At 38.2% G+C, this 117188-nt stretch overlaps 4 protein-coding genes across 23 annotated transcripts; 3 read left to right on the forward strand and 1 right to left on the reverse strand.

Moving 5' to 3' along the window:
- The first annotated feature begins 16592 nt into the window (after positions 1-16592).
- On the forward strand, positions 16593-40657 carry oprm1 (opioid receptor, mu 1). 3 transcript variants are annotated; one of them, XR_010915204.1, is made up of 7 exons: positions 16593-17489; positions 34044-34393; positions 35107-35282; positions 36154-36332; positions 36640-36814; positions 37044-37130; positions 38842-40657. XR_010915204.1 is itself a non-coding variant. In XM_067516211.1 (6 exons), the coding sequence occupies exons 1-6, from the start codon at positions 17221-17223 to the stop codon at positions 37047-37049; spliced, it is 1155 nt and encodes a 384-aa protein (XP_067372312.1). In that variant the 5' UTR covers positions 16595-17220; the 3' UTR covers positions 37050-40657. The 3 variants fall into 3 exon arrangements, 2 of the variants coding, with proteins under 2 accessions (XP_067372312.1, XP_067372324.1); XM_067516211.1 differs by having other exon boundaries at positions 16595-17489; positions 37044-40657; XM_067516223.1 differs by lacking the exon at positions 16593-17489 and adding an exon at positions 33633-33957 and having other exon boundaries at positions 37044-40657.
- A 6012-nt stretch (positions 40658-46669) lies between these two features.
- Positions 46670-47847, forward strand: sf3b5 (splicing factor 3b, subunit 5). 2 transcript variants are annotated; one of them, XM_067516245.1, is made up of 2 exons: positions 46670-46754; positions 47157-47847. In XM_067516245.1, exon 2 carries the CDS (start codon positions 47184-47186, stop codon positions 47442-47444), a length of 261 nt encoding a protein of 86 aa, XP_067372346.1. In that variant the 5' UTR covers positions 46670-46754; positions 47157-47183; the 3' UTR covers positions 47445-47847. The 2 variants fall into 2 exon arrangements, with proteins under 2 accessions (XP_067372346.1, XP_067372337.1); XM_067516236.1 differs by having other exon boundaries at positions 46683-46794.
- Positions 47848-55923: 8076 nt separating this feature from the next.
- On the reverse strand, positions 55924-92723 carry phactr2 (phosphatase and actin regulator 2). Of its 6 annotated transcripts, none has more exons than XM_067516261.1 (13): positions 92480-92721; positions 71937-72122; positions 70615-70689; positions 70043-70183; positions 68429-68674; positions 66276-66795; positions 65888-66066; positions 64294-64450; positions 63982-64037; positions 62261-62322; positions 61815-61952; positions 60635-60711; positions 55924-59852 (listed from the first exon to the last, which is right to left on the reverse strand). In XM_067516261.1, exons 1-13 carry the CDS (start codon positions 92655-92657, stop codon positions 59837-59839), a joined length of 2031 nt encoding a protein of 676 aa, XP_067372362.1. In that variant the 5' UTR covers positions 92658-92721; the 3' UTR covers positions 55924-59836. The 6 variants fall into 6 exon arrangements, with proteins under 6 accessions (XP_067372362.1, XP_067372392.1, XP_067372383.1 ...); XM_067516291.1 differs by lacking the exon at positions 92480-92721 and adding an exon at positions 86667-86815; XM_067516282.1 differs by lacking the exon at positions 92480-92721 and adding an exon at positions 78909-79267.
- Positions 92724-94325: 1602 nt separating this feature from the next.
- Positions 94326-114114, forward strand: LOC137133113 (pleckstrin homology domain-containing family A member 1-like). Of its 12 annotated transcripts, none has more exons than XM_067516346.1 (15): positions 94326-94466; positions 97879-97959; positions 98876-99109; positions 100058-100114; positions 100232-100277; positions 104378-104475; positions 104956-105087; positions 105973-106110; positions 106743-106811; positions 107347-107411; positions 107548-107611; positions 107832-107921; positions 109702-109775; positions 110576-110650; positions 112096-114114. In XM_067516346.1, the coding sequence occupies exons 3-15, from the start codon at positions 98969-98971 to the stop codon at positions 112325-112327; spliced, it is 1281 nt and encodes a 426-aa protein (XP_067372447.1). In that variant the 5' UTR covers positions 94326-94466; positions 97879-97959; positions 98876-98968; the 3' UTR covers positions 112328-114114. The 12 variants fall into 12 exon arrangements, 11 of the variants coding, with proteins under 11 accessions (XP_067372447.1, XP_067372473.1, XP_067372437.1 ...); XM_067516372.1 differs by having other exon boundaries at positions 98876-99035; XR_010915211.1 differs by lacking the exons at positions 97879-97959; positions 110576-110650 and adding an exon at positions 108807-108832 and having other exon boundaries at positions 112096-112137.
- The last annotated feature ends 3074 nt before the right edge of the window (positions 114115-117188 follow it).

Raw genomic sequence — 117188 nt, forward strand, 5'->3', positions numbered from 1 at the left:
CCTAACATGCATGTCTTAGGACTGTGGGAGGAAACTGGAATACCTGGAGGAAACCTATATGAACACGGAGAGAACGTGCAAACTCTACACAGAGGGGCCACAGCTGGCCGTGGATTCGAATCGGGGACCATCTCTCAGTTGCTAAAAAAGTTTTATACTTAAATACTGTAGAGGAACGTGAGTATGACTGTTAGTAACTAGATCGTTAACACTTAAGCACAGCAGAGTTTTCATCCGACTTTACTTTTGTCATCATCACTTATCTTAAAACAGCTCTAAACCACAGACATTTTGTTTTACCTCCACCTATCTGACGAGGGTAACGTGGTATCACATGGAGTATCCGAGAAGTTTTATGAATACGAGTACAAGTACTGTACACAAAGGCAGGTTCAGGCCTGATGCCCGCTACTGGTACACATTCCTTTTTTTTAAGTAAGCATCAATACTTGTTGGAGATGATATTATAGTGGTGATTATCTTATTATTTAAACACCACTTGATCAATGTGTACAAGTAAGTTGTATCATTTCTGACCCTAAATTAATCAGGCATTTTGACTCCCTCAGCTCTCCCTGCATTGTCCACAATGACGAACTGTGTGAGTACAGTAAAAAAGTTTCAAACGACATATTAAAATTGTCTGATGACACCACCATTCTCTGGCTTTTACACAGAAGCATGAAGATGAATCATGGTTATCCTCTGAAATTGGACTGTGAACTGGTGTTTTATTCAACCCATTATCCTTGAAAACTCTGCCATCAAGCAGGTCAGCTTTTACTAGTAACTGGTGTCAATGCTTGTGCAGAGTCTGTTTTTGGGAAGGCAAAGACCAACTGACGGATGTCTTATTTTATACATCACGAGAGTCCTTACCTTACACATACTGTACCTTCACTCTGATTACGAATAATTTAGGAGCTCCAAGTACTTGTAAAAGAAAGTATTGCACAAGCTCAATTCTCCAATTTCAAATAAAGATTTTACCTTGAAACAGTGTGCAAATCTATTTTTTTTTATTTGTTTGATTATTGTACAGTTGTATTAGTTTTACCAACTGTATTCACTACTCTATTTTGTGTGTGTATTTGTATCTCTGTGTGTGTATGTGTGTTTTAGTCATTAATTATTATATGGATGTGATGCAGCAGGACAAATTTCCAAAAAGAGACAATAAATCTTGATCTTGGCATAACACAGAGAACTTAGATGCTTATACATTTTCATCACTGATTTTGAGCAAAAAAAAGACCAAAAATTGCCCCAATATTTTGAAAAAAAAACCTAAAGATAAAATAAAAACTTGGGTGAATGCACAGTGTTGTTTCCATAGATAAACGAACTACATCAAATTCAAAAGGATGGATATTGAACAGATGACCCATGTTGGTATGTTTCATTATCTGGAGGGTTTTGAGTTCACACAACTATCATTAGACATCACAAAGGGATAATGTGCAACAGCTGACATGTAGAATTACATATTACGTCAACGCAAGAGCAGAGAGAAGAGAGATAATCTATACAGTATGTCTGTACAAACTAATGCCTTATGGTCTTCGTTGACTCTGTGTGATCCCGCTATCTGCTTCTCCACAATGTTTCACTATGCTGCAAACAATTATTTAGATTTTTAATTTGAACCTAAATCTATTTAAAACATTTATTCAAATAGTTTGATAGTAACAATATATGACAGACAAAAAGCCTTCAAAATTCTGCACCACACAGCACAAGCTCATAACCAAACAGCACAGCATTCAGCCACTTGAGAGGAGTTGGCAGAAACCAAAAACAGAGTGAGTATTCATGTGGTCAAAAACACTAATCCAAATGAATGACCATGATGTAGGCTGTTGTTTGAGTCAGTGAGCAGGAACATTTGCAATGTTAGCGAAGTGAAAATATGTCAGTGTTGTGTGCTACCACTTGTTGCGCTTCCCCCAAGTGACTAACGATGTATTTTTAAGGTACACAAACTCTTTTAAAAGCTAAAGTCATGCATTTACATGATGATTTCGCAGGATGATTATCAGCCAAATCTGACTGTCCTGTAAGTATCAAAATATGGAATAAGTTTTTGAACGTTAAACTTTGTTGAAATGGTGTTCATAGAAAAATACATATTTTCAGAGAATGAGAATTCTTCTCTGAGAAAAATGGTAAACGGTCTGCACTTACATTGCCCTTTTCCACCTATTGGGACTCAAAGCACTCTACACTCTTTCTTATTCACCCATTCACACTCACAATCACACACCATCAATGGGGGAGCTGCTATGCTGCTGGCCAACGGGAGAAACTAAGCTGGGGTTCAGTGTCTTGCTCAAGGACACTTAGACATGTGACTGGAGGAGCCGGGGATTGAACAAACAGCAGAGATTGGTGTACAACCGCTCTACCTTCCTGCGCCACAGTCTCATCAAAGCTGTTCTGTATTGCAACCTGAGAATGTTTTATATTAACTGCATATGATACAGGACTGAAATTTGTATGTATCCAAGTGTGTGGTTCTTATTGAAACTGGTTGACTTTGTTATTGGAGGCTGAGTTTTCTTAATGTAATTAGCTTTTCTAGATGCAAACACATGCACATGAATGGATTTAGCCTATACACATTCCACATATTATAACACCTTCCACAAAAACCGAAGGTGTGACCTTTCACACTGAAATATCTGTGGTTAAGACAACTATAATCAGCTGCAGTGTTTTTCAAGGCAGAGAATTAAAATTTTTAATTATAAAATTTCTTCTTTGTATATATAATGATCATGACATGGGCTGGAATCAGCGTTAAAGTCTATTATAGAAAGTTATTTAACCAACACAAAGCCAAGACACAATGGAGGAAACGGTGTACAGTCTATTTCTTTTACTTATTTTGGTACTCCTACTGCTGTCAGAAGTGTGACTTCACTATGCTCTGCTTTATAATTTCACACAAAAATCTAATCTATATCTTTGCAGAGTTTTGCTAAATGCACATAGAAAAGCCACTTTAGGCAGGGTGGGTCTGAGGCTACAACTTCCTAGTTGTGAGTTGTTGGTGCTAACTACTGTAATGTGTTAAGAGTTACTTATGAGATAAAATATATTGTTATCATGAGAAAAGGTTCTTGGAAAAAGTGAAAACATTTATATGTATTAATAGTGAGAAGTACATGTAAACATTTTATACACAAGCACAGGGCTTCATGAATACTGCCATACATGAATATTCATATTCTGCTGGCATTTGGTTTGATCTTTGATGCTTTTCTTAGTCACAGTCATCTGTTCTCATTTAGTTCACATCACAAAGTGACGTTTGCCGAAAACCATCACTGCCTGCCGTTTGTTTGTCTGTGTAATCAGTATGATTCATGTGTATGAAGCACACGACACCGTTGTACATTTGTGGTTGCAGCCAGCAGGCACCAGAAACAAAAATTAAATTCATGCAGGAGTAATTTCTGTCTATGTTATCCCAGCATAATTGGTGGCAATACATGTGAAGGAAGTGAAGTGAAGCAAAAAGCAGATGCCTCATTATATCCCCTCTAGAGTACTGTAAATTGAGTTTGGGGCCCACAGGAGACCTACCAGTCTACATTAACTCAAAGTAAACCTTGCCTTGTTGGTGAAAATAATATTGCAAAGGCAAGAAAATATATGTATATGTAATGCAAAGAGCAAGGCCACATAGTTCTGTGTTATAGTTCTGTGTTATTTGAATTTATTGTAACAATGGCTATGGAAATATTTTAAATGTAAAGAAATATCATCTAGCAAGGTTGTGCCTTAAGGCCCATTGGTACATGCAATCGCGCATTCCTGGTTACTAAAGGTGAAGTACTTCAAGTTTTTGCAACTTTTTTGATCTAAAACAACAAACACATTCAGAAATAATCTGAACACTACAAATACAATTATCGCTCTTTATTTTATAACTTGGTGATAGCAGGATTAAATTGGTGTAATATTTCAGAAATAACAAGGTGATATAGGATTAACATCTATGTAATAGAAAGCTAAGAGCTTGGTAATAACAAGGTATTAAGGGTTTCTCATAATACTCCTGTTATTGTCATGCTATTAACTAGAGTTTAACACTATATTATCTTATTTGTAAAATATTACCTTACAATTGCGCTGTTATTACAGAGCTGTAAAATAAAGTGCTACCTAATAATCTTCAGTACAAGTTTCCATAATAACCCATAAAATACACATACATTAAAAACAAAACAAGAATAAGGAATTAAATAAATACAAGACAAACACAAACAAGCATCCACAAATAGGAGGAATTCACAATAGTTTCTATTACAGAGCAAAGCTAAATAAAATGAAATAAACTCTGTCTGCTCCACTCACAATCCAAGAGTGGTGACCATTTTTAACAGGTTTGTAAAATTTTTATTTTAAAACAGTACATTTGTCAGGTTTTCATAGGGAGGAATTGTAATAATTTATCACACCTATTTGATGAAGTAGGTGAAACGTCAACATAGCAATAGGGCAGACCTGTAGGATTAGGTGATATTTACATGATATTTAACAACTTTGGCTTTAGACCACACAAGGAAATAACACCAAGTATATGCACTTTTGAATTTATTAACTTTTTAGTTCATGAGGTTGTGATAGAAGATAAAATAGCCTTTCCAGAGTTGTACAATTATGTCTGTGAATTTTACATATCACTGTGCAGGGCTTTGGAGTTTTTGGAGAAGGATAACATGCTAATCTGTTTCTCAAACTGGAGATGGAAATTGCCCAAATATCCACAAATATTATATTAAAACACTATACAGGGTAAAGGAAATAAATACTGTATGCTCAGAGAAATAAAACAGCTTGATCCTAATCATCACTTCCCCCATTGCCTTTCCATGGTGAGAAGCTGCAGGCCACCAGAGTGTTTCAATCTATTTCAAGAGAGGTGAGAAATGGGGATTTTCTTGAGTGGTGAACAGTGCTTTTCAGGGAACGCTTTTCTCACTGAAGGTGAGTGCTCCACAAAGAACCTACATTCGGGTTTCTAACAACAATACCAACTGTACACCCATAGCAGGCACTAACTGAGTGCAGTCACTGAGGGGTTAAACTGCAATAAAATCTTAATAAAAGCTACATTCAGCTCACAGAATCATTTAAAGTTGTCATTCAGTGGGTGGAGGAAGGAAAACAAGGTCAGACTATTATCCACATTATCTGAGTTAATTTAGTACACTAACTAACAACAAATTTCTACTTATCTCCTCCACTCAGAGTCAATCACCCAGTAAAGGTTATTGTGCAAAGGTACTTTTCAGTTCCTGGAAGTTAAAATGAATTTAAGTGCTCATGCAAGTGAAACAACACCAGTGCAACACACAGGCTTCAGAGGAACATTTGTAAACACAATCTCAAAGGTAAGTCTTTTTTATTTTCCAACCTTGGATAAAGAAAGGAAACGATGGCATGACTCAGAAGGAAATTGAATTTGCTGATGCAGACGCAAAGAATGTACTTAGATTAAGTGATCATGAAAATACAACATGAGAAAACAACAAATTAGCTGAGGATATTTGTTTACAGTATGTTTTCTTTATTTCCCTGTATTAGGGGACCTTGGCAAGCATTTTCCAGAAAACAGAATTCATTGTTTACATCTAGGTTTTTATTAAATTGGTAAATGTCATTGTGAATTGGGCAATTTACACATGGAACACTGAATTTATCAAGATTATAAATTCAGTCACTGTGGTGACACTGTAGGCTTGTCACAGCAGGAAAACTACTGAAGGTGTCACGAAAACCAATGGCAGTCTGAAAGCACGTTTGCATGAGCAAAAAAACAAAACCTGAAACAGATGGATGGATGGATGGATGGATGGCTGGAGGTAAAGTCTCTGCACATGTGAGGTTTAAATTAAAACATTTTTTCATGGATCTTACTTTGAACACAGGGATATTAAATCGTCAGGTTGAAACAGGAACAAGCCCTCCTCAAACGTTTCCTATTAAGTTGGAAAGACATTGTTTTGTTATCATTGCGGTCTCTAGTGGATAGTTTGATATTTTGGGAAATGCGTTTATTGACTTTCTTGCCAAGGGTCAAATGACTCTTCTAATATCTGCCTGATATATGTGAAGCTACAGCCAGCAGCTGTCAGCGCAGCTTTGCATAAAGACTGACAACAAGAGCTAAACTGTCACCTTTCTGCAGCTGCATAGACATGAAAGTCTTATAAACCTTCTGTATCAAGAGAGTATCCCCCAAAATGTCCAACTATTCCTATAGTCAACTATCCATGCTTGTGCATGTTGACAGGGGCTTCTACACTACTGTACATAAAGTGCATGTGTTTTCTTAAGGCCCAAACGGGATGGTTCCACACCACACTGGATACATACAAAGCCAACGTTCATGGCCATCACAAGTCCAGTGTCCTTTATGTTGCAAGTAAATTAGTAATTGGCAAGTGAGAATGTAGTGCACCACACTTTTTACAGGAAACCAACGTCTGCATCCTGTCATAGACACACAATAACTAATCATAAACCTCCAAAAATAATTCAATATATTTGCTGCCTAAAAAACAACATTTCCACCACTTTAAATTAACAGATTGACATTTTTGGAGATACTCTTTGTAACACAATCAATACCACTCTCATATCAGTCCATTAACTATTAAGCAGGAGCCAAAATAAGGTTGAATTGGCTTAGCATAAAAACTGAAACTATTGAGAAACAGCAAGCTAACCATGTGACCTTTTGACGGACCACAACTTGTACATTTTACACTTTACAAAGATACTTATGCATATAATGTGTGAATTAGTGAGCTTCAGAGGTGGATTTTCAACCTCAAGTCAGATTAAGTAGCTCCCCATGTTTCCTGACTAGTGCTAAGCAAAGCAAACCGTATACAGGTATATACATGTAAGTGATATCACTGTTTTCATCTAATGCTGTGAGAAAGTGAAATCGCTTAAAAGAACATTTATGCAGAAATGGTTAAGCAAGAATGTTAGAGTTTGGCATAAATATATAACAAGAAAAATAATCCAAGGGTTTTCTGAAAATTTAAATGGGTTGATTTAATGTTAAAAAAAAACAACCTAAAATTAAATAATAACGATTACAAAAGCAACACTTGGTATAAATTAAAACAAATGTCAAATATTGACAGGTTATTTGAAACCACAAATTTTTGTTGTGGATAATAATCGTATTATCCTGTTTATAGACACAGCTGCCGGGCTGTGTGTCAGCCACACTTTCATTATCGTGCTGGTGCAGATGGATATCCAAATTCAGCGACATGTCTAAGCATTTTAGTCTGTGGCCTTTTACTTTGTCCTTCCTTGTAGCATCTAAACAATTTTTGTGGTTTGATTCTTAAATATTTTTTAAATATTATCATTAACTTTTTCATATCTGCAAGAAATTCATTTAGAGGCAGAAAATGACTTTAGGAAAGCTGTTGTTTAGCTGATGAAACCTCACTGAGGCTTCTATTTTAAAATGTATTTCTCAAATGTAACTTTGTTTGGTTCAGGCTAACCTGTTTTTAAATTCGGAAGTCCCTCTGGCATCTGTGTGATGTGTGGTCATTGTTCAGCAATGCCTGATGATCCTAACAATAAACTGAGTTAAACAATATAATGAACACTAATGAAATGATGAGTTCATAATAAGATGATAATAATTAACAGTGTCCTTCCTGCTCTGTGGACAGCGAGTTCACTTCAGGGAGGAAGATGCAAACTCTCTTAAAGGTTGTTAATTAAAACTCATTAGGTGGCGCTAAACTGTAAAAATAGATGGCTATAGGATGCCGAGCAAACAGTTTGTATGAATTTGTGTCTTGTGGGTGTGTGTTCACATAGAGTCAAAGAAGAGCCAGATACGGGAGGAGGAGCTGTCAAGATATAAGTGTGATAAAATGAACAAAAAAGCCAGATGTGACAGTAACTCTGATGTTAAACAGAGGTTTTCCATTTCAATACATATATACATACACATACACGTATATATACGTATACGTATATATGTGTGTGTGTGTGTGTGTGTGTGTGTGTATATATATATATATATATATATATATATATATATATATATATATATATATATATATATATATATATATATATATATATATATATATATATATATATATATATTACAGATTATATTAACAGTGAAGAGATAATAATAGCATGTGTGTGTGCAGAGTAATACAATGGAGAGACTGGACAAAAGTGTAGCTGTGTGTTTGTGTGTGGGCATGTCAATAAACTGGTCTGATTACTTGAAGCTCTGTCAGTGGCTTCACAACTGTCAGCAAATAACAGATCAGCAACGTGAAGCACTGTGGTTATTATCTATTATTATCTATCATTATTCACAAATAATAGTGGAAGCTGGACGAATGAAGGGGGAATGTAAAGGGATAAAAGTCAAATTAACGAAAAGGAAGAGCTGAGAGTCCTGAAGAAAGAATTGTTTTATGAGCTTAAAAAAATAAAACACAGAAAAACCTGGGAGACAGACACTCACTGTCCACTGACCAATGGCCCACCATCGCTTTTATTTTCATGGCTACTAAAATCATAATTTGACATAGATCCCAGCTTAAGACTAGCTCCACTCTCCACCATCCTTTGCTAAATGTAGCTCATGACCTACTCATCTTCTATAGGGTCAAGGGGAATGGAGCAGGAGTCAGGGTACACCGCAAAACCTTTTCTACGTTCATTGCGAGCCTACTTTGTGCCTGCCTGGTCATGTCTAGAGGCAATTTAGACGGGGTAGTTTGGATTGTGAGGGACAACAGGTTAACCCATTGGAAAACCAGATAGGCCGGGAGAGCAGGGGAAACTCAGAAAAGCTCCACGGAGACAGTCCAGCTGGCAGAGCGGAAAGTGTGCGCAGCAACAGTGCTGCATCAATGCACTGCTGCCCTGATCCATTCAAACTATATTCAGTGACAGAAACACAGGACAATGAGGAGCTATTTTCCAGAGAATTTGTTGTATTGTCTGAGCATGAAGACAATATAAATAAACATAGCACTGAATGCACTTCCGTGCTATGCAAACATTTTAAACATTTCATTTTGCAACCTTCAGGCCCGTAAATGAGAATCTGTGTCGAAGAAGATAGTATGTGGGGCAACAAAGTGTTTGTATGTTGTATGTTAAGCAAATGAGACTTAAAGGAAAATACCCTTTAAACTATACCATGCTAGGACAATTCAAGAAAGAAACAACGACTTTTCAAACTAAATTTATTAAGTGGCTCAGCCACGAAATGATTCCAATACATACTTTACTGTCTTGCTCTTATTTTAAAAATTTTTAGTTAAATATATAAGGTGACAACTTGAGAAACAGCTTCCACTGCATCCAACCAAAAGATTTACTTTTTGGGTACATTATAATATCTAAGACCTCAGTATGTTCGAGTCGTCAGATTATACTCACTGTTTTTCTGAAACAGCCAGACTAAACCAAAGTTTAGTTTTAGACCTTAGTAAGCTTTTATTTTTGAGTGGGGACCTCAACCATTTTATTTGCCATAAGAAAAGACAAGAGACAGTTTCAAACCTGAAAGAATCAGAATAGTCACTCACTGTAAGTGCTTATCGCAGTGTCCTCCAGCAGAGAACAGTGAGCAATGTCCCCTCACATTCCGTGTCCTCTTCACCTGTAACTGGAGATATTACTCACCCTGCCATTTTTCTCACTTTTGGCTTTCCTGGAGTGTCTGGGTATAAAAAGATGAGAGGTGGGGTGTTGAAGAGAAGTAAATGCTGACTACTTCCATGAGTACAGAGGAAGATGGGACATGATGATGATATGAAAATAATTGGATAGGGCATCGGTGCGACACCTATGGTCAGCTGGAAGGAGGAAGTAATATTTTGTCATTGCTTGTTATCTAATTTAAAAAGTCATTAATGTCACAACAGAATCGATTCCTAGGTTTTAGCACAGAGGAGGATTAAACCTAAAGAGGACCGCCAGTCCACAGCCGGGCTTCTCCAGCTTATTGAAGGTTTTGGTATATCAGGTAGTTGGTACAACACACCGCCCTGTATGTATCGTCACCTGCTCCATTGAGAAAGTCTATGTGAAGCTTAAAAACCTGATTGTCAATGTACACAAAATCAGACGTTGCAGAAATTTTGATACAAGGTCACAGGGCACCTGCTATCACAGTGCCAAAGATGGCTGGGATGGCTCATCCTGCTATTATCATCATGTTTTCTATCCTCAAGCCTCTGCTGGGGAAACTGATTTGGCCCATTTTTCAACAAAGAACCAAATTTGTGGAATAAAACAGTGTGCACAAGCTTGTGATCTACTTTTCACACCTCAGCCTCCACAAAATCTCAATACAAATAGCTGCAGGCAGTGCTCTTTTATTTTCTTTTACATTTTAAAGAAATTGATATGGTTAAAAAGATCATAACATTTAAGAGTTTGCAACTCATGCAGACAATGAATGAATTTGTTTATGATCACATTTTACACAGAAATAAAAGAAACGTCTTACTTTCCTCTGGAAAAATCTTCAGCTACAACTGCAATAATAAAAACAAAAAACTAAATACTGTGGCAGTTTCACAGATTGAAATTCAACACATTTATAAAGAAAACACGCTCACTAATTCAAATAGCGAGCTGCAGCACAATGACACTTACAGTAAGTGCAGTTTAATGAAAAGCCAAACCAGAGCTCTGATTTCAAGGTGAACACGTGTTCCTGGAGTATTTCTTAGAGTTTAATTTAGTAGAAATCACAGTAGTCCGTCAAAACATGCTTTGCTTTTCAAAACCTAAGTAATGCAGCTGCAAGGGAGGAAATCAGGTAACGTAACAAGCAACAAGGTCCACGTAGGATTTAAATGTCAAATATATCTTTTCAGTTATGTGTCCCTCCTTACTGAATTAGTATTGTATTTCGATTAAATTTCAATTCTGTTTATTTATCTCAGGTGATTTTTTAAGTTAGGACAGAACATATTAAAGTATAATATTGGGCTCAGATGAAGTGAATAGAGCCTAATTGAATTGAGAAACACTGTATTGATTGGGAGTGCAGAGAAAAGAAGTAAAGAATGTGGTCATGTTCAATTTTACTGGAAGCACTACAAAGACAGAAAAAGAAGGAAGAGCAACACATGAACCCAGCGCTTCCCCTTTGGCAATCTTTTCTTTGTTTGGCAGTATTTACTCAACAGCAAGACAAAGAATTACACAGACCCAAGTAGGTGTCTTCCTCTGGGAAACAAATAGGTACGTGTGTGTCACTTGTTTACACTTGTTAGAAGCATTGCAGCAGTGCCACTCCTGAGTATGACAGTGACACACACCATGATCACAGGAAATGCAGGAGAATTATGAATATCCTCCCTTTCACCTTTGTACAAACCAAGATGCTGTTTTTTAAGAATGGTGGTCCAAAACCTGGAGGTGCTACAAATAATCTCATTACTATTGCTTTTATTGGCAATCTATTGAGCAGTGCTGGTGGCATTGGCTCAGAGATAATCTGATTTGTTGGTCTGTCCCTCCAGAAAATGCAATATATTGACAACTTACAAATAGATTGCTACAATGTTCATCGTATCTAGAGCAGAAATCTGACTGACTTCATTGATCCTTTGTTATTTTTCACTATGTTTTTACCTATTTATAAAATATCTCCAAAACTGCTGAACTGATTGGTACAATACATTGTACAAACATGCATGTTCCTCTCAAGGAACTTAATATCCAATATCAAGACAATTTCTTTTTGACCTGTCCAACACATCCACCTATAAAAGTACAGCAACCATGTTTGAAAAATCAGTCAACTGCATGAGTGCTTGATTTCCACTTTGCTTACACCCCTAATTTCACACTATGATGCGAGAGTGCACCATTACAATTGGGTGCAAAAGTTTGCATCCCCTTATTTGGAAATGACAAAAAGAGGAATACAAAAAGGTTATATTAAAAAAACTAATATTTAATGCACCATCAGCTGGTAAAACGTTCCTTCACCCAGTGCAGATAATTTAATTGTTTTCAGACAGCAATTGTTGAAAATATTAAAAAGATAGAAAAAAAATTTCCTTTTTTTAAAGACATAAATATGAAAAGACACTTCTATTTTTAATTTTTCAAATTAACACCGTCATTTCTTCTTATTAGCATTCACATTTTTGTCTTGCACATTGTGCTTGTCATGTATTTTATCACTGGCTGGCTATCATTGTCAAATTGTCACTTGCTCACTGAAATGCTTAGTTTATTTCAGCCAAGAGAGAATCCACAAATCTGTCGAGGGACTGGAGAGGATAACGAGAGCTGCCTGAGCCAAACAGAGACTTCCAAAAGGGAATTACTTGTTTTTTAAACAATTTTCTTCCTCCTCACTGCCTTAAAAATTATTGTGTCAGAGCGGAGCACTTTCACAAAGCTACACTTCCAGTTATGACACTATGGCCTAAACAAGCATACCCATGACATAAATTAACACGAATGTAAGACAATTTCTAGATTAGAGCATAAAGAAAACTACCCGATAATAATTCACTTCTTTGTGTCTCAAGATATGAAAATGTCAACTGTGTATCTGAAAAAAGTTTGAATGTTTATGTAGAGATGTTAAATAGTATTTTATTGTGAGAATGGCTTTGTGCGTGAGTGAATTTTGTTGTTTGCTTTCAGTTTTCCTTCTCCATTCATCTTCACTATATTATACTTTTTTTGCCTTTATGCCCATCATAATTACTATAAGCTGTATTCTCAATGGGGTGGTCTCGTCTGGACCCAAAAATGAACTTTGAACTTGTCTTACTTTCAAGATTTTGCTTACAAAGTTTTTATGGGTATGATTTAAGTCACTCAACAAAACTCTTTCTAAACAGTTGTTTTGCAATTATCCAGCTGTTATTATCCAGATGAGAGCAGCTAAGAGCTAATAAAAATGCTAATACTCATCTGGAGCACATTCAGATTATTACTTTGCACTCACCGTAATAATATTTATGAGCAGCAGCAAGAGCGTTATTTATTTATTTGTGTATGCTGAGACTTTGGGGGCTGCACAGCAGCAAAACCTCCTCTGTCAGCCCAGGTGACCATATTTATTTGCAATATCCTCAGCTCTTGTTGCTATGCACAGATATCAGCAAGTGAGAAATGTAAAATAGCTGACACGGAATGTAATCTAAGGGTTGTGCAGAATCACCCCATGCTGATGTTCCTGTCTGGAGATTGTTTTGCCTTTGCATGTCTTAATTTGAATTGTTTTTTTATTCATTCATATCTGTATATTAAAGTCAAAGAATTATGCTAGAATGAAAATCAAAGAAAGATAAGGCAGCAAAGACTGTGTTTAAAGATGCAAATGTATGTATGCATGTCTCAGGTCTCTGTCCAAGAAATTAAATGTGATTTTGAAGCTCCAAAATGCAACTTAAGCTACCTTTGGCACAAAACTCCAAATCAATCCAAAGGGCTCAGCTGAGCCTTTCTTCTCTGCACCCTGCTCTACTTGACTCTTTACACTAGGCTCTGTAAAGATGAAATTATTATGAAATTATAATACACAAGAGTGCTGCAAATATGTACAACAGGAAATAGCATCCATACACTGTAAATTCAGTTTCCACAACTTTCCCATGCCCTGTTCATTTGTGTTAGACCACTTTTCTTCGTTGTTAACTCTTAATCACTTGTCTGACATGACTGATGATTTCAATCCTGTTACTCTTGACCTACTTAATTAATACTTAAGGCATCAGTTAGAAAAACTATGTACATTAACACTTTGGGCACATGTGAGAGCTCTGTCTAGTTCTATGCTAGTTGCCAGATTTTTTTAAAAAAAAAAAGCCAATTGGCATTTACAAATGAATTCATTTATTCTTCATTGCGTAAAATGTTTGAACATAAAAGGAAAATCTTCCGCTGTCTAAACAGATTTTGAGATACTCTGCAGTCAAATGGAACAAACGTGCTTTGTTTTGAGTCTTTGTTCTAAATGCCACATATTAGTCACTTCAGATAACATCACAATAAGCACTCTGTGCACATTCACATGCTTCATGCATTAAGATGGTTTCATAAACATTTCTAGAGTAAACATATTTCATAAAATACACTGTGATAAATAGGTTCACCCAAGTACAATGAATAAATATGTCTTGTAAAGATAGATGATAGATAGAGGACTGTGAGATTTTGTATGAGAAAACACTGGGAGGCTATAAGGTAAATGCTTGTGGAGACATTGGTGCATGTGTGTGTTTCTGTGGTAACAGAAACCATTTACACCGTGCCTTGATAAATATTTTCAATTGCTGTGGGTTGTAGTCGCTTAGAGCTTCAATCTTAGTTTTAAACTTCACACTGTGTGCAATAAGAATAATAATACAATAAGAACAGTCAGTGTTATGATTTTCTCCATAGGAAATAAAGGGGGGGAAAAAATTATTTTATTAACAATGAGAATTCCTGTTGAATCACAGACAAAAGTATTTCATAGTAGCAAAATGAACAAAGATGATATCATATGGGTCTAGTAACCAAGATCTGGGTCAATAAGCATCTTTCACAAAGTAGGCTAGTAATTTAGTGAGAAGAGGAAGTTCAACTAAAAGCCTTCTTTGCAACAAACAGGCACGGCACTGAATGTAAATTATATGTTAATGGAAAAAAATGTAGAAATCACAGGCCAAATAATGATAATATAAACAGGAGCATTGTGAAACTGGTGAGAAATACCTGGTAAATAGACAGGAAATAAGAACACATAAATGTAATAAACATAATAAATTTAGACGTACAATGTGCCCAAAAAGCGAGCTAAAGCCAGACTTACAACCTATACTAACCAGGAGCAGCCAAAAACACTGAGCAACATCAACCCAACCAGGTCAAAACTGTGAGCAGAATCCACAGTGTCACATGAAAAGCTGAGAAGTTTGCGGGAGATGGAGAGTGAGTAGGCAGTGCGACTGAAGCAACAATCTGGCAGAGACTGCGGAGGAAAGACATGCTTCAATACTGAGGGCATGATTACTTGAATGAGCTGCAGCTGTGGCGCAGAGTGAAAACTGAGTGATTGGGGATTAGCTCAGCGTGGTGTAGGGGGCGAGGTAATGACAGAGGCCTGACCAAAGGCCAGAACCAGGACTGTATTAAACATCTGAGAATTACTCTTAAAAGTGTAGCAGCTCAAAAAGAAAAACCCTCAGTAATTGCATCACTGATCTGAGATTGTTCCTACACTCATATTGTTTATTCTTTATTCACCCTGTGGTGTGTAGCTCAAAGCTTGTATAGCTTTGATTTGTGCCACCTTTAAAGTACACGGTGAATTCCATCTGGCTGCCCCTTAAATCTGGTAGGTTTTTCTCCTTGTGTTAAAATCAATAGCTGCAAAGAAATTGTCAGCTGATGAATTTGTTGCAGCTTGTTGTACATATAAGAATAAAAAGAAATAATTCAATCACATTGATTCTACAGTGCGTCCTGTTGGTGCAGGAAGGTGATGGGCCATGATTTTTTTTTATGATTCTAGTCTCCAAGAGATACACATTCAATATGCTGTGACTGCTGGGTTAACAACTACCTGTGGCGCCCGTGAAGGTGGTGCCTCAGTGAAATGTAGTGCTCATCCTCGCCATGGCAACAGGAGGAAGCCCCTACCTCTAAACACTTTAACCGAGAAACGCAAATCTGGTGGCAGCACTACAGAAGAATAACAGTGCTATTTTCTATTCAAATACATCAACAGCTTCTCTCTTTAACGCACATAGTGAAGTGTCTCTGTGGGGATGAGCTCGTTAGACGTTAGAACTTGTTAATAAATAATATTCATAATATTCCTTACTAATGTGAAATGAGTCCTACAGCACCTGTGAGCTGTCAGCAGAATGGATAGACACACAGAGTGGGGACATTGCAAGTCTACAGTCTTTCCAGGGTATTGTATTAAAAGTTTGTACAAACCTATTGCTGAAATGAATCATTAATGCTTGGTCCATGTTAACAGGGACCGTCCCCTTGTGCAACACTGCTCAGTCTCGGCTCTGACAGGTAGCAGGATAAAATGAAAGCATATCAGAGAAGCATTCTGGCCACAAAACTAAACCTTCTTGGTTACATAGCTCATAACCGAAAGTAAATTATTATTATCCAACCAAACAAAACTTGGATGTTAATTGGGTACATTTTGTTGATTGTACAAACATGACTTTGAGTACTAGTAATGTTAATCTCCAACAGTTTTGCACCCTCCAGGCCGCAGGCACATTTAGTAAATGATCTTTTCCCATTTTGTGCCTCTCTAAAAGTGTAATGAGACAAGCAGGAACATTATCTTGATTAAAATCCATTTCTATTGGATTACACTGTGCCACATTCCCCCACTCAGCTTCACTCATTAGGATACAGCACTGAAAACAGACCTCAGGAGTGAGGAGAGTCATTAAAGCATTACATGTACATGCATGGACAACTTGACAGATAATCCCCAAAGTCCTCCGGACCATCCACTGATGTCCTCAGATTTCTCTGAGGCTTCTTGTCGCTGTCATGCGGTTTCATTATCAAGTTTTACGTTCATATGTCCAATTACTCTGTTGGTTTAATAGTAGGAACAGTCAGAACTAAACAAAGAGACCAAGGAAAGAGGGGATGAGGAAGGGACAGGAGCAAGAAAAGAAGGGCAGAAAGAAGGAAAGCTGAATGAAGGGAAATTAACTGGTATAAAAGAAAGAATGATGGGGAAATTAAACTTGAGCAAAAGAATGGAGCATAAGAATAGATGAAGGAATAAAAGAAGAAAGAAAATAGGAAGTAAGCAGGGATACAAGGAAGGAAAAGGGAAGGAAACGATAAAGGAGTAAACAAATGTCAGCGAAAGGGGGAATTGACGTATAGGAAAGAGGTGGACAAGGAACCTAGGAAGGAAAGAAGAAAGGGAGCGAACTCATTCATTTTCAGGCTTGTGTCCCGTGCAGGCTCGTCAGTGCGGAGTCTCGCGCAGGCTGGCGTTACCTCTCACTTCGTCGCACGCGGTCACATTCTTAAACACGGTCACGTTTCACGTCCGCGGAGCCTCGGTCCGCACCTGAAGCCCAGAGCCTCTGCAAGTGGCAGACGAGCACCCAGCGGGGCATCGCAACAAGCACCGAGTCCGCCGACAGGCACCTGACGCGCGCAGTGAGCACCATGGACAGCATCGGTAACGGCTCGGACACGGATTATAGGAGCCAGCTCCCCGTGCTTTACAACAACAACAGCTTCTGTCGGAACTTCACTGAAGGCAACACCACCAAGAGCTTCACGGAGGCGCTATGCGACGGGGACCGTGAAGTGACCGGTGGCATGGACGAGGACGCCAACCCGGTTATCATAGCGATTGTAATCACCGCTCTCTACTCCATAGTGTGCGTGGTTGGGCTGGTTGGAAACGTGCTGGTCATGTATATCATCGTCAGGTAAGAGACAAAAGTGGAAACACTGGTGTGTGTGTGTGTGTATGTGTGTGTGGATATTTAAGCCTTTTACATTTAATGAACTGTCTTTTTCCAACAAACGTGAGAAAGGACTCAACCTGTTGCTGTATAAACCACATAGAGGTGTGTGTGTGTGTGTGTGTGTGTGTGTGTCTGTGTGTGTGTGGATATTTAAGCCTTTTACATTTAATGAACTGTCTTTTTCCAACATGAACAAACGTGAGAAAGGACTCAACCTGTTGCTGTATAAATCACATAGAGGTGTGTGTGTGTGTGTGTGTGTGCCGGAGCGTGAATGTTTATGAGGCCGAGTCAGTGAGGCCATGTGAACGCTGTGTTGTCAGCGCTGCCGTTCGTGCGTAAAATGCCTCCAACGTTGCAGCGAGTAAATCTCCGCGCAAAAAAAAAAAAAAAGCGAGCTGAGACAGTGAGGAAAGAACCACTGCTGCACACAAAACACACTTATGCAACAGCAACAGCTTATAACAACAGAGGGACAGTGTGTGGGGAACAGTGTGTGTAAAACTAAGAGTAAAAGACCCGTCATGCCATTGCTCTCTTCCTGTATCTCCTGGGACAAGGATGGTTCTGTATAACCAGTGTTAAAAACATGCACCATCAGATGCCTCTGCACTCGCAGTGCGCCAGTGGCTGAGGTTATTGTGGAAATTCTCTTGAAAGTGCAGCCTATAGTCTCAGCTTCAACAATTCTATACAAAGACAAGTTTGACCAGTGAGCCTTACTTTGTCTCTAAAGGTCACGATAAAGGCTTAAAACGCTGCTTCCTCTTCTTTAATCTGTATTGCTTTCATGCCAAATCTCTTCACTCAGCTAGAATCCCATAATTAATATTTCAGACTTCTTCAAATAATTGTTTGAGCTCATGGCAGGAATAAAAAGGGGAGCCCTTGTCTTCTTTGATCATCTGTCACAATAGGTAAGATTTCATTACACTTGACGAGTGGTTTTTGCAAATAAATGATTTCAAGCGCACTTTGTACAGAATCTGTCAGAACTTGCAGACGTGAATTATTAACTATGTTTTTTCAACTAATGGGGAATAGATATTTTTCAAAAAAAAGGAATCATTAGAAAGGTCCATTAGTCCACTACAAGCTGGGATCTAACACAACTGACATTCATTGACGCAATCAATGAGAATATAAATCCAATTTTGTTAACTCATGACATAATTACATTGAAAATAATCTACTGGGCTAATGATATGAGCCCCCTGAGGTGGCCATCACTCTGAGAAGCTGGATATCACTGGTGGCTTTAATTACAATATTTGCCATTTATTTCAGTTGAACGCTCCCCAGCTGACTATATCATTCCAGATGAAGCCGTCTCAAGTTATAAAAAGGCTCTAGATTGGTAGAGAAGATACAGGGGGAGTTAGGAAAATGCTAGAAGTAAGTAGAGGGTTTAAGGAGGGATGGGCTGATGCCGAGCAATGGGAAACCCAAGAAGTCAGTTGTGTGGAGATAATGGTGATGGTGGTCCATGTTTCACTTTTCCAGCTTGTGATATCCTCTGGACCATTCAGATCGAGTCAGTTAAGAGTGGCTGAGAGGAGATCAGACAGGTGCTTTAATGGCTTTGAAAATAAAATATTTTGACTTTATTGGCGTGTAAAACAAAGAGGAGGCTTCTATATTTTGATTTACTACTTTTTTATTACACATTGTACTTCTCAACTGTTCCCAGAGCAAACACTCATTTGCCAGACTTCACACATCGTTCCCTGAGTGTCTACCCAAAGTATCCTGTTTTGCTGAGGAATGCAAGATGTTTTTCGTTTTTATCCAAATTGCTTTTGACATGTCTGTCCTTTGGAACATCCATGGCAACAACAATAAGTGGAAAACAAAGGAAGACCACTAGGAGGACAAGCATTACATCAGCTTTTGCAATAAGCTACACACCAGCATTGTTTTCCTGTTATGAAGGCATATATGTCTGCATTATGTATTCAAAGGTAAATTGTCTATAAAGCAGATGATGGACTGTGAAGGGCATGAATTGAACTTTGGCTGTCACTCTTGGATGTTTTGTGCTAACAGATTCAAGATTCCCCACCCACCTCCTGACTTTTTTAGATGCTAATCAAATGGGCATCAGTCCTGACGAGGACAGCAAGCAGGGCATGTGTGCAGGTTGTGAGAGTGATTGTGACTGAGAAAAGTTTTGTGGATTTCTGCAACATTTTGAGCTCCACTGATGAGAGTTTAAGGGATTTGTGGAAGAAAGTAAAGGATTAATCTTATTTCCTCTGAGAACCACAATCCACCAGGGTCATTAACATTCATTGAACTCTTCTCCTTATCTCTGCCTTGCTCCTCGTCTTTTCTCTTTCTTTCAGCAGACTGAGAATGAAAGGCCATTTAGGTAATGACACAAAGTGGATATTTACTTGTAAATGGAAATGCAGTCTTGAACTCTCTGTCCCCACATTACAGTCACAGCCTTGAATGCTATTTTGCTAGATTAAATAGAGACAGCAGTGGATGAAGGATGTTTTCCCCCTCACTGTCTGAGTAATGATAACCTTAAAGCCATAAAACATTCCTCTCTCGCTCTTTATCTCTCTGTCCCTTTGACGTCCCTGTCTGCCCCTCGTCTGTTCGCTTACATCCGCAAACTTCTTGTGAGCAAACAAGCACGACCGGAGAGCCACACACTCGATCGGAAAAATCAATCGTGGTTGAGCAGAAACCACTGGGTTCTACTAGGAGTATAGCACCAGTGCAGAGTCCTTACTGTTACCGTGGAAACGCTGGAAGATGTTTTGAGTGTGATGAGTGAAAAATGACTGCCTCCATTCGCTATCCAGCCATAGCCACCCAAATGGTCATACTCAGCAGGAAGAAACGCTGATGCAGATCTGCAGCTCCTGACCTGAACGCAGTAAACTCATTGTACTGCATGTAGTAGAACAAAGTAATAGCATAATCCTTTTGCCTCGTAACCCTGCTCTCTGATGTTAAAGCAACTCCTAAACATTAGTGCCTGTGCTGATAATGTGTACATTTGAACCCAGTAACATGAAATATGATGTTATGTTAACGCAATCTGTTTCACAAGAGTAATGTCATAGATCCTCACTGTGTCTCTAGGCAAGACACTGAACCCCTAACAGCCCCTTCCCCTACCCAGCTGTGCAGTGCCGGTCCAAGCCCGGTAGAAATTGGGGAGGGTTGCGTCAGAAAGGGCATTCGGCGTAAAAACTGTGCCAAATCAACATGCGGACAATGATCCGCTGTGGCGACCCTGAACTCACGGGATAAGCCAAAAGGACAAAAAAAAGTCATAGATCCTCACTAATGCTTCTCTCGAATGGATTCCTCACAGCTCCCACTACCTGATATGACAAATAGTGTATGTTTCAAACAACTATCCTGTCGTCGTTTGATTTGTGGATGACACCTGGCAGCGAGGCTGACGCTGAGCAATAGTCCAGATGCTCTGAAGCCTTTGAAACATTTTTTTGTGATCTACTATATGTGTTCATTACAGGGCCTGAATTTCACTCCAGAATTGTGCATAATTTAAATTATTCCCTCAAATGTAGCATAATGTGGAAATTCCTGCACACATTTACAGCAAGCTTATACGATGACAGCACACTTTCTCTCCCTACATATCTACTCACCACTGTTTACAGTCAGGTTTCTATGATAGGAACACGACAGCATGCATACATTGGCTGCTGGTTGGAACATGAAACCTGTCATTGTCAGCTTTTGCTCTTTTATGAAGGCTCTCGTATGGGGTGGCTGTAGCCACTCTGCAAGTGTGAGTGTGCTTTAGAGTGTGTGAATGGGTGAATGAGAAGCAGCATTGTAAAGCGCTTTGCATGAAAGGGCTATATAAGCGCCCATTTTCCATTTACCATATGAAGAATGATGCGTCGCTCTGAAACACCGATGGAAAAACCGAGTGGACTGAGTCTTTCTGAAGTTTCTGTAGTTGCAACCTAAACAGTGAGACATCAGCTGATCTCACATGATCTTACAAATCCCTTCATAGTAAAATTGTGTGTGTTACATTTACAATAAAAAAGTAAATCAGGGCTTTAATATTGTTTAAAACAAAACAAACAAAAAAAAAAAACAACAACTCAAAAGCAAAGGGGGAGAAAAACATATATTTCTTTGTTTTCTGCTCAAATTACTTCTAAAGTTCAAGCTGATATTAATATGAGGGCGCAACAGACGAATCAAACGACATCCAGTCATCCTTTTTATATCAAATCTTCTGTCTGTGTTGATGTTCCTCAATAACATACTCTTCTTGAAAGCACAAATAGGGAAAAAAAAATCTTAAAAACAGTATAACTTTGGGACATAGATTTTTTTTTGTTCTTTATTTTTAGCAAGAAACATGCATTCAAATCAGTCCTCATTACTGACTTCGTTTTAGACTTTCTCTGGTTACTTTGAAAGTCTCCATTCATTGAACATCCTCGTGTCTGACCGATATGAGCGCTTCACATGGGGTTTTCTTTCACATAGAGACTGGGGCTGTGTAGGACAATACAGAATATGGATTGTTTTATGTGTGTGCACAAAATGTGTTAAGGTAAATCAACTGAACTAACAGCGGGCGTTCATGCCTGCAGCGGCACTGAGACTACCGACCTAGAATAATGTCGTTCAAAAACCTGGCACATCCTTCTCCTATCACTTCCCGGCCTGTAAACATTTGAGACCCGGTGTTCTAACCTCAGTTTTGTAACAGCTGCGCAGCAGCCATTGTGTGTACTATGGCCTTAACTGCTGTTACCAATGATAAGTGGACAGCTCAATAATTGCCGCTTGTCTGTGGATTTTATGCTGCAATTACGTCAGAGTACTAACAAACTGGCCTTACACAGGTCTAGACAAATTTATTCAGCTCTAACCTAAGGCCCCTGCAATAATAGAAGTATCAACTGGTAATACAGATTAATTGTTTGACTTGTGCATTTACCAGAATGCTTCCTGACTTTAAGCAATTGCAACTGTTAACAGTGTGAAAGAGTTTGACAGCTCAGTGTGAGACTCAGAGAGAGTGGATTCCTGCATGCTGCTCTGACTAAATTTGTGTATCTGCACACAACTGGGTGGTACACAGTCCAATTTCTTACCAGACAGACAATTATGAGTAGAGAGAACAGGGAGGTAATTAGACCGTCTTCCCAGTGTTTATGAGTAACACTTCTTAATACTGTTGGGCACTGTTAGAGAATTAGTGCTCTGTCAGTCTGGATTCAACAGGCAGTGTTCTGTTGAACTCAGGAATGATCACCAGGAATAAAAATGGCAGACAGATAAAGACAAAAAGCCTTCAGTAATAGACGAGACCTTGGCTGCAGAGAATAATAGGGATAATAGAAAAGGTACATCTTTTTTTGAGGAATGAAGTAACAGTCACTTGTTACGCACTTAGAAAGTTGGAGAGAGGATGTAGAAATAATGATTAACTAAAGAGGAGCTAACAAATGACAGATTTTGTCTGTTTCTGTACTTTATGACTGATGGAAGTCCTCGTCTCTTTTGTCAGTCTGTCAATTACAAAATGACTCACTCGCTTACCGCAGTTCTGCTCTTTATACTCTGTGGATTGGTGCCGTTAGACATGTTTTTTTTTTCATCTAGGCTACAGATGGCATTGGTCTACATGCTCTAATACACTCCCACCCTCCACCCACCACCACATCTTCTTACTGTTTATACATCTTTTCAGATGACAAACCACAGCGTTCAAATCATGGCCTCATCCAAAGTGAAGGCCATTGCAATTTGAAAGCAGCCAGAGATTTCACTGTTGTGCACTTTCTAAACAAGGATTTAAGATGGGGCCAAGAGTCCAGACCCTTCGGCTATATCCTGTTAAGTCTGTGAATCACCAAGTGCATTGAAATCCAGACATTTGCATTTGCCTTTGCAGGAAATCTTCAGTGCATTAAATACTGTGTTTCTAAGCAACACGCTGATAAACTCCTCCATTACCACCATCAGCTAGTATCTGGATTTGGCCTAAATTGGTTCTCGCTTTCTTTCTTTTTTTTTTTTTTAGTCAAATTTCCGGAGATGGAAAACCATTATAGGAGTGAATCACAGTGAAGAGCGATTGTTAAACCATGGGCAGAACCCAGTATAGTGGAACAATACGTGCACTGTGTGTGATTTATATCCTTATGATCCAGAAATAATAGTGTTTTCAAGCACAGTTTAAGGAGTTTTGCAAACTGAATTCAGATGTCTCTTAAATGGGCTAATGACGACTGTGTGATTTAGTTCCCGCTTTAAATTCAATCTAGTAGAATATGACAATAAACTTTCCAGAACACAAAACCTGAAAAAAAATTAATTGCATATATGCAATATGAAAGAATTGGTGATATACTGTATCGTGTAATCGCATATATATCTGGGAGGAATATCCTGTAAATGAGGCCATCAAGCACCTGTTTTTAGACAGCCAGAGAATAATGTGTCAACAGTAACTGTGGATCAATTGTACACCGTCCTGGAGTTTGTGTGTTCATGTATATTGATTTCTTTGTATACATTTCACTCCAGAACAAGAGTTCCCATGTTTCCTCTCATTGCTGATTGATATTTTATTAAACGTTTCCACCAGGGAGCAGACAGGTGGCTCTGCAAAGGACACATTAACAGTTCACACCACCTTGTTGTCTTTTTATTTCTGTAGAAAACAGACAACAGTTTGGTGTGTTTGGACATAAAAACGAAGGAAAGGAGGACAAAAGCTCAGGTAGTCACCTGTTTAAGTGCAATAACAGTACTAGATCTTTATTTGGCAGGGTTTGCGTATCTGTGTTTAAAAACAACATAAGTAAAATAGAAAATCTGTGGTTTTTAAGATGGTTTTTAAGACCTAACTCGAGAACCTGGACAATATATTTGCTTAATTGCTTAATAATATTCTGACATTTGCTCACTATACCACTACACTGCGTATATTTCCTTCTCCCCACTGTCAATTTCATGTCTGCATCCAAGAATATTTTTCCATATTTTTTATAAACCAATAACATTTAAAAATAAATAAACCAAGATCTTAAAATTAGCTGACAACCAAACTGCTGGATTGATGTTGGACTGTGTATAAATACATCACAATGAGCCTATGACTATCCCCTATCAAGTTGAACAGCAACACATCTGCCAGACAGTGTCCATCAGTCTCTGTCTAATGGTCTGATATACTATACATCTGTGTGTGTGTGTGTGTGTGTGTGTGTGTGTGTGTGTGTGTGTGTGTGTGTGTGTGTGTGTGTGTGCATGCGTATAACAGCAGATGCTTTGTGACAGCTCAGAAAATGCTTGTTGTCAAGCTGAATCTGGGCAGCTTCAGTAATTTTTAGAATCGACTCTGTGACTAACAGAGACAGGCATACTAGTTTAATGATCCACACATACACACACACATATAAATGTCATACAAGTGAATGACTGAAATCCTATGCAAACACACACCCAAAGGTTCAGTTTTATCAGGTGATTTGTCTGACGTACGTTTCAATTTCTCTGCTTGTTTGTCTGATCTTTCTGTTAAGGCTAAGAGACAAATGAATTAGAGTAGCAGAGATAGGAAAGTTTAAACTGGGATTAACTCATGCAAAGATCACTTTGCTTACTTGCGTGGTCAGCATGTCCATCCTGTTTTCATTCCACTTCAGCCAGCCCTTTTGCACACATTGTTAGTTCTCAGTGAATAAAAGCAACAGGTGTGCTTGGTTACACTCTCACTGTGATTGAACCCGTGATTTTGTACTTTGTGTCTGTCATTCTTATCGCTCTGATGGAATGAAGCCTGGTGTGATACAGGCTTTCTCTTTTTTTTTTCTAGTGTAGAGAGTTTGTGTGACAACACATGGGTTTGTCAATCTGCTGAGTTAGTACTTTCAGGAACTACCCGGGCTGAATGTTGCTGACAGTGGGTGCCAGTAAGATCTATATTGAGATGAGAGGTGGACATCTGTTGTCTGACCGAAATAATGAGAGGGAGGGTATGAAGGAGCTGAGAGCACAGGCACAGTAGAGACAGAGAGGGGGATGCAGTTAAGGGAATACAGTGAGTGACCAAGAGAAATAAAACTTTGTGGTTTTTTCTTTGTGTGGACATTGTGGTTTAGTACGTCAGGGAGGAAATAAATAACCATTAACTGCTCAGCAGGTTGTGTGTTTTGGAGAGAGAGGCTCTGAATGTATTTGTTTCTTATTCGAGCAAACCACTGACAACGCAGACAACAGAATTTTTTGTTGGATTATTGTGTTAAAAAAGCATTTTAAATAGTGCTGCTGTCTTTTAATTAGCTATCTGTTGTTTGCCCAATCGCAACTGTTTTTCACGGAGGGCAAAGACTCCATGATATCCATACTCTTCTGAACAATTTAAACAACAAAGGAGGATGTATTTTGAGTATTCCACATATATTCACTTTCATCAGACACACACATTCAGTGTTGTGTTATCAGTGCATTATTTTGGTGGAGTATGTGACCTTCTACCTTCCAGATGTCTGATTAAAGGCAACAACTAGCATTGGTAGTAAATATGATAGAAGGAGAGTGTTTGTGTGTTTTAAATACAGAGACACTCTGTGGGGTGGACTTAGGAGTAGGAGACAACTGATGGTTTACTAATTCCAGCTGATAGTAAGTGTTTGTCCTTTGGTATTTTAACCCACTATTGTTCGTTATTGCCTATACCCTTATGTTTTTGTACTTGTAGATTTTGTGTCTAAACCTAAGAAGATGGTAGCTCTGTGTTTATTTTATAACTGTGACAAAAGTCCCATAGCACACGATAAAGAGCTGCTGAACTTACTAAGGTGTAGTAGGTTACATACTGAACTATAAGTGTGAGCTTTTAAGAACTACAGCTGAGGTGAGTAGTACGTAAATCTTTCAGATTAAATCTAATTTAAATACATTTCTATCCTTGCTCAATGACACATAGGAGCATTTTTAGATTTATTGTCCAATTAAGAACCAGACAGGTTTACTCAAACTGTATATCAATACATCTCAAATAGTGTTGACTCTTAGTGTTGACGCTATTTAACTAATTAAATAGCCTTTTTCAGCTTCAAGCTTGGCTTGAGCAGGGTGTGGCACAAAATAGCTTTAATGTGAAAAGTGACTTCATTAGGAAATGGCGGGAAAGAAACAGATTGGCCAAAATTAACAAGACAATGACAGAATCATGACGTTATAATTTAAAACATCTTCATGTGCCTTTTATATCTGTGTCAGTGTAAGTGCAATATCTCTGTCTGCCGTGGCCACTAACAGTGTGTATTGGTCCCTGGGATTTCTACCACTTTACATTCTCTGCAGTGCCCATCTAATTACTTCCATTTACAGAAATGACTTCAAAGATAGCTAGAAAAAGAAAACTTCAATTCAGATTGTAGCACAAGGGAAATATAGTGTGCAAACAGGATTAGCACAAATAAAGCAGTAAAAATCCACTGTTGTGAAGACAGAAAGGGGAAGTTGTTTATTTATTATCTATGATGGCTGATGCCTCTGATATTTATATTTATCTTTGCTTTCTTTTTTGTTTTTTCTCAAACATTTATCCCTCTAAGGTTGAAAGGTAGCTGAAAGCCAGATTCACAGCTTCTGTCTTCACAGTTGACTAAGGCACCTCTGACAGTGGATACAGGAGATCGGCTTCATGGCATAAAATAAAAGTATCTAAATATCTAAACAACCTTTCACAACATTATAGCAGATTAACAGACAGCTCCCCTGTCTGTACTGTACATAGGCCTGCTCTTATGTTTGAAACACATCTGCGGACACACATTAACATAAATGCCATGTACTTTCCATGCAGTACAAGCAAAAACCAAGCTCAGCTTCCCATCAATGCTCACCATAGAAAAGATGCCCAGCAGTCAGACATGCACACAATGACACCCTGTGCACCCTAATCCATCATGCTCCCCACAGTGTGCATGGACAGTGTTATTGGTGGGAGCTAAAGGCATACAGATGTCTGTTCCCATGAGCAGCCTCTATTTCTGCCTGTAGGACTTAATAGTTTATCTGCACCCAGCAGCACCCCATGAATCATACACAAGGCTACACATACGCTGGCCTGTTTTGTCAGCCAATGATGAATTATGTTTAGCTTGCAGCGTAGCAGGAGCCCTGAAAATGAATGTGCTTCTGTTACAAACTGTTGACCACGAGTGTGTAGGTTTTATCTGGACTTTTGTTGAGACGTGGTGACAAAACTGTTGATTCACTGCAGGCTTGTTTCAAATATAAATAAGCAGAGCTCATACTGGCTCTTGTTGTGTAGCTTTAAAAGTCTTGCCAAATTGTTTTCGTTCTCCTCTCATCTGTTAGCATTCCAAAATTGTGAATGTGACGAAAACCAAGAGGAAATGTTTACTTGGGACTAACTAACAATGAACAGGGCACGAAATTAATAGATACACTGAGTTTTTCTTTTGCTTTTATGTTATTTGAGTTATTGCTGTTACTGTGCTGTTATTTAAATTATACTTCACAGATTTAAGTTTATTTTCACCTCAGAGGATTCTCCTTTAGAGAAATAATTTACAGCTTTGACTGAATTATACAGCTGTTTGTTTTTTTGGCTAAAGATGAAGCGTTTGGCCACAAAAAAAAATAATGTCACTGCCTCATTAAAACTGAGCATTTCATCCATAGAGAAACACAAAAGTCAAGGTTACAGCAAATGTTCACTTTCATGATTGTATTTGTGCCATAATGTTTTTATTACGGTATGTAATTACCCTATAATTACGCCCACCGTAGGACACTCCTCTGTCTGATCATGTTCGTTGCCATGGCGAAGCAACATCCTTGCATGTGAAAACAGACAGTTATCAACTAATTAACATTCAGGCACATTTGAATGGCTCCGCGCTGGGTGCCATTTTCATGAACTAGGGACATGCTGTGTGGGCATAATATATTTTGCCTCCTGCCTGCTCATCCTACGTGTCTTCATGTCAGTCACTGTTTCACTGTGTATAAATATTTATTATATTTTTTGTCCTTTCGTCTTATTCTGTGAGTTCAGGGTCATCACAGCGGATCATTTGTCCACATATTGATTTGGAATAGTTTTTACGCAGGATGCCCTTCCTGACGCAACCCTCCCCAATTTCTATCGGGCTTGGGACCGGCACTGCACAGCTGGGGATGGGCTGTTAGGGGTTCAGTGTCTTGCACAGGCACACTTCGACATGCAGGTCGGTACCTCTACCAACTGAGCCACTACTGAGCCATTTTCATTTTTCATTTTATTTTCTTTTATTAAATAAGAACGAAACAAGCCTCAGAACTTACTGGCAGGCAGATGAACAGTAAATGGGCCAGTGTTCACCCTTTGTTACTGAGCAGATGGGGTTAGCCTAGTTTATCCCGGTTATATAAACACCTGTGACATTTATTAGCGTCATGGTTATTGTGTCTAAGAATTTATGTGAATGGTGTCTTAAGTCTTAAATACTCATAATTAAAATTCCAAGAAACATGTCCTGTCCATTAGTCCACTGCTTTCGATCAGATTGTAATATCTCAACAGATTTTGGATGGATTTGCCGTGCAATTTAATAAAGGTATTGATGCCCACAAGACCAATACTAATGTTGGACTGTTTGGAGGCATTTGTATGAAGCTTGCAACATACAGTACCTTAGTGTCCCATTAACAGTAATTTTGATGATGCCCTAACCTTTCCTCTAGCACCTCCAACAGGTCCTTTTTATTTGCTTCATGACTAAACAAATGCAAAAGCAAAGATAATGAATTTCCCATTCCAATTTGTATTTATCGCTTATCATGCTTGTCATACTTAATCTGCATGTTAGACTTCAAACACCAGCCAGTTTTATCAAAACTGTCAGTCTCATTCCTTGTTTATTTTGAGCTTATTATCAATTTGAAGATGGTTTTTTGGTGGTTTTAAACCAAGTGTATTATTGACATGGCAGACTTTAAATACATGTGTGAAAGGTAAATCTCCTGCTTGCTTTATCATCTAATCCTCTACAAACTAAATGCGTTGCCATTGAAATATTCCTGCTCAACAGAATCACAATGGCCCAAAACAGAAAATATTCATTCAAAAGACTAATCACCAATTAAATTGCTATTTCAGCCTCAGCAACAAATGAGGCTAATTAGGTAGCTGGGCTAGGGGTTATTGTGATTCTATTTTCATTAATATGTCATACAGTCCACATAGAAGATTATTTGGGGTCTTTAGTCTGAGTGAGGGTAAAGCCACATAATTTTATCCTAATTACAATACTGCTAAAATAGCAGTATTGAACATTGTGCATATTAAAACAACAAATTCTCAGCTGCCCTCCTGGTTTGAACCTGTTTGTAGGAAATTAAACTGGCTTAACTGTTACACTTCTGTGTATCAGCAAGTGTAAAATGATTTGGATGTTTTATTAAGACATCCTTGAGGTCTGTGAGATTGGTTGAAGTGTTTCTCTATTTGCACATGTGAATCTGCTTCTCATCAGATTAATTACAGTGATGATTTACTGTCATTATCAAACCTGTTTTATTTTTAAAATTCGAAGACAAATCAAGACAAATGCCAAACAGGACGAATCAGAAGGTATGTCCATGCAGCAGCCTTACATGTATCTGTCACATCTATGCTTCAGAGAGCAAAAAAGAAAGTCTAGTTTAGAGACAAAATGTCTGTCTGAATATACAGCATAATGCAACATCTGAGTTTGTCTGATTTTCCTTTGGTTTCACTGTCAAATACTCTTCCTGTCAGTAATAGACTGAGTATTTGCTCTAAATATTTTATTTGTTCTCTGTTTACTAAGATTTAATGAGATAATTTTCTTATCTTCTGCGGAAGAGTTTTCTTCCAAAATGAGAAACTATTCACCGGAGATCTGTATCCCCTTTATGAATGATGCTTATCAAATGATTGCTGCTGGCAAGAAAATATTTTGTTACGGGTTATAAAGTATTAATGTGTTTGATTACTCAGTAAGTATCCATTTTGTACCTTTATGTTGTCAATTAATATAAGACAGGAGTCATTTAAGTCAAAAACAGATCATGAAAATGTGAATTAGATGAAATAGCTACGGGTGGATTTTTCTAATAAACATCATCTTAAAGAGGCAGTCTTCCAGAAAATGTGTTAATTATACCGTATAATTTTAATTTTGCAAATTGGTTACAAAAATTTAAATGCCATCTAAATTATACTTTTTACATGTTTTACCACAACACTAATAAACATTTTATTACTAAGTTTCGGCTCCAAAATATACCTACAGTAAAACTACATCTGCAGTAACTGACCTTTCAGCTGCAAATGAGGGCAAGATATGGTGGGTGGTGGTGGTGATGTTGGTGGTGGGGGGGCCTGCCCCCATTATGAGTTAAAAATGTCAATGGCAAAAAATAAATTTAAGTTGAAACTTTATTATTTAAACTTCTCGTTCACCTATTTTTGCTCATCCTAAGTATGACGTAAGCCTCAGACTCACTACAACACAGGAGAAACACAACTATCATCTGTAGCAATGTCAACAATGATCTCAAATTCAATAATGGGATGTTGGAAATTACCTCCAGCTCCAGTACAGCTACTCCGTGTAGGGTGACGGCTTTACTGCATCTTAAAGTGTCACTACGGTCCCCGTGCAAATAAAGCCTGAAAAAACGAACACACTGAGCTGTCAGTGTTAAAGTTAATCAGAATTTAATGAACTGTCATCTCTGGTTCTTTAGAGGATTTGCCATTATACAGGAGAGTGCTAAAACAAAACAGAAGTAAATTATCACGGTAGGAGAGTGACAGTTGGGGTTTAATAAAGTGAAGGCCACTGGGTGTAATACATCATTGTCACTTTGTGTATCTGATTAATTCAGCAACATGATGACAGGAATGTGTCTAAGTAGCGCAGCAACCGTATGAGCTCTGCTGTGCATTGGAAATGAAATTACAGGAATAGTACATTTTTGGAAATGGTTGGTTATTTGCTTGCTGGGAATTTCATGAGACGACTAATACTACGCTCATGTCTGTCTGTTGAGTAAGACTACACTCAGCAGCACCTCTGAAGCCGACTAATTAACATGTGGCAGCACGTTTGTTTAATTTCTACAATATATTAAACAAATGTTTTTATGGGGGTTCTGTTTCAGGCTGTTTCTTGGCTCTGAGCAGTTGCCAGTTTCCTGGAGTCTGCTGGGAACTGTTTAGAGCCAAGAAAGCATCTGAGGCCTGACCCCTTGTTGTTGTTTTCACACTGTTGTTTTTGTACAAATTAAACAAATGAGATACACTGTGTTTATTATAGTGAGGTTTAGAGGTGCTGGTAGGTGGCTTTTAATACCATTTGAAACAGGTAAGGTAACTATTTCACTCTGTTTTCAATTATTAACCTAAAATAATCAGCTGCGTGTTGTAGCTTCATATGGTGGTTGTTAGAATGATATAAATCTCCTCGTGTAACGATTCCACACAATGAAAAATATTACAATCTGAACAGCTAAAATGCTAACGTAAAGCGCCTTTCACTAAAACTAAATTCCCTTTACAGAGAAAACAGTCAACTTCCTGATTAACTTCCTTATAGCTCCATTATTTGGCTTTATTAGCTCTTTACTGTAAATTGCCACTCTGTAGACCTGTATAATGGCTCACAGGCATTTTGGCCTCACTGGGGGACGTTGGAGAGAAAATGTTCTCTCATACATACACAGAAATTATGCATAAACTGTATCTCCACTACATTTCCTGCAGAAACAGAAATAAATGTAATGAAAATATAATAGCTGTTTCTTAAATATTTAAGTTGGATCTTGGATGTGCATTATGGGTTATGAAGTACAAAGAACTAGAAAGATAATTGTAAAGCTTTTTGACGTGATTCAGCTTTCCCTCAGCTAATGCTAAACATATTATATTTCTTTTCTGACAAGAGGCCCAAACAGTTGAGCCATTTCAGTCAACTGTTCCATCCTCTTATCTGTGCTAATGGATCCACACTCTGTCTTCTGTTTCTGTAAACACTCCACTATCCTCTATGTTCTTGTAACTACTCCTTTTCTCTTCCAATGTTCTACCAATGCTGTGTCATTTCACAGAGGTTAGGAAGCTGTGCCAAAACCTGGATATAAATTGTACCGAACAAAACCACAGATATTTCAGCTAAAGGACATTTAGAAAGAATGTATGAAATAAACATGAGGAAAGTTACAGCCCCAATTCAAAGAAAAGTTGGGCTGACGTGTAAAACGCAAATAAAAACAGAATGAAATGATTTGCAAATCTCATCAACCCATATTTTATTCACAATAGAAAATAAACAACATATCAGAAATTTCATAAGAAAATATTGGCTCATTTTAAATTTGATTGCAGCAACAAATCTCATATATATTGTTGTTTATGTTCTATTGTGAATAAAATATGGGTTGATGAGATTTGCAAATCATTTACAAACTTTTTTTTATTGGGGTTGTATGTCTTTGTGATACAATATCTTGTAAACAGCCTGGGGGGTTTGAAGCAATTAAAGGCAATTAAATAAGAAGTTTACTGTTATAAAATGAATAAGTAGCTGATGTAACAGACCTTCATTTTCACGAAAATATCCCCAGACACTTTGCTTTGCTAATGTAACACCTCTGACTATGGCTGCAGCCTAACAGGGGAACAATTATAAGAAAACACAAGGTTTCAATGAGGCATTTTAGAAAGAACATAAGAGACGAGTTTTACATCTACACCGCAGTAGTCATTAAAATATCTATATATAACGCTATGTAAAAATTTTTATGCACTTTTATTTTCATATCAACTTTCATATCAACTACTCTGACCTTAGAACAGCCTGGTGAGAATGCATTTGTCTCATAATCTAATGGGATTTTAGCTTGGTTATTTATCTTTAAAAGTACAGGATGTTTTTCGAACCATAAAAAAGTGTTTCAATCTTCAATTTATCAGAAAATTTTAATGACAGCAGCAGTATCAAAATCCCATTATTTGCTCCAGAGGCGAAGGGAAATGGTCTCAAAATGTCATTTTGTTTTACCATACATTTTGCAGGAAATGATCTGCGCCGTCATCATCATTGGAACATGAGCAGAGGCGCACAATTCTGAATGAAGCACACAGAAACTCAACAACACAACTAGAGAGAGACTCGAATGACTACAAAGAGATGCAAAACAACTATAGGGATGCAGGTCTACTCCAAGAGATACAAAACAACTGCAAAGAGATACCCAGAAATATGAAACAACAAGAGATACTGAAACAAAAACAGTGCAAACAGTACAAAGAGGCATCAAATGACTACAAAGAAACACAAATAGACCAAAAAATAGATGCAGAAATTCAATCAGACTATTGTCTTTAAGTCATTTTGTGTCTCTCTTAGTCCAGGTACTTGCTTACAGCAGCATTTTAAGGTCCTTTTATCCTGTGTAAAGTAAATGTCGTCTCATAATGTGTCTGTGTTTTCTCTGCAGATACACTAAAATGAAAACTGCGACAAACATCTACATCTTCAACCTTGCTCTGGCCGACGCCTTGGTCACCAGCACACTACCGTTCCAGAGTGTCAACTACCTGATGGGGACTTGGCCGTTTGGAGACATGTTGTGCAAGATGGTGATGTCCATCGACTATTACAACATGTTCACCTCTATCTTCACGCTCACCACCATGAGCATCGACCGCTACGTCGCCGTGTGCCACCCAGTCAAAGCGCTGGACTTCAGGACACCGCGCAACGCAAAGATAGTCAATGTCTGTAACTGGATTCTCTCCTCGGCCATTGGGTTGCCCGTCATGTTCATGGCCTCCACAGCTGTCACTCGTAAGCATGAGTACACAAATACTCCTGACTGCTGAGTACAACTCTCCAAACATTCAAATGTTTTTACTAAGCATGGAGATTAAACAGATCAAGATCTCTAAATATTAAGTATGCGATTCATAATGACACGTTTTCATTATGATCACCACGATAAATAGATAAGCTCCTCTAAAAATATCTTTAAAGCAAATCACAGCTGTTTCTTGGTTGAAAGGTTGAAAAGGTAGAATGAAAGGTTCTGGGTAGACAATGCGCTGAACAATGGCCCAGAAACAAACACAAGCACCAAACAGTAGGAAATTATATTCACTCAATTCTCTGCTGCCCAGCTTTAAAGAACGTCTATGCACTCCAGCTGGGTCTATAAAAGGAGACATCTCAAAAGAATTGTTTAGGTTTTTCAGAAGAGAAGCGGTTGATGCCCCGGCTGTCTGCGTAACCAACAAGCTCCTTGCAAAGAAAGGGTGTAAGGGTGTCTGTGATTGCTGTAGCAATAGAGAGCAAAGTGTTGCTGAAATCGCTGAAGTGTAGTCCCGCTCTGTTGGAAGAAGATAGAATAATGAGAGATTTACTGACGCTGTGAAGGTGTAACTCAGAGGGTGACATGGTGCTTAGAGATGTTGTAAAAAAAGTAAACAGAATCAGAAAAAGAGTTTAGTTAAGCACATAAAAACATAAGTAATATAGCCTGTGTGTCTTCTCATGCTCCACAGCCTCCAGCATAGTTGACTGCAAGCTGATTTTCCCCCACCCGTCCTGGTACTGGGACACCCTGCTGAAGATCTGCGTTTTCATCTTTGCCTTCATCATGCCCGTCCTCATTATCACCGTCTGCTATGGTCTCATGATCCTGCGGCTGAAGACTGTGCGCATGCTGTCGGGCTCCCAGGTTAAGAAAATTCTATATTCATTCGTGAATATCAGCCAAAATTAACAATGAGTTATCTTCAACATTTGGTGTCGATGACTTTTAATTAGATGCAAATTGGAACTGTGGAATGCAAGCATTAGTGATCATTTTGTGAACTTTTAAAAGCATGAGTCTAACTACGTGGCCTATGCATTTTACTGAATAACTAATTGATCTTGTCATTCGGAATATTAAACAAATAAAAATTGCCTAGAGCTTACATTCAAAAGTGCTGCACTCATCACTCTCCAGAGAGAACTACTGAAAAAAAAATCCACTTTAGCCTAAGGTTGTGGCTCAGTTTTAATTAATTGCATTGGAAAGTGAAATAACCTGATAATTCTACAGTCGGTACTTGGAAGCAAAAGCAAAAAATATTAAATACTGCCTGAAGAGATGCAGCCAGTGGACGTATTTACACTAGAAAATCAAAGTGGTTGTAGATATGATTTGTTTCTCTTAAGCCACTTGTGTTTTTTTTTTAGATTTAAACTTCCATCGTCTTTTTTCCTCTTGTATTGCTTTTCTCCCCTTGACCTTTCCTTTTGTCTCCCCAACCACCTTCTCCTCATCATAGCTTTGATCCTTCCATTTACCTTCTCTAATTGCACTGCCCATTTCCTTACCCTCACTTTAAGTTCTCTGCCACCACATTTCCTTTTCTTTTATCCCCCTCTCCTCTCTGTTTTAGAGAGTTTTCCTTCCTTATTCAATTCCCCACCTCCCCTTCACCTTTCCTTTTTCTCTTTGTATATATTTTCCTCCTCACCCCCAACACTGATCTTGTACCACCATTTATCCCTGATACTAAACCGCCTACTGACTTCACACACACACATATTGCACACAGGAGAAGGACAGGAACCTGCGTCGGATCACACGCATGGTGCTGGTAGTGGTTGCCGTCTTCATCATCTGCTGGACACCTATTCACATCTTTGTCATCATCACAGCGCTGATCAACATCCCCAGCTCCACCCTACAGACTATTACTTGGCATTTCTGCATCGCCCTGGGCTACACCAACAGGTACACACCTGGTAGTAGCCTTAGACAAATAAGAAATAGTTACTATTCAAACTATAGTTATTAGTTATTTATTTAATAGTTATTATTCAAACTATAACAAGTTTAGTTTTGAGGCCACGTAAGGGTTTTAATGCTTCACTGCATCACAAATGTGACAGTTTGGCAATTTGAAGTCGCTCACCTGTAATCGCTTATGTATGTACAGTATTTTAAAGAGGTTCTGTCACAGTATAAAGCTAAAAAGGATGTTGGTGAATGTAGCCAGAAGCTGAGGTTCTGCTGTGGGCTTGTTTTTGCCCCCCTGCAGCAGTCTGAACCCAGTTCTTTATGGCTACCTGGATGAGAACTTCAAGCGCTGTTTCCGTGAGTTCTGCACCCCGAGTCCCTCTGTGTTGGAGACGCAAAACTCTGGAGCCACTAGCCGCAAGATCCAACAGCGTGAACACAACAGTGCAAATACAGGAGAAAGATCCAATCAACAGGTAGTTAGTGTCAGTGTGATTACATCTGTTTAAATATTACTTTGCGCCATACTGTGCAGAAACTCAGAAAACAAGTAAGTGTATTTCTGAAAGATCCAGCTATTCTTTTAGTACATTAGTTTAAGAATGTTGCAATGGGCTGAGAATAATTTAAAGGTTTGTATACTCAATACACCTGCAGTAAGAGAAACATTTGCGTGTTGTCTTCTTATAACATGTCTCTCCGCAGGTATGACTAGCCTTGGAGGGGTCGTCGGTTGACTCCCGCTGTTGTGGTGGCATTGCCAACGACGATCTCAACTCCGAGCTAACGCAGGTCACCACAGGGCTCTGACAGCACAAACAAACAATAAGCATGTATACACACAATCCAAACACAAGTTCAGATCAGTACATGTAAGCTTAACTGCAGCGCTGCATCAAGTCAGGTCATTCACCTGCCAAAGCCTGTAACTCTCTGCATGGCTGTGCAAGACTTTTAGTCTTTCTGAAATAGATACAGAAATGGGTTCAACTCATTCATTACAATATCTTGGCGGGCTGATTGTTTCTCTAAATTATGCATTAGCACCCCTAATAATGTTTTTAAAATAAAATATAATGTTTTATTAATTTCAAGTAAACTGAAGCTAATTCAGCTTTAAATGTCTCTGGTCAATTCAGAACTTAAAATCATGACTTGATCTGACTCAATCTCTCTTGACCTGAAATGCTGAAAAGAAAGCATGAATCTTCTGAGATCATCATTCATACTTCACGCAAGTCCTTAAATGAACTGTTTAAAGAAACAACATTGTACAATATTCTCTTTTAGTAGTTTGAAGAAAACATTTAGGATGGATAGTTGCTGTCTGTTTTTAATGGGTGTAAAATTAAGTAATGGTCGTTTTGTTTGTTACAATAGTAACTCACTTGGAGCAGAGTAGAATGATTTCATTGTACTATTGTACTAACTCTGGCACAAAATGACTTCAGGAGCTGCGGGCGTTTTTCACATATGAGGGACTGACTGTTTAAACTGAGAAATGTAACAGGAAAGCAAATCCGCCTTGAAATACTGCTCATGTCACTCACCTTCGACCAGAGTTCAGTTAACTCACAAGGCAGCAGTAAAACATACATGTCGAATCTCCAGGAACTTCTCATTATTATCATCATTCTTATGACAGTACACCAAGTTAAACCTGTTGGAGTCCCATCCAGCAGTCCTGCATTAACTCTTTCATAAGGTTAATAATGTTCGGTTTTGTTCAAACTCTTTTTAAGAGGAGTTATGTTTGTAGTTTGTCATGTCTGATGCCTGTCAGAATATTATGTTATAGTGACAGTTTTTATTTTTATTGTCCACCCTATCTATATAACTGTGGCTAGATTTTTGTTTAGATCTCTAGACAGATCCATAAAAAACACTTTTCTATGTCATTAATACAATGATTTTGCTCTGTCCCCTCTTTATGGAGCTGTCTCATTGATCCATGTCTCCTGTCCTGATCCTCATCTTATTGCTATTTGTTCTGTTCAACACAAAGCAATTAATTGCTTCATGTTTTTTCATTTCATATGACTTTAATCCAATCTCTCACTTTTTTAGTTGTTTGCATGAGGCAAAAATGGGAACATAATATAATTTATTAGGATAGGATAAAGGAATCAGGTCCATTTGGAGCTGAACTAAAAGCTTAAAGGCTCTTTGATGTAACAGGAGGTGTTATTCAAAGTCTTTTAATTTTACTCTGTCATGCTTTACACCTAATTAACACACATTATTAATTCGTGCTGTGCAGATTGACTTCCATCGATCCACTGCACAGGAGTATGGTTATAGCTGGTTCAGGGAGTTTTGCCTTGATGGTTAACCATACTCACTTCTGTCAACCCAACTAATGCTTTGTTGTCATTGGCTGCCCCCTCTGCCTTCAAACTTTCCTTCTCCTTGTATAAAATCTCTTTCATACCATTTTGCTGGACTTAAGTAGACATATGGTAGAACACTGTATGTGCTGAATTACAGTTTTTTGAATGTACAGAGGAGAAACCAGCTGGATCCCTGGGAACTGTGGATCCTATAAACCAGCAAAGATGATGCATCAGCCTGTTTGCACAGTGCACAGTGCGTGCAGAGCGAAGTACGACCAGTGTATGATTAACCACAGCTTAGGAGCCATTGCAGCAAGTACAGGTTTAAATGGATTCATGTCACTTCTGAAATATTTAATGAGTAAGCCAAGTAGTATTGTACATCTATAATTTTGTAAAGTTGCTTGAGCTTACGTGTTGTCCTACAGTATATGCTACAGTATACCTGCCATTTGCCATGACAGTAGCTTTTCTCGATATTTTATGTGTTTTTTCTAAAGATGATAACATGATTGTATTAATCTAAGATGTAAAATACTGTAAGTAATCTGTTTTGCTTTCTTTTTTTACAAGAAATCCTATAATTATCATAAAATTAATTCTGATGATGATGGCAGACCAGCAAGTCATTGTGCTGGTCTTTTGTCATACTGAACCACCCATGTTACCTGAAGATGTGTATATAAAGCATGGAATGAAGCATATACAACCTTAACTTGTGAATTTACATATGTATAGAACGTTAATATAGAAGAAATATATATTTGTATATGAATAATATCGCGCTGCACATGCTGTCAGTTTTAAAAGAATGTATAGCATTATGACAGACTTTTGTTGCATTAGTTTTCAGTTTTATTGACCACCAGCTCAAATTACAGAAAAACTGTTGTTTTAATTTGTCAAAAATTTATATCAAATTGTTTTTTGCTGTATGGGGTATCACGTATCACATGCTGTATTCCATGCACAGTGTTTTTTTTACAGCATCGTGTGTTAAATCCATCTCAGGTAAAGAATAGAAAGGAAAGGAAATACGATTTAATCATGTTTCCATCCACAGTAGAGAGAAATGTGTTTAATTAGACATTAAACTGTCCATACCTGAGTATAAATGTGTTTTGTTTCTCCTTATGCATTAGCCATGTCATGTTCCACTGTTTACCAAGAAATGTGAAAAAAAAATGCTCTCAGTTCTTAGTGTTATGTTCACCATTTGCTGAAATTTTCTCGGTCTTCCTTTGATTATCAACAAGTGAGGATTTTTACCTACAGTTTCACAGCACAAAATGCACTAGACAGACACTTAATAGGTCACTCAATAGTTAGCAGTAAATTAAGATTTTGCACACACACAATAATCATCAGCAATTTTGTGCATTTGTATAGTTTAGAGCATTGCTTTGCGGGTTTGCAAGCAGACATGAGTGTCTATGGGTCCAACTTTATGAGGATTTTTTTAGGACACTAGAGGAAAGGCCTCTATTTAAACACAAATTTAGACACTCAAATAAAGTAAACGGTAAATGTAGTAAAAGTGGTGGACTATAAAATAAATAGGGAGTGATTGTAGATACAGCCATAATATTTATTCATCCTGAAATATAAAGACAATGAACATACTGTAATTAAAGTGTCTGACATTGGCATTAATGTAATACGTGTAATTGAAAGACATTTAACAGCATGCGATACTTGGTGCACCTGAATACATTTTAAATAAAGTTAATTTGATGCTATCTTTGATCTTTGCACTCGATCTCTCGGTTGTTTACATGACTTTTAATTTCACGATGACTTAGCTTGTATTCCAGTCTTGAATGGCATTTCTTGTAAATTACAGATGATAATTTCTACTTTATGGATGACACTGTATCATAATACATGTAATTTTACTGTTAATCGGTGCATTGTGTATGGATTAAAATATAATTCTGATTCTAATGGAATAATCTAGTCCTGAATCTGAATAAAGTGTCATCTGCATTGTTGTCTTTTCATCTTTTAAATAAGCAGTATTTTTTCTTCAGACCAAATAACAAACAATAGATTATAAGAGATGTGAACTTTCATTCCAAGATGTAGGACTGGTGCTCTTTGCTAAGGCATACTTGTTACCCTCCAGAACTATAACAATTTACCACGCTGCTGTGTTAGTGTGAAATTAGGTCATCACTATATTTTAGTCTTAAAGTGGTGTTTCAGCTTAGAGTGCTTGTTCGTGTGTGGCTGTGGATTGAGCAATTATCACAGCAGAAATACTGATTTCTCATTGTGCTAAAAGCACAGTTGGAACTAGCAATATCACCGTCATCCAGAGCCATAACAATCCAACAATCCAAATTAGTAAATGTGTATCAGCACCTGTTTAACAACAAAAATGTTGGCACACACACACGTGCGCGCACACACACACACACACTTTATACACACCAGTCTCTGTTTTTCTCTGAAGGATTGATACACCAAGTTCTGTGGAAATAAAATAATGTGCATGTGAACTGTAATCTTTCATCATTTTTCTTCACAATTCATGATGAAATATCAAGTAAAGTACACTGTCATTTTTAGCAATTTCAATGCATTTCACTTTATTACATTTTGTGCTTAATGCTGTTGAACAATCCACTCACATATGATTCAGCTCTGAAATGGTGCATTGTTCTTAATTATTATGGTTGCTTAAGGGTACTGCGTTTCATTTTCAGACCTCTCTAACCCTGCCCCCTCTCTCAGCAAGTTGCTACACACTTGACATATGGTGCTACATTTTTTTTTTTTTTTGTGAGTGTTGAGAGGAAGTGAAAGAGGGCAATAAAATGGGGTAAAGCCATTTGAAATTATCTCAACTGAAGTCAAAAGGAAGTTTGAGCTGGAAAATACAGTTGTGTTTGGAAAGTCGTGTATGAAAACTGTAAACTGTATTCATTAGGTTTCCATGTCTCCAAGGGTGTGCGTCCATGCACAAGTCGTGCGGATGAAGAAATTGTCATCAGCAGGGTCCAAGTGTGTGGGTGTATTTGCAGCATGTATGTCTGTGTATATGGCCTCTACACTAGCTTGTCATGTATGAGGCTGTTGAAGAGCCAGGCCTTATTTTATTGGAGTTGGCAGCATGATTGTCCTGTCACAGTGATTATTATCAAATGGCGTTGAATGTTCCCTCTTCCTGGAGAGATGGCACCCTCATAACCATCTGATGTTGTAAGCTACCCTTGTCTGTACAGAAAGCTAATCAACCATACCAGATCTAATAAACCAAACCTAGGTTTAATGACCTCATATTTCAAAGGCCAAGTCTTTGTCTTGAGGAGAAAAATTAGGGTCTGTTGGGAGAAGAATTATGAAATATCATACACAAATATGATACCTAAGAGGGTCCACACACAAAGATGAATGAACGTTTTTTTTTTTTCCCTTTCTTTAATGGTCTGCTTATATAGCGCTTTCAAATGTTGCTTCTCATTCACACGTTTACAAGGTGCTCACCTGATCCACGGGAGAAAATTAGAGTTCAGTGTCATGCCCAAGGACACTTTGACACGTAGGGAGTCGAACCACTGATCCTGTAGACCAGCTGCCCCCTTTTTTAAGTTTGTTAGCAATTAGCACAAGATCTGGAGATTATTTTTATAGAAAATAATAATAGTAGTTTGCTTGTACAATTTACTGTATGTACGTATAGTTCTGTGAATGTACAGAATGTATGACTTTGCTTTGGGAGGTGAAATTGGGACTGGCTGCTGGAACAAGCCTTGTGAGGTTTCCATAGAGGCAAATACGAGGTGCACTTGTTGGTAATAAATGGATTGACAGTCTGTGGTGAAAAGTAAAAGGTCTCAACTATGAAACTGAACGACTATCACACACTGAAGAAGGCGTAGCAGGGCTGGTATGTGACATTTTAAACTAAGAGGAAACATCTTGATTTGGGTTTGCAACTCCCTTCTCTATTTTTTATTTTTTGGACTCTGGTTGTTTGTTCCTCAACACCTCCTTTTTTGTCTTTGGTTAAGCATAATGTTCTATAAATTTTGCCTTTTTTTGCATTCAATAAACAGCTATTTACTCATGTACGTATGCATAGTGTGTTAATGTTTATCCCAAATTTTAAGACTTTTCATACAGTTATTGATCCTATGATGCATGTTGACACAGTTTTTTTGACACATGAATTTTCTTTTATTCATGTACTCATTGGTTTGATCCCAGAGGATGTTCTTACTGCTCTTCTACTGCTCTGACACAAAGCTGTGATTCTAATTTAAACTTCATTTTAGTTAGTAATGGCTATGATCAAATGGACATATGGAGGTTGGTGAAAAGAGAAGGGAATGAGCTACTGTATTTCTCCTGTAGGTCCCCTATGTCTCAAGCTCTGTCTCATCTGTTTCTCCTGATGAGTTCTTGAAGAAAAATATTAGAAAAATATCCAACCAAATAGAAACTAAAATAAGTCTAAAATTAGAATCTCAATGTTGTCTCCAAGCCACAAAGAGCAAGCTCTGAGCAGTAGAATTGTCCTCTAGAATATAATTGTGCTAAGGCACACACTTTGTACATAAATGTACATGATAAAGAGGCCTGTAGTCATAATAATATCTGTAACAATCATGGCCCAAATAATGAGATTCAATGCTGTGTCTGTACTTGCAGGAAATGTGATAAGTTTTTGTTTGCAAAAGTCAGTTGCCCTGGATTTTATAGTTATCTGCTTTATACTGTATAAAGCTGTTCAACTCAGAGGGCCCCAGGCTCCTGGGAAGTAGGCAAAGCCTCAAGTAAACAGGCGTTTGGCTGATTTTAGCACACAGTCAATGGAGAAAATACATTTTTAACAAGAAATAAACATAAATCCTTTATGGAACTTGAAACACCACCAGCAAGAAAGAGAGAGATTTTTTGTTCAAAGCTTTGCTAAATCCGATTTAAGTTCTCCTGGCTTTGATACCCTAGCACCTCAGTGCTGTCATACTGCGATAGTTTCCTCAGGCTATTTCACACCGAGATGAATGGCTAACCAGCTCTCATCGTCTAACAGAGAGGAACATTGCATTTTGCTGTGCACAGCACATCAGGGAGATGAGAGTTGGACACCGTAGAGAAACTTTCAGGTTTGGTGGAGAATTAAAAGTCATTGATTATCCTGACTGGACGAGACTGAGCTAATATCGTATATCAGTAAGCAAATGAGCAGGAGAGACCACTGAGTCCTGTAAAGCTGCCATCCACTTCATTACTCTGTCCTCAATATCCCAGGTAGTTTGTCAGCAGACCAATGAACTATCTTAGTTTGTCCATCAGCCAACCAGCCATGGCTGTAACAACCCAGCAGGGTATAGTTTGTTTCAACATCCTCTCTCTATCCACCTCCGACACCGGGTGGCAGAGAATGAGCTTAAATCAAGGGAAATATCGCTGACTCCATTTTTACTAGGCTATCACTCAGCAGGCCTGTAGGCCACAGTAGCCATTCAGTCAGCTAATATACCCATCCATCCACCTGATTTCATTACTCTTTTCTGCTTCTACTGCCTTGGCTTGCAGTTCCCAGGTCTGCTCACTAAAAGATTGGCTATCAAAGTTTGATTATCATGGCCCTTTGACTATTATTTTACCATAGGTGAAACTCTGCAAGAGGGAAAACAACTATTTTGTTTCTCCTAAGGTGAAAAAACAAAAGACTAGAGGGGAACAATGTAAACTGAGTCCATAATCTTATGTCCCACAGATAAGATCAGAGTTTAAGACAAGTATTTTTGAAATAAATAAATGACTTTAACTTATATTTCCTCCATAATTGGGGAGTGTCTGTTAACTAAAATGTAGACCTTGTTTTGAAAACTGTCTTGATGAATTTGAGGTACAAAGTGATATATGCTCAAGTTCAATAGATGGGCAAAAAAAGGCCTGTTAATAACAGATACATTGTAGTTTTCTCACACTAACACTTATCCTAATATAACCATAAACTAAAAACCTTGCTTTACCACATATTAAAAAGGTGTCTATACATGGTGCAGTGTAACAAATTCATCTTCCTCTTTAGTACTGTTTGCCTTCATATCTATTTACTCTGATCAATAAATAGTCATGCGTAGCCATACTTTTGACAACCAGTTAAGTCGAGTATGTTGCCTATCAACAAGCAATGATTTGAACCTTAATCAAGTGATCTTATATGATGGTGGATCCAAACCTAAACCTTTTACAGTGATGAGCTTTCAAAATGTTAGTGGAAATCATTTTAATTTACTCTGCTTTTATAGAGTTCCATTATTATGGCAAAGTTTTAAGTTATTTAAATCCATCCCAGATTGAACACATAAAAACAGAAGGAATACCTCCAACATCTGAAGACTATTTAGCCCCCATGTGAATCGTGTGCATCATACCTTGTAAAAGTGCTTTGAGGAAACCAAAGTCGAAGCCAATTTTCCCTGTGCAAATTCCCAAAACAAGATATGGACAAATAATTGCTAATGTTTTTCTGTTGCTGTACTAGAACAAAAGCATTAGGATTAAGCGGTAAAACAAGAAAAAGCTTTCAAAGTTTGTTTTTATGTATGATGGCTTTACGTAGACACCCAGATATAGATATTTCTGATAGTGAGGTCGTCTGACTTGCTGGATGTGGAGTCCTATTACAGTAACTATTGCCTCATGCTTCCTGCAGTTCCCACCCCACATCTCTTCTGCTGTTTCTAATAACAACCAAAAACCAAAAGAAGATGTTATTAAAAAAGAGACAAAACCTGATTGTGCAAAAGTCTAGTAATCATCCAAAGTGTCCCCACCAAGGGACTGAAACTTGAAATTAGCTTTGGCTCTAAAAACATATTCAACAAACAGTTTATGACATTTCAGGCAACTTAAATAGCCTGAAACAATTAAACTTCTCTTGTTCAAAGGGCCTTAGGGATGAACACATAGCTAAGCTATTACCAGCTCTACTAAAATGAATGCATCTATAAAACCATTCTGGTATAGTACAGTTCCAATGCTCTTTAACTTATTGATAAAACACGGAATCATTCCAGGCTCTTGCCTGTGATATTCATATGTCAAAATGTTAGATGACCAGATAATTGGTGTGAAGTCAGAAAGCCTGTACCTTTCTGGATACAGACAGCCAGTTAATAACAAATAAGAAATAATGCTGTGTTACCACTGCTGGTGTTGTTCTGTTTCCAGAATGGGAAATGTCAATCACCTATTTTGGTCCCAAATTGAATAATCCAACTTTTATTTTATTGCCATGCAATTTTTTTTACAGACATTTGAATATTACATTACACTTGTAATTCTCAGGTTTTTAATTCTAGTCTTTAAAGGGATAGACATTGTATGGTTTAAATAAAATGCCCTGCCAATGGAATTTGGTCCAGGCATTCATTCCCAGACAATGCCTCCTAATTAGTTCTGTAATCTCCTGGCTTTACCTCTGCTGTTGTATGGGGGTCACAATTATTTATTTGTTTTTAAGAAATGTCTTAGCAGCTGTTGGAGGGATTGCAATATAACATCCATGCTAGAATTGCATACTGACACATGCTGAACATATTAAACATTATACCTGCTAAAAAAAGTTACCATTGTAATTGGATCAGGTACTACAGAGAGTTCAAAAGTAGGGTTAGTGTATTTAACAACGGATTAGACAGTTATCTTGGTCAACCAGAGCTACAAGTTCTAATGAGTCAGAACTTGAAAACTTGTCGAAAAACATAAAATAGTTTGTTCTTTTATTTTTATAGTAACTTATTTCCAATAAACTACTCCCTTACCTGTTCTTACCACAATTGGCTACATAGTTATTATTGAATCAATTGTTTGCAATGAATGTTTGCACTATAGGGTAGTATATAATACACTAGTATGGAAATATAGAATTCGCTGTAGTATATTATTCACGGTAGATTAAATTACAGTCTGAATTGTTGTGCTCGCTCAAACTACGATGTAATTTTGGGAAGGAACTAAAGTTACAGGGTTTGCATCCACTCGGTTTGTGTAACGTTGGAGACTCACCGGAAGTCGCAGTTCTACCGCTTCACAACGTAGTACGGGAACATCAGCTACAGTATTTATCTTCTGTTTTTGAACTCTTTACATTTAATCCAGTACGTATCTTTTGCTTTTAAAAGCTGCATCGTTCGCAAGAATCAAAATGTTTAGCTAAAATAGACACTTAACGCTACGATTAAAGGAGAGTTTTGTTGATCTAACATCGACTAGCTAACCTCACGTTCCTATTATCTAGCAGCAGCGTTAGCATGCTAATTGCTCGAAGCTTGGAAGCTTTTTCGCCAAAGTTTATGGTTTTACCGATTAAAAAGTACTGATAAAGTAGTGAATTCTAGGATCTCTAAGCCAGATTAAAGTTAGACAGTAATAAAAATGACATGGCTTAAATCTGTCCTAGTGTGGATTGTGCATGAAATTAACTTTACTATTCTGATGTTTTGTTTCCTTCTTTGATCAGAGTCTCGGGACCTAAACCTCGGCGACAATGACCGATAGATACAACATCCACAGCCAACTGGAGCATCTGCAGTCCAAGTACATCGGCACAGGACACGCCGACACCAGCAAGTGGGAATGGCTGGTCAACCAGCACAGAGACTCCTATTGCTCCTACATGGGACACTTTGACCTCCTCAACTATTTCTCCGTCGCCGAGAACGAGAGCAAGGCTCGTGTCCGTTTTAACCTTATGGAGAAGATGCTTCAACCGTGTGGTCCACCAGCAGACAAACCCGACGATGCCTAAAATAAGCTGCCGTAAGCTGTGGTGGATAAATGTTGTTAGTTACATTTTTGGACGTTCAACTTCATACTCTATCCGATATTTTGAACCATGTGGTCTACTGAAGTTTCTGACCATCCACTTCCAACACAGAAGTAACCTGGACACAAACCTTTCCATTATTTACTTAATTTGTCTGGACGACTAAAAACAATTTTGTTCCATTCAGCCTCGTGTTTTTAAGGCAAACTACCCGTGAAAGAGGAATAGTAAGCTTGATGACCCATGTGTTTTTTTAGTGAAGATAATGGAAAGCATATAGAAACTGATTGTATCACTCTGTTTGCATTAACTGATGGAGCTGTACACTTGATTGAAATTTCCAGCTTTTTTTTCCCCCCTTGTGTAATTAAAAATAGTTTCTCTATGTTGGCATGTGTTCGTCGTGACGCATTTACAGTATTTTATATTTGATGGATCCAGCAGATGCATCTTCAGGCATTCATGTGATATAATACACAATGCAAGAATTTTTCATCAATGTCCCCCAATTAGTTTTAATAAGTGAGAAATTGAAACTAGCGAAGTCACTTAGTGCACTTCTTTGGCGTAGATTCTTGAAATGTCTATTTTTAATGTGTAAATAGGGATAATTCAGTTCTTTTAAATATCTTTCTGTGAAGGCTTTAATATAGGATTTGCATCACATTTAAACTGTATTAGTGAGCTCTCATATACATATTGGAAGCATTTGCATATTTATTATGCCTTATGCAAGTTTTCCCTCAATGTCTCACCCATCAGAAGTTTTTATCAATGCAATTAAGAAAACAAATTAGACACAGTAAATGAGCATGCATATACAATAGAGTTCATCTAACTGGTTTTGACTTGGGCATGATGAAATTTTAAACAATGGGGCAGGTATGCTTCAGGGAGTAAATATGAGAGAAAGACATCAGGCAACTCCCAAATGTTGCCAACAGATAAGGACTGAGCTATGTTTTAGCACAGATGGCTCAATTCAATCATGAAGACCTGGAAAGAGGACAGACTACCATCACTCATGAGACAAACCAAACAAATCATTAACTGATGTGGGAGAGAGAAACAAACACAGAAGAAAGTTCAGCCCAGTCAGAAAACAAGGCACTGAAAAATATTGTTAGCCAGAGATTCCTCTGGGATGAAGATTCAGACCCAACTCATCTGGAATGAGTTCCGAGGTGGAGATCCTAGGATAGTCAGCGGTCAAGCACAGGAGAGCTCAAGTGAAAAGAGATGACAGGAAGTAAGAGACGCGTGATAAAAGAGTATCCGTGAGAACGGAAGGAAAGGTGGCAGAGCATAAGATGAAGTTCTCTTTGGGAGTGACGAGGATGGACAGGATCAGGAATGAGTCCATCAGAGGGACAGTTCATGTTAGATGTTTTCGAGATAAAGTCAGAGAGGCCAGATTGAGGTGGTTTGGAAATGTTCAGAGGAGAGACTGAATATATATTAGTAGAAGGATGCTGAGGTTGGAGCTGCCAGGCAGGAGGTCTAGAGGAAGACCAAAGAGGAGATTTATGGATGTAGTGAGGGAGGACATGAAGTTAGTTAGTGTGAGAGAAGAGGATGGAGAAGACAGGAAAAGAAGAAAGCAAGAGACACAAACAGCCTGGATTCTTATGTTATTAAGAGATAAAACAGTGTTAAAGAGATGCAAGAGTTTTCAAAAAGTTTCTTCAATTGAGTTAGCACGGCACTATGGACTACATGGACAACATTTTCTTGTACTGATATTTTTTAAAACTAAGCTCTAAACGTGCATGTGTTTGGGAGTAGTTGGAAAATGTACACCCTTAGGTACAGTAGCAATTCTCATCAGCGCAGGCATGGAGCTCACGGCTGCATCTACAACACTGATGGAAAGTTATGAGCATGGGGGAAAGTGATGATCAACTACATGATGTCAAAATAAGTTGTGTTGCAATCCCATCTAGTTTTAGGACTTCTTGTTCTCCTGGGCTCGGAGGACAGTTGTTTATTCTCTGGCCATGTGATTTGGAGCTGTTGTCGTGGTACAGAAGGAATTTGAGATAAAAGAGAGCTCCTAGAATGAATTACATGATGTAAAAGAGTATAAACATCTGAAATACCTAAAATATTTGCACAGTGCTTTATACAACTGCAGTGACTTTTATTTGTTTAGCCTTGCTGACTCAAGCTGTTGTCCACCTACACAGTCTCTCACACACATACATTCATACACAGACACATTGGTACCCAATTGTCCACCCACACATTTGACACAGATGAAATGTGCATGACATAAACACACACGGCCTAAAATAAAGAATTTTATATTGTTTGATTGTCAAATAAATAAGATGTACTGTAATTTTAAAGAAGCACCGTCTATTTTAATTTGTTACTCGAGGTGAGGAACAATTTAAAAGAACATTATTCATAGAGGGGACTGAATTTTATAATTTACTGTGCTGAATGTAAAAGCAATAGATTGCAGAGCAAAATAACACCTCAAGCAGTGGCATTGGTTTAAAAGCTGCAATAGAGCTCAGTGGAGAAATTAAAAAAATTATTCTAGTATTGAATTTCAATCAGTGGCTTTGATCAGAAGTGTCTCTTCAAAATGCTACTAGTCACGAAAAAGTGTTTTCATAATGCTAATTGCCTCTTAAGTTGAATAGATGTTTTGGGCTGTGGTAGATGCAGGGCTCTCATTTGTACTGAGAGAGTGAGATGTGTGAGCGGGCAGTGAAGTCTGACTAGTTGACTTCAGGTGTTTTATCAAAGCGCACTCCCAGCCAGCTTAACACACACCAATACACTTGGTTGGAGAGGATGCTAGGTATGACTCATTGTTGGATTGAGAGACAAGCCAGTGGGTGCCACGGAGGTTATTGTGTTGTGCATCAAGTCTGTGTGTGTGTGTGTTTGTGTGTTTTGAAAGGTTTCTTGTGGGGTAAGTCCTTGCCATCTGTCCTGACTGTGAGAGACTGCGGAGACAGCAGTGCCAAGTCAGGCGTGAAACCAACATGAGGTCTGTCGGTGTGCCATCACACACACGCACACGCACAAACACACACATAAACTGCTTGGCTTGTTTTCTCTGAGACACAAATAGATCTGTCCTCAGTTTCCAGCTACATCAGTGGAGAAGTACTCACCTTTTATAAGTTACTTTTTAAAGACTTATGGGTGGGTGTACTCAACAACCTCTGAAGCACTCGCAGAAATCATACTTACTGTATTGGAAATCTATTTGGCAAAATTCAGGTTTAATGGCACTACTTCAGTAATGTGCTTCATCCCTCATCATAGACATGTTAGGAGATACATTGTTGATTCTCTTTAACTTCAGTATACAGTGAATATTTAGATACACAATGTATCTGTTCTCAGTTTCCAGCTCCATGAGTGGACATGGTCTCAGTTTTTTTTATGATAATAACGCTTCCCGGTGGGTGTACTCAATATTCACTAAAGCACTGTGAGAAGAAGCTCTTCTTTCTCATTTACAATGTTTTATATAAAAAGACAAGAGCTTGTATTGTGTATAGCCTGTGGAGAAATTCACCATTAGAAAATAGGCACAATTGAATGTCTTCTCAACCTCAGAATGCCTGCTTCACCTTGTCTGTATTTCCACTATATACAGTATAAAATGCCACATTTTAGCATAACATAATTCCCATTTTAGGCATATTGTTAAGACACAAGTCTTTTAATATTAAACTATCATTTTTGTGCGCACATATTACATATCCTGCATTTGCAGTGATGAGTGTTTTAAGTTCTGAAAATTAATGATCAAACTAGGCAAATAGAAATACTGAATAACTATTATTATATACCCTGGGCTGATGGATGGACTTTGATATTTCTGGAATAACGTGTTCTTTTTCCCTAAGTGTGCAGTAAACCCCATCTAGAAATATCTGATTGTAAAGGCACTGATCAATATCTACAAAGGGAAATTGGAAAAACAGTTCACAGTGTAGCAGCAGCTGTGTAAGACAAAAGTGGTACAAGCAGAAATGTAAATTGGTCAATGCACAAAAACTAATTTGTCATTCTTGAAGAATTTGACCAGATGGTTTAATTTAGTGTTTCTGAAATAAAACATTACTTTTGATAATCTATTTCCTTCTGTATACGTACTTCATAACTGAATAATGTGTTGTGTGTATTGTACACTTGTAGTTTCTTTGTTTTGTTTTGTTTTTTTGGTTCATGCTCACAGAATAGTTTCTAGAACTTTTTCTTCACCTCATTTCACTTTTGCTTTCTAATCTCCAACGTTACTCAAGCTGAAGCCCAGGAAGAAATTAAGTTCAGCTCCATTTGAAGCAGTCCAGTCTTAGTAGAGTAACCCTTTTTTTGAGGGTGAGCTGCCATCACACACGTGCTGGGGTCATTAGGTGCAGGCCTGCTTGGAAACCTCACAGCTCAGCACCTACTGAATTGAACTAATTGCTCATAACAGTTTATTATAACTTCACCTCAGTGACCACCTCCAGGACCTTGCAGTGTCTTAACCCATTCATATCTACTGTATATTTAGACTGAGCATTGCATTAGCATCTGTGCCTGTTTGCATTTTTAAACACTGCCTGACACAGTGAATTGAAATACCCACTTGGCCAGTGTATCGTTTGGCCAGTCATCTTAGTGAGCTCCACCAAACAGAGAAAAGCCTCAGGAAGCAAATTTGCCTTCATCAAATATAATAAATTCTCCCACAATCCAATTATCTTTGCCCTTCTATGCCACCCACCTGTTAAACCCATCTATCTGCGTGGACACTTCTTCTCCATTGTTCCCCTCCACTAAACTCCTCACACACCTCTTCTTTTCTGATTACACCCCCATTACCTCCTGCACCTCGTCACTATCGTCTTTCTCTTCCTTCTTTCTTTCTCCATCTCTACTGCTCAGATAGGCTCTACAGTCGAATGGAAACTTTCAAGATAAAACACACCAGTAATGACTCTGCAGCAGGCACACACGCATGAATGTTTAGTGTGAAGAACTATGGCCTGGCATCATTTTCTATATCTAAAGGGAACAGAAATGTTGGAGGAATGAGAAATAATGGCACTTAGAAGATGAAAGCAAATAAATGCTGGACCTTTATGACATTAATGAGTAGCTGGACTAAACTGTTTTTTAGGCAGTTTTGTGTGACTGAGTTACTACTTAAGATGCTAACAAGGTGAATCTTTCACCTTGTTAGCATCTTAAGTAGTAACTCAGTTCAGTCTTTTTTAAATTACAAGTCAACATCCACATTTCTTTCTGAACACATCCCTTTTCATACAATCGCTGAGCACAGAAACCTAAAAGCTTCTTGGTTTTGGTTCTATTTTTTTATAACCCTTCACTCATTTTTGCTAAGAGTGCAAGTAATTTGAGAAGTTAAAATGGCTGTAACATGAGCAGTACAACTGGCCAGAACAATCACACTTTTTGTTACCTCAGGGGTGTTGTTAGATTGATGATCAATATCCACTCTTTTCCAGTAGAGCAGGAGGCCTGCATTACAGCTGAGAGTTCCAGGCAGTGTGCCAGGGACAAAACCGCCTTCCCATCCTGCCTTGGAAACTTCACTAATATAGGTAGTGTGTATTTGTGAGGGTGTGTGTGTGTGTTTTTCTAAAAAGACTTCTGGAGCAATAAAGTGGAAGCATAGTTATTATTTAAGGTTTAGGTTTCACTTTTAGTTCGTAAAGGTTTGGCTGAATGCATTTAAAGTTGAAGCGTAAGATAAAGGTGAGGATGATGCTTGTGAGTGACCTGTCTTTAGACATGAAAGAAGTGCATCCTTGTGTGCATGTGCGTGTCAGACAGAGAGAGCAGGAGGTTTATGATCACTGTGGTCCAGAAGGGCATCTTTCAGACACAAGGACCAGCTGCTACAGTTATCGCGCTCTTCGCCTTTGGTCTATAAATCCAATTATCACCAATGTCAGAATCATATATGTATAAATATTGTACAGTATATCAAACAAGGGGTCTGCAGAGTCGGCAAGGACCGTGCATCTTGAGGAAATCAAAAACTTCGGTTTACGACCTCCTTTTCACCAAGGTCAAGCTGTAGCACATACTGTATGTGCCATTAAATATGGAAGACATTTAGAGTTGAACATTAGCTTTATTTTCTGCCTCTCATTTTCAGCCACGTCTCTATCAGCAATCCAATTTTCAACTCTCTTCCTTCTACATCTTCGACCTTTAATTCTCATTTTCTACTCCATTATGCCCACATGCTCTTAAAAAGCTGCAAGGCTCGTACTCTGGATGACTGAATATGGCTGAAATGTGATACTTTAATAGTTCATTCACATAGAAATATCCTACACGAACCAAATGGCACTCATGCTTGAAAGTTCAGAGACGGGTAGAGATGGTGTGTACAATCAGACCACAGAAGGCTGCGTGCAACCAAGCAGGTCATGTACGCAAATAGAACAAACAATCAGCAGTTCCAGAAATTACATTTATCTGGCATATTTATCGGAAATCTATTTGCCAAAATGTAGTTTTAATGGCCCGGCTGAATAATGTGATTTATCTTTCAGTCCTGTGTTTGTCAGATTATGTTTGCATATTGCAGACATAAAAATATTGTCTTGCTATTTGGGAAGCTATTAGAGTTACTGGAAGAGTCTTATTTTGCATTTGTTAAATGAATCTATTATTATGTATGAATGCATGCAGAGGACTTGATTAGACTGAGTTGTTTGCACTTGGTTTATAAAAAGAGTAAGAGAATCATGATTAGACTACCAACTTTCAGTTTTCCTCAAATGCTAAGATGCATTTAATAAAACTGGGATCTACTCGGCCTTCATCATCACCTTCTTAGTACAGCAGAAGTCTTCTCTTCTCTCTTGTTAACACGTTTTCATTGATCTCACACATTCTTTAACATCTTTTTCCAAAACATTTACCACACCTGTCATTCATTGACCCAGAATTAACTGTGTCAGTCCATGTGATGTTGACGAGAACCTGTGGCCTAATGGTATTTACAGTGTTCAGTGTTTCTGTGTTTAAACAATATGGAAAAAGAATGAGATCTGATACAGTATGGTAAAATAAAAAAATAAAAAAGGATATTGACAGATTTATTTGTATTTGGTTGCCTACAGTGTAGTGACTGATTGAAAGAGTGTAAAAGTGGTGTCGTTCAAGGGAAACAACTGCTTTTGTTGCATGTTTTTAATGTTTTGTCAGCTTAAAAGCTTTTGGCAAACAGAATACTGTATTTTGGGCATTGAGCTTCTGTTTCAGCCTGTACGTTTACCATTTTAAAAAAGTGCTTCAGTGCTTGCTCTTCCTGCAGTACATAAAGGCTTTATATAATGTCTTCCCAACAAAATCTAAGCTGCAAAGAGTTTTAGCAAATGGGAAAAACTGTATTCAGTATGCATCATCTTATTTGGACTTACATAGAGAGTGAGAGTGAGTACATTGCTTTTGTCACATCAATTTGGACTTAACAAAAAAAAACAAAAACAACTGGATGCACAGCTCAGTCATAAACTTCTAATAGATGAAAACTTAAATTCCTAATAAGGGCTTCATGAATGTCTGTACCACATTTCATGGTGATTCATTTAATTATGTTAGAGGCCTTCCACCTAAAGGCTACAAATGTCAAATGAATAATACAAAAAAATCATTCAGGTCATTTGTTTTCATCCTTAAAGCACCATTATTATCTGTGCAAAATACTGTGGCAATTCATGCAAGGCGTGTCAACGAACAGTCCAAATATACCTCCGAGCCACACGATTCTTAACTAAAGCAAAGGGGCACAAAAGGGCAAATTAGTGGCACCTGGAAGGTGACAAGAAGGACATTTTTACTTAACCTTCTACAGGTAATATCCTAGAACAAATTGTTAGATTTTTGGGTATATATTATATTTTTGGGAAATATTTCATTTACTGTGTTTACTTAATTACTCCATTTTTCATTAAACTCACAAGTAGTGAGGAAATGTATTTAAAAATAAAAGCCCATTGAGACAGTGTGTCTCACTCTTTCCATTTTATGTATGTGAGTAAGGAATTAGGTAACGTGGCCTTCAAAGTGTCTAAAATACCTGCCTCTGAAATGTAGTTCTGAAAGGTGCAGCTGGCAATAATACAGTAAAGAGTTCAATGAAAATCCACTCTTTCTTATACCTCAGCAAATGCAAATGTGTTATCTAGATCTATAATAAAGATAAAGCTTCCCCTCTAAACAAACCCCTAGTGAGAGAGGCCACCAAGACATATATGACTCCTCTGAAGGAATTACAAACTTTAGCAGCTGACACGGGACAGGCTGTACATTACATACACCAACTGTTATTTGGATGAGCCTAAGGCCCTAAAGCTCTTCCTCTGTCTTCATCTGCTGCATGTTTCATGTGTTGATTGATTTTCCTGTACAACATAATCAAGTTCGTTATTAATTAAGTCATTAATGATAAAAAAACAAAATGACAAATTAAATCCAAGTCTTTATATACAAAAACAATATACACAGTTTGACAGTTTGGAAATAACAGTAGCGTTTTGGGATATATAGGACATTAAATGAGTTCAAAGATCGAACCTATGTCAACTATACAGTAAAGATGTTTGGAGCCCATGTGAAGTTCTGGAACATTGCTGCTGGAGCACCCATCTGCCATTTTGGGGAAAAAACAAAATGTTAATCTGGATTTACAGTTGGACTGACTGACACTTGACTTAGAAATGGATAAAGAAAGCACCAAGCAGCATCAAAATAACAGACAATTGCTCCAGCATTGCAAATAAAAAGTAGCAGTTTCAAAATGGCAGCAAATGTTTTAAACTGAGTTGGAATTTAGGAGATATTTAATGGATTTAACTGCGTGTTTAATAATTTTTGACATGTTTTGCATTATTCATGATGCAAAGAAATATTGGGTGTGTTACAGCATTTAATGTTTTTTGGGTTTTGCAGTTCTATACGTAGTAGGTGAAATAGATTGGACCTACAAAACGTATTTACAGGACAAGCTCTTTGTAATTAACACTGAAATACAGTTATGAATAAACACAATCATCAAGGCTTGTATAAACTGCTTGCTCCAGATGTTTTTCCCAATTCAGAACTAAAATATGGAATTATCAGTGCCCAAGAATAATATTTCTAAAGCCTCTTATAGGAACCACTTTACTGAAAATTCTCTGTTGAACATTTAGTTTGGTTTCTTGTTCATCTTGTTTTCTTTTTAAACATATGCAAGCAGCACTATTGTGCTAACTCATTCACAAAGGTTTGGTATTTATTTAACTTAAATAAACTTTCTGGTCTTTTATTACAGCATTGCTGCTGATGTGCACAATGCTCACTATTACAGGAGCTCATTTCACCCTACATACAACTGGTTAGACCATAAAATGAACATTTTGGGTACATTCTGTGCCCAAAAGTATGTGAGCAAATGCTTATTATTAATTAAGATTATGTCAAGGCTGCATCATGGTTGTATTTTTTAGTTTGTGCAGCATGAAAGTGCCAAAACAAACATATAAGGAAATACACCTGATGTCCAGTAAAAAAAACCTTTTACACTGAGATTTGCACCTACTGATTATAGCCGAAATCAAAAATATAAAATGACAGATCTATCTCTGCCTGGGGGGAAAGAAAAAAATATAAAAAATTTAGTGTGGTCCATGATCTGCTTAGGTTAACAGGTTTGACAAAGACGTGTCAGTTACTGAACATACTGTGCTTCACATCCTGGTTAGAAAAAGCACCTAAATATATGTTGTACTGTTAATTTTATAATCAGTTTTTGGGGATGATAAAAATAAAGGTAAAATCGGAGTTTAAAATAATCACATTAAAGTTGTATTGTAACATGTTGGTAGTAAAATTGATTTCAATATATGCACATGCTCGGTATACATTCTGTACAAAATAATCAATATATAACAGCATTGACATTGACATGAATTAATACTGTTGCTTCTTTTTCACCACTGTACATCATTTCATGTTATAACCTCTGCACAAATTTCTAAAATAATAAATCCACCCTTTGCGGTTATGACTTGTAAGAATGACAAGCATTGCGGAGGCTGCCGGTCTATTATGAGAACACAAGCCTTTGGACGTCAGCAAGCTCGATTTGTCAATCACGGATCAGCAAACATTTCCTTTCCAGTTCAAAGGGAAGCAAGGGGAAATTACAAACATTTTGGTTTGATTTTAATAAGAACATCCAATGGCAATGAATAAGCTATTGTGTTTTGTTTTTCTTCTTACACAAGTCCAAAAATATATTTAAATATCGGCCCTTTCACATCTGACTTTTCTGAGGTTTCCTATTCTTACAGCTCAGCCAAACACTCTGGCATTCACACAACAGCAAATCATTATTAATTGATCCCATACTGCATTAACGTGCATCTTGAGTATTTGGATTTTATCATGACAGAGCACCTGAGAGCAGGAAATCTATATCTACACCAAAGATGATGAGTTGCCAACATTGCCAACAACCTATAAATTGGCACACACACATTTAATCTCAGTGTATCTGTGCTCCTGGATCCTCCTGGGTGTAAGTTCATCTACAATCAACTGTGTTAGGCAGTTGTATTGAGATTCTCAACAATACAAATTAATTCAGACTGATGGAGGACCAAACCTTTGCACGCAATACAAATAGCAATGGTAAATTAAATGGGCTGAAGAATACTGCTGTTCCATGGTATCCCCTGTGCCCACTGAGATTACTGTAGCACATACCAATTTAAGTTTTGTTTTATGTATGTTATTAAAGAAACAGTTTAACATTTTGACTAATATTTTTGCCAGCAATTAAATGACAAGAGTGTGTGCAATAAATATGAAGCTACACCCAGTAACTAACACTTAAAAAATACAAGTAAATAGGTAAAATTCAGTGCCGCAATTAATCAAATATGATTTTTAAATGTTCATAAATCAGACGTCTGGCTGTTAAAATGTCTCAGAGACAAATATAAATAAAAACAGCAAGAAGTCACATGGAAAGTGTTCACTCATTGATTATCTGGCTAATGATTTCATAATCAGGTAATTTTCCAAAACCTTGATCACATCTTCCCATTGCACTTTGTTATAAATAGACCATTACTACTGGAGTCAAGATGCATGTTAGACCAGGGTATGAAAGGGACACTTGTAAGCCTGTCTGTATGTTTACATCACAGGCCAACAGCGTGAACTGAAAAAGCACGTTCAGGTAAAAGGAAAGTAAAGTATTTCTTTACTTCTTCCGAAGCCCAAAATGCTTGCTTCATTGCTCACTCTTCATACAGCACATAAAGGCTTTACTTAATGTTCTCCCAGCAAAATCTAAGCTGTAAGATTTCAAATTAGACCAACGAACAATCAAATTCCTGCTTTTTCATAGGCACCAAATTACTCTTGAGTAAGAGCTCCAGCCATAAGCCTAAAATGAGAAACTGAAGTTAAAAGGAGAGCCTCTAAAGAGCAACTCCAGCAGTTTGTGATGTAAGATTTGCAACATGGCATAGATGATGCTACAGCACATGAACATCATTTACCATTAGAAAGAGTGCTGAGGGACAAGAATTGGCTAGATTTAAAGAGATGCACTTCACTATTAAGCCTCAGCTGCCCAACGCTCCCTCAGCTCCAGCAGTTGTATATACTGTATAAAACACTCACAGTTTATACTTCTTCATACACATCTTCATCATTTCAGGCAATAACTCTTGTTATATAATGCCCTCTAGTGGCAATATACTTGAAATATGTCTAAAACTGAACTGCAGTATTTCAGATTCGGCTCCGGGAGGCACATCAGAGTGGAACAAACTTTCTCTCATCCCCTCTTCTCTATGACATGGGCACTGACATCAGCACATACCCATCCAATCCCCTTCATTTCCTGTTGTAGGAGGATGCCCATATAAGTCCATCTGGCAGTTTATAACAGGGCATAGCTTGGCAAGAACACTTGAGCCACATTCACTACTACAACAGTAATTGTGTAATTTTTCTCCCCTGGAACCTCTCGTTACAAAGCCCGACGTTAACCAAAAACATGGAAACAAACAAACAAAAAAAACATCCTTAATTAGAAGGTTCTGGCCATCTACAATAAATTAATGGTTGTAATCCACACTATACACACCACTGTTCTGACTACAGATATGTGCAAACATTTCATTGTTGCCCATGGGTGGCCAAGGCCTTAAGACACACTGTAGCTGTCACTACAGACATAAATACATATCATCAGGGCGATCCCAAAGAGTACTGTGTACTGACAGTACTATGTACTGTCTGGCGGGTAGGGAGACGGCTGGGAGTTGGGGACCGGAGAGGTTGTGGTGCTGATGTCCAGCTGGCAGTGAAAGCACTCAGGGCCGATGGAATCTGAAAACACGCATTTAGTTAACGAAGGGATAAAAGGTAATAAACATCATAAGATATTCATACACTGCCTTTAAACACATTCATAATCTGTTTATACATATTCAGCTGAGTTTATGCATTTTAAACTACTTAATAAAAAGAATTATAGTTAAAAAAATAACTTTTTTAAATGTATGTTTGTAACATTATACATATACAGTAAGTGAAGAGATTTGCATCAACTCATGCAATAAGGAATTAATAGGCATGTTTTCTTCTTTTTTGGTTTTGTTGACAAAATAACAAAATTGATTAATTGCAGATTAATTAAACAATTAAAACAAATGGGGTTAAAATAAAGTGAAAATTGTCATATTCATTCATAGTGATAGGATGCTGTGAATGACAAAGGATGATGCTACAAAATTATCCAAATTTTTTTTGAGTGTAACTAGTACTGCAATAAGGTAAGAAAATAAATACATAATTTAAACATATCCAAGTGAAACTTTATGTAGTTGTTGTTGTTGTGAAATATATATTTTTTAAAGGTTTGTTAGTTTATTTACATGTTGTACACATAGAATAACAAAGAGTAGGCGAATGAAGATTCATTTTTTTGGCCTGAGGTAAATAAAGTAAAGTCGACCCAGTTTATAACATAACTTTAACGCAATACAGGAAACTGTTTTAGTGAGTCAGAAAAAAATTAATTTGTAGAGTTTCATGGTGAGAAATTACTAATGAAGCATAGCTTATCCACAGACAGGCTAAATAGTTTAAGCTATCGACCACCCAATTACCTGGTGAACTGTTTACTGTCTTCATGAACCTCCATCTCTCGGCTTTTAAACTCATTTAGCTCCTTACGGATAGCAGCCTGGGGGTGAGAACACACACACACACACACACACACACACACACACACACACACACACACACACACACACACACACACTTTATAACTAATACTCAGCTGTGTCTCTAACCACATCTGGTCTGAAATCTGAAGATGCTCGAGGGCAGGTTTATTGAAGGAAATGCTCAAATATCATAGTTCGATTCATAGTGGGAAGAACAAGTTCATGTGCACACAAAATGGAAAAATAAAGCAGAATTACTGTATCCATACAGCTGATAATTTCTTAGTTTTATTAAAATTCTGTGAAAAATTAATCTTGCGTTTGACTGGCCACAACAATCCCACTGCGTCATGTAACCTAAGGTCCTGTCTCTTTCTCTTTGTTGTCTTGCACTCATTAACCTGTAATTATTATGCAGTTGATGCCGATTAAAATTTGTGAGGGTTCATTTTGTATTTACAATCTAGGATGAGCGTTTGGGACTTGTGTCTGTGTAGTCTTGATTCTAAACAGCAGAGGGCAGGTTTGATATAGAAATTATCCTCCAACTCCCCCTCCCCTATAGGGCGTTCATCCTTCTCTGAGGAGACATTTAATGAAGCATTTGTATAAAACAAGTCTGGTACATGTATGCACACTTTTGCTTTCCTACGTCACCAGATGTACCGTCTAAGTTAATAACAATCAATTGCTACACATATTATAATGAAAAAAGTTCAAACAATTTGCAGTAGGGCTTTTTCCTGTTTTGACATGACAATACTCCTATGCAGAAATCACACGCTTTAAAATTTGGTGTGAAATTATTCCACAAGCCTGAACAGAGCTGTGACTTCATCCCCATTCAGCATCTTCAGGTTAAATCAGAACACTGACTGAGAGCCACACCTTATCAGTGCCTGACCTCACTGTTGCAATAGGGGCTTTGCCGTTTGGGTGTCCAAATACTTTTAATCCTTTAGTAACCACATGATGCTGATTATATTTCAAATTATTACAAAGCTTGATTTCACAAATGCAGAGAACATGGAAAATAAAGAAGTAACAGATGGATAATTTGACCACATTAATTGTTAAAAACTAGAAATGCAGATTTTGCAACACGTATTAACTGTATTACCTTGTCAGCAGGAGTAAGACGAGTCCAGGGTTTGTCTGCTCGCCGGTCATAATCCTTGGCATCTGTTACTTCCACATACTCATTAAAACGCAGGATCCTGCGGGCGACAAGCTCTGCCACTGTAGGCCTCACACTCAGCTACATACACAGAAAGAAAAACGTAGAGCTATAAACACTGAAATACAATGTTTTATCCTAAATGTTGTATATGCCTTTGTGCTTATGTTGTGTCTACTCTGCATTATTTCAAAAGCTTTCTCCATCTTTTCCATCTGTCTCCACTAGATGGCCCATGTTAGCACACAAAGCATCTTTTCTGCCTCCTAATGTGACTCATAAGGTGGAGCAAAACATATTAGCAGCTAAATATAGACTATGTCCCTTCTGTTTTTTCCTGTGCGTGTCTGTGTGTGTGTGTGTGTGTGTGTTGTTGGTGCTTATAGTACCTTTCTTGAGAGTCTCCTTTTAATCTCTCGTTTGGCTTCTTGCTCTTCTGCTTCATTTTTTTCTGCATGAACCAAACCAAGAGAGTCATTTCACACCTATTGTGCCTGCAAAACAATTCTGTTTTTATTTTTAACCTTGAGATGTTATTTGTCATTTGGCAGTACCAGTGCCTGAACATAAAGAAAACCAGACGGGGAAATTATGACCTTTGATTTGCTTCAGTTATAGAATGAATCACTCTGAACTGAATTTGTTATGCATACTGCTGTGGTTTATGGTGTTAGTGTCTTCTTATTTGTACAGTTGTTGTGTGTGTTTGTGTGACTGCCCTCTGACTCTGACATGGCCTCTAGGTTTGTCTTGCCCCACACTGTACGCATTTACTTTTTTCATGTCCTGGTAGGGAGAGTGGGTGTTTAGTGCTGTCTGGATAAACTGGCCAGCTGCACCCTTTTGCGCTAAGATCAGCCGCCCCCCCCAAGTCCTGTGCTCTCTAACTTCTTGCTAGCCTCCCCCTTAGCACCACCTGCTTTGTTTTCTATTCTTTTGTCTCTATTCTTGCACTATACAATATCTTTACACATCCACACACTAGCACTACTGATCCACTGATTAAATATTTCATATATTTATTTTTTGTTACGTACATTGTAATTTATGTAAATAAATATATATTTTTATTTTCCAACAACAAGCTTGTGCATTTCCCTTCCAAGACCTGGCCTGCAGCACTGGTTAACTCCTTGACCTCTAGTGGTCCCATCAGAGATTGAAATACAAGCTGTCTGGGACTCACAGCACAGAAACCAGTCAGCTAACTCTTTCCCATAGCCATCTGTGGAGAACAATTTTTTCCTTTCTGCATTACTTCCTATATGAAAAGTCACAATAAACATTATTGAACTTGTTATTTACACTGTACACACACAACAGAGAATGACTTTTAACCTGAATTATCAGCAGACTGAGTCTGCAAGTTAAACTGTGATGCTTTAAAATGTCTCTGAAGGAATGGCTTTGCTCTAAGGTCATCACAAAATCTGGGTACACACATCCTAACATGACAAATTTGCCACTTTGTTAGAGATTGCACAATTTGTTTTAAGTTGTGAAGATACAATGAAGTTCACTGTAGCACCTGAAAAGCCATAGTATATTTCAGTCATCCTGCCATGCATTAACTGTGGCCAAAAAAGAATGAACTATGTAAGATAAATTTACGTTTTTACTATATTATATTGCTGTGTGATTGGGTGATTTTTGTTTTTATTTTATTTCCTGCACTGTCAGCCAAAATTGGTCCAAAAGGCGAGCTAGCAAACCCCAAGTTCTGCTTGGTAGTATGAGCATAATATTTTATCAACATGCACAGTCTTTGTGAATTGAGTTTTGTCGAATGACAAAAACCTAAAAGAAAGAATCATCATTATGAAGCAATTTTTTAGAGACTTTTACTATATTACCAGACCTCAATGTGACTCCGCTCATTGTGGGAGACTCAAAGCTTTCAAAAGACAGAAAATCACTTTTATAGACAAATCTGTCTATCTGATTACAGAAACACAGTTTCACAGCTAAAGATCTGCAAGTGGCAGCAATAGACAACAAGTGGACAATGCTTCATATTGTCATAGCTTAAAAAAAAGATATGAAACTTGCTTTTTAAGTTTCTAAGAATCATAATAAGCATAGAGAGGTAAGGTTAACTACAGAAACTTACGTTTGAGAATGTTTCTCTGCTCCAGTTCTTCTGGGGAGGGTCTTTGGCTCAGGCGCCTGAAAAGAGTTTCTTTAAGGACCAGGTGCAAATCTACTGCAATATTAATCTGACTTCTACTGAAAAATAATATTAATTATCACAGTAACATTTTTTTTTATTTGACACCTTTTGTGTTGTTACTGCATGTGCATCATTTCTACTAGTACAACGCCCACAACAACACCAAAGAATAATGAACAATTTCTGTTATAATTTCACACCAATCTACGTTTTCACAGCATGCAGTGTGTGTGTGTGTGTGTGTGTGTGTACCTGACTAATTTGCTGCCTATCTGCTGCCGTAGCTCATGTCTCTCCGTCTCAGAGCTCCGTGGCAAAATGTTTTTCTCCTCCAACTCTTTCTTGCTAGGTCGGTTCCCCAGCTTGATGTTCAGAGTGTCTCGTCGGCGGATCTTGCTGGCCAGAGAGCCTGGAACAGAGACACAATAGGGAAAATGAATCGCAAGTTTAATAGGGTCTTGTAACAATCTGCGTGGAGATCAACAGCAGATCATTATGAAGCAGCAATTAAATGTGAGGTTGTAAAATCTCCAGAAACAACACCAAAGCATCTAGCAGAGTAGGTGTAACATTGCTACAAAGGTGAGTCATTTTATTTTGGTTGGCAGCATTTTAATACTGCAACAAAAAAATTAAATCAGCCCTAATATATGTCGGCAACATTTGGTAACAATTAGGAGTTCAAACAATCATCTGTGCTCAAGCTGATGCAGCAGTAAAAAACGAACACTGCTCATTATGTAGCATGTAACCCAACCAGACCCAAATTTATGCAATCACCTCCTGCATCGAGATGTCCCCTAAATCTTCTTTATGGGATTTTATGAAAATAAAAGCCCAATTGTTAGCTTCTAAAAACACCTACTGCATCTCATAGTGTGTGGGCCCTCATTTAAAAGTCATATCACCATGAATGAAAACTGTACAGGCCCAAAATGTCTGGATTGCACAATCATCACAAATAGCATGACTTCAAAATCTTGCTGTGAGCAGTCATTTTCATTTCCCTTTGATAAGGATGACTCGTGAGCACTGTGCAGGCCTCAACAACAATGAACACTGTGTTCCTGCAACAATTCAACACAACACAACAACAATTCTGTCCGTCAAATTGGTTAAGAGACTGGGTTTTACAGAAAGCCACCTTCACAGGATGGGTGAGAAAATGCAGTCTAGTTTGATTGATTTCTAGTTTAAGAATATTGAACAAATGTGATCAAATCCTATAATTCATTGCATTTTAACAAATAAATCACATAATTTCAGTCCAATGTTTCGAAGAAAAAATATATTCTTTAAGTCCTGGAAACATAACTCTGCAGATGATGGTTACAGATGAAGCTTGATCAATTTAGAATTTCAATATAAGTGACTCCACAATGATTTTTTTTCTTACTCGGGTTTCAGTTAACGGTCAGAAGAGCTGAATAGAGCTCACCCCAGCAGGTACCAAATACATCTAAGCATTTACATAATTTGGTTTGAAGATTATGCCGCATTAATGGCAGATTGACAGCCTAGATTAGCTTGTGGCTGAAGATAACTGGCTGTCGGGCGCTTCTATGTTCTTATATATTCTTTTTTTCGTTCAATGCTCAACTGAAGCCTGAGTGTTACTCAAAACACCTTTTTAGCTGATTCATAGCCCAAACTGCACATAAATATTTATTGGAATCTACAAATTGCTTACAAAAAAAAAAAAAAAGGAGCTAAATAATCTAAATAATCTTTCTCAAAAAAAAAAAAAAAAAAAAAACACGCCACACAGCCTGAACATCTCCACATCACACTTGGGTTGAACTCTTCTTTCATCATTGTGTGATGTGTTTCAAATCTAATGCCATACTATTTGTATACTCGTCCTCCTCCTCTTCTTCCTCTTCCTCATCACGGTACAGGATTGGTCCGTCAGAGTCCGAGTCACTAGTCTGGCTGTCTCTTGGCCTGTCAGGGATCACCGTCACCTCGGCCTGCTCTGTTTTCACACTAAGGCCCTGTGGCTTCTCCGCTTGGCCCTCTGATGACCTGAAGGAAACAAAATAGCGTGAACACATGCAAATGCTGAAATAATTTAGAGCTGTGTTAATCCAATGATTGTTTACATGATTGCCTCCATTTACAGAGTAGTTAAAATGATACATTTATACTCAATTACTTCATTGATTAAATTATTTCAGCCTAATCACGTGACTCCAGTGTACGTCGCAGGCAAAAAAAATGTCCTGAGTAGATACCTTGGGCTGTTCTCTACAGCTGACTCTGTGTCTCCTTTCTTCTTCTCTTCTTCCTCTCCTACTGTTCTTCCCCGTTTCTCCCCCTGTAAGCTGCTATCTGTCTCTTCTTCTGTGAAGGAAGTGTCCTCTGTAACTGTGTTGATATGCTGAGACAGGACTGCAGGTTCAGAAGTGACACCTTTCTGGGTCTCCTCCCCCGCAGCTGAGGGAGACTGAGAAGCAGCCTTAGCGTCTTCTGTCTCATTGCCCAAGGCTTTATGTGAGACAGACTTGGTCTCTGAGGAAAGAGGCAAGGATTTTAAGTCTCCAGGCTTTCTAGGAGTCTCTGTGGAGGCCTTCTGAGGTACCGAAGTAGAGGCCGGAGCGTCTGATTTCCGGTTGGTGTTTGTATCTCTCCTGTCAGATTGTGCTGCAGCACTGGAGTCCTTTGACGTACGAGAACGAGGGGCGGTGGAGGAGGTGGTGGTGGTGGGAGTGGAAGTTTTTGTGCCTCCTGTCTTCTTTGGATGGGAGGATTTGGCTAAAGAGAAGTAGAGGCAGGAGAAAGTGAGGATAGAAATACAGAAAATAGGACTTTTTCCCCAAGGTGTCCTGGTATCCACCCACAGCTTGGAGACATGCTGGTTACATAAACATTAACTCCTCAACTATTTGAAGGTGTAAATGTGCTTCAATCTATACAAATTCTGTGTATTATACTACTATTAACTTCTAACTGACAAATTTAGACATTTGATTTTGTAGACAACCACTTAATGTACTGCTAAGGGTTTTATTAATATTAATACTTTTACATGAAAGGAACATATTTGGAGAAATATGGGAACAACCCTTTATTTTATCTCAGCTTTATGAAGAGCACATCTGTGTTTGATTGACCATAGTTTGATGATCACCAGCAAAGGAATTAGAAAAAAAAACTTTCACTGTAGCTGACAAGCCATGTGTGAGCAGTGTTATTAAAGAGTAAGCAAGAGTCCAACTTGACATTTGTAGGTATGGTTCCATGCTCTTTAGTGTGCTGCAGCTGAGCAGCTAATCTGCTAACTGGACTGCAAATTAAAATTAGTAGCGTCCTGCTAACAAGAGTTGTTAATCAACGGCTGTGGCTCTTATGCTGTAAAGCTGCCATTGACTAATGCATTATTAACAGTTTCAGCGCTTATCTAAAGTAGATATTTGTCTGGTTTGCATTCATGTGCATTACTCTTCTATTTTGGCGACCATACTATTTTACTATTATTTAATATATTTGCACTTTGAACTGAATTAACCTTTACAAAAAAGTCTTTCATAAATGAAGGAAACAGAAAATAACACTGATAAAAGTAGTGTATTAATTCTCTTTGTGTGCTGGTAAAATAGCCTGATGAAAGTGATGAACTAAAAATATGAAACAGATACGAGTAAAACAACTTTGGAATCACGTGTATAATAAATACACAGAAGCCTTTAGATAAGACATCACATGCAGCATTCTGGTGCTGTAGGCTAAACAAGTACGTAAACACTGATATAGATTCTACAGTATGGATCTCTTTTTATCGTTGTGAAGACACTCACTGACATTATCTTCCATGGCCACTTATCCTAATCCTGATTCTAACTTTAGCCCTAAAACCAAGTCTTAGCCCTTTTGGGGATGTGAGGACCAGACAACATGTCTTCATAAAGTAGATTGTAAGCAAAAGCGTCCATGCAAACATAGAGAAGACATTACACACATACCCACATGACATCAATTAAACCCCCATACATTTTATGAAAGTCTCTGTTACACACACACTCACACACACACACTACAAATGTGTGTGTGTGTGTAGGTGTGTTTTCAGAGCCTGACAAATCTTCACTTCTGCTTTCTCGGAAGAAGAGAGACCATAACTGAAACACTATGAACTACAGCTACTCACTTGACTGGAAACCCCTTCCAATATGACAGACAATATCAACAGTAAGAAATGGGGAAGTACTATTTTGTAGCCTCTTGACTAACACTTGAAATGCATGAGGGAGGGTATATGAAGTCATAGTTTACATGTGTAAACGGCCGCACTAACAGCACACAGAGATTCCATCACATTTTCCATGCAGGGAGGCAGGCAAGAATGTCGACAGGCAAATTGGCCTCAACCCCAACTAACTGAACTTACCAGTCCCATGACTAGTGTTGTTAGCGCTCCGAGGGTTAGCTTTAGCTTGTGCGGATGAGCCTGCCTTGCCTGTGGTTTTAGCTGTCTTTTTAGTCCCTGAGGCACCGTCTCTGTGCTTGGTCGTGGCTGCAGTGCCACTCCCAGGTTTGGAAGAGGCAGGCAGAGTGGCACTTTGCTGTTTTTTAGCTTGAACGTCTCGAGGTCGCACCTGGTTTGCCCGGGCGAGAGGTTTGGTGTCACACCTCTCTGAGCAGATCAGAGGAAGCGGGAAGTAAAAGTACGGTATTTACAGGTTAAACAGAGACTGGACGCAAGATCAAAGACGCATATCTTTGCAAACAAATGCACAAATGAACATGCAGATAGAAACAGGAGAGATACTGAAAGATAAGAAGTTAGTTGGACAGAGCTAATGATGATGAGGACGAGTTCTTCGGTGGTGTTGACGGATAAAAATGTACTGATCGACCTCCTCAACCTCCAGTATGAGTTCTGCTCCTCTGCTCCCAGTGTTTGTTGCCTCGGCTTTTCTGATTATTGACAAATGAACAAACAAATGGCTCAGAGTTCAATGCTAACAGGGTTGAGACTAAAAAAGCCCCACACTTAAGCAGCATCAGACTGAAGAACAGTGGCCTGTCTCCTGAGGGAAAGGGAGGCATTAGGAGATGGAGATACTGCTCTGTTCAGACTGTGAAAGCCTGCTGCAGGCTGATATAATGGGAATATCTATTTGAACACATTAGACTCAGTCAGAGATCCCACAGAGCATTCAATGTCAGCCAGAAAACTGCTGCCGACAAAAATGCGTTCCACAATCGAGAGGAAAAAACTTCAAAGTCATCAACACTTAAAAAAAAAAAAAAAAAGCTGCAGTGTTTAGTTCTAGCAAATAAAAAGGGAACTGCTAAACAGCTTCAAAAGTCTCATATTCCTGAGTGACACGACATGTTTCACAATGTGTTTTAGGGGATAAAACCATATTGATCAGGCCAACACTTAGTAGCTACTCAGCTGTGTAGGAGATAATTTCTAGTACATACCTGTGAATAAACACTACCACCAATAAACATCAGGTTTGAAACACTCTGCACACATTAAATAAGACTTGATGGGATTCAGAATATCTTATCTCATCAACCCGGAGCACGACATTTATATGTTTGAGGTATCAAATATTTTCAGCATAATTTATAGTTTATAATAAAACTGGAGACGAGTCATTTTGTACCCGTGTTCTCCTTTTTATTCCCTTTGAGTTTCTTTACCCTATTTTTTGTACCAATGTACCAATATCAACATTTCAGTAGTGTCTTTCACAGTGTGTGACTTTTGGGACAGATGGTGACAAAGAACCAGCTGGGAAAATGGAAAACCGTCACATTCAAGAATAAGACAACACATGTCTGAGTTAAGTGAATTCTAATTCTGAGAAACTATTATCACAGTTGTAAAGCAGTGCTCTACTAATAAAGAGAACCAAATAGAGTCACAGCGTAGTAGTTTCACAGTCCAAAACATGCGCAGGAAGCAATAATCATTGTGACAGAACATATTGCCACAACAGTATGAAGAACGTGCACGCTTACACACATTAGCTGATGCAGACGTTACCTGTTTTTTCCTCAGTGCTGACAGGCCTCGTGGCCTGTACCTCCACTGGTGTTTCTGGAGACTCAATGTCAACCTTGACCTCTTCCGATGTCACACTGGATGTCGCATGCCCGTTCTGGTTTTCACTGCTCACTGGTTCATCTAGAGAAGATAAAAGAATAAAGAAAGTTAACTATAAATGAATGCTTTTCTCTTCAGATCAGTTGCAAAGCTCAAACTTTTATTATGAGTTTTGCTGTTGCTAGTATTACAACAGGCATAAGAAATTTAATTTGATAAGGTTCCACTTAAAGTGACATTGGTAATAGAGCGTAAAAAAGGAAAAATTTATAGTTGATAAAAAAATATTCACAGAAGCAGCTGGTAGCTCACAAAATGAATAAAAAAAAAAACCTGCGGAGTTTTTGAGCTGTAATTGGTCTCCTTTGCTAGTCAATCAGGGTCATCCTGAATTCTGGATACTGCATCTTTTTTGTGTAGTTTGCCTGTTTTTAATTCCTAGAATTATGATATTAATATATGACATAAGAGAAAGTAAATGAAGAAAAGTGTGAGTGAATGATCAAACAAACCTTGGTCAGGGATGAGAACTCCTTTCCTGATGAGCTCTTCCCTTGTTTGTCTGGTGGAGATTTTTCTCTCCAGAACTGAAAGATGAAGCAAGTCAAGATGACTTTTTTCCATCTTGGTCTTCTTCTATCTAGCTAAACCAATTAATGTAAACAGATACATGTGTTGCATAACAGCCATGTTCCTCTTATCATTGCGAAAAGTCATTGCATTTCCCACCATGCATGAGATGCAACAGCTCCACATATCAAGTCACAGATGAGGAATTGAGCAGGATCTAATGGAATCAGTCTTCAAAATTAGATTTGTGAACAACTGAGTCATCTAATGAGTATGCTCAGTTAATTACACAAGTTGACCTTACGTGGTTAGTCAGTAATTAGTTTATTAATCAACAAAAATAATCTGCAACTGTTTAGATGATTGATAAACCTGAAATTACACTTCTAGTGTAGGATTTGCAAATGTGAGGATTTGCTGCTTATCTTTGTTATATACACAACAGTAGACTGAATATTTTTGTATTTTGAAACATTGACTGGATAGAACAAGGAATTAAAAAAAAGTCACACAAGGCTTTTTCCTTGAATGTCTTAAAACAAACAATTATTTACATTTAAGAGCATTTTGACTACAGAGTGTGTAGCTGTGGGGGCACACGGTTTTTAACCTGCTCTGTGGATTTAGGAGTCGCTTTGAGAAACCAATTTTATGGAATCAATTCGTAAACGTGTTTTGCAGAATTATTTTGTTATCAGCCAAGTCAAGAAAACGTGGAATACAATAAATCTTCAGTGTTCGTCATACAACGATCTCTGGAGTCGATAAGTGTTGGACCTTCGGATAGGAGTAAGATCGCCTCTACAATAAGAATTACTACAAATGCTGCAGCATTAGACATGTTCTACATTTAGCATTTCTTTTTTCTTGTAAAACCTCTCACGCCTGGAACGACAGGAACCTGAAACCGACTCGAGGTATGAACTGTACATGCAGACGGGGAAAAGTCCAGATACATCCAGGCTACCGTGAAGAAATGGATTCTCTCTTTTTTGTATTTGTTTCTGTCCTTTTATTTTCTAGCCAACATTTCAGGAATCAATCAGTGAGCGTTACAAACAAACCGCTCTCTCTTCTCCTTTTAAAGCTCTTCTGGGAGCAGGATTGTTGTTGTTCACACTAAATGTTCAGCCCATATCCCAAAATACAAAGCGTGATGTTGTACAGACACTTGATTGGGAGAACAAATCACAAGCCACACATAAATGTCTTCATACAAAATACAGCACATGTAAGCACATATCAAGCACGCAGGACGATCTACCTTTGGAAAGATCCTGGAACTTGTCACTGGTTTTCTTCTTTCTCCACTTCCAGGGTTTGAACAGTTTTCCTATTGAAGACAGCTTGCCTCGCTGCTGTCGTGATCCAGGGACATTCTGGGTGCTGGTGGCGAAGTCCACCCCCATGTCAGGGCTGGCCAGTGACGCTGATTTCTCCAACCCTTCAACTATAAGACAAACATGAAAAAATACAAAAACATACATAACTAAGCATCATGTTTTAAATTAGAAACATGAACATGTACTAGAGTTATACATATGCACCAAACATGTCATGTAAATATACATATACTTGTATTTTTATTATAGAACTAAAGAAGATAACTTCATTTATTGTGGGAGCAGCTAATGCTGCAGTTGTTTGGAAACAGTAGATAGGACATGGGTCAAATTACAGCTAACTCATAATATACTAAAGTCAGATTCTATTGCACACATTTACGCTCTAATGCATGTATACCAATTGGGGGGCCTGGTGGATCAGTGGTAGAACAATGGGTTGGGATGCAGAAGGCCGCAAGCTCGAATCCCACCCCACCAGGTGTTGTCCCGCGACAGGAAGGGCATCCGGCGTAAAAACAGAAGCCAAATCAACGTGCAAAACCCGTTGCGCTGTGGCAACCCCTGAAGGGACAAGCCGAAATCTTTGGCTGGATCTTTTATCTTTTGCACGTGCACCGATCAGGCATAACATAGTGACCACCTGTGCAACCCGGTTTAAAATGAATGAGGTGGCCAAAACATTACAACCACCTCTTTTTATATTGCCCTCCAGTACAACTCCACTACCCACTTTGACCTAAAAATAAATAAATAAATAAATAAATTTGTAAAGGTAGAATTTATACCAGACCCACTGTATTGGATTGCACGGGTGGTCGTAATGTTATGCCTGATCGTGTATAATCTGTTGTACACAAGTGTATAATCAGAACATACTTTACACACCTTATTTAAGTGCAATAAAAAACATTACTATGTGCTTTCTTCTTTGACTTTTTTTGGACACTACTTTGTTTTTGTAAAGGCCCTTGCTTCAGCGTTCACTGGAAAACGTAATCACTTCCTTCAGGCCGCAGCAACAAGATGGTCAAAATAAAGACACAGCCCTTCTTATTGAAAGTTTAAAAGCTGTAAGTTCTGAAACGCCTTAGTACCTTCAAAAACTCATCATGAACCACCTTTTCCTCCTTATCAACAACTCTTTCAGTAGCAAATTGGGATTATTTCTAACTCTGTTTCACTGTGTGTGTGTGTGTGTGTGTGTGTGTGTGTGTGTGTGTGTGTGTGTGTGTGTGTGTGTGTGTGTGTGTGTGTGTGTGTGTGTTGGCTAGATCCCTGTCCTTCCACAACTCCTCCTCTTCCTGTTGAAAGATTAGAAGTGTTGTGAACCTTCTGGAAAACCACAGATAGTATGTGAATTCTGTGTGTGTGTGTGTGTGTGTGTGTGTGTGTGTGTGTGTGTGTGTGTGTGTATCCCGGGAACCTTACAGAGGAAAAAGAGGTGGTGTGTGATTCCTCAGATTGAAGCACAGGAAGGTTTTTGTGTTTTTTTTGTTTTTTTTAGCTACAGCTACATAACACTGCTGAATCACTCAAACCTCCTGACCAGATGAAGCCTGGGAGCAAACTCGAAGGCATGTTTGTCTAAATCTGATCATTTGTGAACTAAAAGAATTCCTTTAAAACGCATGTCATGTTGTTAGCGCATCTAGGATCTGAAGGTAACTGATGTGGGTTGACTTGTCAGTTGGAAAGGAGCACCCAGAGCGCAGCTTAGCTCAGTGTATAGATCCTCTCAAATGATTTAATTCATTCTCTCAAATTAATATTGTTAAAAGGGTACTCCAATGGATAATGCTTTACTTCCAAAATGACACCAACATCAATACAGAAAAAGCAGATACCAATTTTTCCTTTCTTAAATATACATTAATATTGGACTAGAGTTTAGGAGAGCTCACTTATTCCACCCCAAGATTTTGAAACATGTACTCTTCAATACCAGCCTGCGTTTACTAAGCTTTTTAAAACATTCCCAATGATTAAGCAATAATAAAAACACTTTTAAAGTCACATCTATCAAAAAACAATCAATACCCTGTTAACTGTTTGGCTCCCAACCAGCCCTGACACACTGCTGATGCCAACATGAGATCCTGATGGCCATCTGGTGCTCAGTGTGCTTCACTGATGACCATACCTCCCTGACTGATGCTTCCTGGTGAGGATGGATCAATGTATTGCTGCAGTAAGAGCTGTACATCACATAGAACATACTGATGCTCCAGTAATGAAATGGAATAGATAAGGATAGAATTACAGTCACATCTTGCTTTCACAAAAGCAAGATAGCAAGATATAAATACTACACAGCTATGATTGTTCCCAACGAGACTTTGCTCACCATAGGACGCGACTGCTTGTGCATACACAACAGAGCAGTCAAGAGCACAAAAATGAGGAGTGAAGACATGGAAAAGTGCAGTGCACAGCCCAGTACATGCTATCCCATGACACCAATTTATGGTAGTTCTCTCTTACACACACACACACACACACACACACACACACACACACTCATTTCCTGTTCCTGTGTTGATATCAAATCACAACAATAGGTGCATTTGAGCAGCTGCTTTGTGCTGCTAATGATGGGAAAATCAAACCAATGATTATCATCACCATTAGCCCAACTATTAAACCTCTAGTGGCAACAAAGCAAGGACAATGTATCAACTCATTGCTTGCATAGAGGATAAAAGGGAAAGAAATGAAATTAGACAAAGCCTTTAGGGAACAGAGAAAAGAAAATGGGAATAGAGAAGAACAAAGGCATAGAGAACTGGCAAGATAAGGCCATAAAGATGACAAATGCCTGAGTCTTCTGAGAGTGATGGGTGGTTTGTAGAAAGACATCTTAATCAGATATCTGCTCCATCTCTTTCTGAACAAATCCTCATACTGATATGACAAACATTAAGTTCAACTCTGACATTGATAATGATTTGATATAAAATTATTGATCAGTTTGCTTTCATATGCTGACGTAAACCAACTTTAATTGTCCTTGTGTTTGAAAAGTGCTGTATACCAGATAAAAGTGACACAAACACGTAAGATATACATGCACAGTGAAATTATATCACCTACAAACTTTACACTAAATATACCACATTTGTAAGTGAGTACATTGATGTGCAGCCACATTTTTTTATATCCTGTTAACATTATACAGGGCTAATTACAACAGAACTTATTTTCTTTTTGTCCTGAGAAAATCCAGTAATTCTGTCCCCTACACCAATGGCTACAAAACTGCGGTGCCTTTGACCATGTCTATACACACTTTCACCCTGTGTAAAAAAATAAAAAATAAATAAAGTAAAACAACAGCCTTGTCATTGATTTAAAGGGCAAGTCCTTATTTACAGCAGGGACAGGCTTCATAGGTGGGCTCCATCAAAATATCGTTATCGTGAAAAAAAAAGATAGTGTTGTGCTGCAATATTAGTTATTTTCTGTTTTACTTCATTAAAAATAAGGCAAGATTTACTTTAATTTCTAGATTTTATGACATGTTTAAACATTAATACATAAAACAAAAGAATCACCATATACATGCTCATTTAAACATTTAAGACAATAACAACATGCAGACAGGCAAAGAATACAATTCAAATTAACCCCAAACTGTAAGAGAGACAAATGTGTGCATAAAACAGTGAGCATTATATTTAACCCACCCTGGCTCAGTTAGAAGAAGTAAAATTTATTATTTAGCAGCTGCCCTACACTACAGGGAAAACAGAAAAAACAATTGAATTTTCTAAATTATTACTGACTACAGCTTTTTGATAACAACAGTGTGTCTTAAATCCATATCAGCTTAACTCTAGGAAGTTATTAGATACTACAACTGCTGACTCAACTCCACAATTCCACACTCGGTTTTACACTAAGGCATTTTATTTTGAAACTGATGACTCGTAATGTCGTGCTAGAAGAGTGAGTCAAGATTTCGATATATAGCAGCTGTGGAAATGGGTGGGATAATAAAAAACACAACTTGAGACATAGCAGGCATCTGAGTGAAGCAATCGCACACTGGATCTATTTGGTCGGCTGTAATTATTGTGCCAAGCCACACAGATATTGAACTTATACTACAAAGTAAATGTTGGAGGGTTAAAGCACCAATGAATTGTGACAAAGCCAGCATGTTTTTTTCAGCTGTTACAGTCGAAACATGTGTTGAGGAGGAGGGGAAAGGGAGAGGCTTCCTTCCTTCACTGAGAAGTCCCCAGGGAGGGAAGAAGCACAAGCCATGAACAGAGGAAGAAGGATGGAAGGGAAGAAAGTCAGACAAAAGAGAGGAGAGGACAAAGAGGGGAAGAGATGGAAACTGAGGTCAGGAAAAAGACAATGTAAGAAAGAAAAAGTCAGAAATAGGAAAGAAAAAAAGAAAACAAAGCAACAAGAGGTGTTGGATGAGAGGGGAGGGAGTTGTAACACTTGGGTCATTTCTTCCAAGTCTTTCTCCAGTGAAGGCTGGAGAAGAACAGTAGTTTAACTCATGATATTCACAGGACTTGGCAGCTTAAATCTAGAGCTACAGACCAAAAGAAAGTCACACACTGCATCTTTATAGTGTTTTAACATTTAATCATAACTCACTAAGGCTCACAGGATATCAGTTTTAAGTTAATGACAGAATCACTTCCTCCTGCCGCTCTTAAAATGGTAGATCCAGCATTGATGATCACAACATCATTATGTTACCAATAATGCAGCCACGCAGATCAGATAGAGCATTATTATCGCCTCAGGGTCCAGGGAATGTTGGCTTAAGTGTGCTGCTGAGCTGTTTGGGTTTCACTTTAAATGCTGACAGCGTCATAAAAAGCTCCAAATTTGTTTTTGTTCCGTGACTTTCATCCCTTCCTGTACCTCCGTGCCTTTAAGCTTTCACCTTAACAAAGATGAAATGTTCATCTATTTTTTTGCACCCTGCCAAAACAATGACTACATATCGCATGAAAACAATAATTTTTTAGGTTGGGGGGGAATAACATGCAGTTCCCACACTGAAACTGTTCCCCTGAGGGCAAAGTTAATGTAACATAGTTTTATTATTTGCTCTGCGCAGCTCCACTTAGGACTGTAACGTCATTATTATACTGATTTTATAGTATAAAATGTGTGAAATCAGCAAAAAAAAAAAACTCCAGTGTTAGACATCACAGTCACTTTAATCAAGCAAAAATTCAGCAGGTTCCAGCGTCTCAGATGTGGGGATTTGATGTTTTACTTTGTCTCATAATTCTAGACAAATCTGAAGGTGTCACTTTGAGCTACAGAAATCATGAGAAGCACTTCTAGCTTTGACATTTTTAACAATTTTGAAACAAAAGAGCGAACTGATTAATGTGCAAAATAATCTGCAGATGAATCAATAATGACAATAATCTCTAGTTGCAAGTTAAGATGGAAATTAGGGCAAAAAACTGAAGAAACAAACACAAATTCTGCCAGATGACAGCCAGTTGGGTCAGGACTGCCTGTCAGCTGTCAGAGTTTGTGTTTGTTTCTTCACTTCTTTGCTACTACTGCCAAATAAGACATTTTTAGTATCAATAACCAAATTATACTTTTGATACTTGAGGATACTTTTTTTTTTTACAAAACAATGCCAAATACCTCAAATGCATCAATGTTTTACTCCGTCTTAACACAGAGCAGTGACACACACCTGATTAACGCCAAATGTCAGTACACATGGTTCAAATACATCCAGTCGATCCCCAAACACCATGGGGGTCTGATTCCAAGTCACTTTAGAGCAAATAAAGGGTAACTGTGTGCTATGGCCTTCAAGGTTACCGTAAAGTGAAACCTACAGGAGACATGTGAGTGTCAATCAGGACTTTGTTTTGACTATAGGTGTAAAACCACCCTTTATTTAAAGGTGTGGTTGAAAACCTGCATCATCCTCACAGGAACTGAGAATTAAACTGAGGTTATGTGGTGAACAAATATTCCAGTCAACTGTGAGAATGAGACTGTTAACAGACTAGTCCATCCACAAAGAAACAGCTGGACACTACTAACAATCTGTTAAAGCTTTGTCAACATAAATGTCGATGGTGAAATGCAATACAATACAAGCCATTACTGTAAAACTGATAACAACATCTTGGACATTCTCAAAAATTGTTTTCAGCAATTATTGAAGAGGACACACAGCTAATGAATTAATTCATAATGGAAATAATCATTAGTTACAAACATTATTGAGAAGTCAGATAAAATCACAATCATCAGCTCTGCAGTTACTTCCACTGTGAGTGAAGACATTTCCTGTGACGATGATAAAAGGCCCACTTGTTGACTCGAAATTAAGCTCGTCGCTTGACTAATAAGTTCCTGGCTGTGAATTAATTGTAAATCCCCTTGGGTTGAACGGAGCTACAAACACGTCACCGTCCTCTAGTCAAACGCTAGAAACCTAAGGCTGTTGTCTTTCAATGCATCTGGATCTCTGTCAAAAGTGGCGGCTAAATACATGACGCCCCATCAAACCTTCCTCATGGCCCTGCAGTAACCACCAGTGCAGCTTCAAAACCAGGTCTCTGATAATCAGTGCAGCGTGGGGAAACTTTTTTAGTTGTGACACTGCCAGCGATAAATTTAGAAACGTGGGTTTATAGTGATGCAAGAGCGTTAGATGAAATTAAACACACGTCTACTGTTGTGCGTAATAAATCCAGATTGGCGCTTTGTTTGTGTTGAGCTGTGCGGACATTTCGACAGATTATCGCAGAGAAATGTCAAAAAGAGAGGAAGCAAAAACGAGCAAGACTTCCTGAATGAACATAGCGGAATGTGTGTGTGAGAGACGAGGAGGAGGGAGGCTGCAGATTTCAAACACACACACACACAAACACACTCACCGCTCGCCGTCTGAGACACGGCAGACACAGCAGCCTGACCCATATTCGACTTCTCCGGAGGACCGGGTCGGACCGGGTCCCCCAAAACCCACGATCACGATCTGATTGTGTCAGCACATGAATCCCGTCCCGGTCCGCGCAGTGAGTTCATTTCAAAACAAAAAGGAAAGAAAGAAAACTTTGAGCCCGTGATGGCTGAGAGGCTGGAAACTTGCTTCACTCACTCACTCACTCACTCACTCACTCACTCACTGGGTTTGCTACTACGTCGTAACGGCCCCTCCCATCTCCTCTTCCTACTCCGCCTGGGAGCAGCTGAAGAATGCCCGTCATTCCTCACGCATATTAGAGGCGCTGCCGGGGTCAAGGGTGAAGGGGTCTGACACCCTCACGGCCACCGGTCTACGCCGGCCCAGGCAAGAAAATAATGAGAAATAGATCATACAGTCAGTGAGCACCGACGAGTACTGATCAAGGAGGGGAAGTGTCACAAATAAATCAGCTGTGACCAAGAATACAGCCACAAAAACCGGCAGGGCTCACACCCGGGGCTGGGTTTCTTTTTTTTTATCTCAAAAACAAATGTGAAAGAAAGTTAACTGGCAACAATTCTGATGAGTGTTTAAGCCACTTTAAGCCAAAATAATGATAATACAAATGTAAACATTCATTTTTTCGTGTTGACTAAAATAATAAATTATGAATCATAGAAATGTGAATATCTTGTTCCTGCAATAGATCAGCAACTCATTACTTGTAAAAATAGCTGCAGTATACTTTTCTCTCTTTCAGTTTTTAGTCAATATTTTTGTTTGTTTTATTCATATATAACTGATATACATATACAAATAATACTTTATTTATCCTGCCCATACAGCATCTCACGTGACATCATTTGAAATATTCAAAGCATTATGAGCTCCTTCTAAGGGTCCTCCCATTACATGATTCCAGCGTATGAAGTTTAAGCATCTGTTTAAATACATTTAGATTTTTAAAGTCTGTCATTATGGTGAATATGCAGACTTATCTTTAATAAGAAGAAATACAGGAGAACCTAGTTTTGGTTTCCACGAGGATACATTTTAAAATACTTGAGTGAAAATGACATTTTCAGTATTCTGTGGGCTGAGCGTTTGGAAATGACAAACCCCAGAGTGGCACAGTATATTTAGCTTCCATGAGTCCGTGAGGAATAAGGGATTGCTGGTCTGGACAGTGTCTCTGGCTGGAGAGGAGGCTCGGAGGAGCAAACTCTGCTCTCATTTTTTTTCTCATTTTGAAAAAGAAAATATGAAGATGTCAGAGAAAAAAAACCTGTATAAAACACAAGGGCTTATACCACTTTCTAATAACACTATACATTAGAGAACTGTTGTCACCACTTTAGTTATATCTGTGTATGTGTGTGAGAGAGAGACAGAGGGAAAAATGGTTTTATCTGTCATCACTGTCAACAGAGTGTCAGCTAAAACTTTGCAGAGCACAGCTTGACAAAACGGTCAATGCACACACACACACACACACACACACACACACACACACACACACACACACACACACACACACACACACACACACACACACACTTAGAGCTAAGACCGCCCTCTGGTGTTAAGTACATACAACTGGCCACCCTAAAAAGATGGTCTTGTTTCTGTCTCCCCCTTCTCACTGCTACCCTTTATTTTCCCCCTAAATAAATAATCAAAGAAAACACATACACACACAAACACACATACACACGCTCACACAAACACTAGTGGCATGTAAATAATCACATAATAGAGCACATTCTTTCTATGGATTGGTGCAGCAGGAAAATTAAGCCAGCAATTTACCCCAATTCACCTAGGTGAATATCCCTATTCACCTAGAAATAAAATAAACCGTAAAAAAAATAAAATTAGGCAACCAAAATGAAGCAGCACATTTGGCTTCTGGAGGAGTGTGTGTTAGTGAGGCTATAGAGCCTCACTCATCACCTACTAATACAATCACCTTACTCATCTGCAATCTACTATCCATATCATCTACACATAGTGTATTTGAATGTTTCATTTACTTGAAGCTTTATACATGAAACACAAAATTTCCAGCATTTTCAGAGCTAGACTAAAGACACCAAATCCCATTTTCATTTTGTTATAGAATAATCCAAACACATTCACACCTTATCCGACAGCCACGGTCTTACTGGACTGTTATTAATGAATAAGATGGATGTGAATAACTGAGACAGGAAGGAGGTCAGTGAAGAGCTGGAAGGATGAAGACGGGAAGAAATTAAAGTACTTAGTACTTAGAGAAGTGACTTTATTAGCATTGACACAAAGATAATGTTATCAACTTGATGTACAGTATCAGCAATAAATGCTGAACATACTGATGGACGTAGTCAATACTGAATAACCATGCGTCAATTACACATACAGTAAGACAGACCATCAGGGTGAGATGTTTTATTTCTTTCACGTCATCGAATTGTAAAATCATCAGGATGAGTCAGGAGATCGTCAGTCTTAATAAAATATGGGTGATAAACGATGATGCTTTAACCATGGATTATTGATTTTGCCATACGTCACGTTTTATGCACCTATGAATAGAGTTTTACATTGTGCGATGGGTTTTATCTTAACATATATTTTTGGTAGGCATTTACATGTTGTATCATATCTATGGTTAACGGTGTGTATAATTGCATGAAAAATGTCTCCCTGGACTTATAGCAATATCAACTGGCACATACAGAAACGTCCTCTGGGACGAATAAAGTGGTATCTTATCTTAATTTTCCCTGCTCTTAACAGTTCACACTCCATCCAAAAAACACAATTTCCTACTGTGATAATTATGATGCATCAGGAATCTAATAAGCACACACTAACCCAGCAGCAATGCTTATTATTGCCTGTCTAATCATGTTTTTTAGAATTTACTGTTAGTATTCACTTTCAGACACTGACCTGATGACCAGTCTGACCAATGATCATTTATAATGACAACAATATAATAATAATATAATTTATAAAAATGTATAAAAGTTAAAAGAAAGTATAAGTCTAAAAAAAATATATAATATTACAGTATAGGGTTTTTTAAGTTCTGGTCACACACTCCCTATTGACACATTTGGCCTTATTACTGTTTCAAACACTTTATTTCTCTCTATGAATTACACATCAATTCAGATCCAATGCAGGTGAAACTTTCCTCAGGGTTTAGTTTCAACCAGTCTAATGCTTTTAATATATTAAATCTGTGCTGGGAATGGAGATCTCTTTCTGTGAGCACTGTATAGGAATTTGTACGTGAAGGTGACACTTGTCACTAAATAACACAGATCCACTGAGGGTGCCTGACCTTTTTATTGACCGGAACAGCAAAAGGAAAGACAGCGGGAGGAGGTAAAAGGGCCAGAAGAAAGGAAAGGAGTCATCAAATATTAAGTAGACGCCTCAGCGGAACAAGAGGGTAATAATTGTTTAAGTGCTACTTTTCAGAGCCTCTCTCTCCTACCCTTGATTTATTTATTAAACTCTTTCTGCCAGTCTCATAATATTGTCACAGCCAAAGTACAAGCCGTCTGTGTCCAAGTGTGTATTTCTGTGTGTGTCATTCAGACTCGTGCTAAAATTATTTTCAATCATAATTATTTAGCAAGTGTTTGAAAAAGAAAGGGGCCTTTTCCTTAAATGGCACCTGTTTTAAGGCTACGCTATGTACTGTTGCTGGTTTAAATGTAAGAAGTTGCACCACAGCTGTTTTCATGATTTGTGGCAGCTAACCTTTGAAGAGTCAGGGACAGGACATTTTTCTACCAGAAAAATTATTCAGACCACAGACTGTTCTAACAGTCAAGTGTGACTCAGCAAGCAACAGGCTCCTTTACACAAGAAAACTAAGCTGTGCCAAGAGAAACTGTTTTTAAATGATCTCGTCTCATCACAGTATTGTGGAGCTTCGTTGGTGTATATATTGTTGCACCATGTTCTGCAGTGTCAGAGTGAAAGTTCACTGTCATTAGCAGATTTTCTTTTGGACACTTCAATTTCTTATTGAAATTCCAGAAAATCAAGTTGGTACTATAAATAAAAATCCATGCATGTCTTGTACAATCTTGAACTATTATGCCAACATTGAGAGTTGGTTGTCTATTGGTGTTGCTAATTCTCTAGTCGGTTGGCATTAAACTATTACAGCAGAAAATTTTACAACATAACTAGATTAAAAAGCATGCCATTCAAATCTCAGATGAAGAAAAAGTACCATCCCTTTTATAATCCAGGGTGAAAACAATAAGGAATATGTGTAGAAATATGGAACTGAGGTTATTTTAGGTAGTGTAACACAAAGCAACATCAACACATTGCTAATAAAGCAGTTTGGACTTCTATTTCATTATAAATATTGAATATAATAAAGAAACCCTAAGATTTGTAACCAAGATTTTCCAGGGGAGAAAGTAAATTTTGTATTCTAAAACTACCTCTACTTTGAAGCTCTGACCCTTTGTGTTTTAGCAGTGCAGCCACCAAATATGAATACCAGTGACAGAGCATGATGACATGCATCACTCACTTTTGTGGGCAAGAATTTGCTTTGATAATAAACTGAAGTGCTTGTGGCATTGGGTGCAGGTGATGATCTAAAATTTTCATTAATGTGGCGGAGGAAAGTTGGCATCCTTGTGTTTTGAAATGCCAAAAAAAGACTACTTTTTTTTCATCCACACAATATTTAACAGAACTATAGATGCTACAAAGTATCTTTCATCAGAAGTTGAGGTACATTTTTAATTTATTTACAAAATAATTACAATGGTGCATAAATTGGAATCCTCCTTGATAAATCAATTAAAAAGTAACATTAATTAATTTCAGATAAAAGAACAGTTTTACCAGCTAAATGTGCAATAAATATTATGTTAATGAAAATTATATTTGTTTTAGTCTCGACTTGTAAAAATAAGGGGAAGCAAAACTTTGCACCCAACTCTATACAACGATAGGAAATTATATAATTATATAAATAATATTCAGTCATTCTTTCTACAAAACAAAGGTTTATCGCTTCTCTTCTTGTCAATAACCCAAAGCATCCTAATTTAAAGGGCATTTACCTCACTTCACGTTAACTGTATAATGTTTTGTTGCAGTGAGACAATAGTAGTTACAGTCATTACATTTCTTTTCCTTTTCCCATTGCCAGCCAGCTCATCTGAAACCTGATCTCCTGTTTGTTGTATTTTCTATTTGGCACAACCCATAAGCCGCCATCATTGCTAAAATGTTGCCTCTATAAATCAATATTTGACATCCTGCCAGACAGTCAGAGAGCCTCAGAGAAGGCGGGCTCAAGAGAGACAGACAGAGGAAGAGACAGAGACAGGGACAGAAGGAGCTGCAGCAAGGATTGATACTGTAGTGTGGGGCCACAGTAGCAGGAAAATGTACTAATGCCAGCAAGGATCAGACACTTTGCATCATGGAAAAAAAACAACTCATGGCTGTGTTTAGAAGTTAGTGTGATAAGAGGCCGTAAGAGGACAACAAATGGGTAGAGTAAAAAAAACAGTACACTTTCACAACACTTTCATAACTATATAAGGCCACATCTGCACAGATTTACTAAAGAGCCACTAATAACTGGAAAAACAGCATGACAATCACATTGCTCCATTGAGCCATGTCAGGAAATTATTTCTCTTCTGGACACTCAGCGTTGTTTGTTGTACATGGTTTGGTCCTTCTTTCAGCATCACCTGAAAGTTGCTCCACATCCTCCCTGATCCTATTCTCTATATGTGGTTACAATCAATGATGTTGTCAGTCTGATCATCAGTAACTGTATATATAATATGTTGTTCTGTTCTGTGCACACAACACAGGGAGTTTTGAGGGCGTTTTTCCCTTATCCAATCTGTGGGTCTAAGACCAGAAAGTATTAAGGCAAATGAGTGATTTTGGGTTAAAGAAAGGAAACTTCATTGGACTTTCAAGCCAAATGAAACTGGTTGGTGTAACCCTCATCTAACAAAGTGGAATCTGTTTAACCAGAACCTATAGAGCAGCTCTGGATGCTGCATGCATTTTTCAACTCTGACACATTTACCCGATATTTACAGAATTATTGACTGTAACAAAATGGAAGTATTAATCTTCATAATGTAGATGTATACTGATATTTTTTTTGACCAACAGGGTAATTTTTAGTCAGCGGACCATTACATGAACATAATAAAATTTGCTTTATATAATATTTGAATATATCAACAAATAACATCAGAAACCAATATGAAAACCTTCTATAGATTAAACTATGGTCATGACAAATCTGTCCAGGGTTTCCACTTGATGCAGACTGCAGCATGCAATGCTAAATTACTTCAGTCTCCTACACATACTGTGTAAGGACACAAAACATTGCACACATATACAATCAACAGTGAGCAGAGAAGCTAAATGGGAGAGCCTTGTAGCCAACCATTCAAGCTCAGTGTAGACACGCATGCATCACATAATATGCATACGGTATGTGCACACACTCTGATGCTGTTTTGCCTTGCAAAAAGCTGTTTAACAAAGTCACAACAGCAGTACTATGTTGGTTGTCAGCCTACATCTCTGTCAACAAGAATAAACACCCTTGCAAAACAAAAGGAGAATGAATTGAAGTAAAAAGTTTGCTTTAATCATACCTGGCGCAATAGTAAAATCTGATGGAGTCAAAACTTAATATCTATCTTTACTTATTAACTCCTGTCCACAGGGCCTTTTTACCTATTAAACACGTTGATATGTTATGACAACCTCAGCAAACAGTAATTAAACTATATTAGATATCACAGGCCCGATATAGCCTGCCTGTTTCCTTTAGCTGAGGGTGCAACCAATGCACTACTTATTTCAGTAAACCCAGGACGACTACATGGAATATATATATATATATATATATATATATATATATATATATATATATATATATATATATATATATATATATATATATATATATATATATATATATACACACACACATATACATATACATACACACACACACACCTTTTTTTTTTTTTTTTTATAAAAGTGGTATCAGCAAGGGCATCACCCTCACACCACACCAAAAGCCTGGTTAAGTGAAGATACAGCCAGCCTTAATGTTATTAAGTGGTCTAGCTGCAGCATTAGCATCTTATTAATATTGCACACAGTGTAGATGCCTGTGTCTTTAAAGTAGTGTTCCTGTACATAATGCATGACCATGTTGTTGTTATCGATATGTGCTGCATATTTATTTTAGTTTACGACAAAAGGCAAAGTGACTTCTACAAAACCTGCCCCAGCCCTCCTATCTTTCTCTACCAGATGCATGACAACCACCCAGTCAAGTGATTTCTGACAACTGTCAGCCGCTCATACAAATTAGCTCGTGATGAAAAACTATACTGAGTCATGTCCACATTAAAAAACATTACGACCCTCTTTAAGATTTGTTTAACAAAGCAGCCCGAACAAAGCTAAGTTCAACCAAATACAGATTGCAATCAGGTTAGATCATGTAAGTCAGGTAATAAAGGTTGAACATTTACAGCCTGTGTGACACAATTTACTGTCTCCAATTCAACAATTGAAGCAAGATATTCGGGCAGCATAAGAAGAGAAGAAGTAGTGGGAAGAATCTCTGTTTGTGTCTACCATTCCCACACATGCACAGACAAAGTGAAGCTTATTATATAAGGAGGAATCTCACCGTCATGTTCCATGGCTTGACCCAGGGAATATAATCAGCAGTACGTGTTGATCCTTACCTCTTCCCGGCAGGCCACCTATCTGCCTCCCTCCCTCCCCCCACTGACGCCCCTTCCTCTCTTTCTTACTGTCTCCCTTCTTCTCCTAGACTCTGTCCCCTCCCTCTCTCTCTATTACTACTTCACTCTGGCCTGCCTCCCTCTCTGTCTGCTACTCACTCCCACCCCCCTCCTTCTGCCTTCCCTCACTCCAATAAAGAGCATTAAATGTTAATGTTTGTTTCCATCTCAGGTCCTCGTTCTCCCCGGCAATCTGTGTCTTGTCCTGCATTTGTCTCCATCCCGCTGCCTGTCAACTTTTTCTTCCTTCATCTGGCTACGGAGTCTGGCTCCAGCTTCACTCATGTATTTCACTCTCCCTCTTTTGTTGAGGTCCCTTAGTGACATAGGAAATAAGGAGGGGGGGGGAGGAAAGGAAAAGGATAGGAGATCCGGATGCAAATGTGTAGTCACACTTGTAAGAGCAAAAGTATGGAGAAAAGAAAGGAAAATGGAAGAGAGATGAGAACAGATAAGCAGTAGTAATGTGCTGTCTCTAATGTGTTAATTTTGCTTTTTACAACTTTTCTTCTTCAATATCCGACATCTTCAAATGATATTAATATTGTCAATACAATAAAGATAGAAGACATATTGGCCATATACATTCTTATGTACACCTACAATGCTATTTTGTTAGCCTTCCCAGATGACCAGCATCATGATATATTCACGTTATTTGTCCTTTAAAAGTCACACCCTCTAACTCTACCATAAAGGCACTGTGCAGTGCACTGCCACTGCACCCAAAATCCTTTTTTCCCTTCTAGCTACTGGGTGGCCACAGGGTTTCCAAACCTGTGGTCCACACAAAGTCTAGGATTGCCACTATAGGTATATGAGCCTTTTACATATAAATCAAATAGTGTTCAATTTGAATTTTTACCTTGTTTTCCCATTGATTTCTTTTATTAACGGTCAATGAAAAACTAAAGTTTCTCACTGTGTGATGCAAAAATAACCTTGTATATGTCTGAACATGTGTTTCCCATGGTTTTGAACTGCTGTTTAATGTGACTGATATGATGGTTTTATGTATGTATAACACAAGACAATTTTAACCTAAGGGAGACAATAAACACACGATTCATCCTACCCCCTTGAGCTTCGAGAGCCATTCAACGCAACAATAAAAGTCTTGTCTTGTACTACTGTAGTACAAGACAAATCAACTGGTACTGCATGTCCACTTCAAATACACATGCACACTTTTACATGTGTGAGTGTGTGAAAACTGCAGATTTCCTTTAAAACACATCACTATTCTAAAGTTCCACCTGTGAAAATCATAAGTGAGAGCAGGACATGATGTCCACACACCCATGAGGCTAAAAAAGAGCAGCTATTATTATACTGTACCATCCAATACAGTACCCCTTCCTTCTGTTGTCAGTATTTCTTATTGTACTAGTTTTCTTTTCTTATGCTTCTTCCTTTTTTCACTACCCTCTTATGTTTTTTAATTCTCTTTGACTTTAACCTATAATGTGTAATGTGTACAAACTTTAAAGCTTAATATTGTGTCGTTTTGCTCACTAATGTTTCTGTGTTCCACTGGATTTTCTCAAATTAACCCCACAAACCTTTGTGCGTTTATTAAATTTCCATTACGCACACACATCCACTGTATGTACACAGCATTATTAAAGGCTTTGCAGCGTAATGTTAACATCCTGTCATGGCTGCTGAAATGTTTCAACAAATATTAATAGAGTTGAAGGATTAATAAGTAACCACACAGAGTTACTGATAGACAGATGGAAGGGGAGAGAAATGGAGATAGTGAGACTTTGTCTTTTGATGCAGTCCAATGAAACGACTCACAAGAAGCGAGAAGAAAAACAACTGGCTCATCAACTCCAACAACACCTACCCACACAAACAGACACACACAAACACACATGATAACACACAAAAGAAAAACAAAGTAGATATGAGAACATGAAAGCATCAGTAACTCATGAGGTCAACTCGTATTTAAAACAATTATCCCTCGTTTTTCACCATTAAATGTGAGAACAACACATTCACATTGACAAAAGAAAGTGTGAATATAGAGAAGGAAGTTTTCAAAAACATTAAATATGTGTGCCCAGATAGACTGAAGGAAATCTAGACCACAAAAATGTTTTATGCCACAACCAACAGTACACCACAGCTCCAATCACCTTAGTTATTGAATAAAAATCACCTGCTCTTTGTGGTATAATAACATGGTACAGTATATTAAAAATGAGGATAACAGCAGAGCCACAAGTCCTGCAAATTGAATGACACAGTACTGTTTAAAACTGCCCTTCACACTGGCATTCATTGTCTGATCTGATGCCCCTTCAAAACCACTTCACATTTCAAGGGTCAGTGGGTGTGTAAACTCTAATGAGATGTATAGTATATATGTATATATGTAACATATCGAAATGTGATTATAAATTTAAAATGGGGATTGTTTCAAAGAGCTGTAAGGGTGACAAGCATGTCCAACAGTTTCATTCAGACTGAAATATCTCACAAGCTAAAAATGCACACATTTCCAATCCTGACAAGCCTGTTCACTTTAGTCTGTTCCTGACTATTTCTTTGGCTCCAACATGAACCTTACATTTGATGATCTGAGTGAAAAGGACCTCTGATACAAACATTCATGTTCTCTTTAGCATGTTATCAGGCCAAATTTGACTTTTTCCAACACATTTTTGACCAAATTCAGATAAATTACATCCCCGTCAGTCTCAGTTGTACATGCCCTTTACCCAGTGTTAGAATGCTAACATACTAAATCTGGGAGGAAGCATCACATGTAATATAAAGCGCATGCTAAATTTGACAATGTTAGCATTGTCATTCTGTCATGTTAGTACACTGAGGTTATTGTCTAACCACTGAACTTTACAGAGTGTTGTAGCGGTGGACCCTCGCCTTGGTAGTTTCACTGAATGTAAAATTCTAAATGTTTTTGTAGCTTTGAGATGGCAAAGCAAATTTGCTCGCATGGGTGGGTTTCTGTTCATCTTTTTCAAACTGTTACTTTTTCCAAAATAAAACTAGATGAACCAGATATGCAAAAAAATAAATAAATAAATTATATATAAAAAAACATGCAAAACTTTAAACTCCGAAAAGTACACCTCCAATTTAAGATTTAAGTTCTGAAGCAGCAGTTGATGAGGTGATGCAGAAGCTACATCGGTGGCTGAGGATAGTGAGTGTGTGTGGGCAGTGTGTGGGGCGGGGGGGCGTTCTCTGCATTAAAGCACATTTTTAACAAGTAGCTATTGCAGACTAAATGGGTCTATAATCAGTGTTATTTTGAGGAGCGAACCAACAAGGAGTCAAGCACACCAGCAAGCTGACACTCCACTGTTCTCTTCTTTTCTACAGCTTTTCCATCTGCCCTCTTGTCCTCCTTAATCATCCTGTCCCTGCATCCTTCTTTGTCTCCTCTCCTGTCTTTGCTGTTTTTATAAATTTCCCTTGTCCCCTTCAAACTGAATCCTTTACTTAGTGCTCTTTGACTTGCTTTCCTTTTTTAGTCGCTTATTGTTCTTTTCTTAACATATCGCTTCTTCTCAACCTTCCTTTCAATTTTTCTTCTCTGGTTATTACCCTCTTCTGCTATTTGATCTCTTCTTCCCTTTTTATCTCCTCTTTCTTCCTTTCTCTGTCCGTGTAATTACAAGAGTGATACAGCACCCATCCAGAGGACAACATGCTATTTACGACAACAAAGACCATCTCAGCCTACATATTATCTCAAACACATTTTTTCAAAGACAAAAAAACACACACACAAGGTCATATGCAGACGCACATTTGAATTAGTGTGCATTGTTATGTTTTCAAATTAGAATAGCACTATAAATATATAATAATCTTCCACAATAAAAACAGTCTACAGAATAAGCTGAATCCTGTCCACCACAACATTACAACATCCATGTCATATAATGTTGTGGCCGATAACTGTGTACATGTCCTTAGTCATCCAAAAAAGGATAAAGTGAACCTACTGTATAAAAATTAAAAGAAACTTCAAACAATCCCAAAGGCTTTAGTTTTCTTTAGGCTTCCTGTTGACTTGCACACTCTTGTGTTTGTAGGCTGCTTTTTTAATTTTTTAATTTTTAATTTTAGTTAAAGAAAACTCTTCCTTTACATAAAAAAGACTTCCCACAGCTCAGCCATTTATTTTGTTAATATACCTCACAGTAATTGCTTTTCCTTGGCAACCAAATACTTCTCATCAGCAGGATCCACTATACCCCTCTGAATATAAATTCTGTTTGTGTAATTTGTAGTTTTGATCTTCATGTCAAATCTTGACAGATGTCAAGAAGACATGCAAGCTTCCTCCTGGGACACATGCAACGAAACTGCATGTCAACATATAGCACATGTGAGATGCCCATTCAATGCACATTGTTTTCAGGCACTGTAATAAAGTGGATTAGCTCCCTCTGTTGTTTGGATTACAAACTGACCAGTTTACTGAACATCACAGCCTGTAATGAAGAGTAAATCAGCCTAAAATTATGTTCTCGGTCAAGATGTTGTCACTCAAGATTTTGAGCTGTTAGACCCTTAAAATCATGAAGTTTAAAGTCCAAACTACTGTAGCATAAACAACCTAGCTTAATTTCCTAACTGCTTCCCCCGTTACTATTTCCTGTAATTACAACCTAGTGCTGTAGCACAAGAAGTGCAAATTCAAGTATTACTGTAAAGTTATAGACTTCAGAGCATTACCCCCATTGGAAAAAAGCAGCATATAAACAGCCTATAATAAAAATAATATGTGACCAGGAAAGAAAGCACTGCTGGAGGCTGAGTTCTGGGGTAAAACACTGAAGATAGGAAGTGGTTCCAACCACTGAAACAATATGTAGGTCTGTCAAGGCCAAGCAGCTAAAGGCTTCAGGCAACAAAAGTATGATAATGACAGAAGCCTTCAGAACGACACAGTCAACGTCGGTTAACACTGTGGCAGAGGTCTTACATACCAGTGAAAATTTTTCATCCCCTCACGTTTCATTATTTCATAACTTTTTTACAGACAGAAAAGCCATACTGTTAAAGTGATACTAATTTATACATGCGAGTGAAAGTGAATAGAAATGCTTTTTGCCAAGTTTTTAACTTATCTGTAACCTTATTATGAATTTGTTTGGAATGTTTCCATCTCTTTATGATATATTATTTAAATCTGACAAACTTGCCTTTGGATCTTTCCATTACTCTGTTTATTTAATCTATAATAAGTTGTCACACCTTCCTTACACAAAGCTAATCTTCATCTAGCCTGTTATGAGACATCAAAATGGAGCATCAAGAAAAAGCGGTAGCCATTTACACAGAAATATGATGTTTGAATACAAAGTTCAATATTAAAGGTTAATTTTGGCTATTTTGTTTGTTGAAAAGTGGGGGGGAAACTTATTCAGCAACAGCATGACTTGACTTAAAAAGACAAAAAAAATTTAAGAGAGAGTAAAAGTGGAGGAAGTTTCTTTATTCTGTGGGAAGCAGGAAGTAATTGCTGCTTTATTGCTAATTTGAAGATCTGTCTGTCATAGAGCAACCGGTAGGTATAACTTCCCAAATCAATTTCTATTGGTTATGTCTTAGCCAAATTCTTTAAACTTCCGGGCAAAATAACTCCTATGAATAAAATTGCATATGGTTGGCCTAGGTCTGTTAAAACGGTGATATGTCCCACCTGAGCGGGCACCCCGCAGCCTGAGCAGCACTCTGGAGCGGAATCCGGAGGTGTCACTGTGAGAGCGGAACCTGGGGAGAGGCCACAGCAGAGGAAAATGCCTCAGCTCCGCTTGTGTATCCCCCTCATCTTCCATGGTCGTCTCCTCTGTCATCTTACCGAGAGACGGGTCGCACATTCAAAGCGACAAAAAGAAGACGAGCAACTTTTGAACATCACTAGCACCTCCTCCCCCCTCCTTCTGAAAGTGCTCTGCGTGGCTTCCTGATAACGCCCATCGCATCTGATGGACAGGTTTCCTCCTAATGATACACAATGATTATGAAGTGGGTGAGAAGCTACATGTCCCCCTTTTTTTGATTCACTGCTAAGCATGTTTCTTTATTTTTATAGGTCCATAAGCTTACTAACTAAAACAATGTCGATAGGGCCACTAGTATAAAAACTTGTGCTAATTAATAACAGCCCAGTGCTTGTAATAATAGGTATTGTTAAATAGATTTTATAAATACAATTTCTTGTTATTATGAAGGCGTTATTTTCAGGAAGTCAGGAAGTCTTTATCTGTTCCTTATCAAGAAAAAAACACTAAATCATCTGGGTGCAGGACACGAGGTTAAAGCTAGAAGAAGAAGAAGAAGAAGAAGAAGAAGAAGAAGAAGAAGAAGAAGAAAGGCAGCATAGGAAGCTCCTATTCAGTTTTGCCCCGCCTGCGGTCTTAATAAGATGATCTTATTATAGCTAGCCAAAATACGTGGCCTGGAGAAATTGTTAATTCGATGAATGGATGAGAAAATAAATGTTACTCAGTAACAAACTGCCATTGCAACATCGTGGAAAACCTAGTCAGACCCAGAATACTGCGTCCTTTCTACGTTAGGTGTCGCTGAATCCCCACTGAGTTCCAGCTGTCTACCCCGCTTTGCCTCCATGTTGACACCTGTGTGCTTGTGTCATTCTTTGCACCTAGAGGTGATAAACGTTAGGAGCTCCCACTTTGATCTTGTTTTCTGCGCACCAGAGCTGGAGAACTTGAAAAGCTTTGGCAGAGAACTCAATGGTTAACTGATTAGTTAGATGATACCATACAGAACTATTATTTTTAAAAAAAGCCTATAGGCTAACGTGTTTCATCTGAACTAAACATTTATTTGTTGTGTGGATTCACACTGTTTTGTGATTTATTTTCATATATGATTTGGCTTAGAGTCAGAGTGTACCTCGCTTCCTGCTTGTATGGATGAATCTGCAATATTTACTTTCTGACTTTGAACAAGATGGCCATTGTCATTTACAACCGCATCAGTGTTTCTGGAAATCTTTCATATAAATATTTGGTGCATTATCTTTATTCAGTATGTTTCACGCAGTCCTTTGTCAGTTGCTAACAAGTGACATATTAATATAATAATGTACAGTATTAAAAAGGAAGGAGTTAACCTTATGTACACATGCATTTTCTGTTTGGCTTTGTTTGTTTGTTCTTGTACTATGCTGCCCTGGCTCTGGGCATAAACCTGACATGGCCTAATTTGCAGTGAATTATACAGTATGTATGTTTTATATTTAGCTCTTTGTATAGTCTAGATTTATTTTATCCATCTATCTTTCTTTCCATCTATCTATCCGTCTATCTTCCACTTTCTTGCAGTTCAAAGTGGTTTACCGTTGACTGAAAATACAAACAAAATCCCAAAACAATATGAAAATAAAGACATATAAAATAATACAATATATAACCGTTTATTACAAAATACAGCTGCACAGTTACTACTGAATGAACAACATAAACCATCCTGTAAAGAACACTGTTCTTCTAATAACACAGTGATCATCTTTTCAATAGGCGATCTGTGCGCTACACTCCCTAGCAATAACAGCGTTGGATCTCTCCCTGTCCGGGATCAGTGGAGATGGGCTAAAGCAGAGGACAGACAGAACAACACCAACAGCGTCGAGTGTAGTTGTCACAGAAAGAACGACTCGGGTAAGTCAATCCAGACTGTTCAATAAAAGCAGATAAAATTTGTAATCGTCGCTTTCCTGTTTTATTCAGGTAAAGTTGGCAGTTATACGGTACGAGGCTAGCTAAGAGGAGTTGCTAACGTTAGCTACGTCAGGTTCTCTCTTAACGTTATGAACAAACTCTTTGCCAGAACGTCAGATAACATACTAGTGTGGGTTTCTTTTTGGTTAACCTGCGGTCGTACATTGACGAGTGAGTGAGTTTCAGGTGGAAAATTTATATATATACTCACAATAGATTTTTTTTTGTGTGTGTGTGTGTGTGTGTGTGAATCGTTTTATAAGTTGGCCGTGTGAAGTAACGTTAGTAGTTGCTAACAGCAGGCTAACTAACCCGAGCCATCTCCCAGTTAACTTTAGGTTCGACTCACTGATGCTGCTAACATGAATGTTGTCATCCTGTGGTGTCTTCTTGTTAGATACCGTTAGCTCTTTGTGATCCATTTTAGCGTTACCCTGCGTGGAAGCTCGGTAGCCAGGTGGTTTGGTATAGTTAACGGTAGGAGCTCAAGTCATCATCAATACGAATGTTAATGGATAGTATTACTATGTGAGCGTGGCACAATGTCCTGCTCTGGAAGTACAAAAACTCACTCTATATTTTGCTCTGGACCCTGATGCACCCAGTAACTGTGAAACCCAAAGCTGGACAAACCTGCTGGTCTTAACGTTACTGTGTGTGCTGCTTTCAGACTCTGACGGGTCTTGGCATGTGAACTGCAATGACCTGTTCCTTTTTTGACCTGTAGTGAGCCAATTAACTTGATCTATATGTCCTTTTCTAGATTGTCCCCAACCCACTACTACTTGAGGTCATTCTGAAACCAAAACTTAAACTGTAGTGAACTGAATACCCTGCCCAAAGCTGGATGCCAAGTTGGCAAATGGAAAGGCATCGCAAACCCCCAGGAGTCCCTATATTACTCTATATCATTTGAATCTGAACCAGAACGTAATGTTTTACCAAATTGCTTATAAGTGATTACAACACAGAACATCTCAGGCAAAGGATCTATAATAGTTTGTCAGTAATAGGTCTGAGACTTGTCCTCCAGCAATTGTAAAGAGTGATGTTTTGGGGGAATGGTTGCATTGAAGAGAAACCAGCTTACACTACTTACACAACACAGTCTTATCAGATCTTCTTTAGAGTTTGACTCCTCAACTAGCTCATCTTTTAGTTCTTGCCTTGCATTTTCTATAATTTTGTATCCTTCCTAGTCTTTCTTTATCACTGTCACTCAGTTATGCTACAAATGCATTTCACAGGAAGCCCTGCTCTGTAATCTGCCATGTGTGAGCCCAGACCAAATGAGAACATTTGCACATGCATAGTGCTAATTATGTTTTTTTGAAGTATCCCTGTTTTGTATTTGGGACTCTAAACCCGATAACTTGGTTTGAGAAACGCAAATATGCTACTTCTAGAACACAAATACAAACTAGGACATTGTGTCATATAAACACTGTGATGATTCTGATCAATGTACATTGGTGTTTTCTCTTGAAACACCAACATAAACATTCTCTTGACAATCAGAAGTCCTTAAAATGTGATGATAAAGTCTAATTATGATGCACACTAAAGTGGTAAAGCAAAGGATTGCAGCTAGACTAAGAAACTGAGAGCACTGATATATCATTAATTTTAGCTTATTGCAAACTGCTTTCAGAAATCATTCAGTATTCGCTTTTTTCAATTTTGTTATGTTGCAGCCCTATACTACAATTGTTCAAAATATTTTTTATCATTAATCTACACTCAGTACCCCATAATGATGATTTGAAAACAGAGTTTTAGGAATGTCAATAAATTTATTGAAAAGAAAAATTGAAAGATCACAGGTATATTAGACCCTATACATATATAAGAACCTTTACTCAGTAGTTTGTTGAAGCAGTATTTACAGCCTCAAGTGTTTTTGAGTAAACTTTTTAACATCTGGATAGGGGGTTTCTGCCATTCTTTTTTTGTAAATTCTCTCGAGCTTAGTCAAGGCAGTTCGAGGACAGACATTTTCAGGTCTCTACGGGGATGTTCAATAAGATTCAAGTTGGGGCTTTGGCTGGGCCACTCGACGACATTCAGAGCTGTCTATTTGCCATTCCTGGGTTGTCTTGGCTGTGTGCTTAGAATTGTTGTCATGTTGGAAGGTGAACCTTTGGCCTAGCCTGAGGTCCTGAATGCCGTGGAACAGATTTTCATGGACAGCATGATGCTGTCACCACCCTCCTTCACTGTTTGGGCAGGTGATTAGCAGTGCCTAATTTCCTCCAGACATAAAGTTTAGAATTGGGGCCAAAGGTTTCATCAGACAAGAAAATCTTGTTCTTTGAGTCCTTCAGTTTTTTTGTTTTGGGTTTTTTTTTGTTTGCAAAAACCAAGTAGGCTTCCCTGTTTTTTCAATGAGGAGAGAAGCGTCTATCTAGCTAATCTGCCATAAAGCCAAGATTGTTGGAGGGCTGCAATGATGGTTGTCCATTTGGAACTTTTTCCCAATCTCCACACAGGATCTCAGGAGCTCAATCAGAATAACTTATCAGGTTCTTGTTTACCTCTCTTACTACGGCCCTTCTTCCCCAATTGCTCTATTGGCCTGGGGGCCAGCTCTTAGAGGGTCCTGGTTTTACTAAACTTCTTCCATTTGGAAATTATGGAGGCCACTTTATAGCCTTTGCTCTGTGCCTTGCAATAATCCCTTTTCTGAGCTATGTAGGCAGTTCCCTTGACCTTGTGGCCTTTTCTCTGATAGAGTATGCATTGTCACCATAGAGACCTTCTATCCAGAGGGGTGTGCCTTTCCAAATCATGTCCAAACAATTTAATTTGCCACAGGTGTCCAAAGGTCAAGGTGTAGAAACTCAGCAACTGTGAAGATAAACGAGAGGCACCTGAGCTAAAATAGTTTTGTTGCAAAGGGTATCAATACTTATACCAATGTGACATTTCAGTTTTTCCTTTTTTGTACATTTGCAAACATTTCTAAAATTCGGTTACAAAATTAACAAAATTAAACAAAGTAAAGGCAGTCTGAATATTATCTAAATGCACTGTTTATCAGACAATAAGTAGTAAGAGTACAGTTGCAGTACAGAAATGTCAAGAATTCTTTAACTCCTATTTTACCTGCTATTAAATTAAAACCAACCCCAAACACATATTTACCTTGTGGGGTAGGTTGTATTGTATTTTGTATGTCTTGCATCTCATCTACATCCCTGCCTGTATGAGCATGCAGAACTTGTGCATAGCACCATATTTACAAGATCACTAAACTCCATAGGATGTATCTCATGTGACATTCGATGTTTGTGTAGTATTGATGGCCGCATCTGACAGTGTTTCTCTTTTCTTGTTCTTGTGTGTCAAATAGGATAACTGTTGTAGATGCAGGGGCTAACTGAGATGCTCTCAGCCCATGGTCCATGCACAACAACTAGGCCTTTTGTCCCTGGTTTGCCACCATGCACCCACACATTGCTCATAATGTCATGGAGAAAGAACGCCTTTATCTTTGCTCTCTAAAGAGTCATCTTGCTCACATATTTTAGGCTCAGTCCAAAAAGGCAGCAACTTAAACAGGATAATACCACAATATGCCAAGAGTAATACTGCAGCTGCCTACGCAGGATTTGAAATTGAGATGTGGGCATTCACACACAGAACAAAACAGATGTTTAAACTTTAATCATTGACTTTTTGTGTTGGTTTCCACTGAGCTGTAGGTTTCAGTAATGTTAGTCCTCAGTGAGTTAAATATTTCGCATTCTCTCATGCTGCACCTGAGGGTGTTTGTTTTTTTTTTTGTGTGTGTGTTGTACATTGCTCAACTCTGTGGCATGCTTTCTTTTATTTTTGTTTATTTATTTTAATTTTAATAATGCTAAAGTAGTTACTCTGCTGTGGAGGGGGGAGGAGGGATAGAAGGGGCTGGTCAGAGGCTTGCCAAATCGGATAAGAGAGCATTTAGGAGGAGAGAAAGGGAAGAGCAGAGGCAAAAGGAAAGAAAGAGCAAGTTAGGGTGGGTGGAGGAGATAGAAGAGAGAGTGACAGAGAGGGTGGGTGGAGGAGATAGAAGAGAGAGTGACAGAGAGTAGTGTATGTTGCAGGAAAAAAAGGACTCAGAGAGTGGGTGAGGCTGATATAAAAGAATAAAGGCGGGGTTGTGGTTTGTGTCACATGATCCTGTGGCAGACTGTAGCCCAGTGAGCTCCAGGTGGCAGAGAGACCAGAGAGAGATACAGTACATACAGCGAGAAAGAGGGAGCAGACACGCTAGCAAGCCTCACCACAAACACAACTGAAATTTGTCATTTGCTCCCTCCCTCCTAACACATCTGTCCTGCCACTGTTTCCTCTCTGTCCTTCAGTAATTCTTCCCGGTCCAGCTTGCTCCTGCTGTTCTTTCTCCTGCTCCTCACCACTCCCGGCCCCAGCAGGCCAGGGAATGTCCCGGTGGCAAAATGCCTTACGTGGACCGACAGAACCGCATCTGTGGCTTCTTGGACATTGAGGAAAATGAGAGCAGTGGCAAGTTCCTTCGCCGTTACTTTATACTGGACACACAGCAGGGAAGCCTGTTGTGGTTCATGGACAACCCACAGGTAATTATACAGGGCTATGTTAGCTTAGCTCTTAGCTAGCTGTGAAAAAGCCCTCCAGGGCTGCACAGGCAAATGTTTAATTTGTTTATGTGAAAAATGTGACCATTCACAGGCAGCTGCACAGCCACTAACATTAGTTAGTCGCCATTGTGGCTGATCAGCGCTCATGCAACTGTAAGCTAACTTCAGGCCAATTCTAGTTAAACTGTCTTCATTCATTAAAAATACTAAGCCAAGTAGAGGCTAAATGTTTTCATTGCCAGAGAGCCATATAAGGATGTGAGAACTTGTATTATGTAATTCTAGTTGACAGCAATTGGGAAGCACACATTACAAGCGCAGGAGTGGATCAAGGCAAACAGTGCTTATGTCTTTTAGCTGCTGGCAGACATTGCTGTAAATCGGTTAGAATAGAGAATACTATGAATAAATAATTTAATTCTAAACCAGTTTTCATTGTTTTAGTTATCTGGATTTGATGATGCAGTGAGCACTGATTTTTGCAGTGACCACCATGGGCATCACTTCCTGCTCTGGCCCTTAGTATCACAGTTTTTATAGTGTAACTTACCTCTTGGTTTGTACAGCATGCTATTTGGAGATGCTGTATTTGTAAGTGTGCTGTCGCATGAAATATTCATAAATGATGTAGTGAAGGAGAAATTTTAAATAATTGAGTAAGTCCCTGTCTTTTTATAGATTGAAAAAGCTTAAAATTGAATGATGTTAAATGTGTAACACAGCAAAATACTGAAATTAACTATCAGGGAGTGCAGCCAAAGTACACTGTGCTACTCTGGAATATTGACTATTTTTCAGATCTTCACAGTCCAGCCATTCTGTCATTAATCCAGAGATGGGCCCCATGATTAGTTTTAACTCTCTCTATTCACCTACATATATAATGTTTTATTTTATTTGTTTATTTTTTTTTTAACCATTCTACAGAACCTGCCTATTGGTACAGACTGTGTTGGTTCTCTCAAGCTCACCTACATTTCTAAGGTCAGCAAAATATTAACACTAAAGCTTATCTGACACCAACATGATACGAGAATGTATAAATGGAATCTATTTACAATATTAGCTTGAAGCTAACAGTTGTGTTCTTTGTTCCTCTAGGTCAGTGATGCCACTAAGCTGAGGCCTAAGGCAGAATTCTGCTTTGGTAAGAAAACAATGATCATCAAACTAATTATTTTATTAATTTCGCTACATTACAATACTAATTTGATTGTTGGCTAAACAAAATTGAGTCATAGAAGTCATAGAATCATAGAAGATATAGACTTAATATAATTCACTGCTATTTCTAAACTTAGCACATGGTTAATGGTTAATTTTAGATTAAAAACTGTAGGAACTTGTTGAAGCGTGTAACTTAGGCATTCCTAGTGTCCTTTGCAAACAAGCAGTGATGGTGTGAACTACATGTTGACTGCCCTTAATATAACCTAACTTACGTTGTTGTCCTTGTCTACCCCGCTCTTACTTTATTCCAGTGACTGAACAAACTTGTTCATGATTGTCTGTTTAGCCAACACACAGAGATGCAGGTGGCTGCAGCAGTTGATCTGGTCTTTTATTGGTCAGGTTTAACTATCCAAGTCTTGTTTGTGCCTTTCAAATTTTATAACTCTAATCAATAAGGTAGTTGTGTTGGCACCTATAAATTTCTTCTATTATATTTTCTTAGTTTATCGAATAGAACAGCTTGGTAGTTTGACATTCTTTCCAACAAACCTGTTTTTAGAAATATCTTTATTGATGTACTGCAGAGAAGCAGTAGTTTACATCTCACTTATATTTCCTCTTAAACTATATGTTAGGGGAATGACATATGTGGAGAATAACAGGATAAACAACTTTTACTGTTTTGCATAGATGCTTTGTGACTTTTGAACTGCAACATAATTAGACTGTAAGAAAACAGATCATACACAACTCAAATTCTGTGCATAATGCAGTCCAAAATGTGGCTCTGGATCATATGAAACCTCAGCAGTCTGTGTCTATGTCTTTCAGAGTTACAGCATATTTAAGATTTTCCTCTTTTTAATTCACCTGAAAGAAGTTAAACAAGTGGCAGAAAGAGGATATATTTTAACAGTTTTTTACTAACATGTTTTAGTGAACTAGAAATGCTGTACTAAAAGTTATGCTGGACTTTAAATTTGAGGAGAATTTGACTGTGTATGGTAAAACATTTGAACCAGAATACACAGATATAGAAGGTAAAATAAGAAATAAATTAATACAATAAAAACTAAATTATAAGCAACATCTCAGTCTGTAGTGGTTACCATGGTTAACACCATGCCTCTTGGCGTACACTACCATTTGTTTACTCAATACTGAGGGAAACCTATTGCTGTCATACAGAAGCTTAGATGTCCTACTGATAGTAATACGATCATTAAGGCGATTTAGCATAAATATGTTACACACACATCTCAACAGACCATCATTTTGGCTGATAAAGAAAAAAGAGAGCATATATTTATTTGCAGTTACCACCTCAGCTGTTGCTTGGTAATGCCACAGCTGTGCTCTTCACGCTTTTTCTCACAGCTGTTTTATTGGGATGGTTATCCTCTGTGAAATGTGCCTGTAACTGTCTCTAGGAACAATTTATTTATGCCCATTTTGACCACTGTTAGACGAGCCTTGCTACTTTCATGATCCCCTGGGGAAAAGCTGTAGGATGATTCTATCCAACTAGGATTATTGCAAACAACAATTATGGTCTAAGTCTTCATATGCCATAAACGAGTCACACATGGAAAGGTATTATCCAAAGCTGGTGTCAGAAGTAGTACTGTCAAATTATTTTTGTCCCATGCTAGGTGAAATGTGACATGGCATTTCTTTAAAACAGAAGAAATGTAGCAACCACATGTACATAAACTCACAGGCCACCTGTAAAATCTCATTCAATTCAATAAAGCAGCTCTGCCATAACTTCTACTTTTACAAGGTTACAATTTCTCAGTTTTTCTATCGAAACTGTCAAAAAAGTGATTAAAAACCCATAAATATAATGCGCTGCAGTGGCCCCACCACCTGCTCTGAATTCAACATAAAGACATGGTAGAATTCTGAATGTTTCAACTTAAAGTGGAATTCATCAGAGAGCAGCTGTAATGAATTGGATTTCATTACATTGTGCAGGTACCTAATGAATTGTAATAAAGTAGACTTAAGTAGAGGTGTATCTACAGTTAAGTAGTAAACATTCAGAAATTAGTTATTTGTCAAATTGGATAAGAAAGCAGTTGGGAGGAGAGGACAGCAAGAGTTGCAGGGGAAAAGCACTAATTACATATTCGTCAAGAACAAGTGCCATGCCATTATGTTCTTTTTTTTTTTTTTTTTTACATTAAAGAAACCATGGTAGGCTTGGAAAAAATATACATTTTTTCTAAAACTAAAAACTAAACAACTAATCAAATAGATGAGAAAACTATTGCCATATTAAGAGTAATGAAAATAAATACACTTTATCAATATTTTCTAAATTATACTCGACCCGCAACATATGCAGTGATGCAGACCATGTGTTTTAACACCTTTAAATAATGCATATTATATTAAATGTTTTGAAAATTATATTTGACATCGCATTAGTTGTACTTTTTATCTAAGCCAAATAGACTGTAAAAATATCTACTCACTAAAATCAAAATTAGATTGTTTCAGTTGAAAGTTTTTATTTACTTCGGTGTCATCAGAAATAAGTACTGAACTTTTTAGCATCTTTGGTTCATCTTTAATCCTTAGGATAACACTTTCAGCTCTCTGTTAACACAACAACACACCTGCATGTTCAAAAAAATTCCAGAAAAATCTAGTTTTTCTAGTTTTTGATCTTGATTTCCTTAAAGTCTTTGGACATCAGTGAATACTTTGCAACCACGAAATACTTAGCTCTTAACTCGACCCTGTCCAGTCAAACAAATAATGTACATAAACCATCATCAGGTTATTTAGGAAAAAACTTCCATCCACTGTTATTGTTTACTAGTCCTACTCCTCCTCTTCCATCCGATTTAGTAGCAGGAAATCCTAGTGTGTGACAAGAAGTTGACTAGTGCGACTATGTGTCTCTGGCTGTGTGTGCACACCACAAGCCTTGTTGAGGTTTCGACAGGATGCCGGTATCCTAATCGGAAACTGATCCAGAGACGTATGAAGTTATTTTTAAACTGCCATTTGTGTGCCATATGTTTTGCTGATATCTATGAATCCTGCTGCTCCCCCTCTTCCTGCATCTACCAAACAAATAATTGACATGTGTTTTTAAATGTGGTGATGTTTGAGATCAAGACTGGAGCATGTTTTTTGTGTTAACTTTGATGCTTTGCTACATTTCTCAGCAGCACACATTGTTTTAAAATGTGTAACTGTGAGTCAGATCTGATACACCGCCCTCTCAGATTTGTCAACCCAGAGTCCATCAGACCTTTACCACTATAAAGCCGTTAGTCTCGCCCCAAAAATGCATTGGGCACGATTTACAGAGAATTCCATTGGCTTCACTGATGCTGGTCATCTGAATGAGAACGGACAGACAGATTTATTTACGGGGAAGTGGGAAAGAGAGACAGAGAGGTTGTTCATGTGTCTGTGAGTTAAGAGAAACATGCAGAACAAGGAAGAATAACATTCATTGTGAGGAGTCTCTGTGTCTTTATAGCTCGCTTTGGCCAGATTTAACAGTCCAGATTTAATGTAAATTATTCCCACTGTGTTGAAAGGATATAGTAGAGACACAAGGCTGGTTTAAGCTGTAGAATTGCATGATTTATAATCGAGAGACCGAGAATTAGAGATTTCAATTCTTTCAGTTCCTAAATGTGGATCCATAGCTAATCGTCATTTGACCCAAAAAATTCTTTGTGATTGAAAATGGCTTATGCTCATGTTCACATGGGTATAAAATAGGTTAAAATGTTTTGTGGCTGGTAACTATGGGGGATTTTGTCTCCTGCCTTAATGTTGGAAGTGCGGGCAGCTGAATCTAGGTAGGTCATCATCTACATTGACACAGACTGCTATTGGTAGTGTGTGGGTCCCTCAGCTGTTTTTCACTTTCAAGGAAAATCCTGCAGTGAATCTGTTTTCCTGACGCCCAGTTAGTCAAGGCCTATTTCGTACTGCATCTTTATTATATTAAACAGAATGAATCAGACTGTGTAGTATAGAGAACTTAGTGTGACTGCAAAAGCCTGAAAATATTCCTACTGCTGTGTTTTTATGATCCATTAGTCATCAATGCTGGAATGAGGAAGTTTTTCCTCCAGGCCAATGATCAGCAGGATCTGGTAGACTGGGTCAACGCTCTCAATAAAGCCACAAAAATCACTGTGAGTTACACACACTCTGTGCACAGTTATCACAAGATGTGCAGTCCATCACTTATTTAGTTTTATCATTTAGACCTTTATTTCTTACTCTTCTGTAAAAGTGAGATGAGTGGACTATAAACAAACTAGATTGGAGTGAGTCACAGCATAACAAACGGGATGCTGTATTGTAAGGAGTGCTGGAATATTCAGCTGTTTTCACTGGTTTCCATAAAGTTTTAATCGTCTCTAAAAGAAACTGATAGAAAAAATGTTAAAGGCTTGTTCACCAATACATACAAAGTAGTTATATTTTAACAGTGAAGAAAAAAGTTATTTTCCATCCTACTGCTGAAACCCACAAAAATAGTTTGTTTCATGTTTGCATTTATGTAATTTCATTGTATCCTGTATGTTCTCCATGACAATAAGGGTCTTGTTCTTAATAGTTAAAAATGTATACAAGGCTCTCAGGTCTGATGTGTTATTTGTATACCTAAGGTCCCAAAGTTATCTGATGGCCAGCAGCATTCAGAGACCCAAAAGACTTTGCCAGATGTAGTAGGACCCAAGAAACAAGTGTCATACAAAACGGAGATTATAGGAGGGGTCCCCATTGTCACCCAGACACAGGTAAACATGACTCTCAAATTAAATGCAAAGGCACGTATATTTTACTTTTTCAATTCAATGGGTATCGGCAGCAGAACACTTTGATTTATTTTTACACCGGATGCCCTTCCTGCCACAACCCTCTCTTTTTTTATTTTTTTATTTTATTTTTATCAGGATGGGTGGGGCTGAGCCTGTAGGTCTGGGATTCGAACTTGTAGCCTTCTGCATCCCAAACCCGGTGGCTCTACCACTGAGCCACCAGGCCCACCTATATTTTACTATTTTAAGTACATGTTTAAAATGTATTAGGGAAATGTACATTATTTGCAAATTGCTCATTTAAATAGGTTACTTATATGATGTAAGTTGAACACTAAATGCTAATATTTTGTATAATTGTAGGTAAGTAAGCTTACCATTTTATTAACGAAGCAAAATTGTTTATCCACAGATTGGTCCATCTCTGAATACTAACAAGAAACATGCCGATATCTGTTTACAAAGTCAGAAATTTTAAATTAACTGTGTGTTATAAACAGTCCAGCTGTCACTCAGTCTTGAAAGTTGAGTATGCTTTATAGGAATTTAGTGTTGATGAGGGTTAAAAAAAAGATTTCAGGATATGATTTAAGTGTTAAACCCAGCTAAAACAGCTTTTTGTTGTTGTTGTTGTTCTTTGTCCTAATTAGAAAAAAACTTTTTTCAGTTGTTTAACAGTTGTTAAACTTTTTGCCAAATAAATGAAAAACATGTTAACATTGTCAATGCAATTACTCTAGTTTTATCAAAAACATACCAAACCCAATACTTTGACCTAACAACTGTGATTTGAACCAAACTGTAAATTTAGCAAATTGTTCCACACATATAGTTACAATATTTCTGGTGTCCCTCACCCTGCAGCATGAAGGTGATGGCGCGGACAAAACAGAGCGTGAGACCATGCATCGCTCCCACAGCCAGCTGCCATACTTTCTGGGGAGGCCAGCTCAGGAGCACACAGTCATTAAGTCAGGCTACTGCGTCAAGCAAGGAGCTGTGGTGAGCACCTGCTGTTCTCCATTGGTTTGGGTTGCCTTCTGATGCCGCTCAGAGAAATTTACTTTGGTGCAACCGGAAATGGTTCTCTTAAAACTTCTTTCAGATCAGACTTGGCTGACATAAATGTCTACAATGCAGTGCATCCACTCGCTGTGAACATGTAATACTATTTGTCATTAATTATAGAGTTACAATTAAAGTAATGCTCATAAAAAGACATCCCCCTTCACCTGAAGAGGATTGTATGAGTTTTGGAATGTGAGATAATGACGTAACACATAATGACTTCCAGCATGTTTTTGAAGTTATCGGTACGACATGTAGAAAAAATTTCATCATTATTAGTGAATAGCAGAGATAAAAAGAAGTACTGCTTTGCTAGAGCCTGCCTGCTGCCAAATTCTTTGTTTCTACTTGTTTGAACGTAAAGAAATGCAACTTTACCACTGTCTAGAATTATGTGGTTTGTATAAGCCCCAGGATAATGGACCTACCTTTTTATATGGTGCAGAGAAATTGTCTGTAGGAACTCAAAAGGTGGTCTTTTTTTGTTACTGTAGCAAAGTGGTAGCTGTGATAGATAATATTTTGGCTTAAAATTATTCTAAAGGTCTATTTCCCTTTTTCCCCAGATGAGAAACTGGAAACGGCGCTATTTCCTTCTGGAAGAAAACTCAATTTGTTACTTCAAGTCTGATTTGGTAATTACATTTGATTAAGTTATGTGTAGCCTTTACGGACTTTCTTTATTAATGATACATGTGTATTGGATCACCCCCACCAGTCTGAGCCAGAGTAAAAGCAAACACAGTCCTGAGTTCTAACACGTTTTATCTGTAGTCTGTGGAATTCAGAACCTTCACTTCATGTCATATCTTGCCTTGTTCTCTGGCCTTTCTTATACACACACACACACACACACACACACACACAGTTCAGCATAATGCCGCACGTCCAATATGCCACACTTGTCAGGGTCTGCCCATATTTTATAGCATTATACATTTATTTGTCTTTTAACGGAGCCCCAAGGATGTATAATTTAAGGCTACTGTATCAAATGGCCAAGTAAAGAAACGTAGAGCCATGTGTGTTTAGCAAACATTAGTCTGCTGTCTCTATAAAGCAGAAAAACTCTGCAAGACAGCCTTGCATAGCTAATAAAATTCATGCAAATTGTAATATTTACATTTTATATTAGATTTTGGTGTTTTATATTAGATTTTTTGTCTTCAGGAGAAAGAGCCTCTCAGAATGATCCCACTGAAGGAAGTTCACAAAGTCCAGGAGTGCAAACACAGGTATTTAACATGTCCCAGCATTTCCCCATTGTACAGAAATGTCTTTTGTCCAAGAGAATGTTTACCTTTTCTGATTTAGATAAAGATATACAGTTGATGAGATAGATGTGATTTGACTTGTTTTCCACTGTTGTAGTGACATTATGATGAGAGATAATCTCTTTGAAGTCGTCACTACATCAAGGACATTTTACATACAGGTATGTCTTTTTCTGTGATAAACCTAGTGTACAGTAGATTCTTGTGCAAATACACTGAGCTCCCTTAGGTTTTACTGTACTGTAATGTTGATACATTACCATTTACACTTAGGTCTCAGTCCTAAGCACACAATTGCATGATTCCATTACTTGCTTCAGTTGGATTCTCCTTCCTCTTTCTCATTGCATAGTTTTTTTTTTTTTTTCTGTTTCCCATTAGGCTGACAGTCCAGAAGAGATGCACAGCTGGATTAAGGCAGTCTCAGGGGCCATTGTGGCCCAGCGGGGACCTGGGAGGTCTGCTGCCACAGTACGTATGCAGTGAAAAGACATTTCCTTCTAACCAATCAGATGATATAGGTTATTTCCACTTGTTTAGTAAATTGAAACCTCCTAACTAAAGTAATTTGATAATGACAAATGACAAGTTCTGCAAACCCCGTGGAGTCTAGCAGAGTGTGGCAGAGCAGGGGTAGGGAGAGCTGAATGGAGCAGAGTGGATTGAATTGAAGTCTCACACTAGCACTCCCTTAAGTTGTTTATTGTGGCTTTGAGCCTGACTGTAGTCACAAACCTGATTTCCCCAGGTAGATTTTTGTTGGACAACGGCAATTCCTTTGCCACGTATATGTGTAACAAGGTCTCTAATCGGCTCATTCCTGTCCAAAAGAAGATGTAACTAACACAAAGTTCTTATTGGAAGTCCAAATAAGTCACTTTCCCCACAGATGGTTTTAAAATTCAGACAATTCCTGTTTTGTGTATCCATCCATTCATTATCTGTCACCTCTTATCCTATTTGGGTCACGGGGGGCTGGAGTCTATTCCAGCTGCCTAACATGTGTTTGGACTGTGGGAGGAAACCACAGTACCTGGAAGAAACCCATACAAGCAAACACCACACAGAAAGGCCACGGCCAGCCATGGCCCAAAACCGTACTTTCTAGCTTTGAGGCGTCAGGGCTAACCATTCCACCACCGTGATGCCCCCCAGCCTTTTTTTCTCCCTTGTGTTCTCCCTCCTGAGACCTGAACACACAAAAGTTAGAAAGCAGTGTAAAAGGCACAACATGATAGAAATTAATTTCACTGGAACATTTGCATTCTCAAATTTAGAATGCAGGGTGGCAGTGCATGTGTGAAAAGCGGTTAAAGATGTAAAAATAATCCTCTTTCTTCCTCTTCATTTACATAGGTGCAGGGTAGTTGACAGTAGTTTAGGTACAGTATGTTTCACTATAACTTGCTTTCATTGTTTTCCTATAACTGTATTATTCCTAAAGCTAAATTAAGAACTGTTTTATGTAGATAATTCGTACCCTGACCAAGTCCAAAGCTGCGCTCAGGTACAGAGTTTTGAGACATTTACTACAAGGCTGTTAGGAAAAAAACATGATTTGACCGGAGGGGGGAAAAAAAAGCTGTTACTACATAACATAACAGACAAATGTAAACTGTTCTGCATTTAGTTTCCAATAAAATGCAGAATTTTCTTTTATTAATCACTTTTGTCTTTCAAAAGTGATCAACTGTTGATTGTTAATACAAAGTACAGTCTGAAAGAGAAGACAACTGACAAGCAACAAGGCACACAGCTAAAAAAAAACTGGGGATACTGCACATCTCAGTTAGTCCTGTAATGCCTCAGCGACCAGGGTGTTACTGCACAGATTTTTTTTTAAAGTAGGTCATGAGTAGACAAGATTATCAATCCATCATTGCCTGTTTTCATCATTGCAGTAAACCTGTGTATGTATACAGCTTCTTAATTGTCGGAAGTAAACCAGCTCCATAGTTTGTAGTCCTGGCTGCAGAGGAAAAAGTGTCCTCTGAAGCATATGGTCCCTTCAGGTTAGACTGGAATAACTCTATACCTCTGCGCTATCGGTTTCTCTACAGCTCCCACTTTCTTGCCGTCTGTGTTTTTCATTCTCTTGTCTCTTTTTCTCTCACCTGTTTCCCCAACTCTGCCAGTTTCTTCTACCCGTTTCCCCTTTTTTTTTTTTTTTTCTCTGTCACACTCTCTCCTCCTCTTCCTGTGGGCAGACGGCCCATCTGCTCTAATCCTGCTTTGCACTGTGTTGTTGCAGATGCGGCAGGCCAGAAGGCTGTCGAACCCCTGTATACAGAGGTATACATCCCGAATCGGGGAGTGCAGCAGCACGTATGTCAGCTCGTCTAAATCCCCCCTTTAAACTATACGTTCACCTATTTTAATACTGTTTTCCACTCACTGGCTGGCCCCTTGTGGTTGTAGACATGATGAGAGCATTTCAGATCAGACGGCATCTGATGCTCTTCCCCCCCCTCCTAAAAGCCAACCACACCCTATGTATGGCTGATTACCTATCAAGCGCTCCTCCCTTCACGCCCTTGTGCTCTCTGCTTCTCTCATCCACCTCTGCTCCTTTTTTTTTTTTTTTTTTTTTTTTTTTTTTTTTTTTTTCGGGCTGGCATTTTAAGGTCAGCTCAAAGTTTAGGTCATTCAGATAGTTTCTAACTGAACAGATTAAGCTAATGTCGAATCAAGAATTTTAACACTTGAGGTGCTTAATTTCGCTTCTCTTGCATGTGATGAGTGTCGCCATGAGCATGGCATCTGAAATGAAGAATGCCTCAGTAAAACTTTTGTTCTGATTGCTGAGAAAGAATGACTTTATAACTGGAATATGACCTTATGACCTTCTAACACTCAGAAAGACCTTTCGCCACTGCCACATTCCCTCCCTTGTAATTTCACTTGCACAGCTTTTGCGACTTCTCTTCATTACTGATGATGCTTTTGTGAAAGAAATATTATATGCATGTGTAATCCATGCACCAGCACACACTCACTGCATGAACTGTATGACCAGCTTAGCTGTGAATACCTTAAGCCTGTTTTTATCTCTATCTTTATTATTGGGTACATTTGTCTTTCACACCTTCTGTTTTTCTTCCCTTCATGCCCTGTTATCTCTGCAGTCTGCTGCAGATGTGTACCTGTCTTAGATGTGTGACATCCTGCTTGTCTCTCCTCCTTCCTCCTGTTCGCTGCCTGTATGTTTTCTCTCTCTCTCTATCTTACATGATGTCAGTATACTTGTTTTCATAATGGCCTCCTTTTACATTTTGTGTCCTAAATGTTAAACATTTTAGCTGCTCTGAAATGAGAACACACCAGTGCTAAATCCACACGTTCAAGGTCACATGAGATGAGTTTTTATTGTGCCATATATTCATTTATATAGATACATTTTGTTAGTTTGTTAGGACTTTTTAAAGTCACTTTGTTATGTAATTATATCAGCTAACAACTAGTACAATGAACAGCAGGTAGTCTTTCATATCTTTAATGTGGGGGAATTTTCTTTGACATTTGGATTCAGCATAAATGTCTAATACATGTGTGACTCACCCAAATAATATTACTTATTCAGGTATTTTTATATTTACTTAGCTACATCCAGATTTAACATAAACATGAGCAATGCAATCTTACCTCTTTCAATATGAGTTAATAATTGCTATGATCGTAACATTTGTATATAAATATGCAAATATGGACACCCGCTACAACTGGGAGCAACTTCGTAATACAACCCTGCTATAAATCTTACCTTTACAATGTTCAGTTTGTCACCTTTTATTGTTAGCAGCATCAGTTTTATCTTGTCTTCACCGTGGGAAAATAGGCTGTTGACGCATGTATATCGTCACAACTTTCTTTTTTTAACAAAATTAACATTGCTCCTCTGATTGGCTGGACATGTGTGTGCTTAGAAAATGGTTGTTATATCTTGTGATGCCTAAATGTTACTCTGTGGGCTTACTAATCACAAGTTTCACAAGTCTGCAAAGTCACGGGGTGTCGATGTGCTGCTTTAGCACTATGTGGGAAAAACTGTGTCAAAATACAGAACCATAGAGTTTAGCGATATTTGTACAGGAGTCTTCCTAAAAATAGCCTCCTTTTTTTTTTCTCCAATTAGCAATAGCTATTCCTTCTTGGTTTTACTATCTCTGCATAGAATGGAAATAGGAATAGGAAATGTGCGTGTGTGTGTGTTCCTTCTACCTATGCTTCTGTTTTGTGTTTCAGAGATTGAAATCTGAAAATGAAAAGCTGTGAAATATTGAACAACAACCAACCACTGCTTCCTAAGACACTCTTCCACTGCAACCTGTTGAGACAAAACTAAAATCTGCTGACACTACTACCAACACTCCTGCTACCTCTACTAGTACTACCACTACTACTACTACTACTACTACTACTACTACTACTACTGCTATTCCTGTTTCTACTACTTCTACTTCCACCATCTTCACTCTCTTGCAATGCTACATTCCTCAGCACCTACAACCTTCAACCTGCATCAGGTCCTACATGCTGGTGCTAATTTTAAATCACTTTGGCTTGTCTTAAAAAACTATGCAATACCAGACTTTCACTTTTCTTACTAACACCCACATGTCTTGTCATACTGCTGTTTCTGCTGCAGGAACACGGCAGCCGTTCCACTTTCTACCGCAGCCCCCCGGGTCCCCCCGTCCCTCGCTCGCCCATCACTGCCATGCCACCATGCTACCCAGAGTGGGGGGATGCTGTCACGTGCGGCACACGCTCACAGCCTGGCATGGGACAGCGAGCACTTCATGAGCCTGCTGCCACGGCCCAGTCACAGCCACACGCCCACACGCCTGTCCCTGCAGGAGACGCATCTGGCAAAGTGACGTGCAAGCCACCTGTTGCCACCACTATCACCAACTCTGAGGAGTCGCCGTGGCGACGGAGGAGCAGCTTTGAGCCCCGCATGCCCGAATCAACACTGAACTTGGATGAAGCTGACCTGCCAGTAAGTCAGGTCTGAGAATTGGAATTGGGTAGTAAAACTCGCCTGTCTGAAAGAACCTTGATAGAGAAGAAACCATGGACAACAATGGCTAAAAAGGGCAGACATTAGTTTTCCAATAACAGTGAACATCAGTAAGTTATCTTTTGAGTTCAGTGCCCTCGCTGTGCAAGAGAACCATGTCGGGCCACCACCAAACTGCACTCGTGTGCCAAAGACAGCCCAGTCTTCACCCGCACACCTCGGCTGCTGTTGCATTTACAATGGTGTATTTATTAACTAAGAGTTGATGTTGTCAAACTAAACTACACGTTTTAGTTCACTTACTCTGATTAGAATCCAGTGATAGAACTTTATTTTAACCTGTACAGGCACAGTAATGTGTTCAGTGGTGTTTGTCGGCAGAAGATTTTTGTAAACCACTTTGCCAAGAAAATAAGGGAGCTTTAACTTTTAAGATGCAAGGAACCGATAAGTGTTCAAGCTGAGGACTGGCTTTTTATCATCTCTCTAATCCAATTTAACTGTGTGGTTCATTCATTTACTCACTATTGTAACACTGGATTTGTCTGCTATTGTTTGCCAGTGGTAGCCATATGGGTCAAGACAAGTCTGAGATCAAACCCGTATTCTAGTTCAATATTTATTTCAAACATTGGACTGCTCTAGGACAAAATGCTAAAAAGTGATAATGTTCGTCTGACCGAGTTTGTATAGGAATGCAAGACACCATATTCCAGCGATACTTAGTGAGATTTTTTTGTAAGCCTTTGACATTAACATATTTTATTCTTAAATATCTTGACGATTTAAGTTCAGTTGTTTAAACATACGTACACATCTAATGGTTTCCCTTGCATGAGTTTGTCAGTTGACTGTCCTTTATTATTGATAGTTTACATGTAAATCTGTTTTTACAGGGAAAATGGGAGTACTGTGCAGAGGCACAAAAGGAAAAAAAGCTATCGCCGTATGTGCGTCAATTCATAACTTTAATCAGCCTCTTTACCGACTGCATGTAAGTGCACAAACTTTGTGGAATCACATTTGTGACACTGACCAATGTGGGAAAGGAGTGACAGCATTAGAAGTAAACAAGAAGAACAAGACATATGCTTTGTGTATTCTGTAAATCACAGTAATAAAAACTTTAGCAATAAGATCAGTTTAGTTATAGATGTGGTCTGACAGACTGGGTTGTAACAGGTTTACAGGAGTTGACTAAAGCTGCAGCCAATTAAAGGTGATTTATATTGTATGAAACACATGCAAACATTTTAATGTTTAACATTAATAATTATTCAGACTTCCCCTTTTTGGGGGGGGGGGGGTTGTGGCCTCTGTGGCTGTTCTGTGTTGTTTGGGTTAGCAGAATAGAGTGCGTGTGTGCAGCAGATTTATTTTTTTATACGCTTTTAGAAATGTCATGATCTTATTCTGTTTTTCGGTGTTGCCAACATAGCAGCAGGCAGTTTGTCCATTGTTTTAGTTAAACATGCCCCACTGTATTCCTGCTAAATAAGACACACTCCTCAGTTTTTGAGTTCCTGCTTAATTTCAGCCCAAAAAAGTGAATTGTTCCACCACCTTTTTTAGTCTGATGTAATTGGTTTGAATTGTCTCTATTTATTATGTGGATGACTTGAAAGAAATAAACACTGAAAATATGCTAAGCTTCCCGGGACTATCATTCAGTATTCTGTCTGTTTATAGCCATAGAGCACAGTCGGTCCATGAAGATGAGGTATATTAGAAAGAATGTGTGTCTAATCATCGAGGCTCCCTCTGGTGGTGAAAGAAATGATTCCACCCTGGTTTACAAATAGTTAGCTTATGCTATTTATTTATTTATTTGTTTATTTATTTTGTGTGGTCCAAGCATCAGAATAAGATTCAACATATTTGTCAGAGTACAGTGATTTAAGACGCATTCACATCTTTTACTTGAATAGCAGCTACACCACGCTGAATAAAAGTCCTGCTTTGAAAATTAGGGCCTTTTAGCTTATTTTAAAATTCAAAATATCCTTTATGACACCGTAATTCTCACTCATATATTCATATATTGTTTACTGTTGTAGTTAAATAAGTTAAAGTTAAGTATTACATATAGTAGGGCATTTAAATTTGTAACATTGCCTCATATTTTTCATAACTTCATTCTGTGTGTTAATCGGTACTAGCAACTAGGAGTAGATTAAAAATGATGGTATTTTTCTCTAAAATGTATACATAGTATGAAAATTCAAAAAAGATGTTCTCATCAAACCATATTTTATTTACAATAGAACATAACACATCAGATGTTGAAACTGAGATATTTTACCATTTTGAATTTGATGGCAGCAAAATATGTACAGCCTGGAAGAGTAATTGCCACACATCAAAAACAAATGGAGGCGCATTTGAGAACTAATTAGGTTAAGTGGTCAGTAACATGACTATAACATGGTATAAAAGGCGCCTTCCAAAGAGGCAGAGCCTCTCGAATGTAAAGATGGGCAGAGGTTCACCAATCTGTGAGAAACTGCACCTAAAAATTCTGGAACAATTTCAGGAAAATGTTCCTCAATGTAAAATTGTGAAGACTTTGAAGATCCCACCATCTACAATATATAATATCATCAAAAGATTCAGCGAATCAGGAGGAATCTCTATGTGCAAGGGACAAGGCCAAAGGTCAAAATCGATGGTCGTGACCTTTGGGCCCTCAGGCGGCGCTGTATTAAAAACAGACCTGTTTCTCTACTGGAAATCACTGCATGGGCTCGGGAACACTTCCAGAAATCACTGTCTGTGAACACAGGTCACGGTGCTATCCACAAATGTAAACTGTTTTGTGGTCAGATAAATCAAAATTTTAAATTCTTTTTGAACAAACCATGGACACTGTGTCCTGTGGACTAAAGAGGAGAGGGCCCATCCGGCTTGTTATCAGCAGACAGTTTAAAAGCCTGCATCTCTGATGGTATGGGGGTGCATTAGCGCATCATTAGTTACCTATGATGAACTGACCTGCCTGCAGTTCAGACCTTTTACCAATAGAAAACATTTGGCACATCATTAAACAAAACATCATTAAAGGCCCAGGACTTTTGAGCTGCTAGAAACGTGCATCAGACAATAATGGGACAACAATTCTCTCTTAGAGAGCAACTGGTTTCCTCACTGCCTAGACATTTTCAGACAGTTGTTAAAAGACTTTTTTGAGATGTGTTGCTACCATAAATTCAAAATGAGCTAATATTTTCCATGAAATTATAAAATGTCTCCGTTTCAATATCTGATATGATGTTCTATTGTGAATAAAATATAGGTTGATGAGATTTTCAAATCATTGCATTTTTTTTTTTATTTATATTTTTCACATATTAGCAACTGTTTTTGAGTTGGGGTGGTGCAGAACATTGAACTTTAGTCGTGTAAAGTATGGGATTCTTTGGGGTCCTATGAATTGCTCATTACTTATGCAGGCTTGATACAGTATGTTTGGATGAATTTACTGAGTGAAACATCTTCAATCAGATAAATTATGGTGTGTTCTGACTTTTAGTCTTTGTATAAATAGTCTATATTGCATACTGTGTGGTTACTAGAGTGTGTATAATATCCATGAAAACCAACATATACAGTAAAGCTTGCATTCCAGCTCTTCCTCTTCCCATACATTCATCCATACAGTATCTCAGCCCTTCACTGCTCTTGACTGAAGGATACAGGTCTGTGGTGTGTGTGGCTTCATGCATAGAAACTCTCCCAAGGTCCTCACTCACAGCCAAGACTTCATTGCAGACTAGAGTGGAGACTTCACACAGACCACAGTGGCGTCCATTCCGTGTTACGCTCACTGGCCTTGGTTGGAGGATGGGTGTTCCTTATAGATGGAGGTTGTTTTCATCTGCAGATTTTCCCACCGGGTCTCGCCTATGTATCACCACATAATAGGTCTGCTCATGTTGTAAGGTCTTACTACCGTTACATTTAACCAACAGAGTCAAAAATGAATGTGCCTTATTTAACTCAAAACTATTAACCTTAAATTCTGGTTTACAGAAAGACGTTGTACACTATTACAGCTTCCTCCAGGCTTTTATGGCTGTTCTCTAATTGCTGGGACACAGAGACTTGTGTTAACCAGAGCTCTGTCACTCCACAGAGAGCCTCGTCCCTCAAGTCCCAACCCAATTTCCAAGCAGCAACTCGGAGAACTGCTGGCCTTTGTCTGGCCACCACATTTCAACCAAGAGCCATTAGGACAACCCTGTGCCCATAATCAATCACATAGTGCCAAGGCATTTGATGACACTGAATTATTGTTAACTGGACTCTTTTACAGCTCACCACAGACATGTTGTAAAATTCAGTCCATTAATATCCGAAATGTGTCGCTTCAAAAAACAATGAATTTAAACATAATTGTATGATAGTTTTGAGTCCTTGAAATATCTGGCACAAATAGATATTGAAAGAAACACTTTGATTGCTCTTTGACTGGCATCATAGGAAATAATTGTGGTTATTTTGATAGCCTCATTGGAGCCCCAGCTGCATGCTTACAGTTTAAATGGATAAACAATGTTTCCAATTAGAACAAATTTGACTCTGTAGATGGACTTAAAATGCTACATTAACACCACAAATCCCACAATGCACCCTGTTCCTCTCTTTTTCAGCAAATGACTTTCCAAATTAGCCATTGCACTTGTGGCAATGCCAGGAATGAGCGATTCATTAAAAAAAGT

This window comes from Channa argus, chromosome 1 (assembly GCF_033026475.1).
Source record: "Channa argus isolate prfri chromosome 1, Channa argus male v1.0, whole genome shotgun sequence".
NCBI classification, from domain to species: domain Eukaryota; kingdom Metazoa; phylum Chordata; class Actinopteri; order Anabantiformes; family Channidae; genus Channa; species Channa argus.

Excerpts from the sequence above, each read along its gene's own strand:
- phactr2 (XM_067516261.1), bottom strand. The coding sequence starts at position 92,657 with ATGTGCGACCCGTCTCTCGGTAAGATGACAGAGGAGACGACCATGGAA. Across the intron at positions 70,184-70,614 it reads AGTTCTCATCCCTGACCAAG|ATGAACCAGTGAGCAGTGAA; the intron begins GTTTGTTTGATC and ends TATCTTCTCTAG. Across the intron at positions 61,953-62,260 it reads AAAGGAGACTCTCAAGAAAG|CTGAGTGTGAGGCCTACAGT; the intron begins GTACTATAAGCA and ends CTGTGTATGTAG.
- LOC137133113 (XM_067516346.1), top strand. The coding sequence starts at position 98,969 with ATGCCTTACGTGGACCGACAGAACCGCATCTGTGGCTTCTTGGACATT. Across the intron at positions 100,115-100,231 it reads AGCTCACCTACATTTCTAAG|GTCAGTGATGCCACTAAGCT; the intron begins GTCAGCAAAATA and ends TTGTTCCTCTAG. Across the intron at positions 107,922-109,701 it reads CTGGGAGGTCTGCTGCCACA|ATGCGGCAGGCCAGAAGGCT; the intron begins GTACGTATGCAG and ends GTGTTGTTGCAG.
- sf3b5 (XM_067516245.1), top strand. The coding sequence starts at position 47,184 with ATGACCGATAGATACAACATCCACAGCCAACTGGAGCATCTGCAGTCC.
- oprm1 (XM_067516211.1), top strand. The coding sequence starts at position 17,221 with ATGGACAGCATCGGTAACGGCTCGGACACGGATTATAGGAGCCAGCTC. Across the intron at positions 17,490-34,043 it reads GTCATGTATATCATCGTCAG|ATACACTAAAATGAAAACTG; the intron begins GTAAGAGACAAA and ends TTTTCTCTGCAG. Across the intron at positions 35,283-36,153 it reads GCATGCTGTCGGGCTCCCAG|GAGAAGGACAGGAACCTGCG; the intron begins GTTAAGAAAATT and ends TATTGCACACAG.